Genomic DNA, 130,299 nt, shown 5'->3' with positions numbered 1-130,299 from the left:
GACATTTCTCCCCACCAGTGAGAATCTCTGAAAGAAAAGAAATTCAATTTTTTTGGTGTCTTTCAGCTCCAGTGAATTTACAGCTAGTTAAGTTCTTTCTTGAAGTTCAATGTGGTCACTATTATGGGTAATACACCAAACTTTTTTTACACAGCACGATCCCACTTATGGGATTATGTTAATGACCAGGTCATCAGTTTGCAGTAAGTTTGATTAATGTAGAAATATTACCAACATACAAATTAGGAGCAGGAGCCATTTGGCCCCTCAAGCTCTGCCAGTCAAAAAGACCATATTGAGACTTCAATTACACATTTCTCTGTGCACCAGTTGGGGTATATCGGGTCCGGGTACAGGGAGGAAACCCTGTTCTTCCAATAATGCTGCAAGATCTTTTTAAATCCTCCTGAGAATACAGATGGGACCTGTGCTGCCTTATAGATTGTTCACACCTCTGACAGTGCAGCATTTTGACCCTGTGATGGTACTGCACTCCCTCAATTATGGTCATTCACCAGTTCAGCACCTCTTTAATTCTGACCCTCTAACAAGACAGCACTCCCTCAGTACTGACCTTCCAACAGTGCAGCACTACCTCAGTACTGACCCTCCGACAGTGCAGCACTCCTTCGGTACTGACCCCCTGCCATGTGCAGCTCTGAACCTCCCTTTGCACTGATCTTCCAACAGTGCAGCAGTCCCTCAGAACTGACCTTCTGACAGTGCAAGACTCTCTTTGTAGCAGTACGGTGTTGCCCTGGTACCACATCTCTGACAGTGCAGCACTCCCTCAGCACCACCCTAGGAATGTCGGCCTGGAAATTCTTTATGCAGGAGAATCGATGTTTCAGGCATAAGCCCTTCTTCAGGATGTCCTTGGACAATGTCTGACCTGCTGTGCTTTTCCGGCACCACACTCTCAACTTCATCTCCAGCATCTGCAGTCCTCACTTGTTCCTGCAAATTCTTTTTGTTCATTAATTCATTCACTGGCTGGGCCAGCAGGTATCACCCATCCCTACTTTACCCTTGAGAAGATGGTGGTGAGCTGTCTTCTGGAGCTACTGCAGACCCTGAGCTATTGGTTGATCTACTATGTTTTTAGAGAGGGTTTCCAAGATTTTGACCGAGTGACAGTGAAGGACTGTGATCTATCTCCAAGTCAGGACAATGAGTAGTTGGAGAGGTGGTGGTGTTCCAATGTATCTGCTGCCCTTGTCCTTCTAGGTAGAAGTGGTCATGGGGTTGGAAGGTGCTGACCTAAGCATTCTTGGTGAATTTCTCCAGCGCCTCTTGTAGATACTGTTTACGTTTCTCAAAACTGACCTTCCTGAAACCACGATCTCCTGACTCACAACTGACAGAGATGAAGAGATTCTCAGTCCATTAGAAACAGCAGCTGTAACTCAGGCAACAAGCCCTTGTGGTGTATCAGCCTGAATTTCAAGCTATTTCAATCTCATTGCACCTCATCAACATATTGAACCTTGTATTAACCTTCATGTACACCCAAACAAAATTGATAAATAATCTCGCAATATTGAGTGGTCATTGGGAGATTTGCAGTTTTTTTCTGCCTGGAATAAGAATTCCTGAAACTTCTGATACTCAAGGAATACATTCAAGTTTTAAAACCCTTTTCCTTGTTGAGTCCTGTTTCTCTTTGACTGTTTTCAGCTCCTCACGTGACTCGAATTGTGGTTGGACCTCAAATGATGTGACCAGACCCACCCAGCTCTGAATATTTTGAACCTCCCTGTCTCCTTGTTATAAACTGGGGCTGGGGCAGTGCTGCACATAAGGGGAGAACTGGTCACATCATTCCCTTGTCAACAGAGAGTTAAAACATTCCCATGGGACGCTGGTTGATTGTGGGGATTAGGGAATGAGGGATTATAATCGGGCTGTGGAATTTTATAGAAGGGCTCCTGTATTGCAGTGGGTGGTGACTCAACCTGGACCTCCTGGCTCAGAGGGTAAAGTCCCATTGGCTCCAGATGTGATTTATGGAATGTCCAAAGAGGCTGAGTGGGAAATCTATGAGCAGGGGAGGGTTCTTGCGGTACAGTGGTAGTGAACCTACCTCTGGACCAGAAGGGTTGAAGTCCCACCTGCTCTGGTGGTATTTAATAATATTTCTGAACAGTTTGATTTTGTTTTTTTTTTAGAAAAGCCAACCAGTTTGGAAAGAGGTTCTCGCTGTTTGGCAGTTTCTTGGGTTCAGAAGGCAGAGCGTTGGGATAAAAGGTTCTTTTTCGGAATGGCAGCCGGTGACGAGCGGTGTCCCGCAGGGTTCAGTGTTGGGGCCACAGCTGTTCGCATTATATATTAATGATCTGGATGAAGGGACTGGGGGCATTCTGGTGAAGTTTGCCGATGATACGAAGTTAGGAGGACAGGCAGGTAGTACTGAGGAAGTGGGGAGGCTGCAGAAAGATTTAGACAGTTTGGGAGAGTGGTCCCGGAAATGGCTGATGAAATTCAGCGTGAGCAAATGCGAGGTCTTGCACTTTGGGGAAAAAAGAATCCAGGCATGGATTATTTTCTAAACGGTGAGAAAATTCATAAAGCTGAAGTGCAAAGGGATCTGGGAGTGTTACTCCAGGGTTCTCCAAAGGTTAACTTGCAAGTTGAGTCTGTGATTAAGAAAGTGAGTGTAATGTTGTCATTTATCTCGAGGGTTGGAATATAAAAGCAGCGATGTGCTTCTGAGACATTATAAAGCTCTAGTTCGGCCCCATTTAGAATACTGTGTCCAATTTTGGGTCCCCACACCTCAGGAAGGACATACTAGCACAGGAGTGTGTCCAGCGGAGATTCACACAGATGATCCCTGGAATGGTAGGCCTAACATATGATGAATGGCTGAGGATCCTGGGATTGTATTCATTAGAGTTTAGAAGGTTGAGGGGAGATTTAATAGAAACTTACAAGATAATGCCTGGCTTAGAAAGGGTGGACCAGGGAAGTCATTTCCGTTCAGTGGGGATTCTAGGACCCGTCCGCACAGCCTTAGAATTAAAGGGGGTCAATTTAGAATGGAAATGAGGAGACATTCCTTCAGCCAGAGAGTGGTGGGTCTGTGGAATTCAATGGGACAGAGTGCAGTGGAGGGCGGGACACTTAATATCGTCAAGGCAGAGATTGATAAATTCTTGATCTCGCAAGGAATTAAGGGCTACGGGGAGAGTGTGGATAAGTGGAGTTGAAATGTCCATCAGCCATGATTACATGGTGGAGTGGACTCGATGGGCCAAATGGCCTTACTTCCACTCCTTATGGTCTTATAGGTCCCGCTTGTCCCAGACATGCATCATTTCATGCAAGGCTGGTTGAGTGAGAATATGTATGTGGACTGGCACCTGTAGTGTCGTGGGAGTATCTCTACCCCTGAGCCAAGAAGCCTATGTTCACGTCTGACCTGCTCCAGATTTAAAAACATCATAGATAATTGACCAGAAGAGACTGCTGTGTTGGGGGGAGAAGGCTGTCATACCTAATGTTACAATAAAGACATTATCAAGTTAAGGATTCAGTCATCATCCTCTGACTTGGGATCTGTTCTTCAGAGAATTCCAGATTGCTACTAACACCTTTGTGATGATATCATCTCTGATTAAGATTATGCCCTCTTGTCAGGACTTTCCCAACAAGAGGAAATAGTTTCCCGGCTCCATCATATCCTTTACCTTCATCAGGTTACCACTAAAATTTCAACAGCATCAGGAAATAAAAGCTCGGTTGGTGCAATCAGCTGCTTGTTTAACCTGATGAATGAATCCTTGTAAAGCTGGTCAGCAAACTGCTACATTCCCCAAATGCTTCTCATTCTCTGCAGTTTCAGTTAAGGATAAGTCTAACTTTCATTGCATTGTTTAAACCTGAGATCATTCCCAGGGAGCCAGACTGGGGGGACAGGCATCAGGAGGAAAGGTGATTGAAAGAGAGAAGGATTTGGAGATGCCGATGTTGGACTGGGGTGTTGTGTGATTTTTAACTTTGTACACCCAGGTTATAGTCCAACAAATTTAATTGGAAGCACTAGCTTTCGGAGTCACGCTCCTTCATCAGGTGGTAGTGGAGGACTCAGTCCTAACACACAGAATTTATAGCAAAAATTTACAGTGTGATGGAACTGGAATTATACATTGAAAATGTAATTGTCTGTTAAGCCTTTCATCTGTTAGAATACCATGACTGTTTCACTTCTTTCATGTGTAAATCACAAAACCTTTTTTTAAAAAGTTGCATTCTCGGGTTAGCTGTTAACAATCGTGATAGTTAGACAATATGTTGAAGGTGTTGCCCCCCTGTGTTCTCTGTCTATGCCATGATGTTTAGATTGATTTGAATCTAAAAAGTGAAATAAGGAGTTTTACATAAATTCATGCAGTCTTTGAGCAAAGTACAATGTAACTCTGCAATACAAATTCACCCCACAAAATATATGTGTACATGCCAGTCTTTGTCTGTGTGTGTGTGTCTGTCTGGGTTGAGTATGAGAAAGTGTATGTGTGTAAGTGTAGTGAGTGCAGAGTGTCTTAAGTCTGTGAGGGTGTGAGTATGGGAATGTGTGTGTCTGTAAGGGTGTGTGTGGGTGTCTGTGTGCGCGTCTGCGTATATGTGTGTCCATGTGTATGTGTGTACAGGAGTGCCTGTGTGTGTGTGAGAGTGTGTGTATAGTACAATGGTGGTCACCTGTAGTGTGACATGAACCCAAGGTCCCAGTTGAGTCCCTCCCAATGGGTACCGAACTTAGCTATCAGCCTCTGCTCAGCCACTTTTCTCTGCTGCCTGTCCCGAAGTCCACCTTGTAGGATGGTCACCTGAAGATCCAAGGTTGAATGTCCTGGACCACTGAAGTGTTCCCCAACTGGGAGGGAACCTTCCTGTCTGTTGATTGTTGTGCGGTGCCCATTCATCTGTTGTCGTAGCCTTTGCTCGGTTTCCCCAATGTACCATGCCTCCGGGCATCCTTACCTGCAACCTACAAGATAGACAATGTTAGCTGAGTCACATGAGTACCTGCCATGTACAAAGTGGGAGGTGTTCCCACGCATAATAGTGGTATCTATGTCCATAATCTGACATGTCTTGCAGCATCCACCGTGACAGGGTTGTATGGAGTTGTCCTGAGAGCCGGGCAGTTTGCTATGAACAACGATCTGTTTGAGGTTTGGTGGTTGTTTAAAGGCAAGTAGTGGAGGTGTGGGGAAGGTCTTGGTGAGGTGCTCATCCTCATTGATAATGTGTTGCAGGTCATGAAGAACATGGCGTAGTTTGTCAGCTCCTGGGAAGTACTGAACAACGAAGGGTACCCTGTGGGTTGCAGCAAGTGTCTGTCTCCTGAGGAGGTCATTACGGTTCCTTGCTGTGGCACATCGGAACTGGCGGTCGATGAGTTGGGCATCGTACGCCATTCTTGTGAGGGCATCCCTGAGTACTTCCAGGTGTCCGTCACGTTCCTCCTCATCTGAGCAGATCCGGTGTACGCATAGGGATGGCTGTTCTAATATGTTTTGGGTGGAAGCTGGAGGAGTGTAGCATTGTGGGGTTGTCTGTGGGTTTGTGGTAGAGTGTGGTGCTGAGGTGTCCGTCCTTGATGGAGTCCAAGAATGAGACAGACAGTCGAGAGTAGTCCATGGTGAGTTTGATGGTGGGATGAAACTTGTTGATGTCACTGTGTAGTTTTATCAGTGACTCCTCGCCATGGGTCCAGAGGAAGAAAATGTCATCAATGTACCTGGTGTATAATGTTGGTTGGAAATCCTGCATAGAGAAGACGTCTTTTTCGAACATGTGCATAAAAATATTGGCATATTGGGTGAAAATTTGGTCCCCATGGCTGTTCCATGTGTCTGGATGAAGAACTAGTTGTCAAAGGTGATGACATTATGATCGAGGATAAAGTGGATGAGTTGTAGGATGGTGTTTGGAGATTGGCAGTTGTTGTTGTTGAGTACTGAGGCTGTTGCCGCAATGCCATCATTATGGGGGATGCTGGTGTAGAGTGCGGAAATGTTCCCGGTTTGACCAGTCCGTGGGTGCTGAGTTTCTGTAAGAAATCCGTAGTGTCGCGACAGAAGCTGAGGATCCCCTGTACAATAGGTTTCAAGATGTCTTCCACATAGCCGGAGAGATTCTCACATAGGGTCCCATTGTCCAACACAATGGGACACCCCGGTGTGTTGGCTTTGTGTATCTTTGAAAGGCAGTAGAAGTCGCCTACACGAGAAGATCGGGGATGAGGGCGCGTAGGGAACTCTGAAGGACTGGATCCAAAGTTCTGATCAGTGTGAGAGAAGGGCAGAGATTAAGTGCTGGCGAGAGAGCAGTGTGATTAATTGAAAGGGAGCAATGAAGAATGGGAGACAATTTGGGACACTTGAGTGAGAAATACAAATAAGTGACCTGGGAGATCCTTGGTCCATTGTTTCTAAATTTTCAAATTTCCCTGGTGTTGAGGAAGGTTCTATTAGATTGGAAAATATCACACGTGTCTGCTTGACTCAAAAATGGAGAGACTGAGAGAGAGAGAAAGCAGAAAACCACTGGTCAGCTCAGTGGCTGTCCTAGGGGAGATATTTGAAGAGGTGGTTAAAAACATTTAAAATATCCAAGAAAATTGAGCATGGTCCCAGAAAATTGGAGGGTGGCAAATGTGAACACATTCTTTAGAAAAAGGAGAGAGGGAGAAAGTAGGGGATTACAGATTGATTTGCCTCACATCAACAATAGGGTGGCACGTTGGCTAGCCCTGCTGCTTCATAGTGCCAGGGACCCAGGTTCGATTCCAGCCTCGGGTGACTGTCTGTGTGGAGTTTGCACATTCTCCCCGTGTCTGTGTGGGTTTCTTCTGGGTGCTCTGGTTTCCTCCCACAGTCCAAAGATGTGCAGGTCAGGTGGAATGGCCATGCTAAATTGCCCGTAGTGTTAGATGCATTAGTTCGAGGTAAATGTAGGAGAATGAATCTGGGTGGGTTACTCTTTGGAATGTTGGTGTGGACTTGTTGGGCCAAATGGCCTGTTTCCATACTGTAGGGAATCTAATCTAAGTAGAGAAAATATTAGTTTCTTATAAAGAATATGAGAGAAAGTATCAACAGAATTAGACAGAGTCAACATTGATTTTTGAAAGGGAGAATTAGGATTGACAAACTTGACTTTTTGAGAACCTGACTAGTGAAATAGATACATCCAAGGAGCAGGAGAATCAATGTTTCGGGCATGAGCCTTTCTTCAGGAATCCTGAAGAAGGGCTCATGCCCGAAATGTCGATTCTCCTGCTCCTTGGATGCTGCCTGACCTGCTGCGCTTTTCCAGCAACACCTTTCTCAGCTCTGATCTCCAGCATCTGCAGTCCTCACTTTCCCCTAATAAAATAGATATGTAATGTCATTGGATTTTCAGAAAGCTTTTACTAAGGTCCTGGATAAGATGCAAAATTAAATCACATGGGATTGGTGGAAATTGAGAATTAATGACCCAACAGGAAACAGGAGCTGGAATAAATGGGTAATTTATGGAATGGAAGTTACTGATGAGTGGGGTACTGCAGGGATCAATGCTTGGGCCTCAGCTATTCACAACACCTTTCAACAATTTGGATAAGGGAATCAAACGTAATATTTCTAAGTTTGCTGACAACACAAAACTAGGTGGGATTGTGAGTGATGTGGAGGATGTAAGCAGGCTTCAAGGCAATTTACACAAATTGATTGAGTGGCCAAATACATGGCGAATGTATAATATGGATAAATATGAAGTTATCCATTTCAGTAAGAAAAATAGAATGGCAGAGTACTTTTAAGATGTTGATGTGCTTCAGCCACGGTCTCTGAAAGCAGGTGTGCAGATGCAGCAAGCAGTTATGCAGACAAATGGTATCTTGGCCTTTGCTGCAAAGTTATTTGTGAACGGTAGCAAGGAAGTCTTACTGCAGCTGTAAAAGGTCCAGATGAGACCACATCTGGAGGAATGTGTGCAGGTTTGATCACTTTAGCTCAGGAAGGATATACTTGCCAGTGAGGGTATGCAGACAAGGTTAGCTGATTCCTGAGCAGGAGAGCTTGCCATATGAGGAGAGTTTGGATTGACTAGGCCAATATTCACTGGTGGGCATTTTACTGAAGTGTACAACATTCTGACATGGCTGGACAGACTGAGGATGTTTCTCCTGTCTCCGGTGTCAAAAAAAAAGGCTGATTATGTCTGGATACAAGGTGATCCATTTAGGACTGAGATGTGAAGGGTTTTCTTAACCTGAAGGTAGAGCGGGATCAATGGGGCCAAATTAATGCCTTCACATGTAAAGGAGATACAGATTCTTTCTGCATCCCTGAGCTCTGGAAAAAAAAGGCATCCATTCAGGACTTTCCATCGTCACGGGACATTGCAAAGTGTATCACAGTCAATAACTGACTATTGTTAACTGTAGGAGAAAGTGAGAACTGCAAATCCTGGAGATCAGAGTTGAAGAGTGTGGTGCTGGAAAAGCACAGCCGGTCAGGCAGCATCCGAGGAGCAGGAGAATCAATGTTTCAGACATAAGCCCTTCATTAGGAACTCAATGCCCGAAATGTCGATTCTTCTGCTCCTTGGATGCTGCCTGACCTGTTGTGCTTTTCCAGCACCACAATCTCAACCATCGCTAACTGTAGTGATTGTTGTGATGTAGGAAATCTGTCAGTCAATATGTACTCAGCAAATTTGAAAAGCATCAATGTGACAAAAACAATCTTTTTTTGGGCTGTTATTTGGGAAATAAATATTCGGAAGCTTACCAGCGATAAGGAGTGTTTGGATAGGCAGGGACATTTATCCCTGGAGCATCGGAGACTAAGGGGTGACCTTAGAGAGACTTATAAAATCATGAGGGACATAGATAAGGTGAATAACCAAGGTCTTTTCCCCAGAGTAGGGGAGTCCAAAACCAGACAGCATAGGTTTAAGGTGAGAGAGGAAGGATTTAAAAGGAACCTGAGGGGACACTTTTTCACACCAAGGGTGGTGCACGTACGGAATGATCTGCTAGAGGAAGTGGTAGAAGCAGGTATAATTACAGCATTTAAAAGACATTGGACAGATACATGAATAGGAAGGAGTTAGAGGTGGGCCAAATACAGACAAATGGGACTAGTTCAGTTCAGGAAACCTGGTTGGCATGGAATGGTGGGACCAAAGAGTCTATTTCTTTGCTGTATAACTCTGATACCAAGGGATCTTTTTTTTATCCTGATGAGCAACAGATTGAGCTTTTCTTTATGACCTCACCTGAAAGGCATGTAACTCTGTCAGTGCAGTTCTTCCTTCAGTACGAGACTGGAATGTTAGCTCGAGCCTGAGAATGGAGATTCAGAGACAAGTAAACTACCAGGTGAGTCACAGCTGACACATTCAGGGAAACATCTTTGTGAGAAGGGTGTGGTGAGAGCATCCAGCACCCTGAGGGTGTTTTCTTAAACTGAGCCTCGCCAAGTTGGAGGAGAAATTGCAGCTGCTTGATTTGAAATGATCCCTAGGGCCATAGAACCATATTTTGGATTAGTGGTGCTGGAAGAGCACAGCAGGTCTGCCTGCACTGCTGTGCTCTTCCAGCACCACTAATCCAAAATCTGGTTTCCAGCATCTGCAGTCATTGTTTTTACCATAGAACCATAGAATACCTGCAGTGTGGAAATCAGCCATTTGGCCCAACAAGTCCACCCCGACCTTCTGAAGAGTATCCCTCCCAGACCCATCCCCTTAATCTATAACCCTACATTTTCCATGGCCAGTGCACCTAGGTGTTGGAGGGAGATGCAGGTTTCACACCGTATATTTGGGGCTGCCCCACCTGGGGAATGACACCAAAGCTTATGGTAAACCCCGAGTTGTCTTTGCAAAATCTCAGTGACTGTATGAGGGATGGTTCACTGGAGTGCTTACCCATACAGCAGGTGGTGCACATTTCCATTAGTCGTTCATGGGATGTTAGTGTTGCTTCAATGCCCACCCTGATTTGCCTTGGTGAAGATCATAATGAGCCACCTTCTCAAACCACTGCAGTCCATGTGTTGTAGATATACCCACTGGGCTGTTAGGAAGAGAGTTCAAGAATTTTGACACAGCAACTGTCAAGGAACGATGATATATTTCCAAGTCAGGATGAAGCAGGGTGACTCAGTGGTTAGTACTGCTACCTCACAGCACCAGGGTCTCAGGTTCAATTCCAGCCTCAGGAGACTGTCTGTGTGGAGTTTGCACATTCTCTCCATGTCTGCGTGGGTTTCCTCTGGGTGCTCCGGTTTCCTCCCACAATCCAAAGATGTGCAGGTCAGGTGAATTGGCCATGTTAAATTGCCCATAGTGTTAGGTGCATTAGTCAGAGAGAAATGGGTCTGAGTGGGTTACTCTTCGGAGGGTCGGTGTGGACTGGTTGGGCTGAAGGTCCTGTTTCCACACTGTAGGGAATCTAATCTGATCACGTGCAGTCAGAGGGAAACATGTGGGTTGTGGAGTTCCCATGCATCTGCTGCCTTTGTCCTTCCAGGTGGTAGATGCCATGGGTTTGGAAGGTGTTGTTGAGGGAGCCTTGATGTGTTACTGTAGTACATCTTGTAGATGGTACACACTGCTTCCACTGTGCATCAGTGGGGAGAGGGTCGACTGTTGAAAATGGGGTGCCAATCAAACAGGAACTTTTACATGGTGTTGAACTTCTGAAAGTGTGCTATACCTATTCAGGGAAAGTAATCCTTCACACTCCTAACTTGTTCCCTGCAGATGGTGGGAATGCATCAGGGCCACAGGAGTTGAGTTACTCAACTGTAGAATTTCTATTTTCTGACTTCTTGTCACACAGTATTTGTATGGGTAAACCAGTTCACTCTCTGGTCAATGCTCATCCCCAGAAGTTTGATATTGACTGCCTGGGTGAGTGCAATGTAACTGACTGTCAAAAAGCTCAGATTAGATTCTCTCGTGTTGGAGTTGGCCATTGCCTCGTGCAAATATTACTTGCCACTTGTCAGCCTAAAGTTGGATATTTTACAGGTTTTGCTGCATTTTGACATAGACTGTTTCAGCAACTGAGGAGTCTCAAATGGTGCTGAACATTATCCAATCGTTAGGGAACATCCCATTTCTGACCTTGTAATGGAGGGATGGTCAATGATTAGATTAGATTCCCTACAGTGGGGAAACAGGCCCTTCAGCCCAACAAGTCCACACCAACCCTCTGCAGAGTAACCCACCCAGACTCATTTCCTCTGACTAATGCACCTAACACTATAGGCAAGTTAACATGGCCAATTCACCTGACCTGCACATCTTTGGACTGTGGGAGGAAACCAAAGCACCTGGAGGAAACCCATGCAGACACAGGGAGAACGTGCAAACTCCACACAGACAGTTGCCCGAGACTGGAATCAAACTTAGGTCCCTGGCGCTGTGAGATAGTACTGTTAACCACTGAGCCACCGTACCGTCCCATGATGAAGCAGTTGATGATGGTTGGACCTAGGAGGCCATGCTGGGGAACTCCTGCAGAGATGGCCTGGAGCTGAGATGGCTGATATTCAATGATCATAACCATCTTCCCTTATTACTCCAACCAGCAGAGCCCTTGCCCCCAGTTCCCATTGACTCCCGTTTTGCTTGAGTCTGGTTGATGCCATACTCAGTCAAAGGGCACTCACTCTCACTTCTTCCCTTTTTTCCATTTTGAACCAAGGCTGTAAGGGGGTCAGGTGCTTGAGCAATCTAAACTGAGCATCAGTGAACAGGTTATTGCTAAGCAACTGCTGCCTGATAACACTCTTGTTAAGACCTTCCATCACTGAACCGATGATGGAGAGTAGTCTGATTGGACAGTAATTGGTCCACTTGTTTATGTCCTGCGTTCTGTGTACAGGACATTCAGCCCCTGGGTAATTATCAACTAGGAGAAAGTGAGGACTGCAGATGCTGGAGATCAGAGTCGAAAAGTGTGGTGCTGGAAAAGCACAGCTGGTCAGGCAGCATCCAAGGAGCAGGAGAGTCAATGTTTCGACCATAAGCTCTTCATCAGGAACCTGGGTAATTTACATTATTGTCAGTGATGTTAGTGTTGCAGTTGTACTGCAACAGCTTGGCTACTAAGGTGGAAATTGAACTCGGAGTCCCCTGAACACTACCTGGGTTCCTGGATTACTAATCCAATGATAAAAACCACTAAACCATTGTCTCTTACTGTGTTGGAAGTTTAGGCATTTCTCCCAGTCAAATGAATGTTTAGGCATTGGTTTTGGAATTCCGAAATTTACACAGGCTCCATTGTTAATAGATGGGTTTAGGAGAATGCAAGTAGAACCAGATAATCTTTTTGTGTATATGCAGCATTTAAACTTGGATTATTTTGGTTAGGGAACACACGAGTAGATAGGTTCAGTGATTAGTCTCAGGAGACCAAAGGGTTGTTCTCTCATTCTAGAAAGAAAACTTGTGGTGAGTTTAACCTGAGGGTCACCATAAGATAAAAGATGATTTTTTTTTAACAATGTGGATTGAAAGATAAATGCTGGTCCAAGACATCACTCTTTTTCAAAGTACTGGCCAGGAGGTCATTTACGTCTGCCTGAGAAGGTGTAACAGTAATTTGCTTTAATGTCTCATCTGAAAGGCAATTGAACATTGAAGCATAATCTTACAGGGCTCAGCCTTTGTACATGTAACACGTGCTGCTGACTGCATCGGGCAAAAAGGGGTGGGAACAGCAAATCAATGACTTCATTTCACCCGACCAGTTTTGAGTCACATGCTGGGATGATCTTCCTGTGATAGAGAGATGAACTGCTGCCCAATACTCCAGGGACGTTTTGAGCAACAGAAGTATTCCATGCAGTGTAGGCATGTCATGAAGTGTAGTAATCTATGGAATGCTGCCAGGCTGGGCACAGCAAGATCCCATAACCACACTGTGATAGGGAGATAATCTGTTTTTGTGAGGTGGGCACAGACAATAGTATTGTCCTAAAACACTGAGGAGAAACCTCCCTTCTCTTATTCAAAATATAGACAATGGAACTTTTCCCACTCACCCAGGAGGGTGCTTTTGGACAGGGGTCCTTAACCCAACCAACTTTGTTCCCAATGAGTCTGATGTCTGCAACTAATGATATTGACACTAGGTCAGGACCGAGACAGAGTGAGAATGGAAATGTTTCAGTGTAGGCAGACATATTCAAATATTATCCTCCCTTCTCCTGGGGACACCGAAAACTGTTCCATATATAAACAAAGATTTTTGTTTCCCCATATGACTTGACACAAAAAAATTAAAGGAAATGAAAAGAATTCTATTACATGGAAAATCCCCGTGGGTAAGGAAAGTTTTTAATAATGCGAAGCTCTTCCCAGGCCCTGCCTCTCACCACCTTCCCTCCATTTATCATTGAAAAGAATCAGATTTCATGTTGAACGTGTACAATTAGCGTTTGTTAAATCTTACATTCTGTGTCCCTCATCTGTTGACTCTGGCATTATTATGTAAACGCTGACACGTGTGTGTGCACACAGACAAATACACACACGTGTACATGCACTTATGCCTCCAGCTGATGGTAACACTGGACAAGCCAGACCCCAGAGTGAAACCTAGCTTAACACATCATAAGTTTATGTTTTACTTTGTTGACTGAGATGGCAGGGGTTCAGTTAACTCAGTCGGCTGGATAGTTCGATTGTGACACAGAGTGAAACCAATAGCATGGGTTCAACCTATGCACCGGCTGAGGTTACCATGAAAGTCCTGCCTTCTCAACCTCACCCCTTGCCTGAGGCATGGTGACCCTCAGGTTGAGGAGAAAGTGAGGACTCCAGATGCTGGAGATCAGAGCTGAAAATGTGTTACTGGAAAAGCGCAGCAGGTCAGGCAGCATCCAAAGAGCAGGAGAATCAACGTTTCGGGCATGAGCCCTTCTTCAGGTTGAACCCACCACAAATTGGCCTTTTTTAATGAGAGTGCAACCCTGTGGAGCTCTGGGACTAATTTACACAGTACTGCCACTGTCCTCTCAACAAACTGATCCAAGTTTGTTACACAAAATAAATTTTAAAAATGCTTCATATATACAGCAATTTGGAAAGATCTTAACAATGTGCACATATGCTCCCACGTCTCCTCATGCACACTTTCACCTAACGAACATGTACAAAAACAAATTCAAACATATATACCCGGACACACAGGTGCACAAAGCAAATAACACACCTACATACTTTATATTATACAATTAACATCATCATATCAACTTCTGATCATTGGCTAAAAATGTTCCTCTTAGCAAAATAAAGATTAGATTAGATTCCCTACAGTGTGGAAACAGGCCCTTTGGCCCAACAAGCCCACACTGACCCTCTGAAGAGTAACCCACCCAGATCCATTTCCCTCTGACTAATACATCTAACATTATGGATAATTTAGCTTGGCCAATTCACCTAGCCTGCACATCTTTGGAGTGTGGGAGGAAACCAGAGCACCCGGAGGAAAGCCACGCAGACACGGGGAGAATGTTCAAACTCTACACAGTCACCCAAGGCTGGAATCAAACCTGGGACCCGGGCGCTGTGAGGCAGCAGTGCTAACCACTGAGCCACAGAGACAATTAAGTATAAGCCTTGCAGAGATTAAGGTTGCAGTTGACTTGATGATTTTACATCACCTTCCATTTCCCAAGTCATAAAACCTTACAGCCGGTGAGAGAACCCAAATGATGTCTATATTCACAACAGGTCATTGCAGGATTCCCAGGAGAGAAACACTCCATCCGTTTGGCCTCAGACAGAGTGGAAATAGGATTGAGTATAATAATGGATCACTGAGAATTGAGAATGGGAATAGTCACTGGTCAGTGGGATAGGAGGATAGAAATAGAGATACTGGTGGGCCATTGGAATCTGAGAATGGGAATGAGAATATTGACAGGTCACTCAGAGGTGTGAGTGGGAATGGGAATAATGATGCATCATTTCGAGATGGTCATTGGGAATAATGATGGATCACTCAGATCTGTGCATGAGAATGGGAAAAAGATATTCTTTGCATGTACTCCTTACAATGCAGTCTCCCCTGTATTTATTTATCATTCAGTTTTCAGTTCAGATGAAACCTGATCTCTCCTACTGCCTACACAGATGCTGTCTGATTTACTATATGTTTGTAAACTGTTGACTCTGCCTGTACTGAGTCAGGCTGTTCACATTGCTATGGGAAGAAGGAGGAGCAGCTGATAGAGACTCTCAGGTTGTGGCAATCTGTTTATTGCATTTTATTCCCAGAGGTTTATATTTTATGGATTAAGTGATATCTGACCTCACCAATCCAGTTGTCTGCTTCTTAAATAATTGGTTTAGATAATTAGTGTAGCATACAAACTGTGATGACAGAAATAAAATAATTCCTAACACAGAAATTAATTGACAGAACTTATTTAAAAATGCACATTTTAGTGTCCAAATAATTGCAATTGTTTCACTCTGCATTTTGCAATGCACAGCCCTGTCTTGTTTATAGTCCAGAATTGCTTTGGAGAGTGTTGCAGCTGACAGTCGCAATGCTGGCTTCAGAGGTGTATACACTTCATTTCCCACGTCAGCCTAAAGCCTTCAGGAAGTAAATCCAGTCCAGATTTCTGTGCCTCCTCTCCTGCAGTCGGGCTGTTGGTGCAGGCAGTAGCCATAACACAGGAAACTCAATGTTAGCTTTACTCATTGGGTACTGCACTCTCCCTCCCTGAATTCCAAGTCAGATATTTTCGGATTCAGGGCCCTTCCAGAGATGAGTACAAAATCTGGACTGGAATTCCAGTACAGTACTGAAGGAATGCTGCTCTGTCAGGGGGTCAGTATGGAAGGAATTCAGCACTGTCAGAGAGTGGGTACAGTGGAGGTGCTGCATTGTCAGTGGGTCAGTAAAGAGGGAATGCTGTGCAGTTGGTGGGACAGTATAGAGAGAATGCTGTATTGTTGACAGGAAGACATTGAAGGAGAGCCACACTAATCAAGGGGTAAAAGTGTGTCAGAGGATCAGTACTGAGGGAAAGCTGCAGTGTCAGAGAGTAGATAGAGTGTGTGTGTGTGTGTGTGTGTGTGTGTGTGTCTATGTATCTGTGCAGCATTCTGGAGAGACAGTACTAAGATAAAGCTATACTCAGAATCTTTCAGTTAAGACACTAAATCATGGCTTGGTCCTCTCAGGAGAATGGAAAAGACCCTGCCTCAGTAGTGGAGGGAAAACCAGGGTTTTCTCTATGTTAGCCAATATTTATCCCTCAACCACAAAACACTAGGTAACTGACCCATTGTTGACAATACTGGGATCTTGCTGTCCATGTACTTGTAAAATGACAGTGACATAGAGGTCTGCACCACAGAAGGCCCCTTTGGTCTATTGATTGTGTATGACCAAAAACCACCACCTAATTATTCTAATCCCATTGTTCAGCCCTTGGCTCACAGCCTTCATAGAATCCCCAGTGTGGAAACAGGCCCTTTGGCCCAACAAGTTCACACTGACCGTCCAGAGTATTCTACCCAAACACATTTCTCAATATTTACCCCTGACTAATGCACCCAACCTACACATTCCTGGACACTATGGGCAATTTAGCATAGCCAACTCACCTCACCTGCACATCTTTGGACTGTGGGAGGAAGCCAGAGCACCCAGAGGAAACCCATGCAGACATGGGGAGAATGTGCAAACGCCATATGGACGGTCACCCGAGCATGGAATCGAACCCGGATCCCTGACGCTGTGAGGCAGCAATGCTAACCCCATATATCTTGTCACCACAAACACACATCTAAAACACTTCTTAAATGTAATGAAAGTTTTTCTCCTCTCCCACCCTTACAGGCAGTAAGTTCCAGAATCACACCACCCTCTCAGTGAAAAATAATTGTTCACATTCTCTGTAAATCTTCTGCCCTTAATCAATGATCTCTCCATTAAGGGGAAAGATTTCTTCCTGTCTGCCCTTCCTATGCTCCTCAATTTTAAAAATGCAATCATGTCCCCCCCCCCCCCTCTGTTCCCTCTTCTCCAAGGAAGGCAACCCCAATCTGTCCAATCTCTCTTTGTAACTAAACCTCTCAAGGCCAGGTAACACTCTGGTAAATCTCCTCTGCACCTTCTCCAGAGTAATCACATCTCTCCTATAATGTGGATTCCAAAACTGCACACAATTATACAGTTTCAGCATTACCTCTCTGTTTTTAATCTCAGTGCCTAGGCTATTGAAAGCAGGTATCTCACATGGCTTCTTAACTACTCTCCCTACCTGTCCCGCCACCTTCAGGGACTGGTGGGCATGCAAACCAAGGTCTCTCTAATCCGCTGTTATTCTCAGGCCTAAGTGCCTCAGCTCTTGCTTATCCAGTTGCAATGCTGTTATAATATTGCAAAGATGGCTATACAACTCTATGAATCCATGTCATCTCAATGTAAGTTTTCACAGATTGAGATTGAACAACACAGTGGGCTCGCTGACTGGTGCTAGGGAAGAGTTTGTTAGCAGTCACCAGTCTGTCAGTTTACACTCAACAGATGAGCAGTGATGGAGCAGCAGTGTTTAGTTCCTTGTTGTACTGAGCTTAGTCAGAGGTCCCATTCCTCATCACTTCCCGGTGAAAGATGTGTGTCTAAGCTCCCCATACACCAGACTTCACCCCCCCCACACACACACACACACACACCAGGCTTCACCGCCCCCCCCCCCACACACACACACACACACACACCAGGCTTCACCGCCACCCGCCCCCCCACCACACACACACACACACACACACACACCAGGCTTCACCACAGCCCCCCCCCCCACCACACACACACACACACACACACACACACACCAGGCTTCACCGCCCCCCCCCCCCACACACACACACACACACACACCAGGCTTCACCGCCCCCCCCCCCCCCCCACACACACACACACACACACCAGGCTTCACCACAGCCCCCACCCCCCCCCACACACACACACACACACACACACACACACACACACACACACACCAGGCTTCACCATCTCCCCACCCCCCCACACACATACCAGGCTTCAACCCCCAAACTCACCTGGCCTCACCCCCCACCGGGCCTCACCCCCCCACACACACACCAGACTTCACCCCCCCCTCCCCCCCCCCCACACACACACACACACCAGACTTCACCCCCCCCTCCCCCCCCCCCCACACCCACACACACACACACACACACACACACACACCAGGCTTCACCCCCCCTACACATCCCTCCCCCACCCACTCCCAACTCACAAGGCTTCAGGTGAGTGGTCAGGGCGTGTTTGCTGCTGATTACCTCACCCACCTCTCCCTATTCTTAAATATTGATCAGTTTCTGCCTCACCCATGAAAGCTGGGAGTTTTCAGCCTATTGATTCTGTCTGATGTGTTCACTTCCCACCCTCCAACCCAGACTCTGTGTTACATTATAGAATGTTCCCAATGATACAGCTCATCCTGCCTTCTGTTATCCACTGCTACATTTTTTCTGTTTTAACTCTGAACTGCTGAAATTATAATATTGAAATCCTGTTTGGAAGTTCCTGTTGCTCGCTCTGCCCTTTCAGACAGTGTAAATCACAACAAGGCAGTGTAAATCACAACAAGCTCCGTTAAGAAAAACAAATAAATTGCCAGCACCCTTGTTCTTTTGACACCTATAATCTTACATTTAATCTCCTCCCCATGCTAACCCCTCGTCTACTGGAAATGAGACCCATGCCTCTAGAATTTGAAACGCTTCCCAACATATCACCCTGGAATCAGTTTTAATGAAGCTTAAGACAAAGCGTTTCACCAGCTTGGATTAGAAATGTCAATTTCAGAACAAAATCTTCAGTTGTTTTTTTTTGTTTCTTTGTTATTGTCTTATTTCTGTCGCCCTCACCCCACTCAAACATTAAAACAATGTTGGCTGTGCCGAGTGGCAGAACTAGTTTAAAGAAATTTGACGCCGTCTCTTGGTTGAAGGAGGCTGGTAACTGGTAGAATGTCAACAGAGGGGAGGTGCTTCAGGCAGGTGCTGGGGTGAACTTCACACTGTAGTCTTCAGAGATACACACACGCACTCAGAGAAGGAGATACCTGTTGTGCTCCTGTTCTAATGAGAAGCTGCACGAAGGTTTTAAACGATGCAGGAAGCTACTGTGATGGCGGAACACAACTGCTCCAAGGGTGAGTGCACTGTAAAGATCACCAGATAAGATTAGAGGACCAGGTTTCTAAGGAGCTTAAGTGTTGGAGGGAGACCTGACTCCACCGTACCTCTGTAAATGGGGAGCCGTTGTGTTATCGCACCCTCCTAGTTCCTCAGTACCCTGGACATGCAAATATCGTCCGGTATGTGTAAGAGATGCCTTTGATTTGTTGGGATAGAGTCAAACTCTTATTTGTTTTTTCACTTGATATGTTACTGTGCAGAACATTGTGCGAATGTATATTCACAGAGACTTTTTTAATGAACAAAGTATATTTTTGCAATAAAAAAAATCTCTGTACATGTGACAATAATAAATCGATATTGAATTTGGGCAGGCCAAAAGCTATCACTAACTACCCTCGGCCTGAAGATTCTTGTTCGGTCCTTCAGACTTTTTCGTTCACTGCATATTTTATTACATCAAAATTCACTGGGACGTGCCTTTGACCGACACATTAAGCTGTTGGAAACCATCGCTCGGGTGCCCTGGACAATGTTATCACAACTTCTGTGTTTAGGGTCGAACTGCTTAGGCAGGAGCTAGGCAGAGGATTGGTGTGGGAGGGGTGAGGATTGGGGGTGGGGGATTCTGGGGGGTGGGGGTGAAGGGCGAAGTTAGGGGGTGGACTCAGTCAGGTTTGGTGAGAATGCAAAGAGCCTCATTGAAAGCTGTATTCCAGGATCCAGGATCATTGAAATCAGCAACATTATCACATCAAGAGAGTTGAAAATTCATTAACTGGCTGAATCCAACTGCTGTTGTCAGGACGAATCACTCTTTGAGAAAAGGGAAGATTTCCTCCAGGAAGCAGTAAGATGTGATCAGTTCTGGACACACTTTTATCCAAGTTATGAAGGTTTTAGAAGCTACAGGGGAGATTCATTAGAATGACGAGAGGGATGAAAGATTTCCAATTTGTGGAGATGTTGGGATTAATCTAGTTAAAACAGTGTGAAGTTGGTTTTTGATTTGATCGAGATGCTCGGGTTTCGAGGTAAATGAAGTGAAATTGCCCTCATTGGCAAGAGGGTTGGTAACCAGAGGAGACCAGTTTGAAATGAGTGTCAAAACAACCAAGGGGCATAGGAGGAAAACAAATTAAACCGTGAGCTGGAAAAACACAGCAGGTCAGACAGCATCCAAGGAGCAGGGGAGTCGATGTTTCGGGCATAAGCCTTCAGGAATGTGCTAGATGGGGGTAGTCCTTTACAATGTACAGCATTATTTATATTTCTCCAAAGGCGCATAAGAGATTTGTGCTCAGCAGTAGAGATGGGGTCCATTCAGCAGTGCAGGGGGGGTCTGACTCTCCTGAACCTGTTGCAAGGACCACGCTCACTGTGCTCCTTCAAAGCCTGCCATTCAACAGATGAATTTGGTAATGATTTCCTGTGTTTCCCATTCCGTGATCCAAAGGATGTCTCCTTGTCGATCTTGCTCAGGGAAGTATTTCCATATGGGGTGCCGTATTGTTAAGCTGCAAATGCCTAATGGGTTCTTTAAGGTCTCATCAAGAAAAATACAAGAAGACGCATGCACTTTGTTATAAAGCATATTTATTAGCTGAATCTACTGTAGATATATGTAAGCCAATGAGTCAGTCTATCAGCTTGAACTTCTTGAGACATATTCAACAAATGAGTCCCACTGCCCACTGCCCATTGAGGGTTCCTAGGTGATGGCTGGCACATGGAGCTCTATCTCAGTTTCCAGGGCACTGACTCTTGAACCCCATTGCAATGGTGAAAGTCCATGGCCTGAGCTCACGAAGTTGGACTAATGGGGAAAGGCCAACACATGGGACAGAGTTCCAGATATTAACAATATTCTGGTTGTGTGCTGTATCACCATTTCATAGTACCTTCAGTACTTTTACAGACCTCAAACGTACATGGGTCTGTGTAGACTGCACAAGCAGGTAGTTCCCATCAACCCTCAAAGTCTCCACTGCCCCCAGTCAAAACAAGCTGTTTTTGCACTCGGCCTGATTCTTGTGTACTTTTTCACTTCGACTGCTCGTTCTTCAATTAACTCTCAATGATCTGGTTTGGAGACATCATTTTTGAGCCTAAAATTATTGGTGATAAAGTCAGGCAGTAGGTAGGTTGAAAAGGTCATCATGCAATGAGTAGGTGAGGTGTAGATTCAGCCTTTTCACAGGTTGCTGTTAGTCTGCAGATATGTGATAGGAGTAATGTTTGAGCTCAGGAAGTATGATGAATGGAATTGCCTCCTTTAAATGCTGTATTGTTCATTTGTTTATTGAATGAAGGAGGTTAAACAAAACTGCTGTTAGTTTAAGGTGAACTGTTGGTTTAGTGCAAACAGCTCAACTTTTAAAATGGACTGTACCTGGTCTAGTGGAAGGAGTATTTAGACAGGGAAGCAGAACATTACAAAGAGACATCAATAGCTTGGATGCAGCGGTCCAAATAATAAATCACTAAGACTATGGATGTTGGCTATTAAAACAATAAAGTTCTTCACACATAGCTGCCCTTAATTAATGCATGCTTATCCTTTTGATTCTTAATTTATCCTGGGTCACCATTTCTAAAAGTGTTCTTACCAAGTAGTTAAATCAACTGGCCTACAGTTGTTGGGTTTATCCTTACACCTTTGTTTTTGTTTAAACAAGACGACAACATTTTCAATTCTCCAAACCTCTGGCCTCACCCTTGTATCTGAGGGGGGCGCCTCCACAAGTTCCACTCTTCCTTCCAAATCTAACCCACCCAGCCTTGGTTCCTTATCAACGTCAGACATAGCCAGCCTCTCGTACCTACTCTTTATTGAATTCTAGTCCATTCACTGCCTTAATTCTCTTTCACTATGACTTTTGTCAGGATCTTCTTCCTTGGTTTATTTCCGGTTTAATGGGTCTGAAGAATGAATTGTGAAAAAGAAAACCTTGCATTTGTTTATTGCCTATCATTACTAATTATAAGAGGAGGGAAGTAATGTTGAATCTGTGCAGAACTTTGGTTGAGGCCACAGCTTTTAAAATAAATCATTTATGAGATGTGGCAGTCTCAGGCTAGGCTAGCATTTATTACCCATCCCTATTTGCCCTAGGTCAGTAAAGAGTCAACCACATTGCAGTGAGGTCTGGAGTCACGTGTAGGCCAGACCAAATAAGGATGGCAGGTTTCCTTTTCTGAAGGATATTAGTGAACCAGATGTCTTTTTTTTCCCAACAGTAAGCAACATTTTTTCAGGGATTATCATTAAATTCTTAATTCTAGATTTCTTTATTGATTTCAATTTCCACCATCTGCCATCGTGGGATTTGAACCTAGAACCCCAGAACATTATTGGGTCTTGAGATTAATAGTTTTTTGCAACATTAAGGTCATTGCCTCCCTGTTATTGGAATACTGTGGTCACCACCCTATAGAAAGGATGTGGTTGCATTGGAAGGGGTGCAGGGGAGATTCACCAGAATGCTGTTTGGGATGGAGCATTTTAGCTATAGAGAGAGGCTAGACATCCTTGAGTTGTCTTCTTTGGAGCACAGAAGGTTGATTGGAGACCTGGTAAAAGTACGTATGGTTGTGAGGGATATGGGCAAAGTGGATAGAAAGCAGCTGTTCTCCTCAGTTGAAGGGTCAGTAACAAGGTGTTGTATTTTTTAAAGTGAAAGGCAGGAGGTTTAGAGGGGAGTTGAGGAAAGATACAGAGGATGGTGGGGTCTGGAATGCACTGCCTGGGAGGGTGGTTAGGTGGGAAACCTCAAAACCTTTAGAAAGTACTTGGATGAGCACTTGAAATGACTTCACGTTTAAGACTTATAGGCCTTGTGCTGGAAGATGGGATAAGAGTAGATTTAGCAGAGTTTTAGTGGGCCTCTACTGAATGATTCTATAATTCTAATCCCTGTGACATCCCAAAGGTCTTTGCAGTCAATTAAGTGTTTTTTGCAGGTTGGCCACTGTTGCATGAAATGTGGCATCCAACGTGCACACTGCATTGTGGACAAGTGGCTGTACAGGACATTGGTTAGGCCACTTTTGGAATATTGTGTGCAATTCTAGTCTCCCTCCTATCAGAAGGATGTTGTGAAACTTTGAAGGGCTCAGAAAAGATTTACAAGGATGTTGCCAGGATTGGAGGGTTTGAACTATAGGGAGAGGCTGGAATAGGCTTGGGCTGTTTTCCCTGGAGCGTCGGAGGCTGAGGGGTGACCTTATAGAGGTTTACAAAATCATGAGGGACATGGATAGAGTAATTAGACAAGGTCTTTTCCCTGGGGTGGGGGAGTCCAGAGCTAGAGGGCATAGGTTGAGGGTGAGAGGGGAAAAACTTAAAAGGGATCTAAGGGGCAACTTTTTCATGCAGAGGGTGAAGCGTGTACGAAACGATCTGCCAAAGGATGTGGTGGAGACTGGTATAATTACAACATTTAAAAGGCATCTGGATGAGTATAGGGCGTGATGATCCAAAATGTTGAAGTGGAGTTCAGGTAGTCTAGGCAAACAGCTTATTAACATGGCATGAAAAGGGACAGATAATCATCAAAAAGGCTAAAGGGTGGCATGGTGTCACAGCGGTGCCTCACAGCACCAAGAACCTTGGTTCGATTCCACCCTCGGGCAACTGTCTGTGTGGAGTTTGTACATTCTCCCCGTGTCTGCTTGGGTTTGCTCTGGGTATCCCAGTTTCCTCCCACAGTCCAAAGATGTGCAGGTCAGGTGGATCAGCCATGCTAAATTGCTCCTAGTGTACAGGGATGTGTAGGCTGGGTGAATTAGACCAAGGAAATGCAGGGTTATAGAGTATAGAGTCCTACCTGCCTATATTCCTTTCCACCTATCCACTCCACCCTCCTCTCTGACCTATCACCTTCATCCCCACCCCCAAATACCCATCGTACTCTTTGCTACCTTCCCCCACCTTCCTCTCTGACCTATCACCTCCATCCCTACCCCATTCACCCATTGTACTCCTACCCCCATTCACCCATTGTACGCTTTGCTACCTTCCCCCACCCTCCTCTCTGACCTATCATCTCCATCCCCACCCCCATTCACCTATTGTACTCTATGCTACTTTCTCCTCACCCCCACCCCCCTCTCATTTATCTCTCCACTCTGCAGACACCCTGCCTCTGTTCCTGATGCAGGGTTTTTGCCCAAAACGTCGATTTTCCCTGCTCCTCGGATGCTGCCTGACCTGCTGTGCTTTTCTAGCATGACTCTAATCTAGACTCTGGTTTCCAGCATCTGCAGTCCTTGTTTTTACCAAGGGTTACAGGGTGGGGAAGTGGGTCTTGGGGAGGCAGTGGGATGCTCTTCGTAGGGTTGGTGTGGACGTAAGGAGCCAAATGGCCTGCTTTTAGGGATTCTATGACGCTATGAAATGCTGGTGTTTATGCCCGGGGAATAGAACACAAGGGAATGGAAGCCACAGAAGTAAGTCGTGGCCCATATGTTGAGGGAGACTGTATTAGCAAAACCCAGAAGAGTTGCGATAAGAAGAAAGTGTAAACTCATTTGGATTCTACTTTCTCAAACTCCCTTTGTTCTCCTGCAGGATCATACGTAACATTAATGTGCCCTTCGACTTCCTGTGAGGCCGTGTGTCAGATCATCCACGTGAAGGATCTCACAAGCTCTTCCCTGAATGCAACTCTGGCATTGGATCAAGCAGGGAATTCACTTGACTTTTATATTGGTCTGTCCTTGGCTATTTTCTCCAGCTGCCTCATCGGTATCAGTGTCATTCTAAAGAAGAAAGGACTGCTCCGATTGGCTGAAGTGGGCGGCACCAGGGCAGGTAAGGGGTTTGTCACAGTTCCCACCCTGTGTCCCTTCTCCATCCGAGACAGTTGGAGGAAGCTGCTGTTATTTTGGTTCATGGGATGATTGCTTCTTCGAGAGTGTTTTCTTTTCCTTTTGTTGGAGTCAGAAAAGCGAGACCACGTGTTCGTACAGAAATGTTACAAAGTTACAAAGAATGTTACAAAGTATTTCGTGCGAACTATAGTTTGGTTTTTGGAAGCGTGGTCACTGGGGTAATACAGAAAATATTACACCCAGTTTAATAATGACCGTATCATCTGCAAATGATTTTAATTGAGAGATCCTTATTGGCCCTGAACATTAGGGAGGACTCCACTGCTCGTCTCCCTTATACCACTCTATAAATGTTACCAATGCCTGCTCTAAAGTCTTACCTTTTGGTCAGTGTGATGCTCTCTGTAGATGACCCCTTTGGTCAGTGTAGCCCTCCCTGGGGACAGTCTCCTCAATCACTGGGAAAGGCTCTTGCAGTCAGTGCAGGCTCCTTCCAAACCATTCTTCTGGATGGCTTCCTTGGACAGTGTGGCACTCCCTGGGTTACCCCCTAAGGCAGTGTGCCATTACCCCCAGATGGGTCCTTGGACCATGCAGTGCTCTGGATGGTCATTAAGATGCTGTCATTGCCATCAATGGCCACACCCTAAGAAAATCTCAAAAGAACTTATATCCTATGGACAAAGCATGACAAATTCAACCAACCAGTTACTGTACTATCACGCTACTCTCAGGATGGTGTCATTGACCATTTGGCTCACTCATTGATAATCTGCTTACCGATGCTCAGTTCTGTTCTGCCAGGACCTCTCAGCATTGATTTAAAACTGGATAAAAGAGCTGGATTCTTGAGGTGAATGAGAGTGATTGCCTTTGACATCAAGGCAGCAATATGCAACGTTGGCCTGAGATTATCATTCAGGCTACATAAGTGACAGGAAATAGCCCTCTCCTTTTCATGTTCAAAGTATGTCATTGCTGAATGGCAGGCCGATTTCCACCCCTTTAGTCTATTTTTGATGGTCAGCAAAGTGATGGGAGTGTTATTGACAGCACTTCAAGGGACACTTGCTCAACAATAACCTGCTTACTTTTGCCCAGTTTAGGTTCCGACAGGCCAGTTCAGCTTCTGACCTCACTACACTGTTGGTTCAAACATGGACAAAAGAGGCAAAGAAGTTCAAAATTCCAGGACTCCCTCCCTAACAATGATATATATACCAATACCGAGTCACTTTAATATTCAGTGTGTGTGATAAGGTGCTCAGTTGGAAATTATCCATATCTTTAAATGGAGATTTGAGAACTGGTGCTGGCTTTTGAACAAAAAATATTTTCTTGGCACCCTTGCTTAAAGCTCTACTCTTCTCATTTGGAACTATCAGCTGCTTGATAAATCTTGAACAAAAGCAGTTCAGGAAAGCACCTCACCTATCACCTCCAAGGCAATTGCAGTTGAACAATAAATAATTGTCCCTCCAGCACCACTGGCATTTCCTGAATAAAGTTTAGAATAAACACCATGTTCTTTTTCCTTTATTCATTCAGGGGACGAGGGTGTTGCTGGTTAGGCCAGCAATTATTGCCCATCCCTAATTGCTCACATTGCTATGGGTCTGGAGCCACACATAGGCCAGATCAGGTAAGGATGGCAGTTCCCTTCCCTGAAGGACATTAATGAACCAGATGGGTTTTTCCAACAATCGGCAATGGTTTCATGGTCATCAGTCGATTCTTAATTCCAAGTTTTTTTCTTGAATTAAAATTCCACCATTTGCTGTGGCAGGATTCGAACCTGGGTGCCTGGATCATTACCTGGGTCTCTGGATTAACCAATCAGTGATAATACCACTGCCATTGCCTTGAACAGAAACTTAACACAATCAGGCTTTAAATATTGTGACTATAGAGCAGTTGAGAAGCAGGGAGCTCTGAGGTGAGTAATTCATTTGTGGATCACCAGAGTATTTCCACCATCTACAAGTCATGGAATACTTTCCACTTACTTGGATGAGTGCAGTCCTTGTAACACTCAAAGTTTGACATCATCCTGCACATAGTAGCACTATCCTTCAGTATAATCATTCATTCCCTCATCAGTAATGCACCATAACTGTAGTGTGCGCCATCGACAAGATGCATGACACCAACTTGCCCAAGTTTCTTCAATTAAAAAGTGAGGACTGCAGATGCTGGAGATCAGAGCTGAAAATGTGTTGCTGGTTAAAGCGCAGCAGGTCAGGCAGCATCCAAGGAGCAGGAAATTCGATGTTTTGGGCAGAGCTTATGCCCGAAACATCGAATTTCCTGTTCCTTGGATGCTGCCTGACCTGCTGCGCTTTAATCAGCAACACATTTTCAGCTCAAGTTTCTTCAATAGCATCTCTCAAATCCCTGACTGTGCCAGCTTGGACAGAGACAACAGATATATGGACAAACCCACCAGTGGTAAGTCCCTCAACAATTCACACACTGTCTTAATTTATATCTGTTCTACTACTTCTTCTATGTTCCTGCATCAAAGACACAGAAGTCCTGGGAACAGCACTATGGGTATATCTCAACATGTGACTTGCAGAGGTCTAAGAAAGCAGCTCACCATCACCTATTCAAAAGTGTTTGGTGGAGAGACAGTCAATGCTTGCCTTGCCAAAGTTGCCCAGATTTCGTGTCTGAAGAAATATTTGATATTTTTATCATAAAATGTTCAAAGAAAACCAGCAAAAGCAGGCCTTTGTTTGATGCCCAGATTTTTTTTTAAGATGTATCCTGAAGATATTCTGTAATGGCTAAATGTGGGCAGCACGGTGGCACAGTGGTTAGCACTGCTGCCTCACAGCGCCTGAGACCCGGATTCAGTTCCCACCTCAGGCGACTGACTGTATGGAGTTTGCGCATTCTCCTCGTGTCTGCGTGGGTTTCCTCCAGGTGCTCCGGTTTCCTCCTACAGTCCAAAGATGTGCGGGTCAGGTGAATTGGCCATGCTAAATTGCCCGTAGTGTTAGGCAAGGGGTAAATGTAGGGGTATGGGTGGGTTGCGCTTGGCGGGTCGGTGTGGACTTGTTGGGCCGAAGGGCCTGTTTCCACATTGCAAAGTAATCTAATCTAATCTAATATAATATAATTCGAGAACCCAGTGCATTCATGGAAAATTCAGCATAGAGTAGGCTTACTCTGGCAAATTTCTGGCAGTTCTTTTTTCTCTTGACAAAGGATGAACTTGCATTCGCATAGCATTTTCCACTGCCTCAGACCAACTTTACATTCAGTGAAGTGTAGGCACTATTGTAATAGAGGGAATTGTGCACATAATTTTCCCACCAGCAGCAATATGACCAGATCAGCTATTTTAGTGGTGTTAATTTAGGGATAAATATTGGCAGAATCTCAAACATCCCTTGATCAAAATAAGGCTCCCGCAAGATCATGTATTTGTGAGCTGCAGGTTCTGCAGTTGTGTAAACAAAGTTGACTTTCTTGTTGTCTGTTCCAGGAGATGGTGGCCATGGTTACCTGAAGGATTGGCTGTGGTGGGCTGGCCTTCTAACAAGTAAGTAACAGACCTGGGGAACAGTGAATATTTCTATCAGTGTTTGCTGAAATAAGAGAAGACCATTTTCTGTTAGTGTGATGTGTCCGGTATTTAATTAGGAAGCTTAGTGAACTGGTCAATTTATCATTCCACTGGTTCTTAGGTACTTTTGTTCAAATGCAAACACACACACAATCTTTTTTTTATATTTTCATCATTTAATTTTACTTGAAAGGAGATGGGTACAATATGAAGGGTATCAATAAGACAGTAAGTTCTTACTTATGGATAAGTCCAGAAGTGAAAGACGTCAATAAATGAAGGTCATTAACAGATTAAATAAAACATTAGCAAGGATATGTTTACACTACGTTTGAGAAAGGGTGAAAAGAATGTTAGGACGCTCGTGCAAGCATAATTGCCAATTGGGCTGTCTAGGCTGTTTCTTGATTTGTATTCCCTGGATTTTTTGTAGATTGAGGATTGTTGAATGATTATGAGGATTTAATATGCTAGATGGACAGGAAAGGGCAGTTTGGGTTAGACGGGTAGCTGAAGTATGGTGCAGAATAAAACCAAAGTGTGGGGTCAGACACTATACTGACTGTGGTAAGTCCTACCTCACCTTGTCCAATAATGACATCATGATATAAACTGTGGCTTGCCACCTGATAACCTTTGGACAACAAGGACACAGAGCAGTGGGGAGAGAGACAGAGAGAGAGAGAGAGAGAGATTATCAAGATAAGAAAGGGAGATTCATCATAAAATTAAAGTTAGGAATTTAAGAAGCAGCAATTAAACCAAAACATCAGAGCCAATATTTGAGAAAAATAAATTATGTAGCAAGTTTTTATTAAATGGATGGAACTGCCTTTAAGAGCGGTGAAATAGACAGGCAGAAGGTTGGAAGAATACAGCAAGCCAGGCATCATTGGAAGGTAATGGAGTTGACGTTTCGGGCAGTTTTTTTCCCCACCTCCTGATGCTGCCTGGCTTGCTGTGTTCTTCCAACCTCCTGCCTGTTTATTTTGGATTCCAGCATCTGCAGCATTTTTGTCTCTTTAAGAGTGGTGGAAGCAGATGATAGTCATTTCTAGAAGAGAATGGGAGTAATTGGAGAGCTCTTTCAAAGAGTCAGCACAGTACAGTGGATCAAATAGTCTTCTGTGCTATAAGACTCTATGATGATTTCCTCAAAGATGTTTGATTGAATCCTGTTCAATTCTTGTGATTCATTTACCTCCATTTGCTCAGCAATCACACTGGTCACAACATGAAGACGCTGCAACTCACCTCTAGTAGACCCTCTCATTCCATTTCCACTTTAATTGTCATTTCTCTATTATCTAAAGTTAAAACTGAGGCAAAAGAACTAGTTTTCCACTTTCGCGTCCTGTGTAGAGTTAGATGGCCTGTTCTCACTGTATCACACTTCCAGTGGCCTTAGTTCATCTTTCATTTTAAAATAACTTTATTGTACTTTTGTTTTCTTGCTATTTTCAATTTCCTTTCCAGACATTTCCCCTTCCTTTACACTTCACTGTTATTTCTGTGCCATTTCCCTTCACTGTCTTAATGTAGCAGCACAGGCAAAGTGGGCTGAATGGCCCCTTCTTTTACTGCATCATTTTCTGAAAAATTGTTTTCATTCTTTTGAGTTGCTTTGCAGTCATGTTCAATCAGGGAGAAGTCTTGAAGCTGGTCACCTTTGCTTTGCATGGGTGCACTTTGGCCTGTTGCATTTGGAATCTCCTCAATGAAAGAACAGACCAGCTCTTGCACTCTCCTGGATGACAAGGTCACTCTGACAAAGTTTCTCAAGCACATAGAGTTGGTCCAGTTTTAAAAAGAAAATTAGCAGTTTTGTTTGGGTTTTTATAACCTTGCCAACCTTTGAAATTTATTGTCCTGCTGATCAAAGCCTGAAAGCTTGACCCAGCTTGGAGCTGGTGATATGTGGCTCTATTGCTTGTAATTGCTCCTGTTGGCTCTTTCACAAAGTTATAAAGCCGTCATCTATTTACTGTAAAAATTCACTGTGACCATATTTCACTTCTGTGGTGTTAGGTGGTCTTATCGTTACACTCATTGGCTTATTTTGTGTGCCTGTGGGACCCTGGGGAGGAGTCACGATGTGTCCTATGTGTTACGTGAAACCTTTTGTGACTGGCAGGCAGAACAGGGAAGAGCCAGGAATATCGTGAATGAAATGAACCTAATCAAAGTTTGCACTGGAACAGGAGGAGACCAATTAGCCCCTGGAGCCTTCTCTGCCATTCTGTGAGATCATTGCTCATCTGTGACCTAACTCCATTCACCCATCTTGGCTTCATGTCCCTTAGTATCCTTGGCTAGCAAAAAGTTTTCAATCTTACGTTTAAATATATCATCTACTGCTATTTTTATGAATGAGATTCACATACTTTCAAACTTTCTGTGGTAAAATGTTTCCTAACTTCCAAGTTGAATTGAATAATTTGGGTTTTTAATAACTGTGATAAAAAAGGCTTTCATTTTTAATGTTTGAGTGGATCATTTGAAATAGTGGTGCTTATGCTGTTGATTTGGAGATCATTTAACATGACATAGATCTGATAGTGAAGTAAGAGATTTAATTGTTTGAAGTAATATACTCAAGTATTGTTGAAATTGAAGCAAGTCCAACAAGGAGCCAATTGAAAGAAGTCAGTTTCAATTCAATGGCAGAGTTGTTGGATGCCAGAGTCTGTAGACAATACAATAAGAACATGAACAAAACAAGCCTCTTCAATTTCCTCAAATTTGATCACAACAGTTGGAACCCAGATCTATTGATTCATACCACTTTTAATGATTTATTTCCTAATTTGGCATTAGTAACCAGTTTTGCAGCAAAAGACACTCTGGAGTTTGATAGTTATCCACCTGAGGTATTGCAATTATTTCTTCCAGACTCAATCCCAATGTTATCCTGCTTAGCCTACCTGCTTCCATCCCACATAAATACATGTTCTTCTAAAACTGCTGCCTGAATCCTACATTTCGCTAAGTCCTGTAGAACCATCAAGTCAGTTTCTGCAGTCTCCATTGGTTCTTGTTCCAGCAATGTTTTAATCTCAAAATTAGAGTCATAGAGTTGTACAGCTCGGAAACAGACCCTTTGGTCCAACTCATCCATGCCAACCAGATATCCAAACCAATCTAGCCCCACCTGCCAGCACCCGGCCTATATCCATCCAAACCCTTCCTATTCATATACCCATCCAGATGCCTTTTAAATGTTGCAATTGTACCAGCGTCCAGCACTTCCTCTGGCAGCTCATTCCACACACGTACCACTCTCTGCATGAAAACGTTGCCCCTGAGGTCTCTTTTATATCTTTCCCCTCTCACCCTAAACATATGCCCTCTAGTTCTAGACTCTCCCACCCCAGGCAAAAGACCTTGTCTGTTTACCCTGTCCATGCCCCTCATGATTTTATAAACCTCTTTAAGGCCACCCCTCAGCCTCTGACACTCCAGGGAAAACAGCCCAGCCTATTCAACCTCCCCCCATAGCTCAAATCCTCCAACCCTGACAATCACCTTTCTTTTCCATTCTATCCTAGGACTGTACCCTCCCTATCTCTAATCTCTTAAACTCCCACAAATCTCCAAAAGTTCTGTATTCTTTTGGCGTTTTGCATATCTGAGATTTTAATTTAATTGGTAGCCATGACTTCAGTTGCTTTGGTCCTAAACTCTGGAAGTTTTTTCTCAAAATCTCTCCATCTCATTGATTTTAAGGTACTCCTCAGAACGTAGCTGTTTGACTAAGCTTTTGGCTATCCATCTGAACATCCCTTTCACTTGATTTCTATTGTTCTTCTTTATTATTATTTCAAAAGAACTTAAAACTTTGTTGTTGATTTTAAAGTAATGAAACCTTGAAATTCCATTGTTATAGAGATTTGTAACCAAAGGGACTCATTGACTCCTGGTAGCCTCATTATAGTCAGCCACCATATGTGATGCTGGGCAAGATAATTTCCTCCATTTTGAAATTAATCATCTTTAAAAGTGCTGTGTGATTGGAGAAAGTTAGTGGATGGTTATTCAGTACGGAGTAACTCACTTTCTGATTCCATGTAGGATCTCCACAATGTATATATCTCAAACTAACAGTACATTGCATGCATGTAGGTCCAGCAACACTCAAAACGCTTAAGATATCCAGGTAATCACTCTCTTTGGCACTGCCACAGGGTTGCAGAGCAGTGTATACCACTAAGGTGCTTTGCAGCAATTCACCATGGCTCCTTTGACAGCACCTCTCAAAGCCTGAGGTTGTTACCATGTGGAAGCACCAGGGCAGCAGGTACAAGGGAACACCAGCCACTACCATCAGGATGTTTGGCTCCAAATCTTACACGCTATTCCAACCTTGAAATATATTGCTTAGTGTTGCTGTTCAAATCCTGCAACTCCCTTCTTAACATGATGTGGGAGCACTTGCACCATGTGGACTTTAAGAGAAGGTTCAGCACCACTACCTTCTCAAGGTATAGCTGGGAAATAAACTCTGGAATCACCACGTCCCCAGAACAATTTTTACAAGAAGCTAAAAAGTGGCACTGCGTGAATTAATATTTCATATCAGACAATGTATTAATTCTGGGTCTTCTGTCTCTTCCAGTGGGCATTGGAGAAGCGATGAACTTTGCTGCATATGCTTTTGCTCCGGCAACAGTTGTCACTCCACTCGGAGCACTCAGTGTCCTGGTCAGGTATGCCCAATGAGGCCGACAGGTGCCATTGCAATCCTGGCATTTTAGAATTTTAATTTGCATTACATCATTTTTCAACTTGCGTCGTCACTCATTATGTGGCCTTGTCTCAGTTTGTATTTGGTTACCTTCTCGTGAGTGGCCTTGGAACATTTGACTTTGTTAAATATCTGTCACTACAAGTGGCTGTGAATGTTGCAGGATGGTCCACTGTGGAAGCCAAGACAAATCTTTAAAGATAGATGACAACCCTTCCAGTGACACCCACATGATACAAACAGCAGTAATGTTACCTCATTCTTTGAAGTAAATGTCCTCAGTATATGGTGAAGAATGTATAGAATCCCTGCAATGCAGAAAGAGGCCATTCAGCTCACTGAGTCTGCACCGACCAGCTGAAGACCATCCCACCCAGACCCATCCCCCGCACTATCCCTGCAACCCTGAATTTTCCTTGGCTAACCCACGTAGCCTGCACATCCTTGGACACTGTAGGCAATTTCTCATGGCCAATCCACCTAGCCTACAAATCTTCAGTCAGTGGGGGAAACCAGAGCACATCACAGAAACTCACTCAGACATAGGGAGAACATACAAACTCCTCACGGTCATCAGAGGCCTGGGTCCCTGGCACCGTGAGGCAGCAGTGCTAACCACTGAGCCACTGTACAGCATTTCAGAGAGTCAAATTAAAGGAGATTAATTTCTATGTGGAGATCCTGTTACTAATCCCATTGCCTTTTTGTTTTCACCACCCTAGAACAGGTAGAACGGGCTTCTCCATAGTGACACTTTCAGCAGTGTGGCACTCCTTAGTGCTGGCCCAGATTAGTCTAGGGGAGCCGAGAGTGGCAGCAGATAAATCAAACTGTTGATAAAGAACCTTGCCAATAATGTCCTTTCTGTCCCCCAACTCACCATTCCATATACCATCAGATAATACCTCATCTCCCTTATTTCCATACCACTCTGAAGTTGGACTCATTGAGATTTGTTTATTCAGTAAGATGTTTGGAATGCTTTTCTGTTGCTGATTTCTCTCCTTATTTCCTCCTCCCTTCCCACTCCAATGTACAGTGCTGTGTTGTCATCCTACCTCCTGCAAGAGAGACTGAACCTGTTGGGGAAGATGGGATGCGTGCTGTGCATTCTAGGGTCAACCATCATGGTGATTCATGCACCTCAAGAGGAGGAGGTGAAAACACTGGAAGAAATGGCACTGAAACTTAAGGAACCAGGTTAGTTTGGGAAGACAATTGGGGCTTAATTCATTTTTTAAGTAAATTAATGCACACTTGTGGATGTTGATGGCAAGGCTGGCATTGATTGCTCACCCTTGGCAGTGGGAGATCTCTTCGGACCACTTCAGGATAAATGTAAATTGAGCTAGCTTCAGAGTCAACTGCATTTCAGTCTAGACTGAGTAAAGATGCAGGATTCTTTCCCAAAAGGGACATGAGTGAACCAGTGGGTTTTTATGACAGTCCAACAATTTCACAGTCACTTTTACTGTTTCCAACGTTTCAATTTCTGGAATTTGTTTTAAAATGGGGTATAAATCCTCAAACTGCCCTGGTAGATTTTGAGGTAACTTCCTTGGGATTATTAAACCAATGAGTAACCACTACACCAGTAGACCTATTTACTTTCCTTTCAACCTGCTAACCAGCTGCTCACACCCTTGCATACAAAGGTATTCAATTCCCTAGGAGTCCAGAATGCAAAAATAAAACAAAGCCCTATCGGTTACGTAAAGTCCGAGTATTACAATGGGACAACAGATGGGCTTAGGAGAGACAGTCAAGAATGGGAACAGTGGGGTGTGTACCCAATGGGTAGACAGGATTAATAATCCATTTCAATGTCTGTTTTGTTCTTTAGGGTTCCTGGTGTTTGCTTGCCTCTTACTGGTCACAGTGCTCTTCCTTATCTTCTACACGGCACCGAGACATGGGCACACCAACATCCTTGTCTACATTAGCATCTGCTCCCTCATTGGGGCATTCTCTGTTTCCTCCGTGAAAGGAATCGACATTTCCATCCGAGCGTACTTTGCTGATCTCCCCGTGTACAAACATCCATTAACCTGGATTCTCATCTTCTCGCTACTAGCCTCCATCATCACCCAGGTCAACTACTTGAATAAATCTCTTGACATTTTCAACACCTCAGTGGTCTACCCCATTTACTATGTGTTCTTCACTACGGTGGTTATCACCACATCGGTCATCCTATTTAAAGAGTGGTACAGCATGTCTCCTATCGACATTGTGGGTACTGTTACTGGCTTTGGAACCATCATCCTTGGTGTGTTTATGCTTCATGTCTTTAAAGACCTGAACTTCAGCCTGAAGAACTTGCCAAAGACACTCAAGGCACAAGAGGGAGTCTGTGTCACTCCTATGCTTAAATTAGATGACAAGCACATTCTCATAGAAAGCACGGACAACGCAGTGTTCACCGAAGAGAAACCCAGGGTCTTTGTAATTTACGGATGAAGATTTTGGTTTCATGGACAATTTAAAGAAAAACCGTGCTACTATGAAAACCAGATGTAGGCAGACTATGGAATTATTTGGTGTTCTGATGCAGTGCCTTATCATGTGAACACACTGTAATATACATTGTGTCCGATGACCTGGAGTGAGGTCAGTTCATTCCACAGGAATTCAATCTAGAATCTATACTGCAGATTGTGGTGACAATATAAGTCAGCTGGTCAGATACAAACCAAGTCCGACTTTCAATAATCCCCTTACCTGTTTTACATTTCACATCTCTTGTGAAGTATGTAGCATTTTAAATAATTTTTGAGCGGTGGAACTTTATCCGTGATCATTCTATTCTGTCTCTCATCAGGACAGGCTGCTCAAATGCCAGAATCAAACAGGTCAGCCCTGCTGCTAGATCATGTCATGGGAAATGCCACAATCTAGCCAGTTTACATGTGAACCTATCCCCTTTCTCATTTTGTTTTGATCAAACAAAATTCCAATTGAAAGTTTTTTTTCTCATTATCATGGGATGATTTTATGACTTGTCAGTGATTCTTGCCTTCAGAAATGATTACATTATTTGCTTGTGGCTGGTTTCAAGTTCATGAAAAAGTCATCCTGTGCTGCTTGCTCATCGGTAATTGAGAAGGCAGTACAGTTCACATTAATGCCTCAGACCAGGGAGGGATGAGTCGCCCATTATCCCTACTCGTGGTCCTTATTATATATGTGTGTGTATTATGTATGTGTCTATACCATGTGAGAAGAAAGGATTAGATTTTAATTGAGATATATGTATGGAGTGGAAAGATCATGGGAGCACTGGCCAGTACAGCACTCCTTCAGTACTGCAGTGTCAGCTGAGATGAAACTCTGGAGTTTGGACTCTAAAATTCTGAAACCTACAATCTTATGAGCTCAGTGGATAATACAGTCAGCGCTATATGCAAAGACTGACACATTGTCAAAGCAGTGCGTACTAGCTTTTTCTCAACTCTCTTATTCATGTCTGCACTTTGGACAATTTTATAGAATCAGTGAGATAGCAGTGAGTGTTGCACCTCTTTCAGAGTAAATCGGCTTTCCAAAAAATCAGTGAACCCCCCCTGCATCGTTCAAACCTGATGCTGTTGGAGGCTGGTTGACCAGAATATTATTCAGGCTCCAAGTGTTACATTGAAGAAAGATTACATAATCCAGTCTTGAGTTTTTTTGGAATGTTAAAGGTTAATTGATAATGTTATTGAGGATTTTAGAGTTTTGAAAGGAATTAATAAATAGATAGAGATTTGTAGAATTTTCTATGGCAAGGGGATCTAACCTAAAATTAACCCAGGCCATTCAGAAGGGAAACTGGGAAACACTTCTTCGCACAGAGAGGTACAAATGTGGAATACTGTTTCTCAAAAAAAACCCAGTAGATTTTAGCTCAATTCATAATTTTAAATCTGAGATTAGTGTGATTTTTGCCTAGGAGAGAGTAGAAAAGGCAAGATTGTCATTCATTACCCATTCTCAGTTATCTTAAAGAGGTAATGGTGTGGCTTTTTCTTGAACTGTGTCATTCTGCATGATGAAGATGCTTCTTCACTGCTCTTGGCATGAGAGTTAAACAAATCTTCATCCATCAGGGAACAGTAGCCAGAGATTTTCTACTTCTAACATCTATTTTTTTCCATCTGTAGCCATTATTTCCTAGGATGCAATGTAACTACCATTTGTTTCTGAGAATGCGTATTTCAGCATCTCCTTTCATGTTTACACTGTAGCCTTATGGGTCAGTATTCCAACTGGGCATTATATGTTCAGACCAGAGATTCCGCGCTGTACCCCTGGAGTGAGCTGAGTTAGTGACATCAGTTGAAGCAATAACAGAGCTGCTACACTGGGACTAGGCAGTTTCACAGAATAACGGCAAATGAGGCCATTCAGTCCATTGTATCTACATTGACCCAGATGGTGAAGTATATTGGAAAAGTCTATGAAATACTTAAAAGCTAACAAAATTTTAGGAATGTTATAAAAGTTAAATATTGCAAATGATCAAAATCTGAAAATACTGGAAGAACTGGAAAAGCCAGGTGGCTTGAAAGGCAATCAGTCAGGAATGTTAATTGTTTTTCTCCATCTGTAAATACTGCTTAACCTGTTGCATATTTTCTATTTCCACTTCCTTTCAAGTGTAGTGCTTAATGTGCTCCCAGTTTAGTCAGGCCCCAAAATGTGAATATTTCTGTCAGGGCCTTTAATTCGGTTCTGGGTTCTGCAAGATGGATACAGATTTGGAACTAGATGAGGGAAATATGTTGATCACTTTTAATCTTTGAGTGAATGAATGTACCCTGAATGGTCAATGTGTTGGAGCAGGATGAAAATAGTCTTAAGTTTGTATTTTTCTATTTCATATATATTTTTGTAACATTGTTTTTGTAAAGATGCCTGTTAATGCATTATGATTCCTCAGTGATGAGTGCATTTACAGTTTAATGTCAAACAGAAGCAAATTGTAAATGGAGAAGCCACAATAAATATTTGACTTGGTACATCAAGAGTTTCTACAGAATAATAAAAATGAACTGAAATGTTTAATGAGTTAATTTTAATATGAAGTTTCCTTTTGGAGTTGACCGGTTGGTCATTTCTACCAAGTAGGTGAAAGTGAGGACTGCAGATGCTGGAGATCAGAGTCAAGATGAGGGTGGTGCTGGAAAAGCACAGTAGGTCAGGCAGCATCCAAGGAGCAGGAAAATCTACATTTCATGCAAAAGCCCCCATTCCTACCAAGTGTCTGATTCTTAGCACTGTGCAGCATTAGCTGATCTCCGCAGGTGGTGTCCAAGCCTCAGGAAGGAATATCAGCCAGGTTTGCTGACCAATGTCAAAAAGTGTAATGTTGGAAAAGCACAACTGGTCAGACAGCATCTGAGGAGCAGGAGGGTCAGCGTTTCTAGCATAAGCTCTTCATCAGGAATGTGGAGGGGGAGGCCAAGGGGTGCTGAGAGATAAATGGGAGGGGTGTTGGGCTGGGTGAAAGGTAGCTAGGAATGTGATAGGTCGGAGTGAAGGGTGAATCCATTGTCTGCTGAAACCTGTTAGGAAAAGTGGATGTCAGGAGTGGAATTGCCTTCCAAGGGTGAATATTTTATTTTTTTTAAATTTAACTTATTTTTCCTAATCAATCTGTAAAGAGATATTATGACATACCTCCAGAACAGATGGGACTTGAATCTGGGCCTCCCAGTTAGGGGATAGAGACACTACCACGGTACTACCAGAGAGCACCTTTACCAACTACCACCAGCATTTTAGACACTTTCTGTATCAGTGTGTACACAGCAGCCTCTGAGGTGGTGGGGACTTGAATCAAGATTTCCTTGCTGAACCAACTGCGCCAGAAGAGCCCTAACTATTTGTTGCTGTGACTGGGTTCAAACCTGAGCAGGGGGACCCTTTTAGATTTCGAGTCTAATGCCTTAACCATTTGGCTATCACAGCAGTAAGTATTTTCAAGAGCTGTTCAGAGCTACTACTGCACACTTCTGTGTGGGACTTGACTGGGCGTCCTGGTCCAGGGGTACGAAAACATACCATTGCACCACAAGAAGGCCCTTTTTGTTTTGAACTTATTTTTCTAATCAACCTGTTTGGAAATGTTATTCCACACCTGTGGAGCAGGCTTCCTGGTCCAGGGTTAGGGACAATACCACTGAGCCACACGAGGGTCCTTGGCATTCCAAGGGGATGGATGTAAAACTGGTTTACCAGGCTGAAGGATATGGCGAGGCGTTAGTAAGGAAGGGGAGATTGAGGGATAGGGAGCTTGGGTGTTTGAGCTGGGGAGGTGGTCAGGTTGAGGGAGATCTTGACAGGGAGGGTGGGAAGGAGAGAAAACGGGATTGACAGTGACAGGTTTGCTCATGGCAAAACATGGATGTTTTGCCTGTTTTGTCATCCTCCGTGATGTGTACAGCAACCAAACACACTAATTCCCAATGGTCTGCATGACATGCAGGGAACTGGAACACACTGTACACAACAACCAACAGTGAACACACAGTAAATCTCTGTGGAGCAAAGTGATTATTATTGTTTCCATTGTTCAAAAGAGCCACTTAAATAAACTGATAAAATCACTCTATCTTGATATAAACAAGATCCACAGTGGAATTCAGCACATTCTCACTTCACCCACCCAGCTTAGGGGACTTCTTTTCAAACCTTTTCATTGGTTAACTGATTGGAAAAACCTGATTCACCCCAGCGCTTAGTGCCTGTAGATTTCTTTGCCCCTATTGCTGTCTATAAACAGAGGTCAGAAGGCTAAATTCCTTATGATAAGAGCAAAATCAGGTAGATCAGCTCCTTTATTATTCCTGCCTTCCCCTTCCCTTATGTGTCTTGCTTGTTACACCCACACTGCTTGTAATGCACTCACTGATTACACACTCACATTGCCCATTAACTACTGGCATTAAGGCAATGTTTGATTTTCCTCTGCATTGACTTCAACAATCTCAAATACAGGGCTTTATTAAATGCCTCCTGGAAGTACATATAGCCAACTGTAGACACTCACTTGTCTCTCACAATAGTGACTTTCCCAAGAAGAAAATATAAATTCTTGCCTAAGCCTGCACCTTTACATGATGGGACTAATCCAGATTCATTTGGAGCACAAGTTTGAGCTGAGCTTAAAGTGGTCTGCTGACTTTCTGACACTCTCAATCGCTGCTGTGAGCAAAATGGCCTCGTAATATTCTGGTGAATCCTTTTTTACTCCTGTCAAATCTCATATATATTTTCTCAGGTGAAGTCTGAGCTCCTATAACCATAGAATCCCGACAGTCTATACAGAGACCCATGGCCCATCGAGCCCACACCAACCCTCTGAAGAACATCCCACTCAGATCTGTACTCCCACCGTAAATTCGTAACACCTCATTTCCCATAGCTAATCCACCCAACCTGCACATCCCTGAACACTCTTGCGCATGGGCAATCCATCTCACATCTTTGGACCTTGGGAAGAAACAGGCAAACTGGAGGAAACCTAGGTTGACACAGGGAGAACATGCAAACTCCACACTGACTGAGGTGGTCCAACCAGGTCTTTGTAGGCTATAGCATAACCTTTTCATCTTTCTAACCCACTGATTGTAAGGCTAATCTTCTATTAGCTCTATTTGATTATTTTTTGCTTATGGTTTGTGTTGAAGGATGTTTAAATCTTTGAGGATCATCATTGTTGAAATAAAACTTGGATCTATCCTTTTAATGGTCTGATGGCCCATACTTATCTGAATTGAAGTTGAGCTACCACAATTTTGTTTTTCTCACACTTAAAATTGCAGTATGTTTATAACTTATGTTCCTATCTACATCTCACTGATATTTGTGTCTTGGATATGTGCCCTCTGTTACATTGTTCGAAGTTGAGTCCCCAGCATGGATTGTTACAGCATCACTGCTTTCCAATTCTAGTTAATGTCCAATATCCACACATGGTCACTTACCTGTCTAGCTGCTCTCTTAACCAGGTAAATACTTTAACCTTAATTCAGATGCATTTGGTGGCATTTGTTTTGAAGCATGGTAATGGAGGATGGCTGGTGATGGGGAGGAGACTGGGGGAATGTGGTGATGAATTGATAAGTGAATGGACTGAGGAAGAGAGGGGATATGGGGCAGTTGACAAAGTGACTGAAAATGTGTTGCTGGTTAAAGCACAGCAGGTTAGGCAGCATCCAAGGAACAGGAAATTCGACATTTCGGGTCAAAGCCCTTCATCAGGAGGGCTCTGGCCCGAAACGTCGAATTTTCTGTTCCTTGGATGCTGCCTAACCTGCTGTGCTTTAACCAGCAACACATTTTCAGCTCTGATCTCCAGCATCTGCAGACCTCACTTTTTACTAGTTGACAAAGTGGCTACTGGGTCAGGATGAGAAAAAGGAATTACAGCAGGAGTTTAGATTTCATATAAGGACAGGGCGTGAGGGTTTGCAAGGGGCACTGGAGAGGGCGGGTGTGACAGAGAAGGGAGTATTAAAAGTATGAGGACACTGGGTGAGGACAGAAGAGCAAGGGCTGAAGTGGAGTCATTGAGAAGCAAAGACAGGGTATATGAAGGCAATTCTGGGATTGGAAGGATTAATTGGGGCAGGGCAACTGGAAATCGGGTGGTGGGATGTGAGAAAGAAAACCTGTGAATAACTTCACATTTAGCCATATTGTATGGTATCTGCTATGTGCTTGTCCACTCACTCAGTTTTTCTAAATCAATTTGAAATGTCCTTGCTTCCACACAATTCACAATCCTGCTTAGTTTTGTGACATCAACAAACATGGAAATATTGCATTTAGTTCCCTAATCTAGGTAGTTAATATATGTCTTGAATAGCTAGGGTCAAAACACAAATCCTTGTAGTAACCCACTAGTCATTGCCAATCTCTTTCCTGTCAACAATTCTCAAACCATACTAATGTGTTATCGGCTACACACCTTAATTTTGCACTAGAGAGTGTGGTGCTGGAAAAGCACAGCAGGTCAGGTAGTGTCTGAGGAGCAAGGGAACTGAAATTTCTGGCGTACATCCTTCATCCTGATGAAGGGCTTACATCCAAAGAGTCAATTCTCCTGCTCCTTGGATGTTGCCTGACCTGCTATGCTTTTCCAGCACTACATTCTTGACTCTGACCTCCAGTATTTGCAGTCCTCACTTTCTTCTTATTTTCATACCAGACAGGAATGAATGCCTGTAATTCATGGACACCTTCTTAAATATGAACTTTTGCCTATCAACTATCAACCTCTTTAGAAAGGTTCCCTCATGAGAGTTGGATGGGGCGTGGTTTGAAAGGGCAAGGATGGGAGGGGGACAACATGTACTCAGAAGGGAATGGGGAGGTGTGGAGGGGACAGTGAAATACACCGGGGGACAGGAGGTATGGAGGGGACGGTGATGTACACCAAGGGACAGGAGGTGTGGAGGGGACGGTGAGGTACACCAGGGGACAGGTGGTGTAGAGGGTACGGTGAAGTACACTGGGGGACAGGAGGGGACGGTGAAGTACACCGGGAGACAGGAGGGGACGGTGAAGTACACCGGGGGACAGGGGTGTGGAGGGGACGGTGAGGTACACCAGCGGACGGTGAGGTACACCGGGGGACGGGGGTGTGGAGGGGACGGTGAGGTACACTGGGGGACGGGGGTGTGGAGGGGACGGTAAGGTACACTGGGGGACGGGGGTGTGGAGGGGACGGTGAGGTACACCAGCGGATGGTGAGGTACACCGGGGGACGGGGGTGTGGAGGGGACGGTGAGGTACACCAGCGGACGGTGAGGTACACTGGGGGACGGGGGTGTGGAGGGGACGGTGAGGTACCCTGGGGGGATGGTGAGGTACACAGGGGGGATGAGGGTGTAGAGGGGACGGTGAGGTACACCAGGGGACAGTGAGGTACACCGGGGGACGGGTGTGTGGCGGGGACGGAGAGGTACACCGGAGGACGGAGGTGTGGAGGGGATGGTGAGGTTCACCGGGGGACAGGGGTGTGGAGGGAACAGTGAGGTACGTTGGAGGACGGTGAGGTACACTGGGGGGACGGTGAGGTACACTGGGGGGCGGGGGCATGGAGGGGACGGTGAGGTACATCGGAGGACGGTGAGGTACACTGGGGGGACGGTGAGGTACGCGGGCGACAGGGGTGTGGAGTGTACGGTGAGGTACACCAGCGGATGGTGAGGTACTCTGGGGAACGGGATTGTGGAGGGGACGGTGAGGTACACCGGGGGGATGAGGGTGTAGAGGGGACGGTGAGGTACACCGGGGGACGGGGTATGAAGGGGATGGGTGTGAGGTTCACTGGGGGGCGGTGAGGTACACCGGGGGACGGGTGTGTGGAGGGGACGGAGAGGTACACCGGAGGACGGGGTATGAAGGGGACGGGGTATGAAGGGGACGGTGAGGTTCACCGGGGGACGGGTGTGTGGAGAGGATGGTGAGGTACACTGGGGGGGGGGGACGGTGAGGTACACCGGGGGGACGGTGAGGTACACTGGGGAGGACGGTGAGGTACACCGGGGGGACAGGGGTGTGGAGGGGACAGTGAGGTACACTGGGGGGGACGGTGAGGTACACCGGGGGGACGGGGTGTGGAGGGAACAGTGAGGTACATCGGGGGATGGTGAGGTACACCGGGGGGATGGGGGCGTGGAGGGGATGGTGAGGTACACTGGGGGACAGGGGTGTGGAGGGGATGGTGAGGTACTGAGGGAACGGGGGAGTGGAGGGAACGGTGAGGTACACTGGGGGGACGGTGAGGTACACCGGGGGACAGGGGTGTGGAGTGTACGGTGAGGTACATCGGGGGATGGTGAGGTACACCAGGGGGGACGGGGTGTGGAGGGGACGGTGAGGTACACCGGGGGGACGGTGAGGTACACCAGGGGGGACGGGGTGTGGAGGGGACGGTGAGGTACACCGGGGGGACGGTGAGGTACACCAGGGGGGACGGGGTGTGGAGGGGATGGTGAGGTACACCGGGGGGACGGTGAGGTACACCGGGGAGACGGGGTGTGGAGGGGATGGTGAGGTACACCGGGGGGGGGGGGGGGGGGGGTCAGGGGTGTGGGGAAGGGTGTTCAGGGAGGGGGTGTGTGAAGGTGGGGAGCTTGGATGGTGAGGACAGAGTTTGAAAGAATCTTGGGGGATGGAGGGGAAAAGGTCACGTGAAGGACGTGGCTGAGGCGGTAAAGCTGGGTCTGAGGAGGGTTACCATGGTGACAAGGAGGGGAGTTACCATGGTGACAGGAGCTGAGGGTTTCCCTGACAGTGGGGGTGAGTTACCATGGTGACAGCGAGAGAGACCGCCTCTCCTAATGGTCACGTGACGGCGCGGTCGGCCGTTGGCTTCCGCTGGGCCTCTGATTGGTGCGCAGTGTCACGTGACGGCACATTCAAACGGCCGGCGGTTAGGCAGTGAGTCGCGCTCCAGGCTGCGGCATGTCGTTCCCCAGAGCACCGCTCAAACGCTTCAACGATAGAGTGGGTGAGTTAATCTCCGGGAGCTTTCAGAGTGTGTTTGTGTGGGTGACACGGCGGGATGAGCGCCTTGTGTATGATGAGAGCCACCGATAGCTGCTCCCACCTCCATGGGGCCTGGGCAGTCTCGGGCTGGGTCAGCGTTTACAGCCCGACCGTCATTACCCATTACACCTGTCATAGCCAAGGGAGTCTGTCTGTCTGTGTCTATCGTACCTCCCCCCCCCCCCCCCAAACACACACACACACACACACACACACACACGTTTGTGGGGTGACTTTATACTCAGAGTTACATTTTTATTTCACTCAAAAACTGCATGATTCTGTGTAAGTTTCTGTAAATCTCTTTAAGAAATAGAATCTGTCTGAACATTGGTTAAAAATCACACAACACCAGGTTATAGTCCAAAAGTTTATCTGGAAGCACTAGCTTCCTTCTGGTGTCTCCAAATCTGAACATTGGGACACAGACAGCCTCACACAGGGCACCTCACACCTTCAATGCATTATCTGAGGTGACATGGCATCTATTGTTGAAGTTCACCTTGAGAATGTAACTTTTTAATTAAAAAAATTCTGGGATTTACATATGAAAGAACTGAAACCAACATGGTCATTCTGAAAGATGAGAGACTTAACAAACAATCCAGGTCTTTTTCAATATGTAATTTCAGTTGCATCACACTGTAAACTTTTGCCATACATTCTGTGTCTTACGATCTTACATTCCACAACCAGCAGATGAAGCAGAGCTCTGAAAGCTCGTGCTTCCAAATAAACCTGTTGGACTATAATCTGGTGTTTGTGATTTTTTTTTTTAACTTTGTACATCCCAGTCCAACTCCCAACACCTCCAAATCATGACTACCATCAACACTATTAACTGCCGATGCAAAGTGGAGAGGATCTCCAACACGATTGCACATATCGACACAGGCATCCAGTTTCTGCAGTAAGGATTATGGATCATGAACCCACTCAGGTCGACCTACACTGACTATGGGGAGAGACATTGCTACCACACCTCATGCAAACTCCTCAATCATCTGCACCAACTGTACAGCAAGTGCCTCAACCTTGAAGTTAAGATGGAGTCTACACTCTCAGCCTACACTCAGTATACAGCAGTACAGTTATGGGACTTTGCAAACAGGCAATGCAGCAAAACTACGTCATGTGCATGCACACAAAGAATAAGAAACTGGAGAAATGTAGTATCAGCACCAGCAGTAGCCAAGCCTGCCCTGGCATTACAGTGGAAAAAGTTATCACCACTGGGATGTCAATTATCATCTTATCGGATCACACCCTTCAACCGGAAGAGATTGAAGTTCTTGGCAAGGGTCTCAATTCTGCCCCACCACCAAATTGACCCCATGGGTCTTGCAGCAGACACAAAGGAATTCATCAGATGAATGAGAAACTTTGAATTCTTTCAAGATGCCAGCAGTAATCCCAATGAGCCCATCGAGGAACCGGAACAGTCATCACAGGGACCTATAGAGGGGTGACCAAAGAAGGAGACAACTTGGACTCCACCGGAGGGCCGCTTATGCTCAAACTGTCAGGAAATCTATAAATGCCAGATTCATCAGTCGCACCTACAAGGTAGAGCAAACCATCACCCAATCACAACATAACGCCATCCATGCCTTCAAAACTAATCACAACATTGTTGTCAAACCAGCCGATAAAGGAGGAACCATTGTCATTCAGAATACAACCAATTACTGCAAGGAAGTGTACTGACAACTGAACAACCAGGAACGCTACATGTAACTACTGGCCCTTCCAACCAAAAAGCACACCTGTGAACTAAACGCATTGATTTAGTGTTTCCTGTGTACCCTCATCCCATGTACTACTTGTGTAGGTGACTTCTTCTGCCTTCTGAGGACACACAAAGCTGACACATTAGGTAGCCCCATCATATCAAGCAATGGGAACCCTGTGTGAGAACCCCTCTAGCTATGTTGAAGGCATCTTTAAATCCATTGTACAGAGGACCTCCAGCTTCTGTTCAGGCACTCCAGATTTCTTACAGAAACCAGTCGAACTGGGAACATTCCTCTGCACAATGGGTGTTTCAGGACCCTACACCAGCATCCCCACAATGACTGTATTGCAGCAACAGTGTCAGTACTCAACACAAACTTCTTCCAAACTCCATCCTGCTACTCATTTGCTTTATCCTCCACCGTGGCGTTTTTCACCTTTGACAACCAGTTCTTCATCCGGACATACAGAACAGCTGGATGTAGGTTTGCTCGCTGAGCTGGAAGGTTCATTTCCAGATGTTTAGTCACCATACTAGGTAACGTTATCACTGAGCCTCTGGATGAATTGTTGGTGGCATAGCCCACTTTCGATTGATGTGTTTAAGTTTCCTTGGGTTGATGACATCATTTCCTGTTCTTTTCTCTGGTGGTAAATGGGATCCAAGTCAATGGGTTTGTTGATAGAGTTCCGGTTGGAATGCTATGTTTCTAGGAATTCTCGTGTGTGCCTTGTTTGGCTTATCCTAGAATAGATGTGCTGTCCCAGTCGAAGTGGTATCCTTCCACATCTGTATGTAAGGATACTCGTGAGAGTGGGTCATGTCTTTTTGTGGTTAGTTGTTGTTCATATATCCTGGTGGCCAGTTTTCTGCCTGTAATGTCCAATGTTGTGTTTGTTGCAGTTCTATCTAGGTATTTTGTAAATGACATTAGTTTTGTTTGTGTATAGGGTCTTTCATTAGCTGCTGTTGGTGGGTTTGTGAACTACCATGATGCCAAGTGGTCTGAGTAGTCTGGCAGTCATTTCCGAGATGTCTTTAATGTAGAGGAGAGGGTTTCTGGAACATGTTTTGTTTGCTTGTTGGGTTTGTTACTGAGAAATCGGCGGACTGTGTTCATTTGAGTGCGTGTTCATTTTGAATCCAGTGTATAGGTATACAGTATCTGTATAATATCCTTGCATACAGATGAAGAAGGATGCCACTTTGACTGGGACAACATATCCATCCTAGGATAAGCCAAACAGAGACACTCACGAGAATTCCTAGAAGTATGGCATTCCAACTGGAGCTCTATCAACAAACACATATTTTTATTGGAAATTTAACATTTTTTTACAAGTTTACAAAAATAAACAAAACTCTCAAGTACAAACATCTGGTGTTTTCCCAAATGTCATTCCACGTTTCTATAGAGATTTCTAGTCCTAAATCCTGATCCCATGTTTTAAGCAGATTGTCCATATCTCCCGATACTTCATTATGTAGTAAATGATAAATAGTACTGACGGAAGATACCCCCATTGGTCGTAGCACTCTACATTCTCAATCTTATTTATAAAGACTATCTAATAACGTAGTCTTCTTCTGTATATAATCTCAAATTTGGAAGTATCGAAAGAGGTCTCCATTAGGTAATCTGAAGTTCTGATGCAGCTGTTCAAAAGACAACAGGACCCCTTCTGTAAATAGGTCCTCTAAACGTGAGATACCCCTGGATCTCCAGAGTTTAAAAGTGGCATCCGTAAACCCCGGTTGAAATCCCCATGCTCCCACTATCGGAGCGTAGGGGGATGTTTTGTGTGAGTTGCCCTCATTTTGCCGCATTATATTCCAAGCTATAATTGTGTTTAGTATTATAGGGTTTTTACAGTGATCCACAATGATTTTCCTCTTGTCTGAAAATAAAAGGTTAATAAGTGGGCATTTTACTTGAGAAGCCTCTGTCCAGCCAGATTGATTGCGGGTCAGACAAGACCCAAACAGCTATGTAACTTAATAGGGAACTTAACTGATATTTCCTAAAATCTGGGAAGTCCAATCCTCCCCTTGCCTGTGGAAGCTGTAGCTTCTTCAGCTTGATGAGGGGTCGTCTATGATTCCAGATAAAGGAACCCAACCAGCCATATAATTTATGTAGTGCCAGCCTCGGCAGCATCACCGGAAGCATTCTCATAGGGTTTAGGAGACGGGGCAGGACATTCATTTTAATTAGTGCTATTCTATCCAGCCAGGAAATTGGAAGGTCTCCTCATCGCTGGAGGTCCTGCCTTATCCTTTCCAGTAAATGCACAAAGTTAGCCTTGTATAACTGACCAAATACTGGGGCAATAAAAATGCCTAAATATAAGAAACCCTCCAGGGACCACCGAAAGGGAAAGCGGGATCCGTCCACTAAGTGGGGTATCATAGCAAGACCACCCATTGGCATAGCCTCCGATTTGAGAATGCACTGAATGTATTAATAACTTGGATTAAGCGAGGCGCGGACATCAGGGGATTACTGAGGAATAGAAGAACATCATCTGCATAAAGGGTAATTTTATGTTTACCTGTACCAATCCTCGGGGCCGTTATATTAGGATCAGCCCGTATAGCTTCTGCTAGTGGTTCAATTATTAGCGTAAATAACAATGGCGAGAGAGGACATCCCTGACGGCAGCTCCTATCCATACAAGCTATCCAAGCCTAATCCACTGGTAACCACAACTGCTTTGGGATCACTATACAATGTTGAGACCCATTTGGTAAACACCTGTCCAATGCCAAACCTTTCCAATGTGTAAAACAAATATGACCATTCAACCCTATCAAATGCTTTTTCCGCGTCTAATGAGACTACTACTCCTGGTATTTTTCCCTGATGGCAGGCTTGAATCATATTCAAAACCCTTCTAATATTATTGGATGATCTATGGCCCTCAATAAAGCCCATCTGATCGTCCTTTATCATATGTGGCAATACTCTTTCTAGTCTCCATGCTAATGGTTTAGAAAGGATTTTAAAATCTACATTTAGCAAGGATATTGGTCTGTATGACGTGCAATCTTCTGGGTCCTTTCCTTTTTTAAGGATAAGAGAGATATTTGCCTCTTTCAACGAAGGCGGGAGACAGCCCTGACTGTATGCATAGTTATACATGTCCATAAGTGGACCAACCAATCTGCCTGTAAATTCTTTATAGAATTCAGCTTGAAAGCCATCTGGGCCGGGTGCCTTACCGCTCTGAAGTTGCCTGATTGCGTCAAGTATTTCTTGGACTGTTAGGGGAGCATTTAAGACCGATACCTGTTCTGGAGTTAGGTCCGGAAAGGTCAAATTTTTAAAAAATGATTGCATCCTCCTAGTCCTGTCTTCACAATCCTGCAACTTATATAAATCAGAATAAAATTTTCTAAAGATTGCGTTAATCCTTTTATGATCATGAGTCAAAATATTTACCCGTACTTTCCTTGATAGACGTGATAGTTTGAGGCCCTTTTTTTTTTCTTTGTTTTGCAAATAATATTTCCCTCTTAGCCGTTTTGGGTAAGCGTGGTATTTCGAGCTGTCCTAAGGGCCGTAATCCTTTGCAATTTGATAATAGAAGGTCTATCTGCATATGCTGTTTCAGCTGGTTTTAAGCGAGCTTCAAGCAGACGCTGTTGTTCTCCCTTTAATTTTTTCTGGGTCGCTGAGTATGAGATGATCAAACCTCATGGGTAAGCTTTGATGGTCTCCCACATCATTGGGTTGCTAGCTGTACCTAAATTAATTTCTCAAAAATTTAATACTTTTTTTAGAGAAGTGCTTTACAAATTTACTATCTTTCATCAGGAAGGGGTCCATACGCCAAGGCAGAGGGGATGTCCCATTGTTCCTCACCTTGATTTCCATATATATAGCAGCGTGATTGGAAATTGCTATACTACCTATTTTACAGGATGATATGGAATTTTAAAAAATTGAGGGGGCAAAAAACATATCAATTCTGGTATGACATTTATGTGGATTGGAGTAAAAAGAAAAATCTCTGCCCTGTGGATGAAGATATCTCCATACATCCACTAATCCTAATTCTTTGTTCAAATCCACCAATTTGATCTGGGAGATACTCCTGCAGTACTCTTGGGAATCCTATCTATTTCCGGATCCATAATACAATTATAGGGGGAGACTTTAATTGTATGACGTGCAGCGAGAGGCATCAATTTTGAGAAGGCTTCCGTTATAAATTTAAAAGGATGTGCCGGGGGACAATATAAATTTAAAATCCCATATTCCTCTCCATTTATAAGGGCTTTAATCAGAATATATCGTCCAGATTCGTCTTTTATCTGTTTTAGGATTCTGAGAGGGAAATTCTTCTGAATAAGAAGAACAACTCCCCTGCTTTTTGAGCTAAAAGAAGAAAGAAAGGCCTGATCAAATCCATCCTGTCGAAATTTCAAATGTTCTTTATCCAACAATTGTGTCTCCTGTAGGAGAGCTATATCAACCCTTTCTCTCTTGCCCCCTCGCTCGCCCTCGCCCTTGCCCCCTCGCTCGCCCTTGCCCCCTCGCTCGCCCTTGCCCCCTCGTGCGCCCTTGCCCCCTCGTGCGCCCTTGCCCCCTCGCGCGCCCTTGCCCCCTCGCGCGCGCCCCCTCGCTCGCCCTCGCCCCCTCGCACGCGCCCCCCTCGCTCGCCCTTGCCCCCTCGCGCGCGCGCCCCCTCGCTCGCCCTCGCCCCCTCGCTCGCCCTCGCCCCCTCGCGCGCGCCCCCTCGCTCGCCCTCGCCCCCTCGCGCGCGCCCCCTCGCTCGCCCTCGCCCCCTCGCGCGCGCCCCCCTCGCTCGCCCTCGCCCCCTCGCGCGCGCCCCCTCGCTCGCCCTCCCCCCCTCGCGCGCGCCCCCTCGCTCGCCCTCGCCCCCTCGCGCGCGCCCCCTCGCTCGCCCTCGCCCCCTCGCGCGCGCCCCCTCGCTCGCCCTCGCCCCCTCGCGCGCGCCCCCTCGCTCGCCCTCGCCCCCTCGCGCGCGCCCCCTCGCTCGCCCTCGCCCCCTCGCGCGCGCCCCCCTCGCTCGCCCTCGCCCCCTCGCGCGCGCCCCCTCGCTCGCCCTCGCCCCCTCGCGCGCGCCCCCTCGCTCGCCCTCGCGCGCGCCCCCTCGCTCGCCCTCGCGCGCGCCCCCTCGCTCGCCCTCGCCCCCTCGCGCGCGCCCCCTCGCTCGCCCTCGCCCCCTCGCGCGCGCCCCCTCGCTCGCCCTCGCCCCCTCGCGCGCGCCCCCTCGCTCGCCCTCGCCCCCTCGCGCGCGCCCCCTCGCTCGCCCTCGCCCCCTCGCGCGCGCCCCCTCGCTCGCCCTCGCCCCCTCGCGCGCGCCCCCCTCGCTCGCCCTCGCCCCCTCGCGCGCGCCCCCTCGCTCGCCCTCGCCCCCTCGCGCGCGCCCCCTCGCTCGCCCTCGCCCCCTCGCGCGCGCCCCCTCGCTCGCCCTCGCCCCCTCGCGCGCGCCCCCCTCGCTCGCCCTCGCCCCCTCGCGCGCGCGCCCCCTCGCTCGCCCTCGCCCCCTCGCGCGCGCCCCCTCGCCCCCTCGCGCGCGCCCCCTCGCTCGCCCTCGCCCCCTCGCGCGCGCCCCCTCGCTCGCCCTCGCGCGCGCCCCCTCGCTCGCCCTCGCCCCCTCGCTCGCCCTCGCCCCCTCGCGCGCCCTCGCCCCCTCGCGCGCGCCCCCTCGCTCGCCCTCGCCCCCTCGCGCGCGCCCCCTCGCTCGCCCTCGCCCCCTCGCGCGCGCCCCCTCGCCCCCTCGCGCGCTCCCCCTCGCCCTCGCCCTCGCCCCCTCGCGCTCGCTCCCCCTCGCTCGCCCTCGCCCCCTCGCGCTCGCTCCTCCTCGCTCGCCCTCGCCCCCTCGCGCTCGCTCGCCCTCGCTCGCTCGCCCTCGCCCCCTCGCGCTCGCTCGCCCTCGCGCCCTCGCGCGCCCCCTCGCTCGCACCCTCGGCCCCCCTCGTTCTTGCGCCCCCTCGCTCGCGCTCTCGCCCGCGCTCCTGCCCCCTCGCTCGCGCTCTCGTCCCCCCTTGCGCTCGCTCTCGTCCCCCCTTGCGCTCGCTCTCGTCCCCCATTGCGCTCGCTCTCACCCTCGCTCATGCTCCATCTCTCTCGCGCTCTCTCCATCGCTCTCGTGTCCCCTCTGCCCCGCCCCTTCCTTCCTGCCCTTTCTCTCTCTCTCTCACCCCCCTCTCTCTCTCGCCCCCCCCCCCCTCGCGCTCTCCCGCTCGTGCTTTCACTATCTCTCTCGCTCTCTCTCCCGCTCTCTCTCTTGTACTTTTGCTCGCGCTCTCTCACGCGTGCTCTCTCGCGCTCTCGCTCGCTCCCTCTTGCGCTCCCTCTCGCCCGCGCTCTGGCTCTCGCCCTTTCTCGCGCGCACTCTTGTGCTCACTCTCGTGTGCACTTTATCGCACGCGCTCTCGCTCTTTCTCGCGTGCTTCTGCGCTCCCGCTCTCTCTCTCGCTCTCTCTCTCTCGCACTCTCATTCTTGCGCTCTCTCTCGCTTGCTCTCCCGCTCGCGCTCTCTTGCGCTCTCTCTCGCTGTCTCTCCTGCTCGCTCTCTCTTGCACTCTTTCTCACGTTCTTGCTCGCACTCTTGTTCTCTCACATTCTCGCTTGCACTCATGCTCTCTTGCGCTCTCGCTCTCTCACGTTCTTGTTCGCGCTCTTGCTCTCGCTGTCTCGCGCGTTCTCTCCTGCGCACTATATCGCTCGCTCTCCCTCGCGCTCCCTCTCGCCCTCGCGCTCCCTCTTGCGTTCCCTCTCGCCCGCTCTCTGGCTCTCGCTCTTTTTCGCGCGCTTCTGCGCTCCTGCTCTCTTACGCCCTCCTGTGCTCTCTCTCTCTCGCGCTTTCTTGCGCTCTATCTCTCGCGCGCTCTATCTCTCGCGCGCTCTATCTCTCGCGCGCTCTATCTCTCGCGCGCTCTATCTCTCGCTGTCTCTCCTGCTCGCACTCTCTCACGTTCTCGCTCGCACTCTTGCTCTCGCTGTCTCACGCGTTCTCTCCCGCACAATTTATCGCTCGCACGCTCTCGTTTTCTCGCGCTCTCTCGCGTTTTCTCTCTCGCGTTTTCTCTCTCGCGTTTTCTCTCTCGCGTTTTCTCTCTCGCGTTTTCTCTCTCGCGCGTTCTCTCTCTTGCACGCTCTCTCGCTCTCTCTCTCGCACGCTCTCTCGCGCACACTCTATCGCCCGCCCTCTCTCTCTCGTGCACTCTCTCGCATGCTCGCTCTAGCCCGCGCGCCCCCTCGCTCGCTCTCTCTCTCGCGCGCCCCCTCGCTCGCTCTCTCTCTCGCGCGCCCCCTCGCTCGCTCTCTCTCTCTCGCGCGCCCCCTCGCTCGCTCTCTCTCTCGCGCGCCCCCCTCGCTCTCGCTCTCTCTCTCGCGCGCCCCCTCGCTCGCGCTCTCTCTCTCTCGCGCCCCCTCGCTCGCGCTCTCTCTCTCGCGCGCCCCCTCGCTCGCGCTCTCTCTCTCGCGCGCCCCCTCGCTCGCGCTCTCTCTCTCGCGCGCCCCCTCGCTCGCGCTCTCTCTCTCGCGCGCCCCCTCGCTCGCGCTCTCTCTCTCGCGCGCCCCCTCGCTCGCGCTCTCTCTCTCGCGCGCCCCCTCGCTCGCGCTCTCTCTCTCGCGCGCCCCCTCGCTCGCGCTCTCTCTCTCGCGCGCCCCCTCGCTCGCGCTCTCTCTCTCGCGCGCCCCCTCGCTCGCGCTCTCTCTCTCGCGCGCCCCCTCGCTCGCGCTCTCTCTCGCGCGCCCCCTCGCTCGCGCTCTCTCTCGAGCGCGCCCCCTCGCTCGCGCTCTCTCTCGCGCGCGCCCCCTCGCTCGCGCTCTCTCTCGCGCGCGCCCCCTCGCTCGCGCTCTCTCTCGAGCGCGCCCCCTCGCTCGCGCTCTCTCTCGAGCGCGCCCCCTCGCTCGCGCGCTCTCTCGCGCGCGCCCCCTCGCTCGCGCTCTCTCTCGCGCGCGCCCCCTCGCTCGCGCTCTCTCTCGCGCGCGCCCCCTCGCTCGCGCTCTCTCTCGCGCGCGCCCCCTCGCTCGCGCTCTCTCTCGCGCGCGCCCCCTCGCTCGCGCTCTCTCTCGCGCGCGCCCCCTCGCTCGCGCTCTCTCTCGCGCGCGCCCCCTCGCTCGCGCTCTCTCTCGCGCGCGCCCCCTCGCTCGCGCTCTCTCTCGCGCGCGCCCCCTCGCTCGCGCTCTCTCTCGCGCGCGCCCCCTCGCTCGCGCTCTCTCTCGCGCGCGCCCCCTCGCTCGCGCTCTCTCTCGCGCGCGCCCCCTCGCTCGCGCTCTCTCTCGCGCGCGCCCCCTCGCTCGCGCTCTCTCTCGCGCGCGCCCCCTCGCTCGCGCGCGCTCTCTCGCGCGCGCCCCCTCGCTCGCGCGCGCCCCCTCGCTCGCTCTCTCTCGCGCGCGCCCCCTCGCTCGCTCTCTCTCGCGCGCGCCCCCTCGCTCGCTCTCTCTCGCGCGCGCCCCCTCGCTCGCTCTCTCTCGCGCGCGCCCCCTCGCTCGCTCTCTCTCGCGCGCGCCCCCTCGCTCGCTCCCTCTCGCGCGCGCCCCCTCGCTCGCTCCCTCTCGCGCGCGCCCCCTCGCTCGCTCCCTCTCGCGCGCGCCCCCTCGCTCGCTCCCTCTCGCGCGCGCCCCCTCGCTCGCTCCCTCTCGCGCGCGCCCCCTCGCTCGCTCCCTCTCGCGCGCGCCCCCTCGCTCGCTCCCTCTCGCGCGCGCCCCCTCGCTCGCTCCCTCTCGCGCGCGCCCCCTCGCTCGCTCCCTCTCGCGCGCGCCCCCTCGCTCGCTCCCTCTCGCGCGCGCCCCCTCGCTCGCTCCCTCTCGCGCGCGCCCCCTCGCTCGCTCCCTCTCGCGCGCGCCCCCTCGCTCGCTCCCTCTCGCGCGCGCCCCCTCGCTCGCTCCCTCTCGCGCGCGCCCCCTCGCTCGCTCCTGCTCTCGCCCATGCGTCTCCTCGCTCCCGCTCTCGCCCGCGATCTCTCTCTCTCTCTCGCGCATGCGCTCTCTTGCTCTCGCACGCGCCTCCCCCCTCGCGCTCTCTCTCTCGCCCATGCCTGCCCCCTCGCGCTCTCTCTTTCTCGAGCGCCTGCCCCCTCGCGCTCTCTCTTTCTCGAGCGCCTGCCCCCTCGCGCTCGCTCTCTCGCGCGCGCGCCCCCTCGCGCTCTCTCTCTCGCGCGCTCGCCCCCTCGCGCTCTCTCGCTCGCGCGCTCGCCCCCTCGCGCTCTCTCTCTCGCGCCCTCGCCCCCTCGCGCTCTCTCTCTCGCGCCCTCGCCCCCTCGCGCTCGCTCGCCCTCGCCCCCTCGCGCCCTCGCGCGCCCCCTCGCTCGCACCCTCGGCCCCCCTCGTTCTTGCGCCCCCTCGCTCGCGCTCTCGCCCGCGCTCCTGCCCCCTCGCTCGCGCTCTCGTCCCCCCTTGCGCTCGCTCTCGTCCCCCCTTGCGCTCGCTCTCGTCCCCCATTGCGCTCGCTCTCGTCCCCCATTGCGCTCGCTCTCACCCTCGCTCATGCTCCATCTCTCTCGCGCTCTCTCCATCGCTCTCGTGTCCCCTCTGCCCCGCCCCTTCCTTCCTGCCCTTTCTCTCTCTCTCTCACCCCCCTCTCTCTCTCGCCCCCCCCCGCGCTCTCCCGCTCGTGCTTTCACTATCTCTCTCGCTCTCTCTCCCGCTCTCTCTCTTGTACTTTTGCTCGCGCTCTCTCACGCGTGCTCTCTCGCTCCCTCTTGCGCTCCCTCTCGCCCGCGCTCTGGCTCTCGCCCTTTCTCGCGCGCACTCTTGTGCTCACTCTCGTGTGCACTTTATCGCACGCGCTCTCGCTCTTTCTCGCGTGCTTCTGCGCTCCCGCTCTCTCTCTCGCTCTCTCTCTCTCGCACTCTCTTTCTTGCGCTCTCTCTCGCTTGCTCTCCCGCTCGCGCTCTCTTGCGCTCTCTCTCGCTGTCTCTCCTGCTCGCTCTCTCTTGCACTCTTTCTCACGTTCTTGCTTGCACTCTTGTTCTCTCACATTCTCGCTTGCACTCATGCTCTCTTGCGCTCTCGCTCTCTCACGTTCTTGTTCGCGCTCTTGCTCTCGCTGTCTCGCGCGTTCTCTCCTGCGCACTATATCGCTCGCTCTCCCTCGCGCTCCCTCTCGCCCTCGCGCTCCCTCTCGCCCGCTCTCTGGCTCTCGCTCTTTTTCGCGCGCTTCTGCGCTCCTGCTCTCTTACGCCCTCCTGTGCTCTCTCTCTCTCGCGCTTTCTTGTGCTCTATCTCTCGCGCGCTCTATCTCTCGCGCGCTCTATCTCTCGCGCGCTCTATCTCTCGCGCGCTCTATCTCTCGCTGTCTCTCCTGCTCGCACTCTCTCACGTTCTCGCTCGCACTCTTGCTCTCGCTGTCTCACGCGTTCTCTCCCGCACAATTTATCGCTCGCACGCTCTCGTTTTCTCGCGCTCTCTCGCGTTTTCTCTCTCGCGTTTTCTCTCTCGCGTTTTCTCTCTCGCGCGTTCTCTCTCTTGCACGCTCTCTCGCTCTCTCTCTCGCACGCTCTCTCGCGCACACTCTATCGCCCGCCCTCTCTCTCTCGTGCACTCTCTCGCATGCTCGCTCTAGCCCGCGCGCCCCCTCGCTCGCTCTCTCTCTCGCGCGCCCCCTCGCTCGCTCTCTCTCTCGCGCGCCCCCTCGCTCGCTCTCTCTCTCGCGCGCCCCCTCGCTCGCTCTCTCTCTCGCGCGCCCCCTCGCTCTCGCTCTCTCTCTCGCGCGCCCCCTCGCTCGCGCTCTCTCTCTCTCGCGCCCCCTCGCTCGCGCTCTCTCTCTCGCGCGCCCCTCGCTCGCGCTCTCTCTCTCGCGCGCCCCCTCGCTCGCGCTCTCTCTCTCGCGCGCCCCCTCGCTCGCGCTCTCTCTCTCGCGCGCTCCCTCGCTCGCGCTCTCTCTCTAGCGCGCCCCCTCGCTCGCGCTCTCTCTCTCGCGCGCCCCCTCGCTCGCGCTCTCTCTCTCGCGCGCCCCCTCGCTCGCGCTCTCTCTCTCGCGCGCCCCCTCGCTCGCGCGCTCTCTCTCGCGCGCCCCCTCGCTCGCGCTCTCTCTCGCGCGCCCCCTCGCTCGCGCTCTCTCTCGCGCGCCCCCTCGCTCGCGCTCTCTCTCGCGCGCGCCCCCTCGCTCGCGCTCTCTCGAGCGCGCCCCCTCGCTCGCGCTCTCTCTCGCGCGCGCCCCCTCGCTCGCGCTCTCTCTCGCGCGCGCCCCCTCGCTCGCGCGCTCTCTCGCGCGCGCCCCCTCGCTCGCGCTCTCTCTCGCGCACGCCCCCTCGCTCGCGCTCTCTCTCGCGCGCGCCCCCTCGCTTGCGCTCTCTCTCGCGCGCGCCCCCTCGCTCGCGCTCTCTCTCGCGCGCGCCCCCTCGCTCGCGCTCTCTCTCGCGCGCGCCCCCTCGCTCGCGCTCTCTCTCGCGCGCGCCCCCTCGCTCGCGCTCTCTCTCGCGCGCGCCCCCTCGCTCGCGCTCTCTCTCGCGCGCGCCCCCTCGCTCGCTCTCTCTCGCGCGCGCCCCCTCGCTCGCTCTCTCTCGCGCGCGCCCCCTCGCTCGCTCTCTCTCGCGCGCGCCCCCTCGCTCGCTCTCTCGCGCGCGATCGCCCCCTCGCTCGCTCTCTCGCGCGCGCGCGCCCCCTCGCTCTCTCTCTCGCGCGCGCGCCCCCTCGCTCTCTCTCTCGCGCGCGCGCCCCCTCGCTCTCTCTCTCGCGCGCGCGCCCCCTCGCTCTCTCTCTCGCGCGCGCGCCCCCTCGCTCTCTCTCTCGCGCGCGCGCCCGCTCGCTCTCTCTCTCGCGCGCGCGCCCCCTCGCTCGCTCTCTCTCTCGCGCGCGCGCCCCCTCGCTCGCTCTCTCTCTCGCGCGCGCGCCCCCTCGCTCGCTCTCTCTCTCGCGCGCGCGCACCCTCGCTCGCTCTCTCTCTCGCGCGCGCGCCCCCTCGCTCGCTCTCTCTCTCGCGCGCGCGCCCCCTCGCTCGCTCGCTCTCTCGCGCGCGCGCCCCCTCGCTCGCTCGCTCTCTCGCGCGCGCGCCCCCGCGCGCGCTCGCTCTCTCTCGCGCGCGCGCCCTCGCGACCCCTCGCGCTCTGTTTCACTCTCTCTCTCTCTCTCTCTCTCTCTCTCTCGCGCGCGCGCGCCCCCTCGCTCGCTCGCTCTCTCTCTCGCGCGCCCCCTCGCTCGCTCGCTCTCTCTCTCGCGCGCCCCCTCGCTCGCTCGCTCTCTCTCTCGCGCGCCCCCTCGCTCGCGCTCTCTCGCGCGCGCGCCCCCTCGCTCGCTCGCTCTCTCGCGCGCGCGCCCCCTCGCTCGCTCGCTCTGTCGCGCGCGCGCCCCCTCGCTCGCTCGCTCTCTCTCGCGCGCGCGCCCTCGCGACCCCTCGCGCTCTGTTTCACTCTCTCTCTCTCTCTCTCTCTCGCGCGCGCGCGCCCCCTCGCTCGCTCGCTCTCTCTCTCGCGCGCCCCCTCGCTCGCTCGCTCTCTCTCTCGCGCGCCCCCTCGCTCGCTCGCTCTCTCTCTCGCGCGCCCCCTCGCTCGCGCTCTCTCTCGCGCGCGCCCCCTCGCTCGGGCTCTCTCTCGCGCGCGCCCCCTCGCTCGCGCTCTCTCTCGCGCGCGCCCCCTCGCTCGCGCTCTCTCTCGCGCGCGCCCCCTCGCTCGGGCTCTCTCTCTCGCGCGCGCCCCCTCGCTCGGGCTCTCTCTCTCGCGCGCGCCCCCTCGCTCGGGCTCTCTCTCTCGCGCGCCCCCTCGCTCGCGCTCTCTCTCTCGCGCGCCCCCTCGCTCGCGCTCTCTCTCTCGCGCGCCCCCTCGCTCGCGCTCTCTCTCTCGCGCGCCCCCTCGCTCGCGCTCTCTCTCTCGCGCGCCCCCTCGCTCGCGCTCTCTCTCTCGCGCGCCCCCTCGCTCGCGCTCTCTCTCTCGCGCGCCCCCTCGCTCGCGCCCCCTCGCTCGCGCTCTCCCTCGCTCGCGCCCCCTCGCTCGCGCTCTCCCTCGCGCGCGCCCCCTCGCTCGCGCTCTCTCGCGCGCGCCCCCTCGCTCGCTCTCCCTCGCTCGCGCCCCCTCGCTCGCGCCCCCTCGCTCGCTCTCCCTCGCTCGCGCCCCCTCGCTCGCTCTCTCTCGCGCGCGCCCCCTCGCTCGCTCTCTCTCGCGCGCTCTCGCTCCCGCTCTCGCCCATGCGTCTCCTCGCTCCCGCTCTCGCCCGCGATCTCTCTCTCTCTCTCTCGCGCATGCGCTCTCTTGCTCTCGCGCGCGCCTCCCCCCTCGCGCTCTCTCTCTCGCCCATGCCTGCCCCCTCGCGCTCTCTCTTTCTCGAGCGCCTGCCCCCTTGCGCTCTCTCTTTCTCGAGCGCCTGCCCCCTCGCGCGCTCTCTCTCTCGGTCTCTCTCTCGCACTCGCGCGCCTGCCCCCTCACGCGCTCTCGCTCTCGCGCCCCCTCTTGCTCGTGCTCTCGCTATCTCTCTCGCTGTCTCTTGCGTGTTCTCGCTCTCTCCCGCTCGCAATTTCTCGCGCTCGCTCTCACTCTTTCTCACGCGGACTCTTGTGCTCCCTCTCGTGTGCACTCTATTGCGCGCGCTCTCTCGCTTTCGCTCTTTCTCGCGCGCTCTCGCTCTCTCGGGTGCTCTCTCTCGCTCTCCTGCTCGCTCTCGCTCTCCCGCTTGCGCTCTCCCTCTCGCACTCGTTCTTGCGCTTTCGTGCGCTCTCACGCGCTCTCTCTCGTTCTCACTCTTTCTCACGCGTTCTCTCTCGCTGTCTCGCGCTCTCTCTCGTGCGCTCTCTCGCTCTCTCTCACGCATGCACACACACGTTTATGGGATGGGGTTTGTACTTGCAGAATTACATTTGATTTTGCTCAAAAACTGCATGATCTGTAATTCAATCTGTAAACAAATAGAATCAGTCTGAACATTGGGACACAGACAGCCTCGCACAGGGCACCTCACATCTTCAATGCATTATCTGATGTGGCATGGCACCTATTGTTAAAGTTCACTTGAGAATGTAACTTTTTCAAAAAAAGTTCTGGGATTTACATATGAAAGAACTGAAACCATCATGGTCATTCTAAAAGATGAGTGACTTAACAAACAATCCATGTCTTCTTAAATATGTAATATCAGTTGCATCACACTAAATTTTTGCTATAAATTGTCTCTTATCTTGTACTCAAAAACCACCTGATGACGGAGCAGCGCACCGAAAGCTAGTGCTTCTAAATAAACCTGTTGGACTATAACCTGGTGTTGTGATTTTTAATGTGTATACCTCAGTCCAACACCGGAACCTTCAAATCATGACCACTATTGAGCTGCGAGATGTGCCTTACTCTTCTTGGCCAGAAGGAGCCCTCCATGCCTTGAGTTGTTAACCCTCTATCCCTCTGAATTGGATTGAAAGAATTCTTTATAGCACTTCCTGTGCTGACACAAGAAACAGCAACAGAGTATGGCTAGTTTACAGCCTTTAACCACCATCCATATTCAAATAATAATTTTTTGTAAAGTGATTTCTCCAGAAAGAGAAATGCAAAACAGTAAGTCTCAAGTGGATAATTTTGTAGCAGTAACCCAAACTTTGGTCAGAGAGATTTTAATTATCTTCATTTAAGAAAGTCACTGGGGAGGATTGAGATTAGGCGCAAAAATATTTTGTGTATTCGTACTTAAGACGATGTTGACGGTGCTGTTTGAATTGAACATACAGTCATGTCAAGAAGTTGAAGGTTGGACATATGCGAATTGTGGTGTGTCGCCCCTCACTGGGGATATTGCATTGTAATTCAGATCCTTCTTTCCTAAGTTGTCACAAATCTGATCAAAGCCCTGAATTGCCCAATTCTATTTAACTATAGACTGTCTGTGTGGAGTTTGTACATTCTCCCCGTGTCTGCGTGGGTTTCCTCCGGGTGCTCCGGTTTCCTCCCACAGTCCAAAGATGTGCAGGTCAGGTGAATTGGCCATGCTAAATTGCCTGTAGTGTTAGGTGAAGGGGTAAATGTAGGGGAATGGGTCTGGGTGGGTTGCATTTCGGCAGGTCAGTGTGGACTTGTTGGGCCGAAGGGTCTGTTTCTGCACTATAAGTAATCTAATCTAATCTAAACTATAATTCATGTTGAAAGATTTTGCGTACTGGGTTTTTTTTAGATTAACAAGAAAATGATTTATTGAACTAAAACTATTCATGACAGTGGCAAAAAGTCAGCCAGCTGAATTGCTATCTGGATTTATAATTTATGTAACTTAATCTTTATCTCTGTTAAAATTCCACCCAAGTTCACACACTGGTGCACAGTGAAACAGGCAAGACACACATTATCAGGTGGAGAGGAAAAAAAAATCAGGAACATAGCTCTGGATCATAGGTCCAAAATCTCAAAATTGGATGAGTTGGCTTCACGAGACTTTTGATTGTTTTGATGATGTCCTGAAGTTATCTGCATCGCAATGATCAGTTTGAAGTTCACTGGTTTTTTGGCTGGACTCAAGTGTGTCTTATTCCTGTGTAATTCGGTGTTCTTCATTTTGTCAACTGTCATTGTAGTTCCTCTCTGAGGAACTTTGAGGGTGCAACTTTCCAGAGCAATAAAGCACGCAGATGTTGTTGTTGCAAGCTTAGGGCAACCTTTGATGTCTTGTGTTCATTACCCCTAAGGATCTGTTAAATTGCAACCTGATCAGTCAGAAGCTTTTTGCTCTGCCAAGGTTCTGGTGATCTATCATAAATTATGTCAATTGAAAAATCAATCATGCGATTGTCTGTCTGGGCAGAGTTGCCTTGAACACATTGGTAGCACTGCTTTATCTAGTGTTCCTAAAAGTAACGTTGTAGCACATGTATCGGTCAGCTTCACTTGTTTTTCCAAAGCTGCAAATAACTCATTGTACATTTCTGCCATTTTAAAGCAGAGTGCATGTTTTCTCATTTTCGGTCCATAGTCTAAAAGATAAATAGGTGGAACTCTTACAGGCAGTAGACAGTTGGGGATTATTTTGGAGTTGATTATTACTTAGTACTTGCGCACAACAATATTTTCTGGCCATTTGCCAAAAATAGTAACATTTGGCTGGCGTCTTCTGGAAGTACAAGGGATGAGTAGTTAATTTAATGGGCACAGTGCATGGGATTGTGACCAGGAGACGGGTGACAGCATTTGATGTACATTGTATACATTCCTTTTATCTTATGTTCCTGGAACAGCCCCCAAATCATGTCACTAAGCCTAACTGCCAATTTTATGATCCTGGTTGAGACATCAAATTGTTATGACCTAGTTAGGATCATAACTTTTCTGTTAAAACTTTACAAAGGCTGACATGCAGAGGACTTCCTAAGAGAACAAAACCACAAGATTCCATGGTTATGAACAAATAACAATGTTATTACACAAGTGAGCAAAGTCATACCACCTGTAACACACACCGAATTTAGTTCTTAATACCCATAATTAATATGTGGTAAAAGAGATGTAAATGAATGTGGTGAAACACCCCCACACACACATCAAATTGCCAGTGTGATCAAAACTGATCTGGCCTGAAATTCCATCTCAAGAACCATTCTGTCGTGGCTGCCTCAAAGACTGCTCCTATTGATCATTCTCCTGTCCTGGGTTCATGATTTCTTTTGCTCCAAATCTGTCCTCCAGCACAACTCCAACTTATCACCAGCATTTGCCTGAGTTTCCTAAACAGACTCCGTGTAGTTCAGTTCCCCAATCAGAAATTACAGCTCATGCCTGCGTGGAATTTTGCTCTCTTTAGGATTTCACTGAACCCAAGCTACACAGAGCTATATAACTGCTGGGTCCCCAACTTGACGTATTCCCTGCAGTACAGTTAAAAATAAGCACTAATATGGAGTAGACATCTCTCTGTCTCTGTCTCACAGTTTGCTTACCTTTGGTTTTTGTCTCTTGAACTAACAGCTAACCTGCTTACAACTGCTTCAGATTCCTTAGCCCTGGTAGCACCTGAGCTGTTCAGCTGCTCCTATACGCAGAATCTGTTGTTCGGCTGCCTTCCCAGAAGTACAGCTAACTGCCACACAGCTGCAATGGAGTTTGTCTCTCTTTCTGCCATAAGCTGTTCTTTTTTTAAAGTCTGATGTGATGGTTTTTCCTCCTGCCTTTTTTTTTTGTGTATGTTCCTGACCTGTTTAAAACCTTGCAATAAGTGCTACTGCTGTGACTGGGTAGAAATGAACGTAAACACCAGCTAACAACTGTGAGTTCTGTTGTGCTGAGTACATGGATATAACAGGAGGATTTCATCGCATATGGCGTTGCCTTTCCAGGTCTGTGACCTATAATCCTGTGACTGGTGCTGCAGGCAACACTTCATCTGTAGTCTAATCTGTCTTGTTTAAAAATGAAAATATTTCTGTGCTGTAATAGTGCTGACTTTAAATTACTTTACAGTTGTAAAAATGCACTCATTTCAGTCATTGTTGAATTGCTTTCCTGTTTTAGGCTGTGCCCCTGCACCAGGCCATTATGATATTAAAGAGGTGGAGGGTTCCAAGGGTCCTGTATCTTTTGAAAAAGCGCACAGATTTAAAAAGCAAAAAGGTAGGTGTACTCTTTCTGAGAGTTCAGGCTTTTTCTGATGTAGGGGAGTGGTCATTGTTCTGTAATTGCTTAAAGTTTGAAACTTGCTGCCTTAAACATAGGAACAATGGAGTGTTAATGATAACTGCTCTAGCAATAGCTGGAATTATCCGACTAAGATAGGTGATAAACACATAGTGGAAATAGAACCTCGTTTATAGCTAGCCTAAATCAAATACAAATACCTAAATCATTACAAAAATCACTACTTAATGACAGCAATCACTTCAGCAGAAAGTTTCTAATCAAGTATATGATACAGCACGCTCTGTATCTTTGTATATTTTCATTTCAATGTCAACTATGTTGTTTTGACCATGGGTGAATCTAAATGATTTTCAATTCACAAGCTGCTGTTATGGTGATTCTTAATAACTGTAACTATATTCAAAATAATTGCAGAGTACTATATAGAATTCTGCAATTCCAGAAATGTATGTAGTAATTTAAAATAGGAATGCAACCTGATATGTTCTTATACAATTAAATTCTGTATGAAAACCATAGCAGCGATGTTGACTTACCATGCCAAAGTAATTGGTATAATTAACAAGTATGGAACTGTGATGTGTGAGCTGGACTGATGTGAGAGTTGAGGTGTGTCCTCCCTATTCAGTCTGCGGTAGGCAGCTGTGTATACTGGGGGTGAGGAATGAGTGATAAATTGCTGACAATTGTTAAAATGAAAAAATGTTGTTGTAGTCTATGTTGCCAAAACTTGCTGATACAGTGGATGTGCAATGCATTATTTTTTCTTTCAGATACAGGAAACCCTCAAGTAGTTGTTGAAACTGAGAAGGGTCTGATATCACCAAGTTCACGGAAGAATCTCAATTTTGGAGCAGTTAGTAAAACTAGTTAAATTATTTAAAAATGCATTTAAAAAAAATTATTTGGTTCTGAATGGGATAGATTTCAACTCTAGTACTGTTTGACACTTGTAGACATGATTAAGTTTTTGTAATAATTGTAGACAAGATGGACATTTTAAAAAAATGATTGTTGCTTTTGTTATTAAATGCTTTACGTATTTGCTGGTACTAAAGGTGCTTATATTGGGGAGTGTGCATCATCAGTAACTCCATCTCTGCTGGCTTGATGAATCTTGCCTTGTGGAGCTGGTTTTCACTGTGCACGGATGTTCATTGGTCAGTGCAGGCCAGTACTACTAATTTGTGCCCTTGACAATCTATGCTAGTGAAAAAGTAGTCCCTTAAATCCAGACTAGAAAACTAGTAACAATACTACCGTGAAAAGAAACTATACAGAAAAATGAACAGATTCTGCCATGTTCTTATTGAATTGTGGAGCAGGCTGTATGGGTTACACCTCTGATAAAGAAGTTTAAAGAGAGATTGCTGTCCATAGGAGCTCTTATTTGGTTCGTTCTTATTTATTTTGGCTCAGCGAGTCAAATAACTCAGAACAGATATAGTAAGAGGGAAGTAAACCTGTACCAACAGTTAACACCTAGTTAGATTGCCACTGAATAAATAAAAATGGTGAAAATCGGATGTAGGTTTGCTCGTTGAGCAGGAAGGTTCATTTCCAGACATTTTGTTACCCTACTAGGTAACATCTTCAGTGGGCCTCAGGCGAAGCAATGCTGAAAATTCCTGCTTTCTATTTATGGTTGGGTTTCTTTGGGTTGGTGATGTTATTTCCTGTGGCAGTGTCACTTCCTGTTCCTTTTCTTGGGGTGGTAGATGGAATCTAACTCGATGTGTTTGTTGATAGAGTTCCGGTTGGAATACTATACTTTTAGGAATTCTCGTGCGTGTCTTTCTTCCTGCTCAGCGAGCAAACCTACATCCAAAACCTCAACCTGAGTTACAAATCTTCTCAAAACTTGCTATGGTGAAAATTATTTATTTTCTTGAAAGCCAAAGATTTAGTAATGTAACTTGTAGCGGTCTGTAGCGCAAAAAATAATTGTGCCTGTTCCAGGCGAGAATACTGTCAAAGTGTTAGTCTTGGCTGGTCTGAGGCTCCTGTTGTTTACTGTAATCAAATTCAGACCTCAGAATCATAACAAATTTGATTTCCACAATTCACTTACAAGCTGAAGATTGCTGGTAATGGCAGCATTTTGTGCAACAACGCAGCACTTTCTATAGATGTGCCTGTTCATATTATTCTTAAATGTGACATTTTGTTGATTTTTAATGGGAGTGTTTCTTGTCTGAATTGCCTTTAGAACAATGCCCAGAAGGATGCTACTTCTGCTTTGGAGCTTAAAAAGCAGAAAATGTTGGAGCAAGAGGCAAGTAGACAAAAAAACCTGGCATCTATTTTTGCTATTATGTAAAAAGTAACATTCAGAAATGGGAATAGTAGCAACAAAAATAATGGAGTTCCTTGATCTTTCAGATGATTCCCACAATTAATATCATAGCAATACTAGACAGGGGGGAAATAAACCCCTTATGTTACACAGGGATCGCATGCTATATTCAGGTAAAGCAGGAAAGAGGTGAAAGGTTAACAACACAGATGCATAGAATTAGGGTGAGATTTTGTGCTAATCAAGGATAGAAGAGATCGAGGCTGTCTAAGCAATTGATACTGAGTTAGAGGGTTTCACAATTTTCCAGGGCCAGTTGTTCTCTCTGAATGGAATTATTTACCTTTTGGCCAAGGAGGTAAAAGCTGTGGGTGCTCATTTGGGGGTGAGGAAAGAAATGAGGATGGTATTCAAGTGCTTCTCAAGTAGGTGGAGTTGATCTTGCCACAGATAAAGGTTCTTTTTTGAAAAAAATAGGACTTCAGCATTGCCGGCAAGACCAGCATTTATTGCCCATCCTAATTGACCCTGAGGAGCTGGTAGTGAGCTGTTTCCTTGAACTATCACAGTCATTGTGGTGTAGGTATACCTAAGTGTTGTTAAGCACTAACGTTTAATCCAGCAACACTAAGGAACTGAGATGTAGCTTCATGTCAGAGTGATATTTGGCTTTGAAGGGAACTTGCAGGAGCGCCTGCTAATTTGTCAAGGTGGATTGCTTTGATCTGGATGGTGTTAGCCTTTGAGGATTGTTGGAGCTGTACTGTTTCAGACAAGTGGAAAGTGTTCCATCTTACCCCTGATTTGTTTCTTACAGGTGCTAGACAGGCCTTTTGAAGTTAAAATGAGTATGCCTGCTGCAAAATTCTTTGCCTCCAATCAGATCTTGTAGCTACATTACTTAGATGTTGGTTCTGTTCAGTTGTAAATGGATTTTGATAGTGATTGCAATGACTTTGAATGTGATGGGGCGATATTTAGTTTCCCTCATGTTGGAGAAAAGCCTGACTAAGGAGTTTCAATTTATTCTAAACTAGATCAACCCATTCACAATACTATCTTTGTTCTTGCCAGTTGTAGTATTAAGATATTTTTCTTCCCCCACTTTACTTTGATCCCTTCTTCCAAAAGGTTTGAACCTTGGGCCTCTGCATTGACATGGTTAATTCAAAAATTAAATTTTCATTCAGTAAATAGTATGTATGAAATTCCTGTAATTATCATCAGATCCTTTCTATCCTTTGGTCCTTCAGTTTTTGATATCATCAGTCAATGATAGAGCATTTATAATCTGTACATGATAAATGTTGAAAAGTATTTTATGAAATGCAGTGAAGTGCATTAGTGAAGACTAACATTTATATAATATCCTTTCATTTTGGAAATTATTTACATAAAATTAATATACAATTGTAGATCCGTTGCCTGCTGCAACAGCGTGGAGAACAGGACAAAAGACTTCAGACCTTAGAAGAGGAGCTGAAGAAGATCGAAAGTAAACTAACTGCAGTTATGAGAGAAAAAACATCGCTGACATCAAATATTGCTTCCCTAGAAAGACAACTTGCTGATCTCCACAAAGCCAATGAGTTACTTAAAACAAAGGTATTGGTTGAGTATATCTGCACTTGACTAAGAATACACTGCTAATTATCTGGTTTAAGACTTTGGGTACATTTATCTTCATTCTAAATCAATTACAATTACAGACTAACTTTAAAAGAGCCAATCTAATGTTTACTAGTCCTTCGTTACAAGAGTTAGTCCAGATACAAATATGATCTTGCAAGTTTATAGTGTTTAAGTTTACCATCATAAGTGCAAAGGAAATGACGCTTAATAAAAGCAGCTGTTTACTATCTATCCACATTGTTGTCAAGTAACTTTGATCAAAGACATCCTAAACTCTTACTGGCTTAGTGTATGAGCAATTGATGTCAAAGTGTGTGGTGCTGGAAAAGCACAGCTGGCCAGGCAGCACCTGAGAAGCAGAAGAATCGACGTTTCGAGCATAAGCCCTTCATCAGGAATGAGAGAGGGGCCCAAGGGGGCTGAGATAAATGGGAAAGAGTGGGGCAGTGGGTGGTGAAGCTGAGAATGTGTTAGATAGATGATGAAGTTGGGGGGGTGAAGGTGATCGGTTGGAGAGAAGGGTGGAGTAGATAGGTGGAAAGGAAGGTAGCCAGGTCAAGAGGGCAGTGCCGCTTTGAAGGTTGCATCTGGGATAAGATGGGGGGAGGGAAAATGAGGAAACTGGTGAAATCCATATTGATCCCATGTGGTTGGAGGGTCCCAAGGTGGAAGGTGTGGCGTTGTTCCTCCAAACATTGGGTGGTAAGGGTTTGGCGGTGGAGGAAGCCCAGGACCTGCGTGTCCTTGGTGGAGTGGCGGGGGGCGGTTAAAGTGTTCGGCCACAGGCCAGTGGGGTTGTTTGGTGCGTGTGTCCTAGAGATGTTCTCTGAAGCATTTTGTAAGTAGGCGTCTTGTTTCCCCAATGTAGAGGAGACCACATCAGGAGCAATGAATACAGTGGATGATGTTTGTGAAAGTACAGGGAAATCTGACAGATGTGGAAAGCTCCTTTGGGGCCTTGGATGGTGGTGAGGGGATAGGTATGGATGCAGGTTTTCCATTCTTGAAGTGGCAGAGGAAGGTGTCAGGAGGGGAGGGCATGGACCTAACAAGGGAGTCGCTGAGGGAATCGTCTTTATGGAATGCAGATAGGGGTGGGGAGGGAAATATATTCTTGGTGGTCGAGCCCGTTTGTAGGTAGTGGAAACTGGAGAGGATAATGCAATGTATGCAGAGGTTGGTGAGATGGAAGGTGAGGACTGGGGTTTTTTTGTCCTTGTTGCGGTTGGAGAGGTGGGGTTTGAGGATGGAGGTGCGGAAAGTAGATGAGGTACACTTGAGGGTATCATCACCACGTGGGAGGGAAATTTATGACCTTTGAAAAAAGGAAGCCATCTGGTGTGTTCTGTGGTGGATTGGTCCTTCTGGAAGCAGGTGTGGTGGAGGAATTGGAAATCAGGGATAATGTTTTTTACAGGAGGCAGAGTGGGAGGAGGTATAGTACAGGTACCTGTGGGAGTTGGTGGTTTCTCTTGCTCCTGGGATGCTGCCTGACAGCTGTGCTTTTCCAGCATCACACTCTTTGACTCTGATCTCCAGAAACTGCAGTACTCACTTTCTCCGAGTTGATTATGAACAATTCATAGTCAGTCTTGGACTAGTTAAGGTCAGAAGTCTAACAGGTTTATTTGAAATCACAAGATCTGAAAGCCCCTGATTTCAAATAAACCTGTTGGACTATAATCTGGTGTCATGTGACTTCTGACCTTGTCCACCCCACTTCAACACTTACATCTCCACATCATTGGACTAGCTAAGCAATGCATGCCCAATTCCTGTTTGGTTTCTTTAAAAGTAATGCTAATTTTAATAACATAATTTCCTGCTGTCTCCTCATTCAATCATTTTATTAGATTGCCTTTTTTATAATTGTTTATGCTGTTTAGCTTACGAATTCCATAAATAAGCTAAACTGGTACCACTGAAGCTGTTTTGTTGATCTTACTCAAACAGGATACAGTATAATTCCTAACTTGCTTAATCAAGTTAAAATTAATCGATGGAAAGTAACTCAATCCTATATTAGAATCAATCCTTATCCTTTTAAATTTTTGCTCTTGATGTGACTGAAGAGATATATGTGGTATACTAGTTGCTTTCATTATATTCTTGGTAGTTCAATCATGCTTCTAAATTTTTACTGCATAAAGGAAATTTGAGCTTTGGTTTGGCCCTGCTTTTGATGTTTGTCCAGTACAGTAAGATTGTTTGTTATTTCAATTTTTTATTCACTCGTGGGATGTGGTCATCGTTGGTTGGACCTGGTGGTTGCATTTGATAAGGTGTTGAATTGCCTTGAGCTGCTGCAGTCCATTTGCTGTAGATAGATCCACAATGCCATTAGGGAGGCAAATTCCAGTATTTTGACACAATGGCACTGAAAGAACAGTGATCTCATTCTAAGTCAGGACAGTGAGTGCCTTGAATGGAACTTGCAGGTGTTGGCTGTTCCCATGTATTTGTGAGTTTAGAATGTGCTTTTTAAAGAACCTTTTGTAAATTTCTGTAGTGCATCTTATGGATGGTCCACACTGCTATTGAATATCAGTGCTGAGGCAAGTGAATGTTTGTGCATATGGTGCTAATTTAAGTAGTTGGTTTCAAGCTTCTGTTGTTGGGACTGCACTCATCCAGCCAAATCGTGCCACACAGATGCAGGATGGTAGATGTTTGGAACACTTTTCCACAAACTGCTAAATGCTGGACTCGTTCATTTTACATCTGAGATTTTTTTTTGTGAAGAAATGTTATAGGAATATGGGCCAGAGGTAGGCATGTGGAGTTAAGCCACAGCTCCATCATGATTTCATTGAATGTTGGAACAAGCTTAAGGGACTGAATGGCCAGTGCATGTTCCTATGCTCCTAAATGGACAGTATCCTCCTGTTAATAGTGGACAGACTTTGGGGAGTCAGGAGGTAACTTTTCCACTGCAGGATCCTTGGCTGTTATCCTCTTCTACTTATGGCTACTCTAGTTTCTGGTCAATTTCTTTTTAGAGGTTGATTTATGATGGGAGATTGAGCAATGGTAATGTAATTGAATGTCAAGGGGCAAAAGTTGGATTCCTTTTTATTGGAGGTGGTTACTGCCTGGCACTTGTGTGACATGATTGTTATTTGCCAGTACCTAGTCCAAATCTGGATATTGAGATCTTGCTGAATTTGAGCATGAAATGCTTCAATACCTGAGAAGTTACGAATGCTGCTGAATATTGTGTAATTGTCAGTGAACATTCCCAGTTCTGACATTGAGGGAAACTCATTGGTCAAGCAACTGAGCATTTTTGGGTCATGGACACTAACTGAGGAAAAGGCTGTTGCGTTGTACTGGTAGTGTCCTAATTTCTGAGCCAGGAAGCCTGGGTTTAAATTCCATGTGTTCCAGAAGTGTGTATTACCATCTCTGAGCAGGTTGATAAAATATCAACCCTAAGGTGTTTCTGTTGAGATATCCTGGAGCTGAGATTACTGACCTCCAACAACTGCAATTCTCTTCATATTTTTGGCCAAAAATGTCTCCAGTCAGCAGAGACTTCTCCCCTATCCCTATTAACTCCACTTTTGCTAGGGTTCTTAGATGTTACACACAACATTTGATAATTAGCCTGAAAATGTAGCAGCACTGGTGAAGTTGAGAGGTGGCAGTGAGGTGGATCTGGAAGTCTTCAGTTTACATGTGAAAACTAATGTCCTGCCTTTGATATTTCCAGGGGTCAGTATATAAGGAGGAGGGTTCAGACATCTATTCTCAGGGGACACCAGAAATAATGCTATAGGAGAAAAGTTATTACAAGAGATAATCTGACTACAATTAGATAACAATGAAACTATTTGATTGGTGTCCCATTGAACTGGACAACAGTGGAGAGAGTTTTTTTTAAATGTGCAGTGTAACATTAATTTTATTTTAATTTTGGATTTTTGTTATTTATTACATATCATATTTTATCTTATTAGAACAAATTGTTTTGGGAATGTTTATAGGGCTGTAAATGCTGGAAATACTCCAGGTCAAGCAGCATCTCTGAATGAAGAAAATTAATACTTCAGGTTGATTTTTTTCTTTAAGTACTGCAAGTTAAGTATGCCCTCCATGAATGGGTACTTGTACTGATTTTGGTGCAGAATGCCACATTAAATAAGAATGGTGTCATAAGAATAAAATATCATTCATTTCATATAGCCCATCATTTTTAAAAATCTCATATACCACCCTCTGAGAAGAACAACTGGAAATGACATCACCAACCCAAGGAAACCAAAACACACAAATAGAACGTGGGACATAACTCCAGCACTTGGAGGCTCACTGATGTTAACTTGTATGGTGACAATACTTCCAGCTCAGTGAGCAAACGTGCATCCTGAACCTCAACCTGAGCTACAAATCTTTCAAAACTCGCGAAAGAACAAACTGTATTAGTGCTCTGAGTAAAATATTTGTTTTTTGTTTCCTTCAGTTTTCTGATGATTGTACTAAGAAGAAAATTAATGCTCTGTGCTTGGAATTGATTGAAGTAAAGAATAAAACTGATGCCAAGGACAAGGTATTTGAAGCTTGACTAAATTGGTTTGGGGGATGATGCTGTCTTATTATATGTGGCAAAATTCTGAACTTCATTGTCACCCTGGCCAACCCACCACCACGATCATCTGCTTGGCCTGGTTTTTTAAAAAAAACTGCTGCCATTTGGAGTCCCTTGAAGATCTGAGTGATTTTATAGTAGGGAAGGTTCCTGGAAAAGTTTGGAGCTATGTATGTACTTGGAGTTGAGGTATAGATCAGCTTTGGTTGTCATTGAATGGCAGAACAGACATGAGATGCTAATGGACTATCTTCTGGACGAGGTTACTGTCTGTGAATCTATGCTGTTGATTGTAGAATGTGCAAAGGTCGAATATCTTCCACTCTTGCTAGATGGCAGGACCATTGTCAAGGAAGTTAATCTGGTAGTAAAGTCACATCCTGTATTTCTTTGTAAAATGTATATTATTTAATGCTGCAAGTTTGAGAATAAATTATCTATTCACATTCCAGCTCTTTGAGGTAGTGACATTCTGTTAGAATTTTAGATTATTTTAGTAAGTGAGCACTAGTTTTTGTGACTTCTGCAAGTACACAGGCCCCTAAATTGTTTTACATACAAGCAAAATAAATAAAAGCCACAATAGACAATTCGTCCCATTTTAAAACCTATCCTGTCATCCAGCTGAAGAATAAACTAGACCTTGTGCTATATCTCCACTTTTTTCATCCCTTAAGTTTTAACATATGCCTTGAACTTCCTCAACGACTGAACATCTATGGGAGAGAGAATGCCAAGGTCACATCCTTTTTAATGAAGCAATTTCTTTTCACCTCAGTCTTAAATACTGGCCCTTTTTCAGTCTTAGACTGTGACTCACTAATATTAGGCACCCCAGCTGGCAGGAAGGAACATCCTTCCCTCATCTGTCATAATTTTTATGACATTTTTAATGTCATCTGTCAATGCTGAACCTGATCCACTCAAGCTGTCCTCTTGAGGCCAGTCGTTTCATTCCAGGATCCATGTAATATACCAAAGGTACACTCAGTTGAAGGAAAAACTCTACATAATTCTCCAGGTGTAGTCTTACTAATGTCCTAATTAATTGGAATAAGTCAACTTTCTTCTTATAATTGAATCCTTTTGTAATATTGGCTTATATTTTTGGTTTTATTTTTACAGTTGGTACTTATTGACTTTGGTTAGCTTGTTGTATGTAAATCTCAATTTTTGTTATGGATGATGAAATCACATTTTTGTTCCCGTTTTAAAGGTGGATGAGCAAACTTCAAAGGTAAAAGTCTGACACCACATGAAACATTAAATTGAGAAATAGAAGTTGGAGTATGGAGAAAGCATGCTAATTTTCTGACTGGGCCTCTCAGACCCTGAGTTCAAGTCTCACCTGAGCAGGGAAACAGTCAAAGCAATAAATTAACGATTTTTTAAGAAGCTTATCAATAAAGATAAGGTGTAAAAAAATGCTAAGTAGAACAATTAGCTAATGAAACCAATTTTGCCCTTTTTGTTCATGCAGAGTTGTAGAGACAACCTACTTCTCCTCCTTTCTTTCTTGTTTTCATTCTCTCTCTCTCTCTCTCTCTCTGCCCCCCATCTGTCTCTGTGTCTTTTTTTTCCCCTCTTTTACATTCATGCACTCCTACACCACCTAAACATTGCCCTCACCACTGCCGCTGCATTAAGTATTCATGGTGTGTGAATGAAAATTGTAACACCAATCTCTAACTTGCAACTGAATAAGGGTGGTTAAGCTTGAATTTTTTCTGGATTATATGGTTAGCTACTTCTGATATAAACCAGCTGAGGCATTGGGAGCGTGACTCTATTTTCTCCTATCTCTTTCCACTCTCAGGACACTGAAATCTTGCAAATAATGCCAACATTGTAATCTTTCTTAGTAAAACTTGTTTTCTAATTTCCCAGGAGCAGGAAATCCTGAAGGTATGATTTGCCTGGGCATATAATGCTAACCTCACAGATATTATGGAGCATTTATTTCACTTGTCCTTAAAGCTCATATATAAAATATTCAGACACTTTGTTTGTGCCTTCATTTCCAATACTTTTCATTGTTTTCTATTTCTTTTAATCTCATAGTTGATCATACTGTTTGTAATATCTTTTGTTTAATGAATTAATGGCATGCCATTGTCTTTTTGCATGACTGTAATGGGTGGTGTAAAATATCCTGGTATTTCAGTAACTTGATCTAGGAATTAGGTGAGAGTTTAGAATAATTATTCAAACAGTAATAAATCTTTTGGCAAGTGTCATTTACATCTTTCTTAATTGAAATATTTTTGGATGTTGGGAGGTGAGTTGGCCAGTGTAGAATTCCCAACTTGCGTCTGCTCTTGTCTCCACAATACTTATATGGTTGGTAGATTGATTCAGTTCAATCTATGGTCAATGGAAATCCCTGGGATATTAATGGGGGATCCAGTAATTGCAAGGGATGATGGTTAGTTTTTTTTCTAGCTGGAAATGGTTATTAACTGACATTTGCATGGTGTGGATGCTGCTTGTCGTCTATTACCCCAAATCTGAATATTTCTTTGAGAACTACTTAACAAATGTATGTATATTTCAACCAAATTTGCTCCAAGATAGTTAAATTTGAGGTTGGTTAAGTGGTAGTGCTCACTGTTGGATTTCTGTTTCTTCATTTAAAGGAATGTAGATATCACTGGCTAAGCTAGCATTTATTGGCCATTCCAATTAGCCCCTCAAAATTTGGTGGTATGCTGCTTTCTTCAACCAGTATAGTTGTTTCAAGTGTAGGAATAGCCACAGTTCTGTCAGGAGGGCCTTTCAGGATTTTGTCCCAGTGGTTGAGAAAGAATGGCAATATAGTTCCAAGTCAGAATGGTAGGTGACTTTGAGGGAAATGTACATTTGATTCTCTTCACACATTTTTTGCAGCTCTAGTCTTTCTTGGTATCTAGCTGGTATTGCCATTTGTACTTGTGTATGAATATCACAAAATTGCAAAATGCATTTGCATGCTATTCCTCTCCTAATTCAGTGCTGGCCATGGCTATGTTTTATCTGTGATCCCTGTGAATGTTACCGTATTGTTTTGTATCTGATTAAATTCTATGTTCTAGGAGATCAGCTATCTTCAGATTAGTTTGGAAGGTCAAGTGAAACTTCTGCAAGCTGATTTGGAAGCTTCTAAGGCTGCAGCTGCAGCATTGCAAGAAAGAAATGAATCACTGGGTATGTTCTCAATAGTAAAATGCTGAAATTGAAATAGCTAGCTAAATTTTGATGATTTTTCTTTAAGTTTATAAATCATGATATTGTTGTTGGATGTATAGGTCTTTTGCATTGTATGCATTTTATAGCAATTTAGGCTTCAAGCTGTTAACCCTGGAACTCTGGCAATCTTACAATGTTGTATTCTCAATTGCTCATCATGTCTACCTGAGATTGGAATAAACTGCACTCTCTTCATTATTCCTACAGAGGAGATGCATCAGGAAGCTAAAGCCCATAACGAAAGCCTGGAGGTAGAAATGGATCGATTTCATGGTAATGCTCAAGACAATTTACTGGTTCAACCATTCTTGTTTACAGAGAATATTGTTTATTCATTCAGTGAGTTGTGGGTGTTGCTGGATGGGCTAGCATTTATCACCTGTCCCTTTTTGTCTTGGAAAAGGTGGTGGTGAACTGCTGCAATCAATTTGGAATAGGTATAGTCATGGTACTGTTAGGGAGGGAGTTCCAGAATTTTGACCCACTAACTCTGAAGGAATTGCAATATATTTCCAAGTCAGGATGGTGAGTGACTTAAATGCAAACTTGGAGGTTGTGGTGTTCCCAAATGTCTGCTGCTCTTGTCCTCCTAGATAGTGCTGGTCATTGTTTGTTGTTTAGAGAGCTTTAATGAAAGTATCGATAGTGTACACTGCTGCTATTGAGAGTCAGCTGTGAAAGAGCTGAATGGTTAGTGCCAATCAAGTGGCTACTTTTACTTGAATTGTGTCAAACTTCTGGAATGTTGGAGCTGCATTCCTATAAGTATTCCCTCTCATGCTAGGCATGGGTATCATCAATGGTAAAAACAATGACTGCAGATGCTGGAAACCAGATTCTGGATTAGTGGTGCTGGAAGAGCACAGCAGTTCAGGCAGCATCCAAGGAGCAGCGAAATTGACGTTTCGGGCAAAAGCCCTTCAGAAATAAAGGCAGAGAGTCTGAAGCATGGCAGGACATGGTTGAAGAGCATCAGGGCAGAGGAAATGACCTTACTTTGGAGAGTTTTTCCATTCGTTGGCATGGCTGGCTGGTCCAGAATTTATTTGCGTTCACAGCTGTGGGTCTGGAGGCAAATTTAGGCCACACCAGATAAAAACCTAGACTTCCTTTCATAAAAAGACATGAATGAACCAGATATGTTTTTATGACAGGTGTTATATAGTTGCCATTAGGCTAGCTTTTTTTAAAATTTCAGACTCTTCCTTTTAATGAATTTGAATTTCACTGCCTGCTGTTGTGGGATTTGAATCCATAACCTGAGAAAATTAGCCAAGGATTCTGAATTACTAGTCCAGTGACATTAGCATCACACCACTTGTCAAGAATTGATGATGTGCTAGAGTTCCTAGCATCTCACCTGCTCTTGTAGTCATAGTATTTACAGTCAGTTCTGCTGTAACCCTGTAATTCCTTTCTCATGCAATTGCATGTTCTAAGAAAATCGTGTAATAACAGCACCATTTAAACTAATGAGCGAATTGCATTATAACCAATGCACGCTTTAAAAATTTGCGCCATAGAAACTGTGTCCACAATTCATCGAATGTGCTATAGTGAATTCACATTAACAAAACGTGCATTTTAACAGAACGATCTATATATGGCAGATAGAGTTTAGTTCTTGGATTGATGGTAACTTCCAAGAAGTTGATAATAGGATTTGGCAATGGTAATACCATTGATGTCATGTGGTGATGATTGGATTCCCTCTTGTTGAAGGTTGGCCTTTGGCAATTTCAGTCCAAGTCTCGATATTGCCCACGTCTAATTAAATTTGAACATGGACTGCTTCAGTATTTGAGGAGTTGCAAATGATGCTGAACATTGTGTAGTCGTCAGTGAACAACCTCCCTTCTGACTTCATGGTAGACAGGAGATCATTGATGTAGTAGCTAAGGAACATCTCATTGTTCATGTAGCTAACTTGCAGCCTTTGGGACTTGACATGGAAGTTAACAATTTCAAAGTATAAACAGCTTCCCCCATCTTCATTAGTTTTTCCCGCATCCTCCAGTCTTGTTCGGCACGGGTTTCTCTTAGTACAGCCAAACTATTTTTATCTAATTACACTTCCCATTAATGTGGATTCAGTATTTATTTCTCCCCCAGCTTAAAAGCAATCCCCCTGCTGTAGTTTTGCTATGGCTCCATCTTGTCAAACTCGGTTGAATGCTGCCTTAATGTTGAGGGCAATCACTCCCCTCTTCTGGTATTCAGCTCTTTTGCAGCTGAGTGAATCCAAATTGAGTATCAGTGTGAGCAGGTTATTGCTGAGCAAGTACTGATTGGTCCTTTCCGTCACTTTACTGATGAATGGGAGCAGAACGTTGAGGCAGTAATTGGCCGTGTTGGATTGTTTGTGTTAGATTTATGTACAGGATGAAATAGGCAATTTTTCACATTCGGTAAATATAATCAGTATTGTACTAAAACAGCTTATCTGGGGTTACATGAAGTTCTGAAGGTCAAGCTTTCTGTACTTTTGTTGAAATTTGTCAGGGCACATAATATCCAGTGCCTTCAAGCTGTTCCTTTTGTCACATGCAGTGAATTGAACTGGTGGAGGGCGGCCACTTGGGGTGCTGGATACCTTTTCCTTTGTCCCCTTGCAATTACTTTGCCATGATAAATACTTTGACCTATGAAGTTTATTCGCACTGAGTTGCCTGAAAATTGCTTTCTCTTTCGCTGCTTTTCTGCCTAATCTTACCCCGCCCAGCAACACACACGGTAAGTCTTATTTCTACCTGGGTATTAGTAAAAGTCATGTGTCAGTAAAATTGTGGGTTAGAAAAAGAAAGTAGTTATTTTAATGTTTATCAAGGAGAGAGTAATCGACTTGTCTTCGTTCATGGCATAAGTGGGTAAATTGTTTCTTCCTATTCAATAAAAGATTATATTAACAGGATTTTTTTTATTAATCAGCTCTCACCGAGGAGCTGCGTGGAGAGAATAAAGCCTTGCATGGTTACTTGGATAATGCCAACGAACAAGTTCAGGTAATTGTTTGCACAGAGCATTCAATTTCTTTTTACTGTACCTTTTTCATTCTCCCTTGCGTCCTGATTGTGTTGACAGATCTGATTGCTGATAATATCCATATCTGACCTCTTTATGTCCATTTGATTTAGGTTAGATTATTCAGCCATCCATGGCATTAAGCATGATCCTGCATGCAATTTGTAATATTGTGCTTCCTGTAGGGGTCACTGGGCAGCAATTCTGTCTGAACCCTTTGTTGTCTTGCCTCGGTGTACAATTTGCATAACATTACCAAGGGATTGAATCTGGGTCTTAACTGTGCTGTGTGGTTCAAATATTTGTTCTCTGTATTTGTTAAGCTGCAAGGGAGTCACCCATTTGTTTTTAAAAATCTACAAAAGATAATCATTTGATATTTACTTGTTGCTTTCCATTTTTATTGTTTATGGGTGTGGATGGCCAGGCCAGCATTTAATGTCTATCCATAATTGAGAAGGTGGTGCTAAGCTGCCCTCTTGTACGGTTGCAGTCTATCTGGTGCAAGTACATCCACAATGCTGTTAGGAAGAGATGTTCCAGAAGTTATGAGGTTGGAAGGCGCTGTTGATCTTACTGCACCGTATCTTGTAATTTTGTACACATTGCTATAACCACTGTTGAAGTGGAGGGAAATGTTGAAAGTTTCCAGTCCAGCTGGCTGCTTTGTCTTGGACGGTGTTAAATGTCTGGAATGTTGTTAAAACTGCACTAATCCAAACAGGTGAAGATTATTGCAGCATATACTGATTTACACCTTTGAGTACATTTCGTGGAGTTAGGAGGTGAGTTACTCTCTGCAGCATTTAAAGTCTCTGACCTGCTATTTTAGCTATAGTATTTATGTGGTATTACTAGTCTAGTTTTGCACCTGGTTAAGGAAAATTCCAGGATGTTGATCCTCCAGTGCAATATTCATCACTAGTACTACCGTTAAGTGTGAAGAAGAGGTGATTAGATTCTGTCTCGTTGGATTTGGTCATTGCCTGGTACTTGTGTGCTGTGAATGTTACTTGCCACTTATCAGTCCAAGCCGAGATGTTGTATACGTCTTGCTGCATAGGGACACAGTGCTTCAGTATCTGGGAAGTCATAAATAGGGTTGACTATTGTGCAATTGTCAGTGAATATCTGCCTTTCTGACTTTCTTGTTGGAATATCAATGAATTACCTGAAAGTGATTGGACCGGGACACTACCCTGAGGAACTCTGCAGTGCTATTCCGGGACTCGGGTGATTGACTTCTAACCAACATAACTATCATCCTTTTGGGCTAGGTATGACTGCAACCAGTGGAGTGTCTTTTATTCCTTGAATTGCACTGACTCTAATTTTTCCCTGATACCATAATTTGTCAAGCTTCGATGTCAAGGGCAGTCACACTGTTCTCATTTGGATTTGTTTGTCCACCTTTGGACCAAGCTTGTAATAAGTTCAGGAGTTCCCTGGCAGAGTCCAAACAGTGTGTCAGTGAGTGGATTATTGGTGAGCAAGTGCTGCTTCATAATACTGATGATGATTCCTTGCGATTACATTGTTGATTGAGTGCAGGCCAATCAGGGTGTATACCTGAACAGGTTATCCTGCAATTTTTGGGCAGGATTAACCTGGAATATTTTCCATATTGCTGGGTAGATACCAGTTTTGCAGTTTGGCTCGGGGTAAGGCCTGTTCTGGAGCACAAGTCTTCAGGACTTGGTGAAAGTGCCTGGGCTGATGGCTTTTTGTTTTAGTTTCTGTTAAATATTGGTCTGAAAGAGTTTTAGTATTGGAGTATGCCATAAGCATCTATTTATGATATTACGCAGTCTTGTGCACAGAGCAGCTGAGGGTCTTGAAACTTAACATTTGCTCCTTTTCAAATCTTGTAACAACATCTGTCATTTCAGCATAATGTGTAATTAGATGCTCATGTGCAGTTAATTCTTACTCAGTGCTACTTCCAGATAGATTAGTAAGTGATTTTCCTCACCCACATTAGACCTTTTGCCTCCTACCCTTCGAGGATAGTGATAGCGTAGTTAGAATCATAGAGTCATACAGATGTACAACATGGAAACAGACCCTTCGGTCCAACCTGTCCATGCTGACCAGATATCCCAATCCAATCTAGTCCCACCTGCCAGCACCCGGCTCATATCCCTCCAAAGTCTTCTTATTCATATACCCATCCAAATGCCTCTTAAATGTTGCAGTTGTACCAGCCTCCTCCACTTCCTCTGGTAGCCCATTCCATACCCGTACCACCCTCTGTGTGAAAACGTTGCCCCTTAGGTCTCTTTTATATCTTTTTCCCCTCACCCTAAACTTATGCCCTCTAGTTCTGGTCTCCCCGACCCCAGGAAAAGACTTTGCCTATTTACCTTATCCATGCCCCTCATAATTTTGTAAACCTCTGAGGTCACCCCTCAGCCTTCGACGCTCCAGGGAAAACAGTCCCAGCCTGTTCAGATTCTCCCAAAGCTCAAATCCTCCAACCCTGCCAACATCCTTGTAAATCTTTCTGAAGCTTTTCAAGTTTCATGATATCTATCCGATAGGAAGGAGACCAGAATTGCATGCATTATTCCACCAGTGGCCTAACCAATGGCCTGTACAGCCGCAAAATGACCTCCCAACTCCTGTACACAATATTCTGATCAATAAAGGAAAGCCTTCTTCACTATCCTATCTACCTGTGACTCCACTTTCAAGGAGCTATGAACCTGCACTCCAAGGTCTCTTTGTTCAGCAACACTCCCTAGGACCTTACCATTAAGTGTATAAGTCTTGCTAAGATTCGGAAGCACTGTGTCCCTAAGATTTGCTTTCCCAAAATGCAGCACCTCGCATTTATCTGAATTAAACTCCATCTGCCACTTCTCCACCCATTAGCCCACCTGGTCAAGATCCCATTGTAATCTGAGGTAACCTTCGTTGTCCACTACACCTCAATTTTGGTGTCATCTGCAAACCTACTAATTGTACCTCTTATGCTTGCATCCAAATCATTTATGTAAATGACAAAAAGCAGAGGGCCCAGCACCGATCCTTGTGGCACTCCACTAGTCACAGGCCTCCAGTCTGAAAAACAATCCTCCACCACCACCCTCTGTCTTCTACCTTTGAGCCAGTTCTGTATCCAAATGGCTAGTTCTCCCTATATTCCATGAGATCTAACCTTGCTAATCAGTCTCCCATGGGGAACCTTGTTGCAGACCTTACTGAAGTACATATAGATCACATATACTGCTCTGCCCTCATCAATCCTCTTTGTTACTTCTTCAAAAAACTCAATTGTTTGTGAGGCATGATTTCCCATGCACAAAGCCATGTTGACTATCCCTAATCAGTCCTTGCCTTTCCAAATACATGTACATCCTATCCCTCAGGATTCCCTCCAACAACTTGCCCACCACCGAGGTCAGGTTCACTGGTCTATCATTCCCTGGCCTGTCCTTATCACCCTTCTTAAACAGTGGCACAAGGTTTGCCAACCTCCAGTCTTCTGGCACCTCACCTGTGACTATTGATGATACAATATCTCAGCAAGAGGGTCAGCAATCACTTCTCTAGCTTCCCATAGAGTTCTAGGGTACACCTGATTAGGTCCTCGGGAGCTATCACCTTTACCCGTTTCAAGACATCCAGCACTTCCTCCTCTGTAGTCTGGACATTTTGCAAGATGTAACCATTTATTTCCCTACAGTCTAAATTGCATGAAGATATTCATCTGTATTGCTGGGAACCTCTGAATGAAACCAAGATAGATCACTGAGTTGGCACATCGGTCAAAGATGATTGCAAATGCTTGTATTTTTTATCTTTAGCTTAAACTAGGATTGTCTTTGACTGCTGAAATTTGACAGGAATTACATTATTTGCTTTAATTTACAGGATCTCCAAATGCAGTTAAGTTCCAAAGTGAGTGGCTATGAGAGCAAATTGGAGCAGCTGTCCATAGAGACTGAGGACAGGTGCAAGGTAAGGTTTGGTAACTATAATTAGCTATGTTGATCAACAGTGTGCCAAAACTTGAGTTTATCAGCACTGAGGGGTGCAGAATTGCTTCATCCATTAAAGCCAGACTGCAAAAGTCATAGCTTAAAGTTCTGTTGACAACTTGGTATGGTCTTGCTGCAACTATGTTACTGTGAACTGCTGAGATGGAATCAACCAACACACGCAGCTGAGTTTGGCTGGTTTGAGCACTCTGGTTTTGAATTCAGAAAGCTTTAGGTTCAAGGTATGAGTACATACTCTACAATGCTTACGCAGTATTGCATTACCTTGGATCTCATCCTTTCAATGGAATGTTCATATTGAGGCCCAGTTTTTAAAATGCCTTTGGAAATGGCTTACAATCCTTCCTCTACTAATGCAGGCACAACAGAGAACTTGGTTGCTCTATGTGGGTGCTGTGTACCCAAATTAATACAACATTTGTCACGTATTGTAATTCCGCTGCACTTTGAAATTATTGCACAAGGATTTTATTTCAGGCATGCTATTAATTATGTAAGTTAGTTTTTAAAGTAGAATTTGCACTTCAATTTTGATATCTGCTTAAGTTGTATTTTATAATTAGTTTTGAAACCAAAATAATTATCAGGTTTTCATGTAGGTGTTGGAACAGAAATATTAAGTATCTAGCTGGCTTGTGATTGAAGAAAAGTGGTGAGGCAGCCCAGGAAGTGACAGAGCCTTGTTTATAAAGTGCTACATATCAAAATATGGACCCTTCAATTGTCGATGGGCTTAATTTTGTTTGAGAAGTTTTAATGGATAGCTAGATGGATAATTGGCAAAATTAATGTGATCCAGTCAAACTATTGGCAAGTTTTGAAGTATTGCTTTAAAAACTATGGATGAGCATTTTGTCAGTACAGTATATTCCTCTCTCTCTACCGTTGGGGTTATGAGCTGCATAGTTTTATAGATTCTGCTTCAGCCTTACATTTGAATTCATAAAATGATAATGATGCAGAACATGGCCATCTAGTTCTCTGTACAAACTAAATCAATTTCCTCTCAAAAGGCACGATTATATTTACCTCCATTACCTTTATGGGCAGTGCATTTCAGAACTGAGAAACTTGCTTTTGTTTCTGTATAACTTTTCTTTTCCTCTTGTCACCTTTTTGGTTCTTTTTCTGATTGGCTTTGTATTTGTACTTTGCTTTTGAATGTTGCTGCTGATGGAAACAGACATCTGTGGTCAGATACCTCAATATTTTGAGTACCACTACCAAATCTCACCTCAACCTTTTCCTTCCAAAGCTGTGCACATCTCCAATCTAAGCTCATAACTCTTTCCTTTCTAGAACTATTCCCAAATCTTTTCTAAACCGTACAAAGTTTTCATCTTTGCAAATGTGCGATGTGCAGAATCAGGCATGTTAATCCAGATGAGGCCGAATCAGTGTTACATCACCTAGCTTTTATGTTATGTGGTCCTATCTCACTTGCCTTTTTGAGCACTTTTTCAGAGTGCCCTGTTGTCTTCAGTCATTTCAGTGAATATACTCCAGCTCTCTCTGTTTCTGTATCACCTGTAGAATTTTTTTTTATGTTGGTCTCCTTCAATCTTTCAAAATATCCTTCACACTAAAAATCTGTATTCATTTTCCACTGATTCTGCCAGTCTACTTTTGTTCTTCGCTAATCTCATGGGCTCATTGACCAATCTTCTTGTCCTTTGGGCAGTTCCAGCTATCTTTAGGCAGAAGGCTGGAAATTGGAGTCTCCATGGTACTTTAAGTTTTCAAAATCAGGAAGGGAATCTAGCTGTCGTGATTTCATGAAGAGTTTGTTGACCAGTGCTTCTGTATGGTTACTAAATGGGCAGTATTTCAGAGGAATGTAGGAGCCTCATTCTGTTCAAGGTGCAGCCCAATGAGAAAATCTTGATTTTTTTTTTAACCCAGCTTCTTGCATGTTTTTGAGTGGTGTCAATTGTCTGTCAGCTGACCCTGGAAATTTCATTCTGTTTCAGGTCTCAATAGTGAAGCAACAAGAGGCAGAAAGAAATCTACTGGTCATCCAGAGTCTTCTGAAAAAATCGAATGAAGAGATTGCTGTGCTTCAGGGAAAACTGTAGGTATTTAAGAGGTCAAACATTGTTTTTAACCAAACTATCTGATTCACATGGCAATGATCTGATTATATTTAATTCTAATTTATTTTAGAATGGCTTTGTATAAGCTGTATGGTAACTTCTTGGCTTGATGTGTGTGTAGTCCAGTAGGTCCCCATTTAGAGTTAACTCCGTTAACATTGTTTTGCTTTAATGACATTAAAACAATATTGACAATGGATGTTTAACATTTGAGAGTTGCACACTTTATTGTTTTCCACAGACTTCCTGTTCTGTGCCTTGCCTGCTCACTGGGCCTTTTCCCCAGGCTTCAACTCCCACATGTAATCCAGAAGTCCCTTGGCTTTCTTCTGATTTCCACGCCTAACCTGTCTCTGCCAGTAACATCACGCACTCACCCTTGCTCCCATTTCCGCCTCCTGTTCTTACCTTTTAAAGTCTACTTCCTGCTTCCATCCTTCCTGAGCCTGCACTGAATCTGTGGGGCTCCATCTAGTGGCAAGACTTGTTTGGTGCAGGTAGTTCTGGGTTTTTCTGGGCTTTGGCTTGCCCGAAACGTCGATTTTGCTGCTCCTCGGATGCTGTCTGAACTGCTGTGCTTTTCCAGCACCACTAATCCAGAATCTGGTTTCCACCATCTGCAGTCATTGTTTTTACCTTGCTCATAAATGAAACCGAAAATGTGTTGCTGGTTAAAGCACAGCAGGTCAGGCAGCATCCAAGGAACAGGAAATTCAACGTTTCGGGCCAGAGCCCTTCATCAGGAATGAGGAGAGTGTGCCAGGCAGGCTAAGATAAAAGGTAGGGAGGAAGGACTTGGGGGAGGGGCGATGGAGATGTGATAGGTGGAAGGAGGTCAAGGTGAGGGTGATAGGCCGGAGTGGGGTGGGGGCGGAGAGGTCAGGAACAAGATTGCAGGTTAGGAGGGCGGTGCTGAGTTCTAGGGATTCGACTGAGACAAGGTTGGGGGAGGGGAAATGAGGAAACTGGAGAAATCTGAGTTCATACCTTGTGGTTGGAGGGTTTCCAGGCGGAAGATGAGGCGCTCTTCCTCCAACTGTCGTGTTGTTATGTTCTGCCGATGGAGGAGTCCAAGGACCTGCATGTCCTCGGTGGAGTGGGAGGGAGAGTTAAAGTGTTGAGCCACGGGGTGGTTGGGTTGGTTGGTCCGGGCATCCCAGAGGTGTTCCCTGAAGCGTTCCACAAGTAGGCGGCCCGTCTCCCCAATATAGAGGAGGCCACATCGGGTGCAGCGGATGCAATAGATGATGTGTGTGGAGGTGCAGGTGAATTTGTGGCGGATATGGAAGGATCCCTTGGTGCCTTGGAGAGAAGTAAGGGAGGAGGTGTGGGCGCAAGTTTTACATTTCCTGCGGTTGCAGGGGAAGGTGCCGGGAGTGGAGATTGGGTTGGTGGGGGGTGTGGCGCCCACACCTCCTCCCTTACTTCTCTCATATAAAAATGACAAACAGCAATGGTCCCAAAACAGATCCTTGTGGAACACCGCTAGTAACTGCACTCCAAGATGAACCTATACCATCAACTACTATCCTCTGTCTCCTTCCAGCCAGCCAATTCCTAATCCAAACCTCTAATGCACCCTCAATGCCATACCTCCATAGTTTTTGCATTAGCCTGCCATGGGGTACCTTATTGAACGCCTTGCTAAAATCCATATACACCACATCTACTGCTTACCCTCGTCCACTTCCTTGGTTACCTTCACAAAGAACTCAATAAGGTTTGTGAGGCACGACCTGCCCTTCACAAAACCATGCTGACTATCCTTGATCACATTATTCCTATCCAGATGTTCATAAATCCTATCCCTTACAATTCTCTCTAAGACTTTGCCCACAACAGAAGTGAGACTCACTGGCCTATAGTTACTAGGGCTATCCCTACTCCCCTTCTTGAACAAGGGGACCACATTCGCTATCCTCCAGTCTTCTGGCACTATTCCCGTAGACAACGACGACATAAAAATCAAGGCCAATGGCTCCGCTATCTCCTCCCTAGCTTCCCAGAGGATCCTAGGATAAATGCCATCAGGCCCAGGGGACTTATCTATTTTCATCCTTTCCAGTATTCCCCAGACCTCTTCCCTACATACCTCAAGGCCATCCATTCTAATCACTTGTGACTCAATATTCACATCAGCAACAGTGTCCTGTTCCTGAGTGAATACTGACGAAACGTATTGATTTAGTGTCTCTCCAATCTCCTCCGCATGAAGACAGTTCAGCAAAGGCCTATTAAGCGAAGACAGTCAGTTCTGCTGTAATGTGTTTCTTTAATGCGAATTGGCTATAATGCAATTGAAGCATTTAGACCATTATTTGTAGAATGTGAACTTTCTTTACCTGTATTGGCTGTAACACAATTCTGATCCCATTGGTTTAAGCGGTGCTGATATTACATGCTTTTATTATAATGTGGGATTGCACAGGGATGGAACTATTGCATTATATCAGCAGAGACTTGCCTGGAATGTGTGAGTTGTCTCTGAAGGAAATAAGGGCAGACTAAGCTCACATTTGCTGTAGTTTAGTTGAGCAACAGGTGAATTGATAGGGAGGGAATCGAGAACTTGGATAATTGTTTTTAAAAAAAGTTCCCATTTTAAGGTAGGACAATTCTTTTTCAGAAGGGTATACTGCTTGAAACGCTTCCTTTAAAAGGCAACAAAAGCGAAGTCTGTTAGTTAAGGGTCAGTTGGAATATGGAGTAATCAGATGAGTTATTATCATATTGATTGCTGGAAAAGCTGACTGGCTCATCCCTCCTCGTTTGCATGTTTGTAATATTCAGTTACCTTGAGGTGACCATAGAATCAGAACTACACAACTTAAATGTAAGCCTCCAATAGCCAATGGAGAGAGCAACTTGATTCTTATGATTAACAGCTGTATCTGTTGGGGTGCAGTGATATAACCTGCATTTTTCCATCGCTTGCCTATAACAAGCTGTATGTTGTGTCTTTTTAACCTTTTTGTTTGCATTAGGGCTGTAATAGAGCAGGAGAAAGATAAGTTGGAGAAAGATAAATTTGAAACTGAAACAAAGCTGTCCATGTCTTTGGAGGAACTCAGGTACTTCGACTGCTAATGCATAATTAGTAAATTTCTTTGTCACTTCAAATCAGAGCATGTGTGTTTCATATGTTTTAAAACTGCAATTTGAAATTAAAATTAAATAGAATGTGTCCGTACTGGGTTTAGTCTACTAAAAAAAGCGGAGGTTTTAATGAATGTTGAGAAATGATTCATTTCGGTGTATGTGCGATTGTCTAAATTTGCACGATGACGAAGTGACAAAATGTTACACATTTATTCCTATCTACTTGGTTGGTGTTCAATTTTAAGACCAAAGAAGGAAGGTTTATTGGATTGTTTTGGAAAACATTTGGTTGAAAGCACTGTCAAATGGCTCTCTCTCTATACTTCGGTTTTTATCCTTTTAAGGAATATGAAACATTGTACCTAAATTTAGGTACAATGCCTAAATGTAAAAAAAACATTTTTGTGACTGAGTTTGTCCATCACTCTAAATTTTCTGCATTTTATGTATTTACTTGAGGTGTGAAATGATTTATATTTGCATTTTTACCTGATATCTTCTATCTTTAATTGTATGCTGCGTATATTGGTTCCATTGATGCCAGTATCCATCTGGTACATTGCTAAAGTAGCCTTTCATCAAATGTAAATTTCACTGAGTGTCAGCATAACCTAAAATGACACCAGCACCTGCACCTCAATCCTTGCACCTAATCTCAGTATCCATTAAATCAAATTGATTGGAAAGGAAAAATTGGCAACAGTGTATCTGCCGCAAAGAGGCTCAATAACCCGAACAAGAGCCATTCAGAGGGCCTAACCTTACTTATGCAGTCAGACTGAATCTGACTATTCCAAGTGTCCTCCGAACTCCTACTCTTTTAACCAAAAGTGATTAGCCCAAGAATTTTCTCATCTATGTAAAATATTAATATCTAAACCAAGGCCAGTTGTATCAAGTGTCTTTAATGTTTGGTAACCAAATTCTATCAAGTGTGATTCAGTTAAAAGTAAATTATTTTTCATTATCTTAATTCACATGTTCTAACTTGTTTATAAGTGTTGACTTGTTTATAAAAATTCAATGTGCATTCAGCAAGATGGTTATAGAATGGACTGGAAATTTATAATTTTGCCTTATTTGAGTGCAAATAATTGTGTAAAAGAAAAACTGTTGCTGTATTGGAATGTCCTTTTTATTCAGTGAGCTAAAAGTGCAGCTTGAAAGGTCTAAAGAAGAGATCAGTCAATCAGAGGATCAGCTTCTTCAGAAGGAAAAGGAACTACTAAATCTCAAAAACTGTCTAAAACAGAATGAGGAGTCTCATTATCAACAGATAAAAGAAGTTAATGAAAAATATCAACTACTTGAACAGGAGAAAGGTACTATTATTACAGAAAGACTAATGCCTGACATATTGAAAGTTATCTGTCTTCACCGCTACATTGCTCTTTTTCTGGCACATCATAAACTCTTGATGAATTGCATTCTCATTGTGCCAAATGTGCATTTGATTAAAATTACAAGAAAAGCATTTCCCAAATTAATAAACCAGGTGCTACCAAAAATCTTAGTAATTTTAACTCCTCTCTGGCAATTGCGTTTTATCTGCCTTTGGAGCATTTTGAGAATGAAATGATATTAAGTCATATTGTACCTAAATGTGAGAATTGCAAAGAGTTGCGGCAAGAATCTGGTTGTGTTTCTGGTTTCTGAAAAAGTTTATGTTGACACTATATATTGCCACTTTCCAATAATGAGAGTATCCTTTCCTTTTAATTGGATTAGATGCAATTTTCCTTTGTTCTCTGCCATCAATGAACTGGTGCTGTTTGACTTCATGATTTCAACTAGCATTCATTTAGTTTGTGGGTTTTAAAACCATATTCATCGAGAGTTGGCCGCTGAAGAGTGAGATAAGAGTTTTTTTTTAAAAATTCCATTAATTGCAAGTCAGCCTACGTATCTGGAACATGCTAATAGTTCAGTGTTAATAACAGAAATAGTATGTGACCTCCGTTTTACTGCAGGGAACTCCATTTGTTGACCACCACAAGGATAGAGCATTTGCTACTGTAATTATTTGATAAATAACTAATTACCTGGCACTTTATTTCCTGCCATTAATATTTTTCTTTTTCTACAGAAAGAGCAGAGGCAGAACGTAGCAGGATGGAACAAAATTCAACTAAAGAGTTGTCTGAAATGAAGGAAAAATTGAATCAAATGGAACAAGATCTGCAGCAGAACCAAGATGTGCTTTCCTCTGTCAGACAAGAAAAGGTAGAAGTTATCCAAAACTAATGTGGCTACTCTTGCTTTCTACTATACCTTATGATATATCATACTGAAATCCTGCACCAATAATCACTGTCCTCCTGGTACACTCTCTCATTTTGCTTGTTTTTTTTATTCAGTTCACTTTTCCTTTGTATCGAATGAAGTCAGTCTGGTGCCACTTAGGTGAGGGTGAAGGAACTGTAAGTCATTATGTGATATTGATTCTCATTCTTGTGTTGGGAGGACAGGTGCAGGTTTTAAACTGATAAGGTTGAGTCGTATTAGTTTTCCATGCTATATCAGAGGGGAGGCAATGAACTTGCAATTGTATCGCTAGACTGTCAATCTAAAAACTCCGGTAACCTGGATTCAAATCCCAACATGGCAGTTGATGGAATTTTAATTGAATGAAAATCTGGAATTTAAAAATCTAATGGCCAGTTGACCACTGTTGTGGATTGGCAGGGGGGTGCTGGGGTGGGTGGGGAGAGAAAAAAAATTTGGTTCACTTATGGCCTTTGAGAAAAGGAAACTCATCCTTACCTGGTCTGGCCTACATGTGACTCCAGATCCACAGCCATGTGGTCAACTCTTAACTGTCCTCTAAAATATCTAAGCAAGCCATTCAGTTATTGCTACAAAGTCTTAAAAGAATCAATAAATCCGGACAGACTACCTGGTATCAACCTTGCAATGTGAATGACAAAAACAATCCTGTTGACCCTGAAAAGTTCTCCTTTACAGTATCTGAGTATTGTCAAAATTGGACATGTTTCATAGGTCTGTCTGTAGTCTGCATAAGGTATTTTTCTGTGGATATGACAATGTCCCAGGCACTGCCGTAAACAACCCCTGGCAGGGCAGGACCAGCAGATATGACAGCACAATGATGTACAATGGAGATGGAGTTGCCCTGGGAGTCCTCAATGTTTGAGTTCAGACACAAAGAAGATTTTTATTCACCCGTGAAATTCAATTGTCACTGCCTAGGTCAGTCTTGTGACACTAAGTCCAATATGGGCAAGGAAATCTGCTGATTGCCATGATATGTCCTCCTTCAGCTAATGGATCAGTGCTTTTGTATATTGAACCACACTTGGAGGAAGAGGTATGAATATACTTGACCTAGTGAGTTTTGTGAAGATTTATAGCTCAGGTTGAGGTTCTGGATGTAAGTTTACTCGCTGAGCTGGAAGGTTTGTTTTCAGATGTTTCATAACTATACTAAGTAACATCAGTGATCCTCTGCTGAGGCATTGTTGTTATGACCCACTTTGTATTTATATGTTTAGGTTTCCTTGGGTGCTGATGTCATTCCCTGTTCTTTTTCTCAGAGGGTGGTACATGGGATGCACTTGGACCCCATTGACCACCCTCTGAGGAAAAAGAACAGGAAATGACATTACAGGAAATGGTATCACCAATTCCAGGAAAACTAAACACATCAGTAGAAAGCAGGCCATAACAACAGCGCTTCACTGGAGGATCACTGCTGATATTACTTAGTATAATGATGAAACGTCTGAAAACATACCTTCCAGCTCAGCGAGCAAACTTATATCCACATACTTGACCTCCTCACTGGTTTGCCTGCTGCAGATGTATCTATCCATGATAGTATTGGTGAGAATGACCAAATCCTGCCTTTGCATTGGTAATCCCTTCCACCAACGTTGTTTGGCACCATCCCTGGGATAAATGCAACATATTGAACATATCTAGCTACTCAAGTTTGGGCATCTATGAAGCTGTCAGCAGCAGGATCATGTTCCTACAGAACCCAACATGTCTCCTCCTATACCATTTTACCATCAAGCCTGGTTCAATGAAGAATGCAGGGGTATGCCTGGAACAGCATCAAGCATGTCTAAAAATGAGATACCAAACTGGTGAAAATTCAGTACTGATCAACTCGTGTGCCAAACAATATAAGCTCTGAAGTCCTTCTATATCCAGTCATAACTGGTGGTGAGCAATTAAAACTCACTACTTGCGGCTCCGTAAATGTCTCTATTCTTGATGAATCAGGGGCTCAGTACATCAATGCAAAAGATAAGACATTTCCAACAATCTTCAGCCTGAACAAAAAAAAAACATGAAGGTGGAGAGGTTTTATGCACGGAGCTTGTGGGGAGAGCTCTGTCCACATGTTCGTTCAACAACTCTGGGGAAAGTTTTTCTGATTATCCAGAGATTTGAAAGTTGGCCAATGGAGGACTTGAGGCTTTTTGTTTAGGTTGATGAGAGTTTCAGCTTAGTGTTTGTTTTTTTTTAAAAGATTTAAATGTTTAAGTTTTTAAAATCTTTTACGTGCTTAAATTAAAATTTGTGGGTAAAATGCTTTACAGGATTGCTTCTTTTTAGGATTAATGTCACTGAAAGCATTCAAGAGACACTGTGATGGCTAGCTGATTTAGAGAGGTGGTTACACAGCAGGATCAGTCAGATAGATGGGTGACTGTCACAAAAGGTATGAAGGTAGTACAATCATAGGTGACTTATTGAAAGTGGTTCCAATAACACACTGTCTTCAAGTTTGAAGTTTATATCTGGTAGATTATGCTTGCATAATCTTCAATACACTTTCTAAGTTTGGATTATAAAAGCATTGAGTGTCCTCCGATCCCAAGGAAAACAGTCAAGAAGACAGCTCAGCATCACAGCCTCCAGAATGGTTGTGGAATGGCAATAAATACCCAGCTAGTGACACTGATATCTCTGAACACATTTTAAAGGCAGTGCTGGAAACAGCAGGGAAATTTTCCATAGTTATTTTGGTTAGTGGTTAGTTAGCAATGAATTGATAAATCAAATGTTTCATAATTACTCTTGCTCCAATCTGTTTAGTTTATAAAAATTTGTCTGTCCCTTTTCTAGGATCTGTCTGATTCTTTGCGACAGAAGCTTGAAGCCTTCCGGGAAGAAATGACTAAGGAGAAGCTTCTGCTGGAGGAGGAACTGGAGGCTGCACTAGATGAGCTTGAACAATTGCAGCTGAAGGAAGTGGAGGCTGAGGAATTGGCCAGACGTTTGGAGGATGAGAACGAACTGCGAGCAAGAGAGCTTGCTAGGCTGCAGGAAGAGCTTGCTGAGTCAGTCTACTCATAATCTCATTCCCCATTGATTTAAAGGGAAATGTTGGGTCTACAGTGAAGCTTGGAAATTAATAGCACTTAAAAGGACTTAGATCCCTTGGTTATTTTCTAGAGAAAATTGGATTGGTTATATCTCCCTCATGGTGTTCTTTTATGCCCTTAACTGAGGTTTGTCTAATTCTTGAGTTTGCCAACTGAATGTGATTTCAATTCATTTTCTGTTCATTTTAGGTTTCCAATTCAATAGCATCGTATTCCATCAAGAGGGAATTTTTCTGATCGTGAGATCTGCATGGTGGTGCTGCTATTGTAGGGTTGCAGTGCTTGGGACATCACAATTAAATTGGGGCATTCAATGTCTTGTTACAGCTGTTAATGTTTTCAGTGGGTAGGGTTATTAGTAGCACAAAAATACCTAACATACTGGTGAAATTGAGCTGTCAGCTCTAGTTGGATATATCCCTGGATGTTGGCTGAAATTTCCTGACCATGATACCTAATCATGTAACATCCTATCTTGTGACCTCTACAAATGTTGTTTGATTTAATATTCTACTTTCCTTACCCTGTAATTAAGAATTTATTCATAGTTTTCCACCAGCAAAAGTATTCCAAGAATAAATGGGAAGAATTCCAGTCATGAATGGGCTAAAAAGGAAATTATTCTCACAATGTATTTATACCATACACCATCTCCTCATTTATCTTTGTTGCTCTGCCCCATCTGTAGCCATCTCTTGTGCTCTGTTTTGCTTGGCTGTGAAAACCTATGATTGTGTAGAGAAAGTATTCAGTCCCAGAAAGAGAGAGCAGTATTTAATACACTGCATGTTGAAAAGTGTGATGTTTATAACATAAAGTTTTGATTTCATCTTCTACCATGCATTCAACTGCATGTATTGTGTATTAAACTGTAAACGAATGGAGTGTTAAAAGTTGCCTATAATTTAGTGGATATTTGTATGTGACTTTAGTTGTGGATAAATTTTTGAAGGTGATTATAAAAGATAAGATTTATGGGCATTTAGAGCAGCAAAAATTGATTTAAGATTAGTGCAAGGAAATCATGTCTCTCAAACTTGATTGGGTTTTTTGAGGAAATTAGGTAATGTCTGAAAACAAAACTTCCAGGCTCAGCGAGCAAACTTACATCCAGAACCTCAACCTGAGCTACAAATCTTCTCAAAACTCGCTATAAGAATGATATTATCAAGCTGGTGAGGGTTCGGGAGAGATTTATCAGCGTTTTGCTGGGTGTGGAAGGTTTGAGTTATAAAGAAAGGCTGGGACTTTTTTTACAGGAGCGTAGGAGTTTATAAAATAGAGGTGTAGATAAAGTTAATGGTAGTTCTTTTTCCGAGGATCAGGGATTTCAAGACTAGGGGAAATGTTTATAAGGTGAGAGGAGAGACATTTAAAAAATACATGAGGGGCAAAGTTTTTACACAGGGTGGTTTGTGTGTGGAATGAACTTCCTACTAAAGTAGTGAATATGGAAACATATTAAAAGACATTTTGATAAATACATGAATAGGAAAGGTGGGAGGGATATGGGCCAGGAAGAGGCGGGGGGGTAAATTTTAGTTTTGGATTATGTCTGGCATGGACGTATTGGTCCAAAGAGTCAGTTTCCATGCTGTATGACTCTTAAGGTGCATTTATCTTTTATGATGCTGTAACGTACCACTCTTCCAGGTTGCCAATTATTATTTGAGATTTGAGTGTCGTCTTAATGACACAAAGATTGGTGGAGTAACAGAAAGCATAAGGGACTGTCAGAGAATACAGGAGGATATAGATAGACTGGAGAGTTGGGCGGAAACGTTGCAGATGGCTTTCAATCCATACAAATGTGAGGTGATGCATTTAGGCAAGTCTAATTCTAGAGTGAATTATACAATGAATGAAAGAGCCTTGGGAAAAGTTGATGGGCAGAGAGATCTGGGAGTGCAGGTCCATTGTACCCTGAAGGTTGCTGTACAGGTGGATAGAGTGGTCAAGAAGGCATATAGTATGCTTGCTCGGTAAAAACAAGGGCTGCAGATGCTGGAAACCAGAGTCTAGATTTGAGTGGTGCTAGAAAAGCACGCAGGTCAGGCAGCATCTGAGGAGCAGGAAAGTGTGTGCTTTTCCAGCACCACTGTAATCTAGACATATAGTATGCTTGCCTTCATCGGACGGGGTATGAGTATAAGAGCTGGCAAATCATGTTAAAATTGTACAAGATATTGGTTCGGCCGTACTTAGAATACGGTGTACAGTTCTGGTCGCCACATTACTAAAAGGATGTGGATGTTTTGGAGAGGGTGCAGAGAAGGTTTACGAGGATGTTGCTTGGTAAGGAAGATGCTAGCTATGAAGGAGGTTGAGTAGGTTAGGTTTATTTTCACTAGAAAAAAGGAGATGAGGTTTACAAAATCATGAAGGGTATAGACAGGGTGGATAGAGACCAGCTTTTACCCAGGGTGAAGGATTCAATAACGAGAGGTCATGCTTTCAAGATGAGAGGTGGAAAGTTTAAGGGGGATACACGCGGCAAATACTTCATACAGAGGGTGGTGTGTGTTTGGAATGCGTTGCCAGCAGAGGCGGTAGAGGCAGGCACGGTAGATTCATTTAAGATGCATCTGGACAGATGCATTAGTAGGTGGGGAGCAGAGGGATATAAATGCTTAGGAATTGACTAACAGGTTTAGACAGTACATTTGGATCGGCTTGGGCTTGGAGGGTCGAAGGGCCTGTTCCTGGGCAGTACATTTGCTTCTTTGTTCTATCAAAAATTATGCAAATTAAATGCTTCCACTGTACTTTGGCATGATTGTAGCCTTTTTATTTGAAAATTAAAATTCCTACAGTGAATACCCCTTTTATGTAATGTCTAGAAACTTGCAGTTTATCAGTTAGTATCCAAACAACTCAGTTTCTCCATTACAAAAACAAATTGTTGGAGGAACTCAGCAGGTCTGGCAGCATCTGTGGTGAGAAAACTTAAATGTTTTGGGTCCAGTGACCCTTGTTCAGAAGTGGTTTCCCCATATTTGACAGCAGTAAAGACTTGCTAGCTGCAATACCAAGTTAATTCTGGGTGAAAATGTCTTTCCTCAAATTCCCTCTAAATGTTCTTCCTTTCACTTCTCTTCAAAATTATGCTCCCTTGTTATTGATCCTTGGACCAAGGAGAACAGCTGCTTCCACTCTACCTTTCCATGTTCCTCATAATCTTTTAAACCTCTATCAGGTTTCTTCCCACCCCCATCCCCAGCCTTCTTTGCTTCAAAGAAAAGACTCTAGCTTACCCATCTTCTCTCCGGAGCTCCATTCCAGGCAGCATCCTGGTGAATCTCCTTTGCAGCCTCTCCAGTACAAACATATTCTTCCTATAAGTAGTGACCAGAAGCAGCATAAACCACCTAATATTTAGACCGGTGTCTAGTTTGACTTCTTTTTCTCTCTTAAAAGGAAAAATGCTGAACTGGAGAAGATTAATGAAAATCACAGTAAAATTGTCAGTCAGTTGCATGAGGAGCAGAGTAAATCGCTAAGAAAGCTGGGAGATACTGAAGCAGAATTTGAATGGTATGAGAGTATATGAACATGTATTATGTACACCAAGCGGATGTTCATTCTTGATTGGTACTTAGATTCATAGAGTCATAGAGATGTACAGCATGGAAACAATCCTTTCGGTCCAACCCAATCTAGTCCCACATGCCAGCACCCGACCCATATCCCTCCAAACCCTTCCTATTCATATACCCATCCAAATGCCAATTAAATGTTGCAATTGTACCAGCCTCCACCACTTCCTCTGGCAGCTCATTCCACACACGTACCACCCTCTGCGTGAAAAGGTTGCCCTGAGGTTTATTTTATATCTTTCATCTCTCCCCTAAACCTATGCCCTCTAGTTCTGGACTCCCTGACCCCAGGGAAAAGACTTTGCCTATTTACCCTATCCATGCCTCTCATAATTTTGTAAACCTCTATACAGTCACCCCTCCGACTCTGACGCTCCAGGAAAAACAGCCCCAGCCTGTTCAGCCTCCCCTTATAACTCAAATCGTCCAACCCTGGCAACATCCTTGTAAATCTTTTCTGAACTCTTTCACGTTTCACAACATCATCGTTCCGATAGGAAGGAGACCAGAATTGCATGCAATATTCCAACAGTGGCCTAACCAATGTCCTGTACAGCTGCAACATGACCTCCCAACTCCTGTACTTCATACTCTGACCAATAAAGGAAAGCATACCAAACACTGCCTTCACTATCCTATCTACCTGCGACTCCACTTTCAAGGAGCTCTGAACCTGCACTCCAAGGTCTTTCTTTTTTTCAGCAACACTCCTAGGACCTTAGCATATCCTGTCCTGCAATTTATTCAGCAAATTTTTTGTACTGTCACGGTGTTTGAATGTCACATTGATTCCCTGTATAAAACTTTTTTTTTTAAACAGTCACAGCAGAATCTTATTAATTTTAAAACTTTTTTTTTGTTTTTCCATGTGATGAAGTTCGTAATGAGTTTCATTTTGTGGTTTGTTGGGAAGTGTAGAATCATATAACACAAATGAGAGCCTTTGCCCCATCAAGTTTGTACTGCTGATAGTACACTGCTATCTACACTAGTCCCACTTTTCAGTAGTAGTCCGTTAACCTTGAATGTTATGACATTTCCAAGTACTTTTTTAAATGTGGTGAGGTTTTCCACCTTAACTACTTTCCTAGACAGTACATTACAGGCACCCGCTAGGTGTGCCTCAAGTGCCATTTTCCTCAAGTGCCATCTTAAACCCCCTGCTTTTCACTTCAAAATTATGACCCTTTGTTTTGATTCTTTGACAAAGGGGAACAGCTGCTTTCATTTACCCTGTCTATGCCTCTCATAAGCTTCACCATCTCTATCCCCCTTTCGCCTCCAAAAATGGCCTTCCCTGACCTTCTCTACTCTAAAGTATACAACCCGAGCTTATCCAACCTCTCTTCATAATTGACATTCTCTGTCCCAGGGAACATCTTGGTGGATCTCCTTTGCATCCCCTCCAGTGTAATCACATCTTTCTATAATGTGACTAGATTTGCATACAGTACTCCAACTACCCCATCATGACCTCCCTGCTTTTATAATATATGCCATGACTGATCAGGGCAAGTGCTCTGGCTGTGCTATTAATCTGACTGCCACCTGCAGAGATTTGTGCACAAGCATCCCAAGATCCCTCTGTTCCTCTGAACTTCCTATTATCCTGTTATTCATGGAGTACTCCTTCATCTTGTTCCTTCTTCCCTTCTGTATTTTAGTGTGCTGAGGAAACGCATTGTGCAGTTTGCAACTGATGAAATTTTCTGTTGAGGAATACTAACTTTCTGTAACGTTTGTTTAGCTATAAATTATCTGTTACAAAGGAGCTGGGGTGCCTCCAAGACAGCAACTCTACACTGACAAAGCAAGTTGCAGAGTTACTCAATGAAGCCAAGGACATGCAGCAGCAGTTAACAGATGTTCAGCTTTCTAAAGAAAAAGCAAAAGAAGAGTATGCAAGGTATACCGTTCAATATTGCCATGTTAATGTTAATTCAGATCCCATAAGTTAAAATTTAAGGATTTCACCAGTCATGTATACTCTGGTATTTGTGCAGTGTGCCCATTGATACCTACAAATTTCAATTGAGCTTGTGTAACATTTACGCAGCATAAAATATGTAGATATTATCTAATAAATATTGCCATGCATTCTGCTTTTTTAATGTTATGAGCATGCTTGATTTGCACATCCCTCTCTCGCACCCATACTTAAAAAAAACACTCAACAACTCCGATTGGTAGACATTCCTTTTATGTTGCTATGCTATATATAGCAACTACGTAGTGAGCTTTTTGATTCTTGTATAAGTACATATTGACTTTTTACTTTAATTGTTCATTTACACCATTTAACATAAATTGTCATGTAAATCAGGACTTGGGCCCTGACTTAACTTCGTAACAAAGGTACATTTGTTTGGTAGCTATGGGAATACAGCTTGCTGTTTAAGTAGTGAACCCCAGATTGTGAATAGTTTCAGTAATGTATATACAATATTGAAGAATTAATTTAGAAGTTAAATTTTAAAGCATCTAACCTACTGCAATGCAAATAACTTCTATTTTACCTGCTTTATAGAACAGAAAGACTAGCTACCAGTTTTTGATGATCTCAGTCACTGCAAAATTATCTTGATGTTAATGAAAGTGGAATTCCTTTTTCTATTCCTCTTCTCCAAAGAATGCTACTGGAAGTACAAACAAAGCTAGCTCAAAAGGATGCTGAAGTTAGAAAGTTGGATGAAGCTTGTAACCTGAGAGTAATTGAACTTCTGGAACAAAACAAGGCATGCCAGGAGGTGGAGAAACAGAGGTACAAATGGAATGTTCAATTAATTTTGCAATATGTGGTGATCCTCTGGGTTTAGAAAGCATCGTGGTTGGGCTGTATATCCAGTCAGTTCTGAAATTCCAGTAGTAGTCGTTTATTTGCCCTCTTCAAATTGATCATTGTAATTTAAAGAAGGGTATGGTGAATTCACGTGCTTGATCATCAACTGATTTTCTTTACAAACTGGACAAGCTTAATGAAAGATTCCAGTGTTAAAAAGGATATACTGAGACTATTCTGGGGTGCTAGTGTGTTAGTAAGACCATGAAGATGAATATTTGAGATAAAATGTGAAAATGACTTTGCAAGACAGTTGGCTAGGGAGCATCACTGGGACACCCGCACCAATCAACCACACTGCCCTGTGGTCCAACATTTCAACTCCCACTCCCACTCTGCCAAGGACATGGAGATCCTGGGCCTCCTTCACCGCCGCTCCCTCACCACCAGACGCCTGGAGGAAGAACGTCTCATCTTCTGCCTCGGAACACTTCAACCCCAGGGCATCAATGTGGGCTTCAACAGTTTCCTCATTTTTCCCTTCCCCCACCTTACCCCAGTTCCAAACTTCCAGCTCCGAACTGTCCCCATGACTTGTCCTACCTGCCTCTGGATTAGTGGTGCTGGAAGAGCACAGCAGTTCAGGCAGCATCCGAGGTTTAGCAGTAAAATCGATGTTTTGGGCAAAAGCCAGTCGTCAGGAATACCTGCCTGCCTACCTGCCTATATTCTTCTTCAATCTATCCACTCCCCCCTCCCCCCTGACCGACCACCTTCATGCCCTCCCCCACTCACCTATTGTACTCTATGCTACTTTCTCTCCACCCCCACTCTCCTCTCATTTATCTCTCCACCCTTCAGGCACTCTGCCTATATTCCAGATGAAGGGCTTTTGCCTGAAACTTCGATTTTATTGCTCCTCAGATGCTGCCTGAACTGCTGTGCTTTTCCAACACCACTAATCCAGAATCTGGTTTCCAGCATCTGCAGTCATTTGTTTTTACCTAGCTTGAATAAAATGACTTGTGGCCTGAATATATTCCCAGCGCTTCAAGAATGTTGGAAGTAATACCCACTGATGAATTGGTATTTCAAGATAGAAGTTCATAAATTAATATTGTGGGCATTAAGATCACCCAAGAAATGGATAGCTTTTAACTTGGTTCTGTAACTTTTCAGACCACACTACCAACATTGAGTAGTACCTCACTTGCGTTTCTGGTCTGTATATAGTCCTACTCGTTAAGCATAAATGATTCTGACCATAAAGAATTCATATTTCTGACTTCATAATTGAGACCACTGCTTTACAACAGGAGAAATTGAATTTCAGTCCTTTGCATGCTTTATGTTATTTACAGAATCTTCAGTTGTTTAATGTATGCAAATACTAGGTCTAAATTAAGCATTTGAAAGTGAGACTTTATACTTTCCTCCTCAACTTTAACTGGTGTCCATTCCTATTGGGGATTCAGTCTTTGAGCAGTGCTTGAGATTTTTTATATTTGGCAAGGGTAGTAAAAATGTATGGTGTTGTATTCTTCTGAGGTGTATTTCATAGAAGCCTGCTTTATTATTGTTATATCTGAGTAATTGGTTTCAACTTTATGAAGTTGAGAAGTTTAGTTGAACATGCGGGTTGTTCATCATTTGAATTGCTTGCTTCTGTTGCAGCACTGATACTGTGGGTGAGGATGTGGTAGCAGAACTAAAAGCTGAAATACAAAAATGGCAAGTGCTTTATGAAGAATTGCATAACAAGGTCAAACCTTTCCAGGTACATTCGCTGTCATAACTTTTGCTTTTGCGGTATCCATTTAGTGTTAATTTTTCCTTAATCTAATTCAAAAAATGCCAAGCATTCATTGGGAAAAACTTGTTGTTATTTAACAATCCTACATAAATAACTGTTCCTAATGAATTGTAGAGTAGCTCAGTTCAGTCATTCAACTGAAGGCTGACTAGTATTCAACTAGTGTTCAAACTATTCGGGAGTGCACAACCTTTAGTAGCTTCTCAGCTTTGGACCATGGACATCAGATACCTGCGTGCTAGTGTTGTGGAGCCTGCAGACATCTAATTGTCATTTTGTTTTGACATTGTGTAGAAACTTGGTTTTGGCTTTAAATTGGTTAACTATATAAGTATGCCCACTATCCTGCACTGTTGACTTGCAATGGGTCCCGCTCTGAGTCCGTTCACAAGTCAGAACACAGTGTAGGGCAATATAAGCAGCTACTCATAAGTACAGGAAATGTTTGTATGTTGGTTTTTAAATTACACCCCTAAATAAGATTGCGTTTGTAAGTACTTACATTTGTAAATCACATGTTCATAATGTGAAACTCTCCAGGAAGCTGTTGCGGGTTTGTTTTGTCCTTTGTCATTTGGTACATCTTGTGGTTTGTAATGTGCAAAATGTATTCCTTTACTTGGATGTTAAGTTGGCAACATGCTTGATGTAAAATTGCTGGTGGACTTGATCTGTCTTCATACGAATAGGAGCAGCTTGACTCATTTGAAAGGGAAAAGAATTCCCTCCTCAATGAACATGGAGCTACACAGGAAGAGCTGAATAAGCTGAATGAAGCTTATGCCAAATTGCTTGGTCATCAAAATCAGAAACAGAAGATTAAACATGTAATGAAGCTGAAGCAGGAAAATGTGGAGCTGAAACAGGTATGCAGTTTTAATTTTGTGCTAATAACTGATCCAAGTAACCTCAACTCAGTGAGAAAACTTACATCCAGGATCTCAACCTGAGCTTCAAATCTTCTCAAAACTCATGAAGTAACCTGTGCTAAAATATCGATATAGACTAGCATTTCCAACTGGGACACTCTCTATTCCTTCAGCTCCCACATGAAGAGAAGAGTTAATTTTGCTGGTTTTCAACACCTTTTGAATTTTTCAGAGCATATAGAATTTGATCCTGGCTTCTATCTCTGAATTTAGAGGAACAATTGTACTGTAGTATTGAGTTAACTGTGACTTCTTGATGGGTTCAGTAGGATGGGACTGGATGGGTGGTTTCATTTTACAACAGATCATCACAGTGGAAGGATAGGAGCTCAACGGTATTTATTACATAAGACAGGAACTCTCAATATGTGGATAATGTATTGGCATGGATTGATTGATTAACACAGACAGTCGTGATTAAGGAACATCTTTCAGATTGTAAAGACAATAACTAGTGGAATGCTTAAAGGATCAGTCCTTGGGCCTCAGTTAGGTATTATATATATTGGAGGATTTCTGATCAACAATGGCGTACAAGCCTTAGGGTTGCACACCTCTGGAGCAGGTGGAATTTGAACACAGGCCTTCTGGTCCTTGGGCAGGGGCACTATCACTGCACCATAAGAGGGGCCTCATGAAATAATTAAGATGAAAAGATTTAATTGTCGTCCTCGGAGATGAGCTAGCTAGACACCAGCCTGAAGATTCTCACTAACTTGACCATATGGGCAGCAATAGAATGAAATGTTTGATAGCGTTCTTATATGCAGTGATGGTGTCCCTTGTCTCTGACCCAGCAGACCTGGATTCAAGTTCCAACTGCTCCAGCAGCTTGTCATATTTTCTAATCAACTTGTTCGAAGAAGTTATCTGGAGTGACTTGTTCAAGATAAAATAATTAGAGACATTTGTATACAGTTTGTACAGTTTACAGTTTGTTCCACAGTTTTTTTTTGTGGAAGACACACATTGTCGTGTTGTAAGTTATCTAGATTTATTTGAAACTTGTTGAATGTCTGTCTGAATGTAAAATTAGCCTGAATGTAAAATTCCTGAACACTCCATTCCTGATTCCGCTTTCAGTTTCCAAACTGCTGCAGCCTAAAGTTAATTTCAAGACTCTAGATCTGCTGAGCTACAAAGTTCAAAATCCATCAAGAGAGTGCTTTATATTCCAAGGAGTGGGTACCAATGTATTCCACCTCCAGTCCTTGTTTCATCGTAATGCTTCAATTAATACTATCAGTCTAGCCAATTGGCAGCCTTTGGAGGTTAGCCATGCACCAAGTACCTTTTCCTACTGTTGATGAAGTAGCTTCTTTACCTTCTCCAAGGTTTCATCTACTCAGTTGATCTTGAGATCCCAAATTCAGAGCATGGATGCTGTATATGTGTTCAATAAGAAGATTAAATTCCTTTTAATACACTGAAGCAATGGATTAAAACTGCTGCTTTGCATGTTCTGCTTAAAATAAGATCAGTTACAATTCTGAACCACTACCAGTACCATTTTTAGTCTCTCACTAATTTTAGTAAAATACTCCTTGAAAACGTTTGTGAGGTAAATTTACCTGTACTGCCCAAGTACATTTTAAATGTAAAGTTCTTAATTACTCTTAATAATGACAACAAAATACACTCCACCTTTAGTGTTGCCATTTTATCATCAAACCCCACCTAGATTAAAGTTCATGTTTGTATACTATGTTTTGATTACATGGCTAATAGTGTCTGCGACTTTTAAAGCTGATGAATGCAATTAGCCACATGCCAGGGCACGAGCTACAATATTACTAGTGAGAAGACCATTGGTAGAAGCATACTTTCTTCATTGAAACCTTTTGTTGTCAGTTTCTTGCCCTATTTTGGCAATTTTCTCGATCAGTCGGCTTGTGAAATGGTACTGATATTTTGGATTTTGACTTGCATTTCCTATGAATCACTTGGAAAGAGCAGAGATTTCACTTGTGCAAGTAAATATTTGATCAAGTTGTTCTACCTGGCAGGAGCTGGCAAAACTTCGAGCCCAGCTGTCCAAGGACAAGCTGACTGAGCAAAAGTGTCAAGAGCAACGTTGCAAGGCACAAGGTGTCAAACGGTTTGATCCTGCCAAAGCTTTCAAACATTCGGTGAAGGAGAATATTGCTCCTACAACACCACTGAGAGAAGGTAAACTACGTGCAGATGTTTTTGTGGGGCTTTGTTCAATTTAACTGCTTTCTTGGAGAATGGGACATTCAAATAGTAGGGCATTTTAAATACATAATTAGGCTTTGTACGTTGCATTGGCATACAATGCTGGGTTTATTTGTCGGTGTAGGATAGGCATTGGCTAGCGGGTTTTCATATCATTAGACAAAGGTGAGAGGAGGCATAATGTGACATTTTTATGGTGTTGAGACCAAATTCCCTCCCATTTCCTCCCTTCAACAGAGGAAAGACATAATTGTGGATGAACAATACTCAAATAAAAGTGAAAACTTTAATCTCCTACTGCTTTTAGCGGGCTGTAGTGATGCCTAGAGCCTCTGCTGACCAATATGCTTCCCTGTTGCCTGAATGATCTTTCTTGAATTACAATTTTTTTTTGCCTATTCCTGTTTTGATGATGGATATTTGCTGGGTTGTACAGGGTACAATGTTATTAGTTAACATGTAGCCACTCAATTATTAGCAGGTTGGGTGTAAACTGTCAAGTGAGTATGTTCAATACATAGTCTTGAACTGGTATTAAATCTGTATTCATTTAGCTAAGTTGTCCACCAGTCCTTAATTAATTGTGGATGAGGGAGAGAAAGTCATTGTAAGCTGGATAAACTGCTTGAAATCAGTTGAGCTTGAGTTTCAAACTAACAATCAAAGAGGACTGGCCGTCTGACTGGACTCAACCACCCGAGGGTAATCTACCCCATTTTCTAAATAGATGATGAATTTGAAGGGCAAGATCTGTTTGAAATGTTGCCAAAGGCATTTGATTGTTTTCTAGTCCATTCAGTCCCTTATGCCTTTCTCCACCTGGGAGGCATCCTTTCTGCATCTACCTTGTCCAATCCCTGAGAATTGTGAATTTTGTAAATTTCAGTGAAGTTTCTCTTCATTCTTTAAAATTGTAGAGAATAGTCTCCTTGATCTCTTTTTGTAGGACAGTTCTGCCATCCTGGGGATTAGTTTGGTGAACCTCTACTTTGTCTGTATGGCAAATATATTTTCCTTAGGCTAAGGGACCAACATTGCATCTATTACTCCACATGCAATCTCTCCAGGGTGCAATGCAGTTACACAAGATATCTTTATTCCTGTGTTCAAAGCCTCTTGCAATAAAGGCTAACGCATTTGCTTTCTAATAGCATGCTGCATCTGCATGCCAACTTTTAATGATTCATGAACATGTGCATCCAGGTCCTTTATAGCCATCAACACTTCCCAATTTCTTGCCATTTTAATAAATACTGTGCACCTCTATTCCACATACTAAGGTAGTTCACACTTATCCACATTCTATTCCATCTGCCATGGTCTTGCCAACTCCACCTGTCTCAATCCCCTTGAAACTTAATGGGAGCTACAAAAAAATTGTTCGGCACCTTCTGGGCAAAGATAGTTTATTTTTTTTACTGGTGCATCTGCTGATTAACCAAATTGATCAGTTTTCTAGTGCTAGCATAAGACCTGTTCTCATGTGCAAATAATTTCTGTAGACCAAGGTCAAAGTGATGAGAATATTCATTCAGGAGCACAGAAATGTGTTTATAATCACTCTTGATATTTGTTTGAAGGATTATAAGATTTTTACATGAATTATGAAATAATTGGTCACATTAATTGTCAAACGTTTTGCAGATTTATGTTGTCTTTCTAGGATAAGAGAGTTGGATGAATGAAATGAGCGAGTGAAAGCAGAAACAAAGCAGCTTTTTGATTACCCTGTCTCATTGTCTTCTGCTCCATTATAACTGTCTGATTCTGTGATATTCCCAAACTGCGTTTTCCACAATTCAGTCTTTAAGTGGAATCTGACAGTCTGTTTAATGTTAAGTAGTACTGGTGTTTGGGCCTATTAGTGAGGATAAGCCAACTCTTTTTTTCATGAGTCGATGCAGGCAGGGTGCTAAATAGTCAGGTCATGTGCTAGGTCATTTGTCTTTGAGCAGGTAAGCATTAATATGCTTGTTTCTTCTAAAAATATTTGGTTAAGCATTAACTTAATTTTCTGTTCTCATGATGGATTGCAATGTATTTTGAACAATTCTAAATTTCAGTTTAATCTAATTTCTTACCAAACAATGGAGAAATTTCAGTTATGTTTTTGGTAAAATGTCACCAGTACATGTATGAATTCCAACTGCTTGTTATAATACTTCATAGTTTAATATTTGCTGTGGCATTTGTGTGAATCATATTTATTTTTATTTTGCAGGGAGCACGAATATTCTTTAAGCCATGCAGTTCTGATTCCAAGTCTCCATACATTTTTAGTGTGATGAGATTCTGGTAATGTTACCCTGGATCAAATAGCTTATATTCACCAAGAATGGGTTAAAGAGAATACTCACATCATAACTCAAAGTAGATCATTGTAAACCATTGAAATTGTCTTGTTGCAGTGATTTTTTAAAAAATGTTATCCTCCCCTGCCTTTTTAAAATTCAAATATGGATTTATAAATAAATTGTTTAGATTATGTAAATTATTTTATGGATGTTTGTTTAACCTCATGAACCTATACATTGGCATTGATTTGTAAATAGTTCTGTTGGATTTTCTGATCAGGTGACAATCAATATACAGAAGAACCAACAGTTCTGGTTTCTCAAACTCCTTATGAAGAAAAAAGTAATTTGCAAGCAGCTGGGTTGTTTGCAAAAGGAGCAGCAGATAAAGAAATCTATTATTGTAATTGTACACTGTGGTTACTCTGCAATAACCCCCATGCCACCTCACAGATCCACATAAAATAAGATTTTTTTTTACAAAGGGTAACTTTCTTGCAAGTAACGTGTGAGAGACCATTGTTGTTGTGTCGCTAAAGTCTTACCAGACCACCATTAGAGAGAGGAGCGACTGGTGGTGATTTAACCAAGGCCACCAGACCTCTGGTGAAGGAAGAGGTTGAGAAGGAGAGTCCTTCATGGTATCCTCAAACTGGAGATGGGAATTGACCCCACGCTGTTGGCATCTCACTGCTCTGCAAACCAATGATCCTGCCAACTGAGCTAAACTGATTCCCAGTGAGAGACTAGTCATTGTGAATTTTAGCATCATGCACATTGAATATATATTCAACTTGTAAGGGAAATAAAGATTTGAAACTTTGTCAGAATGAAGACCATTACCTTAACAGACTTAATTAAAACAAGGACCATCAATTGGACCCATTGATAACCGAATCTCCAAAGATCTGGGTAGTACTTGAAGTGACTGAACATAAAACTTCAAGAGATCTTGTTAGCAACAGTGCAAACTTAGCTTATTAATAAAATATTTAACTGTAGCAAATAATAAATCTTTAAGTAGGAAGACACTGGTCCATTGTTTTAAGTATTTGCAGGATCTTTATTTGGGTAGCATTCAATATTGCAATATAATTGCCAGCTTATTTTGTGATGCAAGCAGTGAGGTTAAGAGACTTGATGTGGTTCCCCAACACGCAGTCTGAATTGTAATTGAGTCACTCCAAAGGCTTCCCAATTGTTTGGAAGTTGTCAAAGGGTGCAGACGATGATCCTGTTTTCAATGCAACTATTTTAATAGCAGTTAGGAACTGAACTTGAGACTTGCAGTTGAATATTTGAAAAAATTGTATCTTTTGGTGTTTAACATTGTAAATATGTAACGCTTTAAGTTACAACCTTGGATAGTGAATGGTCAGAATGACACTGATGTACAAAAAGAATTGGATGTGAAAATAAAGCTGGATTCATTCCACTTTGAGGGATCTCTGCTCTGTCATGTTCCATTCCGGAGAGGATCAACATTAGTTATTTACACAGATAAAATTCCTTCATGTAATAAACTCTCAGTACTAAGCAGTAACTTGCTAATGATTACCTAAAGTTTTTAAAATTTATAAGAACACTATTCTGAGTTTAATATTAGTTTATCTCACATCTAACAGCTTCCCTTTACTCTCCGGCTTTTGAACATTCTTAGTACATGCGTACAGGAAAGTTGGATGACTAACTATTGTCCCTGAGTTCTAGTGAACAGCGTGGCAGAGAGGTGTCAATCCTTTCAGTACCTTGGTCTTTGCAAAATCGTACTAATAGTCATAATCAACAGAATTGATTGTTTACCTAGGAACCATTAACATCATTTTTTCATGTAAGGGACTTAACCCTAAAGGGGTGTTACACTTCTGATTGTGGGTGAGGAGTGTTAGCATGGCTCCGATGATGCTCTCAAGTCTGTCATGCTGTTGTAGGAATGGAATGCACTCCATAAGTGAAGCTTATAACCTCGGGTTTCACTTCAGAGTCATGTTGAATTCCTGAAATTTAGTTACCTCTTTTATGGTCTGCTCACCCAAGAAGATGTGAGTTTTCCAAATGTATTTTGGGCAGCTCTCTTATTTTAAATCCCTCATTCCAAGTCAGTGTTTATACATTTGTCAGCAAGACTACAAGAATAGATTAATTTATTAATTACCCATTTTCTGTTTAAAGCATTTTCCTTTCACAATGACTGAACTTGTCAAATCTAATTTATTTTGCCTTTCATGGTTGCAGAATTTCTCACTGTGAAAATGCAAGATTTTACCATTCATAGCTGGATGGAAAATGCAACATGAATTTTGATAAGGAACTAAATAAACATTCCTTCCTATCTCTACTACAACAATGGTATATCCTTGTATTTCTTGCCTGTCACATTTTTCCTCCTACAATTTCTGTTTAAACTTGGATACAGTTTATTTCAGATGGATCTACACAACACGAGTCACTCATCTCACTTAGAGCCATAGAGTTGTACAGCGTGGAAACAGACCATTCGGTCCAACCTGTCCTCGCCGACCGGATATCCCAACCCAATTTAGTCCCACCTGCCAGCACCCGGCCCATTTCCCTCCAAACCCTTCCTATTCATATACCTATTCAAATGCCTTTTAAATTGTTGCAATTGTACCAGCCTCCACCACTTCCTCTGGCAGCTCATTCCATACACGTACCACCCTCTGCGTGAAAACGTTGCCCCTGAGGTCTCTTTTATATCTTTCCCCTCTCACCCTAAACCCATGCCCTCTAGTTCTGGACTCCCTGACCCCAGGGAAAAGACTTTGTCTATTTATCCTATCCATGCCCCTCAATTTTGTAAACCTCTATAAGGTCACCCCTCAGCCTCTGACGCTCAAGTAAACAGCCCCAGCCTGTTCAGCTTCTCCCTGTAGCTCAAATCGTCCAACCCTGGCAACATTCTTGTAAATCTTTTCTGAACCCTTTCAAGTTTCACAACATCTTTCTGATAGGCAACATACTAGAATTGCACGCAATATTCCAACAGTGGCCTAACCAGTGTCCTGTATAGCCGCAACATGACCTCCCAACTCCTGTACTCAATACTCTGACCAATAAAGGAAAGCATACCAAATGCTGCCTTCACTATCCTATCTACCTGCGACTCCATTTTTAATGAGCTGTGAACCTGCACTCCAAGGTCTCTTTGTTCAGCAACACTCCCTAGGACCTTACCATTAAGTGTATATGTCCTGCTAAGATTTGCTTTCCCAAAATGCAGCACCTTGCATTTGTCTGAATTAAACTCCATCTGCCACTTCTCAGCCCATTGGCCCATCTAGTCCAGATCCTGTTGTAATCTGAGGTAACCCTCTTCACTGCCCACTACACCTCCAATTTTGGTGTCACCTGCAAACTTACTAACTGTACCTCTTATGCAACATCCAAATCATTTATGTAAATGACAAAAAGTAGAAGGCCCAACACTGATCCTTGTGGCACTCCACTGGTCACAGGCCTTCAGTCTGAAAAACAACCCTCCACCACCCTCTGTCTTCTACCTTTGAGCCATTTCTGTATCCAAATGGCTAGTTCTCCCTGTATTCCATGAGATCTAACCTTGCTAATCAGTTTCCCATGGGAAACCTTGTTGAATGCCTTACTGAAGTCCATGTACATCACATCTACTGCTCTGCCCTCATCAATCTTCTTTATTACTTCAAAAAACTCAATCAAGTTTGTGAGACATGATTTCCCTCGCACAAAGCCATGTTGACTATCCCGAATCAGTCCTTGCCCTTCCAAATACATGTACATCCTGTCCCTCAGGATTCCCTCCAACAACTTGCCCACCACTGAGGTCAGGCTCACTGGTCTATAGTTCCCTGGCTTGTCTTTACCACCCTTCTTAAACAGTGGCACTACGTTTGCCAATCTCCAGTCTTCCAGCACCTCACCTGTGACTATCAATGATACAAATATCTCAGCAAGAGGGACAGCAATCACTTCTCTAGCTTCCCACAGAGTTCTCGGGTACACCTGATCAGGTCCTGGGGACTTATCCACCTTTAACCGTTTCAAGACATCCAGCACTTCCTCCTCTGTAATCTGGACATTTTGCAAGGTGTCACCATCTGTTTCCCTACAGTCTTCAGTATCCTTTTCCACAATAAATGCTGATGCAAAATATTCATTTTGTATCTCGCTCATTTTCTGTTGCTCCACACAAAGACCACCTTGCTGATCTTTTCAGGAGCCGTATTCTCTCCCTAGTTATCCTTTTGTCCTTAATATATTTGTAAAAACCCTTTGGATTCTCCTTAATTCTATTTGCCAAAGCTATCTCATGTCCCTGTTTTGCCCTCCTGATTTCCCTCTTAAGTACACTCCTACTTTCTTTATACTCTTCTAAGGATTGACTCGATCTATACCTGTCTATACCTAACATGTGCTTCCTTCTTTTTCTTAATTAAACCCTCAATTTCTTTAGTCATCCAGCATTCCCTATACCTACCAGCCTTCCATTTCACCCTGACAGGAATATACTTTCTCTGGATTCTTGTTATCTCATTTCTGAAGGTAACAGGAATCCAGAGAAAGTATATTCCTGTCAGGGTGAAAGGGAAGGCACTTGGAGCACTAGGATTATATACTCTAACTGCAGAACAAATATACTGGCACACAAATGCTCCAGTTAGTGTCAGAATTGTCCTTTCACTGCTGATCAAACAATAATAACCCACTTGTTTTTTTTGAGGCCAATCTTTGGGAAAGGGTGGATCACTTTTATTGTTACCTTTTTTCATTGAGTTGAGGGTTTCTGCCTCTTGGCCTTTCAGGCCCCACCATTCTGCGTGAAAGTAAGTTCCTTGTCTGCTCTAAATTTTCCACCAATCATGGTGTCTATGCAAATCCCAATCACTCCACTGAGGCTCCTCTCAAGTTCATATATCTCGATCAAATCTCCCTTGCCCTCCTCTGTTAAAAGAACAGTCACAGCTGACCTGATCTTTCCCTTGTAGCTACACTTCCTAATCCTGGTAACACCTTTGGAACCCTTTTGCAATATTTCCCATCGTGATGTTTATTTCATATGTCCTCAATGTCCTTTGGTTATCCTACCTACCTGGTGCCACCCCTTACAAGTGAAAAGATTGTTTCTTTGCGTCTTCAATCAAAAATCACTCCAGTATATTCCAACAATGATTGACCTGACACTCAGACCTGGATATCTTTCAACTTGCTAAAGTAAATTGACTCTTAAGTATAAACTATGCAAGCTATATTTGTCTCTATCTTAGATGTTCCTCCTGAGTTTTCTAAGGAAGTGGTTATTGATATTAATCTTATTGTGGTTTATGCTGGACTTTCAGCAGATTGGACTTTGGCTTGCTTTTTTTTAAATGAAAATGTTGAACATCTGTGGGATGCCAAGCCCTCTGGTCCCATGGACTCCACTCGGGTCATGCTAATGAGGTATGCGCTGGTATTAATTTTCCCAAATTTGTAGATGTTGAAAAGGTTCCTTCAAATCAGAAAGTAGCAAATATAATCCTCTTATCTAGAAAGGAGGGAGGCAGAAAGCAGTAAACTATAGGTCTGTCAGCTCAATATCTGACATTGGGAAGTTGTTTGAATCTATCACTGAAGGACTTTTGAAAAATCTTCAGGTACTGGGAAAAGTCAGCATAGTTTTATGCAAGGGAAATTATATTTAAGCAATTTATTGATGGAATAAATTGCACTGTGGATATGGGGGAATTTCCAGAAGGCAATAATGTGCTTAATAAAACGTTATTGTACAATATTGGAGCTTGTGGAGTATGGGGTACTGTATTAGTGTGGGCAGAAGCTTGGCTGCAGAAAGCAGTTTGTATAAATAGGTATTTTTCTGATTGGTGAGGTGTGTCCAGTGGTGTCCCACAGGTGTCTGTGTTGAGGTCTCAACATTTTACAATTGACATAAATAACATAGATGAAAAGCAAAGGCATGATAGCTAAATTCATAGATGACACAAGGATTGGTAGGAAAATGTTGTGAAGAGTACAAGGAGGAACATGAATATGGAGAGGTTAATTAAGTCAGTTAAAAATCTGGTGGGTGGAGTACAATGTGGGTAAAATGTGAAGTTGTTTACTTTGCCAGAAGGAATAACAATGTTTCAGTTTTCCTTTCATGTGGAATTATCAGGTGAATTGGCGTTTGAATGATTAAAAGGTCACTGTACAACACATAATTAAGGCTAATGGAGTACTGTACTACATATTATTATAACAGGATACTATGTTTCTGTTAAATAGGGCAATGGTATATCTTGAATAGTGTGCCATTTTGGTGCCCTTATTTAAAGAAGTATATATATATATATATATATATATGTTGGAGATGATTGAAAGAAAGTTTGATATATTAATACCAGGAAAGAGTAGGTTGTCCATTGAGGAAAGGTTAGATGGACTGCATTTGTTGTCATTAGAGTTTAAGAGAGTGAGGGTGAACCTGGAGTGTGCAAAATCCTGAATGACCTAACAATATACTTGTGGAAAGGATGTTCCCTCATGGGTGAGTCCAGAATAGGGGGTCACCCTTTTATGATTAAAATGAATGGAGGCTTTTCAATCATAAGCTCCTCAATCTGTTATTGAACTCAAGGGCCAGGAAAACTGATTGAAATATCCTTTGGCTTTGAAGCAGTATTTTTGTTTTATCATTTCTAGTCTATCTATCTGCAGAATTATCACAAGTCTTCCTTTTATAACGACTGTTTACTAGAACTGTGGTGCCCTCTGCCTCAACATGGCCAGTGCTTCTTTCAAGAGTATATTGTCACCCTCCATGTATTAAGCTAGCCAGTGCACCATATTGCTTGATTATATCTTTCTGATACTTTTGAACCATAAAAGGTATGTTGACTTTGTGGCTCATAACTGACTGGACATATTGATAGGCTCGATCCTCCTTGACTAGTTATTTCTATACCATCATATGGCATACATATAATCCCTCATTTTCTCCTTTTTAAGTACTCTACAATTCTTTTCACGAAACTTCATCTGCAGTGACTCTGCTCTTGCAAAGCAACGTGTTATCATTTTTCAATTCCACTATTGCGGAGTTTGGAATCATCCACATAATTTGCCCAAATGGCGCACTCTGCATCTGAAGTTATTAAACTTTGTCCAATGTTCCAACATGTCAAAGCTGGGATGGTATCGTCCAGTAGAGTTGTCATCTTGAGTTTTAAATTGATACACTCGAAGGGGCACTAGTGACTTCATTTATTTAACAATTATGCAAACTGAGGTTTGGTTTAACTGCTAGCAAATTAGTAGGTTATCAGTTTGAACTGTCCTTCAAATGAAAGTTCCAATCTTCAAATTCTGTTCCTTTTGAATTAGACCCTCCTGGAGCAAAGATAGCTAGCTTCCACACTAGTTTTGAGGTCTAAGCTCGTTGGTAGGTTGAACATGCCATCTGTAGACTGCTGAGAATGTGAAACTTGAGGGATTGGGTAAATGAACTGTTTGCAGGTTTGTGCATTCTTTCCAATATCACTGCACATTCTCAAAGTCATACAATATACAACATACTTTTCGATCCAGAGTCTGCCCTGAAAAATAAACCACTTTAAATCTACACTAGTTCTGCTTTCCAACAGTTGACCCAAAGCCTGAAATGTTAGTGCATTTTAAGTGCTTATTTCCAGTTTTGTTTGTAAAGGTTGAAGTTTCTGGCCTCAACTACTGTCCCAACAGTGCTTTCCAAATTCCCAGCACCCTTTGGCTGAAGAATGTTTTTTTTCAAATCCATCTTAAAACCTTCTGCTTTTCACCTTGGTGTGGGGAATGCCATTATTCAGTTTGGTGGTTGTTGGATCAACAGCTGAAGTGGCGTGACCTGCACACTATCGGCCAGGTGAAGAAAATTAGGGTTAGATTTCCTGCCAATGCAGACATGATGAGTTTTCTATGCCATCAATTCTCCCTGATTTCATTTTCCTCTTTGAATACCCATACAACCTTTCATTACTGATTGTTTGCCCAATTGCACATCCCATCCCAAATATTTTCTATTTCTCAAGAGGTTTCACTAAATCTGACCATTTCCCCCTCACTCTCTGCAGTCGATTTCTCAGTTTATTCCCATGTATCCAGCATTACTTTTTGATCTGTTCTCTTCAATTTTTTTTCTGTGAAATCTGTCTTGTCCATTTACTGTCTTGAGCTGAAAATGTGTTGCTGGAAAAGCGCAGCAGGTCAGGCAGCATCCAAGGAACAGGAAATTCAACATTTCGGGCATAAGCCCTTCATCAGGAAGCCCTTTCCTGAAGAAGGGCTTATGCCCGAAATGTCGAATTTCCTGTTCCTTGGATGCTGCCTGACCTGCTGCGCTTTTCCAGCAACACATTTTCAGCTCTGATCTCCAGCATCTGCAGACCTCACTTTCTCCATTTACTGTCTTGTCCATTTACCCTCCTGTATCTTGTTACAATGTTTTAGGCTGTGGTAAACAGATTTTTTTTATAATTTGGGATTTTGAAAGCCTCTAAGGTTCTCGAAGGCTTCTCATTGTCTGATTCTTTTGTGAACTGAACTCCAAGACCATGCCAATACTTGGTCAGTCTCAGTTTGCTGATTTGCTTTTGGCATGACTGGTAGAGAATGAAATGGGTGGTGCAAAGTCTGTGGTACAATAAAGTGTATATAATAGTTATGCAAAGGAATTAAATGGAGGGTAAAGTCCATAATAGGGCAGTGTACACAGCCTGTGGGACGAGCAGGTTTAATGGGTCTCTTTGCCTTTTCCAGTTCACATTTTTTGCAAGTCGTTCAGGAAGAGACCAGAGAGTGATCAAGAAAACAAAAGATAATCACACCTTTCAGTTGCTAAATAGGTGGCTCATTCTTCCTCCACTCCCCTAATCACTTGGCTCTCCAGTGTATTTGTCCTTCACCCACTTCACTGGATTCCTCACTCATTCTCTCTCTTCCCCATTCATCCACTCGGTTCCTCATTCACTCACCTGGGTTCCCACTCGTTGGTCTCTGTTCCCCATTCGCTGGGTTCCCCTTTCAAATGATACTATCACTCAAATCACTCAGTTCCCAACTCACCCAGTTCCCCACTCATTCGTTCACTACCCAACTCCCTCAATCCGATCTGCTCTCGTTCTCGAATGGCTGAATCTATTTTTAATGACGTGGGGATGTAAGGTAGGCTGGGACTGAAATGTGGACTTTGGTGACTGGCGCCTTTAAAGCCCTTCCCTTTAATATTTGCCAGCTAAACCCGGGCGGTTCTAGAGAATCTTATTCGATCCCGGCTTCAGAAAGATTTAGTCCAGCCTCGCCTCCCTGTGTCTCCGGAGTCAGCTGGGCATGGAGCAGGTAGGCAGACAATCTCATTATTCATTAGTATTCCTCGCTGTAAGACCGACCCTTCCTTCTGATCACTCTGCGTTCTCTAGCAGATTGCACTGAGTACAGTATTTTTTAAAAAAATTATCTCTCCACTCAGTTTTCAGCTCTCCAGAAGATCAAATGTATGATCTCTCTTGTTCTTCCACCTCCCCCCCCCCCCCCCCCCCGCCTTCAAACGCTTTGACCCCCCCCCCCCCATCAAATGGAATGGAGAGATGGAGAAGAAGGGTCCATTGTGAGAGGGGCGACTAGGTCTGCAGGGGGTGAAAGACTGGGTTCGATAGAGGTTACAGGGGGAGGGAGAGAAGGGTCAACAGAGGTTTTGGCGAGGGCAAAGGAATCTTGGGTCCAAAGAGGTGTGAAGATGGAGAAAGGTTTGGGCTTCAACGGATTAGGAAAAAGACTGAGATTCATAAAGCTGGAGAGGAAAGAGACGCAGGTTTGGGATCTGGTATGAAGGTGGAGAGAGAATTGGGTCCATTGGTGTGTATGTTGGAAGTTGAGGGTAGGGGGAGAGAACAGAGACTAGGATCCCAAGAGTCATAGAGCTGTACAGCATAGAAACAGCCCCTTTGATCCAACTCGTCTATGCGATCAGATATCCGAAATGAATCTCGTACCATTTGCCAGCATTTGACCCCTAACACTCTCAATCCTTCCTATTCGTATACACATCCCGCTGTAATTGTACCAGCCTCCACCACTTCCTCTGTCAACTCATTCCATATACGTACCACCCTCTATGTGAAAAAGTTGCCCTTTAGGTCCCTTGTAAATCTTATCCCTCCCATCCTAAACTTATGCTGGAGTTTGCAAGGAGAAGGAAGACTGGGTCCACAAGGTGGGGAGGAGATAGAATTCTGTCAAGAGGACAGGTTGGGATGCACAGCAGACTGGGAAAGACAGGGATTTGTAGAGGGTTTGGGGGAGAGAGATTAGCGTCCACAAGGGACAGGAAAACAGATTCCCATGGGCGTGGGGTGGGGGGTGCAGGGAGAGAGATTGCAGTCATTGGGAAAGGGGAAAATGAGATTAATTTCAGAGATAAAAGACTTATGAGGAGAGATTGAATAGTTTATGCCTAAACTCTGCACTGTAGAAGATGAGAGGCGATCTACTTGGGGTATATAAGATGCTAAAGTGGATTCACAAAGTAGACATAGAGCAGCTATTTCTCTTTGTGGGGTAATCTAGAATGAGAGTTCGTAGTTTTAGATTAAGGAATGGCAGATTTAAAACTGAGATGAGGAGGAATTACTCTCCGTGGACCAAATCGTCTAATCCTGCTCCAATATCTTACAGTCTATGGTTGTTTCTCAAAGGTCGTGAATCTGTGGAACTTACTACCACAGAGTGTGGTGAAGCCAGGTTACTGAATAAGTTTAAGGAGGAGTTGACAGATTTTTGGATAGAGATGAGTTAAGGGGGTAAAGAAGGTGGGCAGGAAACAGGAGTTGAGGCCAAGATGCGATCAGCCACGATGGAATAAAATAGTGGAGCTCAAGGGTCTGAATAACTTGCTCCTCGTTCTTTTGTAACTGAATGGACAGGAGAGACAGGTCCACAGGGAGAGGAATAACTGGAATATACTGGGAAAAGACTTGTGTCCGCAGGTTGGGGATGGGGCAGGATGAGATCCTAGGATACACAGGGATGTTGGGAAAGATCCAAGGAACCGTGCAGTAGAGATTAAGACTAATGGGAGCAGGGGAAGGTTTTGGGAAACAGTTCAGTGATAAACCAAGCCAATCCATTAGATGCAAGCTGAACCCCTGACCCTGAGTGATTTATTCCTGGTGGCCTCACAGCCATTCACATTGGTACCTGTGGCTGAATTGTAAATTCAGCGTTTAAGCAATGAATGCCATTGCAAATAATTGAGAAGGTGGGGAACTGGGGCAACATTGGAAGGTTATTGAACAAATTATTAATCCTGAGCTCTAGTCAACTAAACTAGAACCAGTGAGCCTTACTTCAGTTGTTGGAGAAGTGTTGGAAAAGATTATAAAAGATAGGATTTATAATCATCTAGAAAATAATAATTTGATTAGAGATAGTCAACATGGTTTTGTGAAGGGTAGGTCGTGCCTCACAAACCTTATTGAGTCCTTTGAGAAGGTGACCAAACAGGTAGTTGAGGGTAAGCTGGTTGATGTGGTGTATATGGATTTCAACAACGCGTTTCGATAAGGTTCCCCACAGTAGGCTATTGTACAAAATGCCGAGGAATGGGATTGTGGGAGATGTAGCTGTTTGGATCAGTAATTGACTTGCTGAAAGAAGACAGAGGGTGATGGTTGATGGGAAATGTTCATCCTGGAGTCCAGTTACTAGTGGTGTACCACAAGGGTCGGTGTTGGGTCCACTGCTGTTCGTCATTTGTATAAACGACCTGGATGAGGGCGTAAAAGGGTGGGTTAGTAAATTTGCAGATGACACTAAGGTTAGTGGAGTTGTGGATAGTGAAGAAGGATGTTTAGGTTACAGAGACATAGATAAGCTGCAGAGCTGGGCTGAGAGGTGGCAAATGGAGTTTAATGCAGACACGTGTGAGGTGATTCACTTTGGTTGGAGGAGTGCAAAGTACTGGGCTAATGATAAGATTCCTGGTAGTGTGGATGAGCTCAGAGATCTCGGTGTCCAGGTACACAGATCCTTGAAAGTTGCCACCCAGGTTGACAGGGTTGTTAAGAAAGCATACAGTGTTTTAGCTTTTATTAATAGAGGGATCGAGTTCCGGAACCTTGAGGTTATGCTACAGCTGTACAAAACTCTGGTGCGGCCGCACTTGGGTATTGTGTACAGTTCTGGTCACCACCTCATAAGAAGGATGTGGAAGCTTTGGAAAGGGTGCAGAGGAGGTTTGCTAGGATGTTGCCTGGTATGGAGGGAAGGTCTTACGAAGAAAGGCTGAGGGATTTGAGACTATTTTTGTTGGAGAGAAGAAGGTTGAGAGGTGACTTAATAGAGACATATAAGATAATCAGAGGGTTAGATAGGGTGGACAGGGAGAGCCTTTTTCAAAGTATGGTGATGGCGGACACAAGGGGGCATAGCTTTAAATTGAGGGGTGATAGATATAGGACAGATGTCAGAGGTAGTTTCTTTACTCAGAGAGTAGTAAGGGTTTGGAATGCTTTGCCTGCAACAGTTGTAGATTTGCCAACTTTAAGTGCATTTAAGTCGTCATTGGACAAGCATATGGATGTACATGGAATAGTGTAGGTTAGATGGGCTTCAGATTGGTATGACAGGTCGGCGCAACATCGAGGGCCGAAGGGCCTGTACTGCTCTGTAATGTTCTATGTTCTAATCCGTAAGGCTTTTAAAAACCAAAACTGGCATCATTGCTTTTCTGATTTCTTTTGACCTTTCTCCTATTCCTGGTAAAAGTGTTGTTTTTTTTAAAAACCAGGATTTTTTCCAAAGCCCTTTCTCTTTCTAACAATTTCTGTATGCAAATTAGGGCCAGATCCAACTTTCTGATTGGAGGCGTTTGAGGAAACTTGTCTCACGATCTCCTCAATCCAGACATTCTTAGCATCAGATCAGGTTGTGGAGATCCCTAGATCTGCCACATGCCTGTGACTGTGTCGATTTCATTGGTCGATCCCAGCAGGAATCTTGACTGTAGTTGAGAGCAACTGAATTGTGAGGGTGGGGACATGTGGAGTGTGGGGAGAGTTGGGCGTGAGAGGAATGTGTGTGGTGTGATCTAGGAATGTCATCTTGAGAGTGATTTTTGTAGGAAGTGAGACCTGAAGTTGATAGAAATTGTGGATACATGGAACATAGAACAGTGCAGCACAGTACAGGCCCTTCAGCCCTCGATGTTGTACCACCCTTTTATCCTACTCTAAGATCAGACTAACTTACATACCCTTCATTGTACTAATTTTCATGTGTCTATCCAAGAGTTGCTTAAATATCCCTAATGGACTGGACTCTACTACCACTGCTAACAGGGCACTCCATGCATCCACCACTGAGTAAAGAACCTCCCTCTGTCATCTCCCAAAAACCATCCTCCAATTACCTTAACATTATGCCCTCTTGTGATCAAGTTAGGGATAGGTTAGGGAGAGATTAGAAGGAAGGATGTACTGTATAATGACCTATCAGTGTAAAGTGACAGGCAACCTGGGACTGAGGACAATCCAACTGAAATTAAAGTTTCCCACTGAGACTGTTGTACAGTTAGATTTAACACCTGATTGTCCAAAGTCCTACTGTCAGCATTCCTGGAAGGCAATGTAGCCCTATAGAGTCTAACCTAGCACATTGCGATCAGCATAATTCCAGCCCATATCTGATCAAAAATCTAAACTGCAGGTAGCCACACATTCATGATTATCTGTGGAACTGGTATTGTCAACATATTCAGCCCCTTCTCCAATGTACTTGTATCCTTCTTGTAATGTGGTTCCCAGCACTGTACATGATACAGCAGCTGAGGTCTAACAAGTGTCTTGTACAAGTTCATCATAACCTCCCTGCGTTTGTACTCTGTCCTGTGCTGGATGGGAATCTGGGGAGGTGTAACACTGGGTGTTTTGGAAGGGCGGGGGGAAAGATGAACCAGGTGGGTGAAGTGCGGTTATGTGGTGTAAGGCAGAGGTAGCAACATGAAGTGAAGAAAGATCACTTTCACTCAGAATGCCAGTGCCAAGCCCGTCACCAGGATGGAATTTGGCACAGGTCGCAGTGAAAAAGGAGTAGAGGCGTACAGACAGTCTGGGCACTACATGGCCACACAGTCCACTGCCTGCCTCACACCACGAAACCCCACACTGTCACCTGCCTGGTTCGTCTACCTCTCCCAACATGCCCAGACAGTGTTCCACCTCCCCAGATTCCCACCCTATCCAGACCATTATTCCCCATTGTGTCTTGTTCCATACTACTAACAATGAAGCTTAGAAAGCTGTATGCATTATTAACAGTTCTCTTTGCTTTGTCATCTTTAATGATGTACATATATACCCACCTCTGTCTGCTGCTGCATCTTCTACCCTCTAGAAATATACCCCTTATTTTATCGTATGCTTTACATGTTTCACTGAAGTAGCACACTGGAAATCAAGTACAGCCACTCCGGACTCATCACAAAATCTCTTGGATTGATGAATTATTACCGAAAGTTCATATGTAGCCTGGTTTCTATCCTGACACTCTGTAACTGTACCTAGGTACATGTGACAATAATAAATCAAATCAAATCAACACCAAAATTGGAGGTGTAGTGGACAGCGAAGAAGGTTACCTCAGATTACAATGGGATCTTGATCAGATAGACCAATGGGCAGAGAAGTGGCAGATGCAGTTTAATTTAGATAAATTTGAGATGCTGAATTTGGGGAAAGCAAATCTTAGCAGGACTTATACACTTAAAGGTAAGGTCCGAGGGAGTGTTGCTGGAGTGCAGGTTCATAGCTCCTTGAAAGCGGAGTCGCAGGTAGATAGGATAGTGAAGAAGGTGTTTGGTGTGCTTTCTTTTATTGGTCAGAATATTGAGTACAGGAGTTGGGAGGTCATGTTGCAGCTGTACAGGACATTGGTTAGGCTATTTTTGGAATATTACATGCAATTCTGATCTCCTTCCTATTGGAAAGATGTTGTGAAACTTGGAAGGATTCAGAAAAGATTTACAAGAATGTTGACAGGGTTGGAGGATTTGAGCTATAGGGAGAGGTTGAATAGGCTAGGGCTGTTTTCCCTGGAGCATCAGAGGCTGAGGGGTGACCTTATAGAGGTTTATAAAATGTGAGGGGCATGGATAGGATAGGTGGACAAGGTATTTTCACTGGGGTTGGGGAATCCAGATCTAGAAAGCATAGGTTTACGGTGAGAGGGGAAAGATATAAAAGATACCTAAGGGACAGCTTTTTTACGCAGAGGGAGGTACGTGTATGGAATGAGCTGCCAGAGGAAGTGGTGGAGGCTAGTATAATTGCTACATCTAAGAGGCATCTGGATGAGTATACAAATAGGAAGTGTTTGGAGGGATATGGGCCGGGTGCTGGCAGGTGGGACTAGATTGGGATGGGATATCTGGTTGGAATAGATGGGTTGGACCGAAGGGTTTGTTTTTCTGCTATACATCTCCATGACTCTATGATGGTATAACAGTCAGCCTTGGAAATGGCCTCATAGTCAAGACATAGACTTTTGGGAAGTGAAGAAACAACTTTCATTGTCTAAGGCACTGGCACGCTATGATCCCAAGCGATGCCTCCCCTTCTGGTATCGGGGTAGTGTTGATTCATAGGTAGCCCAATGGAGAGGAATAGCCTATGCTTCCCAGGCCTTGGCTGATGCAGAACACAAATACACCCAGAAGGAGAAGGAAGATTTGGTGGGTATCTGGTGTGAAAAACTTCCACTAATGGGTATACGGATGCAAATTTGTGATAATAATAAACCACAAATAGGACAAGACTATTCCAGCCATAACTTCAGGACAAATTCATGGTGGAGTCCAATTCTATGTAGTACAATTACAAGTTGGAACACTGTCTGGGAGGCAAAGTAGCAAATGAGATGCCTTGAGCCACCTCCTGCTGACAGTCACATGGGTCCCATACATGGAAGAGTCTGTTCTGGTTTTAAACTTTATGGATACCCTTCTTGATACAGACTGAGGGCACAGAAAGATCCGGACCTGACAAAGCTAAGGCAGCTGGTGGTGATGGGGGAAGCTAAAGGGCCATCACAACCAGAATTGAAACCTCGTGAGCCTGGCCAGACCAGATCACCGTAGAGACAGCATCTTATTCTGGGGAGCAAGTGTAATTGTCAAGCAAAAGGTGCTGCCAGATACTGGCTGAAACCCTCCAGAATCATCCAAAGGTGTCAAAAATGAAGATGTTGCCAAGAGGTTATGTCCACTGTCTAGGTGTAGATGCAGACATTGCGGCATTGCTGGGTCAGTGCCCAGAATGCCATAAAGGACAATTATTATCACCAGCAGCTCACCCACATTCATGGGAATGTCTGGGAAAGCCCTGAAATTGTTTACACATTGACTCTGCTGGCCCTTTGATGGGCCCAATGTCCTTAGTCATTGTGTATGACCACTCAAAATGCTTGGATGTTCAGAGCGTTCATTCATCAAAGACAGAAGCAATGCTAGAAAAACTGTGCACGTCTTTTGCAATGCATGAGCTCCTTGAATTGTTGCTTACAGACAATAGGCCACCATTTACTAGCAGGGAATTTTAGTATTTCCTGAGGCCGATGACATTTGAAATATAAAGATAGCTCCATACTATCCATTGTCCAATGACAGAAAGAGCACTCCAAACAGTTGAAGACATGTTTAAATAAACAGCCTACAGTTTCTGTTGATCCCAAATTGTCCTGTTTCCTCTTTGCTGGAGGTATTCCTATAGTTATATGAGGGATGCTCCAATAATCAGAGTTGCTCATGGGGGGATAAAAAAACTGCTGGAGGTTAAACCTGATCTTCCCAGACATGGAAGAAAGTGTGAAACAGCATCAGAATGCCAAAGCCAGACACAGGAAGCCTCTAAGTGAGAGAGACAGTTTACTGCGGGGACAAAGTTTGGTGCTGAAACCCCCAAAATGGCCCTCCATGAGTAAGAGGCATTGTCAATGCGAGGTCACATCGCTTGACATTCAAAGTTTGGGTAGGTGAGGTGGGCTTGTACAAGCATGTAGTCATAGAGTCATAGAGATGTACAGCATGGATACAGATCCTTCGGTCCAACCCGTCCATGCCGACCAGATATCCCAACCCAATCTAGTCCCACCTGCCAGCACCCGGCCCATATCCCACCAAACCCTTCCTATTCATATACCCATACAAATGCCTCTTAAATGTTGCAATTGTACCAGCCTCCACCACATCCTCTGGCAGCTCATTCCATACACATACCACCCTCTGCGTGAAAACGTTTCCCCTTAGGTCTTTTTTATATCTTTCCACTCTCACCCTAAACCTATGCACTCTAGTTCTGGACTCCTCAACCCCAGGGAAAAGACTTTGCCTATTTATCCTATCCATGCCCTTCATAATTTTGTAAACCTCTATAAGGTCACCTCTCAGCCTCCGACGCTCCAGGGAAAACAGCCGCAGCCTGTTCAGCCTCTACCTGTAGCTCAGATCCTCCAATCCTGCAACATTCTTGTAAATTTTTTCTGAACCCTTTCAAGTTTCACAACATCTTTCTGATAGGAAGGAGACCAGAATTGTACGCAATATTCCAACGGTGGCCTAACCAATGTCCTATACAGCCGCAACATGACCTCCCAACTCCTGTACTCAATTCTCTGACCAATAAAGGAAAGCATACCAAACGCCTTCTTCACTATCTTATCTATCTGTGACTCCACTTTCAAGGAGCTATGAACCTGCACTCCAAGGTCTCTTTGTTCAGCAACACTCTCTGGGACCTTACCATTAAGTGTGTAAGTCCTGCTAAGATTTGCTTTCCCAAAATGCAGCACCTCGCATTTATCTGAATTAAACTCCATCTGCCACTTCTCAGCCCATTGGCCCATTTGGTCAAGATCCTGTTGTAATCTGAGGTAACCCTCTTCGCTGTCCACTACATCTCCAATTTTGGTTTCATCTGCAAACTTACTAACTGTACCTCTTATGCTCGCATCCAAATCATTTATGTAAATGACAAAAAGTAGAAGGCCCAGCACCAATCCTTGTGGCACTCCACTGGTCACAGGCCTTCAGTCTAAAAAACAACCCTCCACCACCACCCTCTGTCTTCTTCCTTTGAGCCAGTTCTATATCCAAATGGCTAATTCTCCCTGTATTCCATGAGATCTAACCTTGCTAATCAGTCTCCCATGGGGAACCTTGTCGAATGCCTTACTGAAGTCCATATAGATCACATCTACCGCTCTGCCCTCATCAATCGTCTTTGTTACTTCTTCAAAAAACTCAATCAAGTTTGTGAGCTATGATTTCCCATGCACAAACCAAGTTGAATATCCCAAATCAGTCCTTGCCTTTCCAAATACATGTGCATCCTGTCCCTCAGGATTCCCTCCAACAACTTGCCCACCACCGAGGTCAGGCTCATGGTCTATAGTTACCTGGCTCATCCTTACCACCCATCTTAAACAGTGGCACCACGTTTGCCAACCTCCAGTCTTCCGGCACCTCACCTGTGACTATCGATGATACAAGTATCTAAGCAAGAGGCCCAGCACTCACTTCTCTAGCTTCCCACAGGTTCTCGGATACACCTGATCAGGTCCTGGGGATTTATCCACCTTTACCCGTTTTAAGACATCAAGCACTTCCTCCTCTGTAATCTGGGCATTTTGCAAGATGTCATCATTTATTTTCCTTCAGTCTATATCTTCCATGTCCTTTTCCACAGTAAATACTGATACAAAATAGTCACTTAGTATCTCCCCCATTTTCTGTGGCTCCACACAAAGATCGCCTTGCTGATCTTTGAGGGGCCCTATTCTCTCGCTAGTTATCCTTTTGTCCTTAATATATTTGTAAAAACCCTTTGGATTCTCCTTAATTGTATTTGCCAAAGCTATCTCATGTCCCCATTGTGCCCTCCTGATTTCCTTCTTAAGTATACTCCTACTTCCTTTATACTCTTCTAAGGATTCACTCGATCTATCCTGTCTGTCCCTGACATATACTTCCTTCTTTTTCTTAACCAAACCCTCAATTTCTTTAGTCCTCCAGCATTCCCTATAGTTACCAGCGTTCGCTTTCACCCTGACAGGAATATACTTTCTCTGGATTCTTGTTATCTCATTTCTGAAGGCTTCCTATTTTCCAGCCGTCCCTTACCTGCGAACATCTGCCTCCAATAAGCTTTTGAAAGTTCTTGCCTAATACCGTCAAAATTCACCAACACCCTGGAGTTATTCAGGGAGAGGTGGGTGCCGCAGGGAGTGGAGTGCATCATTTCCCCCTCCAACTCTATTTTGATTTAGTCCCTGCCCTCCCCTTCACTGTTTTGATCACACAGCATTGCCCTTTTGATGGGAAAGGCACTGCTCGACACAGGCCACTCGGATGTTTTCCTATTTTCCTGGTGGTGGAAATTGAATAAAGATTTGTACACTTTGTGTCTTTCACTGTGTCTCACACCTGCACACACACAAAAAAAAAGAAAAAAAAATACCGTCAAAATTGGCCTTTCTCCAGTTTAGAACTTCAACTTTTAGATCTGGTCTACTCTTTTCCATTACTAGTTTAAAACAAATAGAATTATGGTCGCTGGCCCCAAAGCGCTCCCCCACTGACACCTCAGTCACCTGCCCTGCCTTATTTCTCAAGAGTAGGTCAAGTTTTGCACCTTCTCTAGTAGGTACATCCACATACTGAATCAGAAAATTGTCTTGTACACACTTAAGAAATTCCTCTCCATCTAAACCTTTAACACTATGGCAGTCCCTGTTGATGTTTGGAAAGTTAAAATCCCCTACCATAACCACCTTATTATTCTTCCAGATAGCTGAGATCTCCTTACAAGTTTTTTTCTCAATTTCGCTCTGACTATTGGGGGGTCTATAATACAATTCCAATAAGGTGATCATCCCTTTCTTATTTCTCAGTTCCACCCAAATAACTTCCCTGGATGTATTTCCGGGAATATCCTCCCTTAGCACAGCTGTAATGCTATCCCTTATCAAAAATGCCTCTCCCCCTCCTCTTATGCTTCCCTTTCTATCCTTCCTGGAGCATTTGTATCCTGAAACATTCAGCTGCCAGTCCTGCCCATCCCTGAGCCATGTTTCCGTAATTGCTATGATATCCCAGTGCCATGTTTCTAACCATGCCCTGAGTTCATCTGCCTTCCCTGTTAGGCCCCTTGCATTGAAATAAATGCAGTTTAATTTATTAGTCCTACCTTGTCCCTGCCTGCCCTGATTGTTTGACTCACTTCTGTTCTCAGCTGTACCCATCTCAGATTGATCTCTTTCCTCACTATCTCCCTGGGTCCTACCCACCTCCCCCCCTCCCCACCCACCCACCTCCCCGCCCTCCCCACCCACCCACCTTACTAGTTTAAATCCTTCCAAGCAGGTCTATCAAATTTCCCTGCCAGTATATTCGTCCCCTTCCAATTTAGGTGCAATCCGTCCTTCTTGTACAGGTCACTTCTACTCCAAAAGAGATTCCAATGATCCAAAAACGTGAACCCTTCTCCCATACACCAGCTCCTCAGCCATGCATTCATCTGCTCTATCCTCCTATTCCTACCCTCACTAGCTCATAGCACCGGGAGTAATCCAGATATTACTACCCTTAAGGACCTCCTTTTTAAAATTCTACCTAACTCTCTGTAATCTCCCTTCAGAGTCTCAACCTTTTCCCTTCCAATATCGTTGGTTCCAATGTGGACAATGACCTCCTGCTGGCCCCTCTCCCCCGTGAGAACATTCTGCACCATCTATGAGACATCCTTGATCCTGGCACCAGGGAAACAACACACCATTCTGCTTTTTCTCTGCTGGCCACAGAAACTTCCGTCTGTACCTCTGACTACAGAATCCCCTAACACAATTGATCTCTTGGAAGCCGACGTACCCCTTGTTGCATCAGAGCCAGTCTCAATACCAGAAACTTGGCTGTTTGTGCTCCGTTCCCCTGAGAATCCATCACCCCCTACATCTTCCAAAACAGCATACCTGTTTGAAATGGGTATATCCACAAAAGACTCCTGCTCTAGCTGCCTACCTCTCTTACCCTTCCTGGAGCTAACCCATCTATGTGACTGTATCTGAGATTTTCCCCCCTTCCTATAACTGTTATCCATCACACACTGTAGCTGTTGCAAATTCCTCATCGCTTCTATTTGTCTCTCCAACCGATCCACTTGATCTGATAAGATTTGCATCCAACAGCACTTATGGCAGATATAATCCGCAGTAACCCTTAAACTCTCTTTAAACGCCCACATCTGACAAGAAGTACATATCACTGCAAAGGCCATTTTTGCTCCTTCACAATCTACAGACCCAGAAAATAACACCGTCTTATTCCTCTACAAACATTGCCCCAGGTTAAATTAATAGCTATGGCTTATATTTTAAGTTTAATCAAGAGACTTATCTCCAAAAATATATAATCAAGAAAGAATCCATTGTACCCACTACTGCAACCTTTGGACAGACTTAAAACAGCAATTAACTTATCTGATTCTGTGCTGTGAACTTCGCCCAACAGTTCCGCCAAGATTAGTTGTGAATTTCACTGTTTGTTAATTTTCCCAGATGCACTCCGACGTCCAGCGATACACGAATTCAAACAGCAAAGGCAGTAACTATGCAGGTTCTCCCTTTCTCTCCCTCTCTCTCTCTCTCTCCCCTGCACTGTCCTCACCATGTGCTTCCTTTGTCTGCCCTTCTCCCTTTTAAACTGCTGTTGTTTTGACTTTTTTTCCCCCAAAGTTCCAAAACAATGTAACAGCATATAAAACAGTGATTGCTGCTCCTGGAATTTGAGGAAATCACCTCCAACACCTAAATACCTCAAAAAAAGGAGCAGCTCTTACAGCCAGAAATTTTTCCCATCCTCCATCTTGGATTGCCCAGAGTCTGCAAATGTGATAAGAGCAAAACATCCCCTCTCCCTCAGTTCAGTTGGAAAGACTATCAGAGCCTGTGAGTTCTCCCCCTTCTTCAGGCGTCAAAGAAATTTTGGATGGACATACTGGAAATCATAGCTGAAGAACCTTTACCAACTGAAAAAGGCGATGAATTTGTTTGGAGATGCTCCGGCTGCAAGAGGCAGACTATGGTCCAGTACATGCTGCCAGTATCCGAGGCTGAGTTGGAGTAACCAGACTCGGTGTTAAAATGCCCAAGAGAGGCTACAGGAAAAACAGGTCTATGTCCCTGGCCTTAAAGGGGGAGGGACACAGTGATTGTAGCGTGGTCAACCAGGTGGACCTCGTAGAATATGAGTTCCCTGACTGGGGCTGTTAATCTGGTCCAATCAGGGAGTCCTGGCTGACAGATATGAACAGAAATGGCAGAGGTTCTGTTCATTCTGAGGGCTTGCTCAAGGAAGCTGGACCAATGTTAAGTATTATGCATGTGTAAGTAAATGGTGACTTAGTGATGGGATACTGGCCTCTGTGGAGCTATTTCAAACTTGATTGAAACATATAAGATGCTGAGGGATCTTGATAGGGTATAGTGTGGAGAGGATGTTTTCTCTTATGTCTAGAGTCAGGTACTATAGGTTACCCCGAATTTTAATCAATCAACAAAAGAGTTTGAAGTAATCTTTTTTTCTGAGAGTCACGTGTCTTTGAAATGCTCTCTCATGATACAGTGGAAGCAGATTCCTTCAATATTTGTACCAGATAGATATAGGTGGACAGTCTGGAGGGACTGAATGGCCTCCTCCTGCTCTTTGCAGCAATGTTGGCATGTAACATTAGTGGGTGAAGGGGAAATAATGGTCTGATTGATACATTTAACTGGTACCGGTATTTGATTGGATAATTTCTACACAGGGAGCTAATTATCATTGGCTAATTGTTAGACGTTTACACGTTAGCCACAGCTGATTGGATAATATCTGCAAGGCAACGAATTTTCATTGGCTAAACCCGATAATTACCCAAGTAACTGCAGCTGATTGGATGACATCCACAGGGCAACTAATTACCATTGGCGAAACCAGATTATACCCTAGTATTACCAGTTGATTGGATAGTTTCTATATCGGTGCTAATTGTCATTGGCTAAACCAGACATTGACCCAGTAAAGGCAGCTGATTGGAGAGTATCCACATGGCAACTAATTGTCATTGGCTAAATCAGACATTTCCTCAGTAGTCACAGTTGATTGGATTATTTCTAAA

General features: G+C 44.5%; 2 protein-coding genes across 3 annotated transcripts; both read left to right on the top strand.

Moving 5' to 3' along the window:
- The first annotated feature begins 19,111 nt into the window (after nucleotides 1-19,111).
- Nucleotides 19,112-38,357, top strand: LOC132823279 (magnesium transporter NIPA2-like). Of its 2 annotated transcripts, none has more exons than XM_060836932.1 (6): nucleotides 19,112-19,226; nucleotides 24,785-25,027; nucleotides 28,541-28,597; nucleotides 33,237-33,327; nucleotides 34,405-34,565; nucleotides 35,209-38,357. In XM_060836932.1, exons 1-6 carry the CDS (start codon nucleotides 19,184-19,186, stop codon nucleotides 35,823-35,825), a joined length of 1,212 nt encoding a protein of 403 aa, XP_060692915.1. In that variant the 5' UTR covers nucleotides 19,112-19,183; the 3' UTR covers nucleotides 35,826-38,357. The 2 variants fall into 2 exon arrangements, with proteins under 2 accessions (XP_060692915.1, XP_060692916.1); XM_060836933.1 differs by lacking the exon at nucleotides 19,112-19,226 and adding an exon at nucleotides 19,301-19,391.
- Nucleotides 38,358-44,787: 6,430 nt separating this feature from the next.
- hmmr (hyaluronan-mediated motility receptor (RHAMM)) lies at nucleotides 44,788-108,505 on the top strand. Its single transcript, XM_060836931.1, has 22 exons — nucleotides 44,788-44,871; nucleotides 64,039-64,137; nucleotides 64,938-65,020; nucleotides 66,374-66,439; nucleotides 67,877-68,065; nucleotides 72,555-72,641; nucleotides 75,752-75,863; nucleotides 76,113-76,178; nucleotides 78,834-78,907; nucleotides 82,803-82,889; nucleotides 84,901-85,001; nucleotides 88,008-88,094; nucleotides 89,266-89,444; nucleotides 90,209-90,345; nucleotides 93,220-93,434; nucleotides 96,897-97,013; nucleotides 98,823-98,981; nucleotides 99,705-99,836; nucleotides 101,529-101,631; nucleotides 102,357-102,533; nucleotides 104,603-104,765; nucleotides 107,014-108,505. Exons 1-22 carry the CDS (start codon nucleotides 44,826-44,828, stop codon nucleotides 107,031-107,033), a joined length of 2,499 nt encoding a protein of 832 aa, XP_060692914.1. The 5' UTR covers nucleotides 44,788-44,825; the 3' UTR covers nucleotides 107,034-108,505.
- Nucleotides 108,506-130,299: the final 21,794 nt, after the last annotated feature.

Source organism: Hemiscyllium ocellatum, chromosome 16 (genome assembly GCF_020745735.1).
Source record: "Hemiscyllium ocellatum isolate sHemOce1 chromosome 16, sHemOce1.pat.X.cur, whole genome shotgun sequence".
Classification (NCBI taxonomy): Eukaryota; Metazoa; Chordata; class Chondrichthyes; order Orectolobiformes; family Hemiscylliidae; genus Hemiscyllium; species Hemiscyllium ocellatum.
This window is presented reverse-complemented; position numbering and strand designations above follow the sequence as displayed.

Excerpts from the sequence above, each read along its gene's own strand:
- hmmr (XM_060836931.1), top strand. The coding sequence starts at position 44,826 with ATGTCGTTCCCCAGAGCACCGCTCAAACGCTTCAACGATAGAGTGG. Across the intron at positions 64,138-64,937 it reads CAGATTTAAAAAGCAAAAAG|ATACAGGAAACCCTCAAGTA; the intron begins GTAGGTGTACTC and ends TTTTTCTTTCAG. Across the intron at positions 90,346-93,219 it reads CCTCTGTCAGACAAGAAAAG|GATCTGTCTGATTCTTTGCG; the intron begins GTAGAAGTTATC and ends TCCCTTTTCTAG.
- LOC132823279 (XM_060836932.1), top strand. The coding sequence starts at position 19,184 with ATGCAGGAAGCTACTGTGATGGCGGAACACAACTGCTCCAAGG. Across the intron at positions 19,227-24,784 it reads GGAACACAACTGCTCCAAGG|GATCATACGTAACATTAATG; the intron begins GTGAGTGCACTG and ends GTTCTCCTGCAG. Across the intron at positions 25,028-28,540 it reads AGTGGGCGGCACCAGGGCAG|GAGATGGTGGCCATGGTTAC; the intron begins GTAAGGGGTTTG and ends TGTCTGTTCCAG.